The 144,179-nt window shown below is 42.5% G+C and overlaps 3 protein-coding genes across 4 annotated transcripts in view; 2 read left to right on the top strand and 1 right to left on the bottom strand.

The window, feature by feature from the left end:
* Positions 1 to 46,852: 46,852 nt before the first annotated feature.
* Positions 46,853 to 100,869, bottom strand: LOC147642009 (protein CHROMATIN REMODELING 35-like). Of its 2 annotated transcripts, none has more exons than XM_086802129.1 (5): positions 100,629 to 100,869; positions 66,794 to 66,852; positions 65,896 to 66,704; positions 59,563 to 59,709; positions 46,853 to 49,048 (listed from the first exon to the last, which is right to left on the bottom strand). In XM_086802129.1, exons 2-5 carry the CDS (start codon positions 66,837 to 66,839, stop codon positions 47,105 to 47,107), a joined length of 2,946 nt encoding a protein of 981 aa, XP_086658255.1. In that variant the 5' UTR covers positions 66,840 to 66,852; positions 100,629 to 100,869; the 3' UTR covers positions 46,853 to 47,104. The 2 variants fall into 2 exon arrangements, with proteins under 2 accessions (XP_086658255.1, XP_086658253.1); XM_086802127.1 differs by lacking the exon at positions 100,629 to 100,869 and adding an exon at positions 66,979 to 67,649.
* A 33,193-nt stretch (positions 100,870 to 134,062) lies between these two features.
* LOC147642008 (uncharacterized) lies at positions 134,063 to 134,636 on the top strand. The gene is made up of 2 exons (XM_086822859.1): positions 134,063 to 134,210; positions 134,310 to 134,636. Exons 1-2 carry the CDS (start codon positions 134,070 to 134,072, stop codon positions 134,538 to 134,540), a joined length of 372 nt encoding a protein of 123 aa, XP_086678985.1. The 5' UTR covers positions 134,063 to 134,069; the 3' UTR covers positions 134,541 to 134,636.
* A 6,611-nt stretch (positions 134,637 to 141,247) lies between these two features.
* Positions 141,248 to 144,179, top strand: part of LOC147642007 (uncharacterized) — a 3,315-nt gene continuing 383 nt past the window's right edge. The window contains exons 1-2 of the mRNA XM_086802123.1: positions 141,248 to 142,122; positions 142,234 to 144,179. The exon at positions 142,234 to 144,179 is cut by the window's right edge and continues 383 nt beyond it. Coding sequence (XP_086658249.1) covers positions 141,736 to 142,122; positions 142,234 to 144,179 — 2,333 coding nt within the window. The 5' untranslated portion in view covers positions 141,248 to 141,735. The remainder of the gene's footprint in view (positions 142,123 to 142,233) is intronic.

The raw sequence follows: 144,179 nt of genomic DNA, 5'->3' as shown, positions 1-144,179 counted from the left end.
ACCTCAAAGTGTTTGGTAGCATAGCTTATGTGCATGTGCTAGATGAGAGAAGGAAGAAGTTGCATTGAGTGGGCAGTTGATATGAAAGACTTGGGTGAATTGAGATATTTTCTTGGGATTGAAGTGATCAAAGATGCCAATATGCATTGGATATGTTGGTAAAATATGGGATGATAGGGTGTAAGCCAATGAGTACACCTTTGGAGTAGAATGTGAAGCTGCGGGCTGATTTTGGTAAAGAGTTGGATGATCCATCTATGTATAGAAAGATGGTTGGTAGTCTTATATTTACATGACTATCACACGATCGGATCTCAGTTATGTTGTGGGGCTAGTAATCCAATTTATGCAAAGCCCCAGAAAACCTCATTTAGATGCAGTGAGATGCATTATGCGCTATGTAAAGACCATTGCACATTATGGTCTTCTTTATGAGCATGGTAAAGGCTTGGATGTACATGGCTACATAGACGTAGATTGGGCAGGTAGTAGTAGCTCGTATGACATGAGGTCTACTAGTGGTTATGCCTTTACATTTAGAAGTGCAATGGTGAGTTGGAGCAGTAAGAAGCAACCTACTATTGCTTTATCTACTAGTACAGAGGCTGAATACAGGGGTGCAGCCATAGCTACATGTGCAAGAGTATGGTTAAAGAGTCTCTTGGCTGATTTGGGTGAGCCTATTGATGGCAAGGTTGTCATTCATTGTGACAACATGAGCAGCATACAGTTGGCCAAGAATCCAGTTTTTCATGTGTGGACCAAACATATAGAGGTCCACTATCATTTTGTCAGAGAGAAAGTGTTGGATGGTACAGTGGATTTGCAGTATGTGAAGACAGAAGAGCAGGTGGCCGACATCTTTACAAAGCCACTTAGTAGGGAGAAGTTTGAGTACTTCCGTACTATGTTGGGAGTACATGGGATGAGCTTGAGGGGGAGTATTGAGAGCTTTGATAGTCTAAGCTCATCTACATCTTCATTTATGGCAGTACATCATGAGCTTGAGAGGGGCTGTTGAGATTCAAGCTGGATGTCAGCTTGTTCCAGTTGCACTATGTGCTGGCATGTTAGGTAGTAACATGTGAGACATAAATGACCGCGTCCAGCTGGTCATAGTTATGCGGATAGTAGCTAGGGTTAGCTGTGTGTGGACACAACACAAGTAGTGTGTTGTAGCTTATGGATTATGGCGTTATGCATTGTGTGAGATGGGACATGGCTTCTCTCTATGGTTAGGGTTTGATTAACACATTAGGGTTTGCTCTTGTGTGTGTGACTTCTCTCCCTCTACCTGTTTTTCATCATGGGGACTGACCAAGACTGCAAAAATTGTAGGTTGTAGGTACTATGTTACATTAATTGATGACCACACTAGGAAAGTGTGGGTTTATTTCATGAAGAAGAAAAGTGAGGTGTTTGCTCACTTTCAGAGATTTAAAGCCTTGGTCGAGAAGAAAAAAGGCATGCAGATAAAATTCCTAAGATTAGATGGTGGGGGAGAATATTTCTCCAATGAGTTCAGCGAATTCCTGAGAAAGCAAGGAATCAAGAGGCAGTTTACGTGCAGGTACACTTCGTAAACAGAATGGTGTTGCACAGAAAGGAAAACATGTACATTACACAAGTGGCACACATGCCTTGATGGTTGAAAAGAATATGCCACATTACTTTTGGGCAGAAGCAGTAGCAACTGCTGTGTACATTATGAACATGATACCCACTGCAACTGTTCATAGTATGACTCTTGAACAGAAGTTTATAGACATAAGACCGGATGTGTCTCACTTGAAGGTGTTTGGGTGTATTGCATATGTACATGTTCCTAATGAAGTGAGAACAAAGTTGGATCCAAAGGTAGAGAAATACATCTTCATTAGTTATGCTATGGAGCAAAAAGGTTATAGATGCTATAACCCTACCACTCGTGAGATGGGAGTAAGTAGAGATGTCTTCAATGAGATGAGTAGCTGGTATAATGCACTAGTAGTGAGGGCAATATAAGATGTAGATGTAAGAAGTGTTGATGTTACACCACATGTAGAGTAGCAATCATTCATAGGTGCTGAGTGGACCTGGGGAGTCCTTGAGCAGTGGATCCAATGTTAGCCAATAGTCAGGTAGGTTGAGGAATGATGCACGTACACATGTATCACAGAAAGGGAAGGAAAATGTAGATCAACCTTTTGTGCCTGATCTGTCAGAGCAGGTCACTCATATGTGGATGGTGACTCTAGTGGCTCTGAGCAGAGCCTTGATGAGGAGCTTGGCATTCCATCTGTGGTTACTCTTCTTGGTGTAAGGAGAACCAGGGCTATTTTGAGGACACCTGGCATAGTGATACAGGTGTACGTAGGTCTACGAGGGTTAGATACCCTGTTGACAGGTTGAGATATGATGGATATACACCCCATCATTATGCTTACATGGTAAAAGCAATACAGGAGGTGGAGCCCACTTTCTTTGAGCAGGCAATTGGAAATAAGAAATGGGAAGATGCCATGGATGAGGAGATATGGCAGCATTGGATGCAAATGCACAGCATGGGAGTTAGTGCCTTTGCCTAAGGAAAAGAAGGCAATTGGATGTAAGGGGGTGTATAAAGTCAAGCACAATGCTGATGGTTCAGTGAGCAGGTACAAGGCAAGATTGGTTGCCAAAGGCTATACGCAGACTTATGGCATAGACTACGAGAAGACATTCAACCCAGTTGCAAAAGAATGGCAACCGTGAGAGCTATCATTGCTATGGCTGTAGTGAAGGGTTGGTCTTTACATCAAATGGATGTAAAGAATGCTTTCTTGCATGGTGAAGGGTTGGTCTTTACATCAAATGGATGTAAAGAATGCTTTTCTTGCATGGTGAAGGGTTGGTCTTTATCATTGCTATGGCTGCAGTGAAGGGTTGGTCTTTACATCAAAGGGATGTAAAGAATGCTTTCTTGCATGGTGATTTGCAAGAAGAAGTGTACATGATGTAGCTACCAGGTTATGAGAGTGATGCACATCCAGATTTTGTGTGCAAGTTACGCAAAGCCTTGTATGGCTTGAAGAAGGCACCCAGAGCATGTTCAAACAAGACCAGGGAGTATCTTGTTACCATTGGATTTCAGATATCCATTGCAGATTTTTCATTATATGTGAAAAAGACAGATAGAGGGATCATGCTATTAGTCATCTATGTGGATGACTTGATTATCACACTGGTGATAGTGATGCAGACATACTATTGAAATATACAAGTGAATGGGTGTGTGCGGGAACAAGCCCTTAGCAAGAGGCTGTAAAAGAGAATCTGTAAATGAGTGAGAAAAGCAATGAAAGGGTGAGAGGTATCTACTAGGAGAGAATAAAGGGTAGCATGAGAAGTTCTAGGATGTGTGGAGATATTCTGGGAAAAGTGAAGAGGTGGAGGGAATCAAGCAAAAGAGGTGGAGTGAATCAAGGAGAGATTAGTGGGATTAGATGCTTGGCATCATGTGGATGTAAACTCTATAAATTGAGGCATTGGCCGAATGAGAATTTGCTGGTTTTTGAGTATCCATGCCTACATTAAGCTATCAGTTAATTGCTCACTAATCTCATCTTAATCATCATCTAATCTCTTTGTTAATGATGTTGGTTCTTGTATTTGATCCACCATAGCTCATTACTTTGCTTGTATTTTAACACATACATGATGTCAAGATGCTTTTGAAGTAGAAGTTTGAGATGAAGGATTTGGGTGAGCTGCAGTATTTCTTGGGCATAGAGGTGGTGAGATCACCTCATGGCATTTTGCTATTGCAAAGGCAGTATGGCTTGGAAAGGCAGTATGGCTTGGCATTTTGCTATTGCAAAGGCAGTATGGCTTGGACATGTTGTCCAAGTATGGTATGATAGGTTGTAAGCCTATTTCAGTGCCATTGGAGCATAACACAAATCTTTTCGCAGATACACGTGAGCTTTTGGAGGACCCCACTACATACAAGCGCATAGTGGGTAGTTTGATCTACATGACCATTACAAGGCCAGACTTGAGCCATGTTGTTGGACTTGTGAGTCAGTTTATGCAGGCCCCTAGGAAGCCACACTTGGATGCGGCTAGATGGATCCTCATGTATATGCATAAAGTCCACAGTTGATTATGGACTTTTCTATGAGGCTGGTACAAAGATACATTTGCATAAATTCCACAGTTGATTATGGACTTTTCTATGAGGCTGGTACAAAGATACATTTGCATGGGTACACAGATGTTGATTAGGCTGGTAGTATTGCAGACAAGAGATCTACCAGTGGTTTTATGTTCTCATTTGGGAGTGTTACTATGAGTTGGAGCAATAAGAAGCAGCCAATAGTTTCCTTGTTGTATAGAGGCAGAGTACACGGGTGCTATTATGGTAGCTTGTGAGGTAGATTGGTTTCAAAAGCTACTTGGTGACATAGGAGAGCTCGTGGATAGGGCAGTTGTCATAAATTATGACAACATGAGCACCATACAGTTGGCCAGTAACCCAGTATATCATGCTAGAACGAAGCACATTGAGGTGCATTATCACTTTGTGAGGGAGAAGGTTCTAGCACGAGATGTAGATCTGGTATATGTCAGCACCACAGAGGATCAGGTGGCTGACATTTTCATGAAGGCATTGGGCATAGAGAAGCTTCACAGGTTTAGGGGCTTACTTGGAGTGTAGTGTGTGGAGTTGAGCTCGAGGGGGAGTGTTGAGATATCGAGCTCAAGTAGTGCTACACGAACATTGATGAGATTATGGGTGATAGCTTCTTCATCTACACCACTGGCATGGTTGGTGAGATTATGGGTGATATGCAGCCAGTATGGGATGACCCACTGTGTGACAGCCATTTTGGATTACTAGAGACTGGCATAGTTATAGTGCCAGCTCATTTAGTCAGGTTCACATTATGGATTGACCCTTGTATGTTGTAGTAGTTGAGTACTAACCCATATAGTGTGTACTCTTATCTTTATGTTATGTTGGTTGAGTAGAGAAGAAGAAGATAGAAGAAAATTCAGTTATCCATCTCTCTTGTGCCTTGCTCTCTCTTGTGTGTGTGTGCTTGCTTACTAGGGTTTGAAGCTCTCCCTCTCCCCCCCACATTCTCTTTATCCAGCAGCATCATGATAAACATGAAAGAAGCCTTCACCAAGCTCTTGTCTAAGTTGTCGATGCACTGTCGATCTCTATCCACACAGAAAGCCTATAATGCATCCAGGTGTCTTTGTAATCCCTTCGGAGAGTCTAAGATTAGAACAATATCATCAGCATATAACAAGATGGGTATCAACACCCCTGCCAGGCATGCCCCTGGGCCTCCCAATCTGTCTACATAATCAGAGAAGACCGCATCAATGTATAGTCCAAAGAGGGTGGGTGATAGTGGGCATCCCTGCTTCACCCCTATGGTGCTGGTCACCCTATCAGATAGTCCCGCCTGGAGCTCGGACTCTGCCTGTCATCACAGACTCATACAAAGCGTCTTGGTGCATCATACAGCTCTCGAGCAGCATAAGTATGCCATGCCTCAGGTGCAATAATCGGAGTACCAGGCTGTCTCTCTTGAAACATCTTCCATGCCCTCTTGTTGTCCTTCCCTAGGAAGAGTTGGTAGATCTCCTCCTCTAGCTTAGCCAGATAGGCTCATTTATTCCTCCGCACAAGGTGCTGAAAGATCATCCTGGCTTGTCTATGCGTGTGAGACCCGATGACAATCTCACGCTGTAGCTGTGCTCGTGTCTCATGACACTCATCATCATACCAACTGTTTTGTGGGGCAGTGTTGTGCTCATGTCTCACAACACTCATCATCATACCAACTATTTTGTGGGGCAGTGCTGCGGGGGTGGGTGTAAGGGATCATAGTGCAGGGAAATGCATATGAGGCGGATGCATGTAGTACACCTGCCAATCCTCTCATGATCTCGTCGTCCAGAGGGCTATGCGGGACTAAAGCGAACAAGCCATCAGATACTGCATGCGGAGAGAGCATGGGGTGCATGTTGAAGGAGGAGTACGACCAAAAAGAAGTTCCTTATCTTTAGGGAAATACAAGAAGCTCTCTCCCCCCAGATACTGTGGACCGTATGCTATTATAAAGAAAGTGGGCGATGTAGCTTATAAACTTCTTCTGCCTCCCCATCTCAAGGTACGTAATGTATTCCATGTCAATTTGCTTAAGAAATATATACCCAGCCCGAGTCACGTGCTTGATGATGAACAATTGATTTCTCCGACTCAAGGCCAGATGGTACTCCAACCTGAGGAGATCCTTGATGTTCGGGAGAAAGTTCTCAGGAGGAGCAGAGTCTTCAGAGAGTTTTTAGTCAAGTGGAAGTTCTTCCCTCTAGAAGACGCCACCTGGGAGAAAGAAGAAGAGCGGGCAAAAGATTACCCCCACTTTGCGAGATGAGGGCATCTCGCATTTTTCAAGGTGGAAGAGGATGTAAGATTCCTTCTCAACCTGAATAATGAATAAGCTTTTACCTCAATCCCCTGTAATCATTCCCTATTTTTGAATACAAGAAAATATTATTTTTTCTTATTTTTGTCTAGAGAGAAGAATAATTCTAAAGAGAGTAATTCAATATTGAGATATTTTTGGATATAAAAATTCTGATATCAAAAATATATTTCCATGAAACAGAAGTTCAAAATAAATTCTCCAAGGTGCATTAGGAATCAATTAAAAATGATTTAAAGGACCTTACCCTAAGGGTCAAGATTTTTAAAAATTTCTGGATTATGGTCTAATTAAGGTTCGAATGGGCCAATAGGATTAATCCAAGTGTTGGGATGAGATAAATCTAATGAATAAAATAAAATACCCAAAATGAGTAAATGCTCACATAAGATGAAGAGTTGACTGAGTACAAGGTTTATTAGTTAAAAATTAAGAGATATTACTAAAAAAATGAGATATTTTGGAGGAATGATGAATTTTTGACACCTTGGTAAGGAGAGGGGGACCTTTGAGGTAGGTGCCTCCTTCACATGTGTGAGAGGGTTTTAATTTAAAAATATTGAGATATTTTTATCTCTCCTGGATCAAACTGGGAGCTAAATTGGTCCAAATATTGAGATATTTTTATCTCTCCTCTCTCCTGGATCAAACTGGATCAAAATGGGAGCTAAATTGGTCCAAATCTTGTCCAAATTCAGCCAAACTGAAGCTGGAAAATTCTAGAATCTAGTTGGACTCAGTTAGTAGCCTCCCTCACCTATAAATAGACCCTCATTCTTTTGTATTCTCATCTGTGAACTATACCATGCCAATATTACATTAAAATAAGCATATTTTCTATTATCTCTTAAAAATCCTCTACTTTTGGAGAGATTGGAGCTTCTCTCTCTCTTCAACAATTCTTGGAGCTTTCCTCTCAACTCACTAAACCAATTGATTGGTTGGGGGCTTCCTTCTAAGATAAAGAAGCAAGCCAAACCTAAAGGTAAGAAGAATTTTATGGTTTTTGATTATATTCTCAAATGATTTCACTTCTCAACCCCTCTCAAGCTTGAGAAGTCTCTAATTAATTTTTTTAAATGCAAATCAAGCTTTCCCTAAGAATTATAATGAATAATTAAAAAAAAGTTAATCTTTATGCTTAATTAGAATGCTTTTTATGTATATCTCTCTCTCCCAAAAGAATAGTCATTCCTATGACTAATTCTTTAGCCAATGAATGCTTCTCATTGATAAATTTTTAATTCAAAACCTTACTCTAAGCTTGTTAAGCTAGAGGTTAAGAAAATGGATTTTTTATACTTTTATGATAATCAAATAATGGTAAATTCTTATAAAGTAGTTTAAAAAAAACTACTTTAAGTGATTATAAATGTAAAAGAGATAAATCCTATCATTTTGGGAAAAGAAGAATAGTAGAAATAGCCTAATCTGGTAGATTAATCATAATTAATATTATGATTATGACTAAATTTATGTTTTATAATGGAGATCCATATTATTAAATGGAAAAAGAGAAATTTTGGTATATTTAAATAATAGATATTTTTATTTAATTTTAAGAGGAATTTTAGATAAATTTATTTTAACCATGAGAAATTTTAAATGATAAAAGAGGAATTCCCATGACATTTGGGATTCAATCATTTAAATGGTAAAAGTGGAATTCTTGGCATAATTGAAATAATGGATATTTTTATTTTATTTTATTTAAAGAGAAATTATAGATAAATTTATTTTATGCATGAGAAATTTTTAAATGATAAAGAGGAATTCCCGTGACATTTGGAATTCAATCATTTAAATGCAAAAGGAGGAATTTTAAGCATATTCAAAAAAATGGATATTTGTATTTAATTAAAAGAAGAATTTTTGTGGTATTTAAGTAGAGAAAGGTTTAAATTAAATATTGGTGTGACAAAAGAGGGATTTTCACGATAATTTCACCTAGAGATTTAGGGTTGCTAAATTAAATTGGTAGAAAGAATATCCTCAGTTATTTTATGTGGATAAATCACCAACTTGATATTTACCCAAAATTAGATTAAATGGACGAAGAGTATTTTCATAAAAATCCAATATTCTTATATAAAACCATTTCTTAATCTATTATGGTTAAGAAGGAATGAAATTCATAAAGTTGGAATTTTCTTACGACGGTTAGAAGTTCAGTAGATATTTATATGAAGAAAATCCTTGGAATCAAAGTTAGAAATCGAATAATTTTGGTTAGACTAGGACTGTGAGAGGGACGGCCAGTACACTACTTGTCCATCTCTCGATCTGAATTAAGCAAAAACTTCGTGTCCAATTCCAGTTCTTAATACAAAGAATAGACTACCGTTGAATTAACGTAGTTTTCCCTTGACAGAAATCACCAAGAATCTAGTTGAACATCCAATCAAATGATGGGTAGATTACCCTAATGAGAGATCAATGATTCTCATTATGAAAATATGGATTAAGAAAAAAGGGTTTTGTGAAACCAATCTCAAACCAGGAATTTTACTTGCATAGAACCCCTGTTTTCTTTTAAAGGACTGTTTTACGCCAGAATGCTGGAGGAATCATTTGGTATGTGTTTAACTAAGAAAAGGCTTGTTGTTTGCAATAGCTGGTGGGGAGTCATCGAGGGATAGCGTCTCACGGCAAAGCGTGCCAGGGTCTTGACCAGCCTCGATATGGTTAAAATGGTGCACTTCCGGTACGATGGGCGAGGACCGATGAAGCGGCCCCTGGGTAAAGTGCTAGGACACCTAAGTAGGATCCTAGAGGGTTCTGACGAGGTGATGCACGGGCTCACGGTTGCTAAGACACCCATGTGTACGTCGAGGAAGATTCGGATGGACTGAAAAGAATGACTTTTGTAAATCAAATTTTGATATTGGATCTCGTTGGTTGACTAGCTGTAACGTCCCTCCCAAGCCACGTATATATGTGTCTCTTTTAATATAGATTTCAATAAGAAAAGAGAGTGTAATTAGAAAGAGTGAGACAATAAGGCTAAAAACATTAGAAAAGTGTTAGAATAAAAATATTAGCTTCAAAAATCCTAAAAGAAATAAGAACATAAGAATAGTTCTATTAAGAGATAAGTATCCCCAAAAATAGAATTTCGAGTTTAGGTGATAAGAGGTCATATTTAGAGTACTTTTACACCTTTAGAGTCCATGCATACTAAAAATGTGGAAAAACAACGCGTTTCTAAAGATGGTGCGTTTGCGGCTATATACAGACGTTTTTGCCTATTCTGCTCGCGTTAGCTTGTAGACCAGATGCCTTCCCGTTCTTTTGACTGGTTACATGACCATATTCTGAGTTTTTATCAGAGAGTTATGGCCGAAACAGTTTGCTGTTTCTGTCAGGGTCTCTACACAGAGAAAACTGTGAGAAGGCAGCAAGTAGTCTCAAGGTAATCCTAGAGTTTGAGATGCATATATCCCTTCATTCTTATCTAATATCTCAAAAAATAAGCTTAGATTGCTATGGTCTTTCGGAGGAAGAGACCTAAACTCCATAGCTTTTCTTTTAGAGAAAGAATACTATGCTGTAGACCTGTAGGAGAAGGCTATTTTGCCATAGATCTTAGAAAGAGAGGAGAATCACAGTATGAGTAAGAGAAGATAAAGCTTGGAGATTATTGGATGATTTCAATCAAAAGACAAGGTATTAGAAGACTCTATTCTCATATGTCAAGTTCTAAAGCTCTTGTTAATACGAGCAAAGACAACGATAAACGACAAATTTCTATAAGGTATATACATATTTTGTTTTTCAATTATATATCATTCTTAGGGGTTGAGGTATGGCCCCGGCTTCTCTATTGATTGTTACAGTGATCTATTTAATTGATTTACCATTTAAAGTTTGTATTCTTTTAAGCAATAGCATATGCTTTAATAAAGAATGTCTTATCGCAATCTCAAGTTGAAATGCTAAAATCTTTGTGAAAAAGATTGTTTTCTTAAAGAAGGTGACATGGATCCTAGTCATATGGTTTAGTGAGTAAATGGATTGTTATCTTGGTTAAATTAAGGTACAGGTATAACTTCTCCCTGCCTTGACGCTGCCCCGTTCTTGTGCTTGTATAGCCGGACGGTGGAGACGTTAGTAAGGCCCGGAGTTGGCCCATGGTATCCCTCATACCATTGGGAGAATGAGGTTTGCCGATTGAGGCAAGTGATTGTGATGATGCTGCCTAGTTCTGAGGGCCCAGGCTAGTGCGGTGAATTAGCCCACCCTAGTGCGCAGACATCCCTCTGAGGGGCGGGAGGATCGAGCGATGGAGCCTGAGAGGGCGACAGGCCGGCTTGAGTCCTCGCCAGCGGGGCCGACGATGAGGTGTATGGTCCCGTAGGGTTTTGCCCAGCATGTGGAGGCTGGAAGGCCGAATTCTAGATCATCGGCGGTATAAAGGAAAAGAATAAGAGAGCCAGTTTGGCTTGTATGAAATTGATTCATGTTTAAACTTTGTTTTTATAAATCTTATCTTTGGTATTATTGTATTGTGAAAAAAAAGGCAAAGGCTGTTTTAATAAACCTTGTGAAAGGGCCTTAATTAAGGAATATGTTTGTTTATGTCAAACAATGTGGTAGGATTAATTAGAAAACAAATTGACGCGTGAGTAGGGTGGAAAGTGGGAGGATGGAATGCCCCGACGGCACCATCCTACGGACGGGTGGACCCGATTAGTCGGGTAGCTTTCCAACATATTAAGTGAAAGCCCTACGTTAGATAAATAGGTTCTCGAGCAATTCTATTCTAGAAGACTAGGCCAACAGCTGTGCCTTGCATGGATGAGGAAAAAAGTGTTGTCTCTAGGAATCAAGACTAGTAGTTGCCCAAATTATGATCAATTACCCTATGGGTGATTTGATTTTTAGAAGACCACGCTCCCCCTGCGGGATAGAACTAGGTCTTACCTATGAATCGTATCCTTGAATCTCTGTATGGTCAAGGTGTCGATGAGTAGGAAGTTTTCTCTAAGATAAGACTTAGTGGACTATCTTAAGCGTTTCCCCCATTTGTGGAAGGGGGGAACCTTACAAGTGGTATCAGAGCCGATCTTAGTTCCTAGGATTTGTTTTTCAAAGGTTAACTGTCAAGGGATTAAAACAAGTGATTGTTTATCATATGAGGACGAATCAATCATCTCTACTGGCCATAGAAGTGATTTGAATATCCTCACATGTTGAGACAATCATCTTATGAAATTGTGCTTGTATCTTGGGAGTGCACACGCAAGATATTTGTACAATAAATTTAAAAAATGAGATTGGGGAGAAAACCTTTTGTGAGGAAAACATAGGGTGATCAAATTAAGAAACTAGTGAGAGACTGAATGACTAGAAGGATAGACCGAAACTTGTTTAGAGAAATTTTCAGGATATATCTCATCAACTTGCATATTATAAATTATTAAGATTATAACTCCATTAAGATTTGAATAGTTGACGTGTGAATGCCATCCATTGGATGCTTTACACTAGGACGATCATCCAAGATCTTGAACCCATCTCAGACAAACATGAGTCTAACTTCGGATGTGTAATTCCCAGAGGATGATGTGTCAATCCCAAGATACTAGATGTGTAATTTTCAGAAAACTAATCATCTCATACGTGTTAATCCTGATAATCTTTGGATGTGTCAATCCCAAGGCACCAGATGTGTAATTCTTAAAAAAATGATCTCAGATGTATTAATCTTGACTGCCTTCAAATGTGGTGCTATGATAAGTATTTGATAGTTTTGAACTTTTAATGGATACAATGAAAGAAGCAAGCTCACCCTTGCTCGTGTCTAAAAATCGTAAGAAATGCCAAATTAGTTGGAAGCATTGTTGTCAATCTAACCATTGGAGCTAAAAAGTTAGAAGCATTATTGTCAATCTAACCACTGGAGCTAGAATTAGTTATGAGATGCCATGAAAGTACACCTTCATGAAAGGTTTTGTTCTCCAGGATTTCGAGAGGATAAAATGAACGAATTTTTGGAGCTAACCCAAGAAAGAAAGACCCTAAAAGAATACCACAAAACTTTTGTTAGACTCCTCCAATTTGTTGTAGAGATAGATGAGGTAACTCTTCTCCATCGATTCATTTGGAAGCTTAATCTACCTTTGAATAACCTCATCAAGAATGTAAAACTATCATCTATTTCAGAAGCCATAATTATAGCCAGAGACTGTGATAAAGTTTTTTTATATATTTATAGAAAGTGTCGAGAAGAACATGAGTCCTTCCATGTTAATCAAGAAGAGGTCTCGTAATTCAAGAAGAACGTCTAGCCCACCCCTAGCTACAAGGAATCATGAGCTAGAGTAAAAATTAGGTCAAGAAAGAGAGATAGCAGGATTAAAGATAACCGAATTGAACAAGTATTTCTATGAGTAAATAGAAGAGGATTGGTGCAAGATTCATGTGAAGTAATGTGCATGATGAATAGAGGTATTCTACAAGACAGTACTAAGATTATGAAATTACTATCATGGGTTAGATTGCGTAAAGGATTGATTCCCTTACGTTTCTCCATGACAATTTGTTAAGTACCATATTACATGGGCGTATAGAATAAGGAATTCGAAGGTTCATATCATATGAGAGGTATATGGATGCATGAAATTAGGATAATAAGGCCAATTAACTTTAGAATAATAAAGACCTTTTGGAGGCACAACAAAACGAGCCAAGCACATGAAATAAAAGACTCTTTAAGAACAATGTTTAGATAAAAGAGGATTTTTACCTAGTGTGGGGACACCACTTTGAAAGAGACAGGAGGATTTACTTAGATACTACCCCAGCTCGCGAGATGAGGACATCTCGAATCTTTTAAGTGGGGGAGATTGTAACGTCCCTCCCAAGCCACGTATGTATGTGTCTCTTTTAATATAGATTTCAATAAGAAAAGAGAGTGTAATTAGAAAGAGTGAGACAATAAGGCTAAAAACATTAGAAAAGTGTTAGAATAAAAATATTAGCTTCAAAAATCCTAAAAGAAATAAGAACATAAGAATAGTTCTATTAAGAGATAAGTATCCCCAAAAATAGAATTTTGAGTTTAGATGATAAGAGGTCATATTTAGAGTACTTTTACACCTTTAGAGTCCATGCATACTAAAAATGTGGAAAAACAACGCGTTTCTAAATATGGTGCGTTTGCGGCTATATACAGACGTTTTTTCCTATTCTGCTCGCGTCAGCTTGTAGACCAGATGCCTTCCCGTTCTTTTGACTGGTTACATGACCATATTCTGAGTTTTTATCAGAGAGTTATGGCCGAAACAGTTTGCTGTTTCTGTCAGGGTCTCTACACAGAGAAAACTGTGAGAAGGCAGCAAGTAGTCTCAAGGTAATCCTAGAGTTTGAGATGCATATATCCCTTCATTCTTATCTAATATCTCAAAAAACAAGCTTAGATTGCTATGGTCTTTCGGAGGAAGAGACCTAAACTCCATAGCTTTTCTTTTAGAGAAAGAATACTATGCTGTAGACCTGTAGGAGAAGGCTATTTTGCCATAGATCTTAGAAAGAGAGGAGAATCACAGTATGAGTAAGAGAAGATAAAGCTTGGAGATTATTGGATGATTTCAATCAAAAGACAAGGTATTAGAAGACTCTATTCTCATATGTCAAGTTCTAAAGCTCTTGTTAATACGAGCAAAGACAACGATAAACGACAAATTTCTATAAGGTATATACATATTTTGTTTTTCAATTATATATCATTCTTAGGGGTTGAGGTATGGCCCCGGCTTCTCTATTGATTGTTACAGTGATCTATTTAATTGATTTACCATTTAAAGTTTGTATTCTTTTAAGCAATAGCATATGCTTTAATAAAGAATGTCTTATCGCAATCTCAAGTTGAAATGCTAAAATCTTTGTGAAAAAGATTGTTTTCTTAAAGAAGGTGACATGGATCCTAGTCATATGGTTTAGTGAGTAAATGGATTGTTATCTTGGTTAAATTAAGGTACAGGTACAACTTCTCCCTGCCTTGACGCTGCCCCGTTCTTGTGCTTGTATAGCCGGATGGTGGAGACGTTAGTAAGGCCCGGAGTTGGCCCATGGTATCCCTCATACCATTGGGAGAATGAGGTTTGCCGATTGAGGCAAGTGATTGTGATGATGCTGCCTAGTTCTGAGGGCCCAGGCTAGTGCGGTGAATTAGCCCACCCTAGTGCACAGACATCCCTCTGAGGGGCGGGAGGATCGAGCGATGGAGCCTGAGAGGGCGACAGGCCGGCTTGAGTCCTCGCCAGCGGCCGACGATGAGGTGTATGGTCCCGTAGGGTTTTGCCCAGCATGTGGAGGCTGGAAGGCCGAATTCTAGATCATCGGCGGTATAAAGGAAAAGAATAAGAGAGCCAGTTTGGCTTGTATGAAATTGATTCATGTTTAAACTTTGTTTTTATAAATCTTATCTTTGGTATTATTGTATTGTGAAAAAAAAGGCAAAGGCTGTTTTAATAAACCTTGTGAAAGGGCCTTAATTAAGGAATATGTTTGTTTATGTCAAACAATGTGGTAGGATTAATTAGAAAACAAATTGACGCGTGAGTAGGGTGGAAAGTGGGAGGATGGAATGCCCCGACGGCACCATCCTACGGACGGGTGGACCCGATTAGTCGGGTAGCTTTCCAACATATTAAGTGAAAGCCCTACGTTAGATAAATAGGTTCTCGAGCAATTCTATTCTAGAAGACTAGGCCAACGGCTGTGCCTTGCATGGATGAGGAAAAAAGCGTTGTCTCTAGGAATCAAGACTAGTAGTTGCCCAAATTATGATCAATTACCCTATGGGTGATTTGATTTTTAGAAGACCACGCTCCCCCTGCGGGATAGAACTAGGTCTTACCTATGAATCGTATCCTTGAATCTCTGTATGGTCAAGGTGTCGATGAGTAGGAAGTTTTCTCTAAGATAAGACTTAGTGGACTATCTTAAGCGTTTCCCCCATTTGTGGAAGGGGGGAACCTTACACTAGCTGTGGGGTCAACGGAGAGTCCAGATGATATATTTTGTAATACAATGGACTGAAAATTTTGGAGGATTATGATCAGTAATACTATGATTTTCATTGAAAGATTGTTTTAAAGACAGTCGAACCTGTTATAATGGCAATTTCATATTGGCTGTGTACGTGGTATGCCTACCTTAAATTTTACTTGAAACGCAGGCTAGGGAGTGTGGGAACTCTTTATAAAGGAATCCCACCAATACAGTGGGCGGTTGGCTAACCCATGGGCCAGTAGGCTGGATCGAGAGATTCATTAGGGGAAAAAGTGCACCCTTTGACCACTCTTACACCTCTCTTAATCACCAATGGTTTTTGCTTACATGGCGGGCTCCTATTTGTCAAAAAGTTAAACGTTTCCATAACCTCATGGCAAATTAAAGGGCCCAAAAAGACTCCATTGAGTTCTTAATGCCTGGGATACAAATAAGTTACGATTAGTTACGTTAGTTAGATTAAGTCTTAGGAAGACCCTTGTTATGTGGGAGGGAATCAGCGGGCTGTGCCTCGTTAAAGGAGGAAAAAAGCGGTGATTCTATGGACCAAGTGCAAGTCTCTTCTTTGATGACCATGTGACTTTCGAGTTCAGTCGGATCAGTTTGGATAGTTAAGATTTTGACTCGTTAGATCAATTCTCCCGTTAGAAGATTTTCCTGGTGGAATCGTCCGTGCCTTTGGGCGAGGGAAGTTTTTCCGGGCTCGGTTTCAGAGGAACCGCCAGGCTAGTCTCTTGTCCGGATATTCGTGGGTGAGGCCCTGAGTGTGGATCCCTGCCCCGTCTCGAGAGGCTGATGCTACTTCCGCCAGGCTAGTCTCTTGTCCGGATATTCGTGGGTGAGGCCCTGAGTGTGGATCCCGGCCCCGTCTCGAGAGGCTGATGCTACTTCCGCTGCTAGTGCCCTCGGAGCCGCAGAGGGGGCGGGGGTCTCACAATGCAACTGTCTGCACATGTGGCAGCTACTACTATGGCCATACAAGTAAAAAAGGAATGCTTGTATATTTCTAGAGAGCAATTTTAGAGCTTGGGCACATGACTGCAATTATAGAGCTTGTGCATGTGTGGATTTTTTTTTGCCAATCTTAAGAGCTTGTGAACCAAATTCATCTACTTATAGGTCCCACCATCCGGATGGAGCATGGCCAAATGGTTGAACGAGATGATTTTTTTCCTTTTTCAAGGTGAAAGAGACAAGTTACGCATGCTCAAGAAATACCCAAAAATGAGTAAATGCTCACATAAGATGAAGAGATGACTGAGTACAAGATTTATTAGTTAAAAAGTATAAAATATTAGTTAAAAAATGAGATATTTTGGAGTAATCATACCATTTTGACACCTTGGTAAGGAAAGGGGGAGCCTTCAAGGAGGAGCCTACTTCACACATGTGAAGGAGTTTTAAACTCAAAAATATTAAGATATTTTTATCTCTCCTAGATCAAACCAAATAAAAAAGGGAGCCAAACTGGTCCAAATCTTGTCCAAATTAAGCCAAACTGAAGCTGGAAAATTCTAGAACTTAGTTAGACTCAGTAAATTGCCTCCCTCACCTATAAATAGACCCTCATTCTTTTGTATTCTCATCTTGTGAACTAGACCATGCCAGTATTACTCTAAAATAAGCATATTTTCTATTATCCTCTAAAAATCCTCTACAATTTGGAGAGATTGGAGCTTCTCTCTCTCATCAACCTTCTTTGGAGCCTTCCTCAACATACTAACCAATTGATTGGTTGGGGGGCTCTCCTAAGACTAAAGAATCAAGAAAAACAAGAGGTAAGGTGGTGTGACTTTATGATTTTTCTTAATCTTCTAAATGTTTTTCACTTCTCAACCCCTCTCAAGCTTGAGAAGTATTCAATTGAATGGCTTTTCAATTCGAATGAAGTTCTCTGATGAATTCTAATGATTATTATTAACCATAAAAAGTTTACATTTATGCTTAATTAGAATATTTTTTAAGCATATCTCTCTCTCCCCCAAAGAATGGTCATTCCTATGACCAATTCTATATTCAAATGATGCTTCTCATGGAGCAATTCTTAATTCTAAAAGTAAACTCTATGCTAGTCAAATTAGAGGCCAAAGAAATGACTTTTTAATGCTTTTATGTTACTTAAATTATGATAAACTTAGAAATTAAGTCCATAAATTGGATATTAGTCCAAATGATAGTTATTCAATCATATTGTATTACTAAACCTTATGCTTTTCAAAATTATCAAAAATTATGAGTAATAGCAGTAGAGCTATAGCGAAATTTTTAAAAATTAACACATAAATTATTTTTATGCATAATGTGAAAAGAGGACCTTCTACCATATTCTAGGATTGGTCATCCTAGGTTAAATGAATAATTCTCATCATATTCATAAAAAATTAAATTTTAATATTTATGCATAAATAGTTAATTAGAGAAAAAGAGAAATTTCTAGTAATTTTATTTTTATGATAAAAGAGGAATTCCCATGATAATGGAGATCCATGTATTCCAATGGAGAAAGAGAAAAATTAGAATATCAAAATAATGGATATTTTATTTAAAATTAAAGAAGAATTTTAGTTAAATTTATTTTTATGCATAAATAAAATTTAAATGATGAAAGAAGAATTTCTGCCATATTTGGAATTCAATCATTTAAATGAGAAAAGTGGAATTTCTAGTATAATGGAATTAATGGATATTTTTATTTAATTTTTAAGAGAAAGTTTAGTTAAATTTAATTTTATGCATAAATAAAATTAAATGATGAAAGAGGAATTCCCACCATATTTTGAATTCAATCATTTAAATGGAAAAGGTGGAATTCTTGTCATATTAGGATTAATGGATATTTTTATGTAATTTTTAAGAGAAATTTTAATTAAAATTATTTTATGCATGAATAGATTTAAATGATGAAAGAGGAATTCCCATCATATTTGGAATTCAATCATTTAAATGGAAAAAGAAGAATTCTTGGTATATTTAAATGAAAAAAGAAGAATTCTTGGTATATTTGAAATATTGAATATTTTTATTTAATTTAAAGAGGAATTTTAGATAGATTTAATTTATGATAAAAGAGGAATTCCCATGACGTTTGGATTGCACTCATTAAATGGGAAAAGGAGGTATTTCAAGTTTATTCAAAAAAAATAGATATTGGTATTTAGTTAAAAGAAGAATCTTTATGATATTTAAGAAAAGAAGGATTTGAATTAATTTTTAGTGTCAAAAGAAGAATTTTCACCATAATTCTACCTATGGAATTAAGGTTGAGAAATTAAATGGTAGAAAGAATATCTTTAGATATTTTATGTGGTTAAATCACTAAATTGGTATTTACCCAAAACTAGATGTTTATATGAAGGAAATCCTTGTTAGAACTAAATTGAATGAATTTGGTTAGACTACTTGTCCATCTCTCGATCTGAATCAAGCAAAACTTCGAGACCAATTCCAGTTACCGTTGGATTAAACTAGTTTTCCTTTGACCGAAATCATCAAGAATCTAGTTGGACAATCTGTCAAATGATGGGTAGATTACCCTGATGAGAGATCAAGGATTCTCATTATGAAATTGTGAGATTAAGGAAAAAGGGGTTTTTGTGGAACCAATCTCAAACTGGGAATTTTACTTGCATAGAACCCCTGTTTTTAGTTAAAGGACTGTTTTACGCAAGAATGCTAGAGGAAGCATTTGGCATGTGTTTTCAGTCATCCAGGCTCCAGCAAAGTACCAGGGTAAGCAATTCAAGCTTTTGATTGATTCAGGCAGTACTCATTCTTTTATTTCCCCAGGATGTCTACGTAAATTAGTCCTAAATCAAAAATCAAGGAAACCTATTCAAGTGGAATTGGCCAGTGGAAAGATTCTTTTCACACACCTTGAGACAGACCTTATTCAGTTTAGCCTATATAGGAACGTAACAGAGTGCCAATTCAAAGTCCTACCCTTAGGAGTCTATGATGGAATCCTTGGAATAGCTTGGCTCCAAAAGAATCACGCTGACATTCATTGTCATCACACAAAGGAACCATCTCTTTCCTTGACCTTCACGGGAATAAAGTTCAAGGATCTGGAATTTCCAGATCCCCAGTGCTACAATTAGTCAAGGCTTCCAAATTATTAAAAGGGCTCAAAAAGAGGCAAGCTTTTTATGTCGTTAAGATGAATCCAGTAGACATAAAATGCAAGGCTAAAGAACCAGAGTGGTTAAGTGAGTATGCAGATGTGTTTCCTGAAGAGCTGACTGAGATGCCTCTGTCTCATGAAGTAGATCATGAGATCGAATTAACCCCCGGAGCTCAGCCCCCAGTGGCTCAGCGTGCATACAAATGCCAGTCCCTGAAGCCATAGAACTTAAGGAGCATTTAAGATAACTGTCAGAGCAAGGATTCGTCAGACCCAGTGTCTCACCTTGGGGTGCACCCGTTCTCTTTCAAAAGAAGAAAGCTAGAATGTTAAGACTGTGTATTGACTACAGAGAATTGAATCAATTAACAATTAAAAATAAGTATCCTATTCCTTGGATTGATGAACTTCTGGATCGGTTAAGTGGGACCCAAATGTTCAGAAAGATAGATCTCAAATCCCAGTACTACTAGATCAGAATCAAGGAGCAGGACATCCCAAAGATGGCATTCAATACTCGCTATGGGCATTATGAGTTCACAGTCATGCCGTTTGGATTGTCTAATGCCCCGACGACATTTAATCGTCTTATGTAGGATATTCACAGAGAATACTTGGATGATTTTGTTCTTGTCTTCTTTGATGATATCTTGGTATACTCAAAGAATGTTGCAGATCATGAAGATCATGTGCGCAAGGTCCTGAAAATCCTAGGGAAACACCAACTCTTTGCAACAAAAAAGAGCAAGTGTTCTTTATCTGTTGACCAGGTAGAATACTTGGGATTCATAGTATCAAAGGATGGGATTTCTCTTGACCCTACAAAGATCCAAACAGTCGTAGAATGGCCAGAACCCAAGACAGTAAAGGAAGTCAGAGGATTCCTAGGATTAACCGGATGGTATAGGATCTTTATACCTAGGTATGCTCAAATAGCATTCCCTTTAACTAACCTTCTCAAGAAGCGTACACTTTTTCAGTGGACTGTAATGTGTCAAAGTGCCTTTGATAAACTGAAGATAGCCTTAGTAACCAACCCTGTCCTTAAATTGCTAGATTTTACCAAACCCGTTGAGGTAGTTACTGATGCCAGTGGGTTTGCCTTAGGCGATGCTCTTATGCAGGAAGGTCATGCAGTGGCCTATGAATCTTGAAGAACACATGAGAGAAATTATGCCGTCCATGACTTGGAGTTACTCTCAGTAGTGTATGCTCTGAAGTTGTGAAGACATTATCTTTTGGGACAAAGGTTCACCTTGATGACAGATCATCAAAGTTTGAAGTGGATCTTCACCCAAAGGGATCTCAACATGCGTCAAAGGAGATGGATGCAAACCCTGCAGGAACTTGATTTTAAAATTAAGTATCGACCGAGGAAAGAAAATGTGGTTGCAAATGCGCTCACCAGAAAAGCCCCTTGCTTTCAATTACAGTGGTGTCAAATCCATTGATCATTGAAGCAAAGGAGAAAATCATGTAAGACAAATTCTTTGCCCCTATTGCTACCCTTCTGATGTAGGAAAGCAAGACTCAAGAAATGAGTCGAGTTCTTGGGTACAAATTGGATGAAGAATGCATGTATTATATTAATCAGCTATGTATCCCCAATGATGAGGGAATAAAGGGAAGAATTCTGAGAGAAGCCCATGATAGCCTGATAGCTGGACATCCAGGGTTTATAAAAACCTATATGTCTGTGAAGAAAAGCTTCTTTTGGCACCAGGACTCAAAAAGGATGTACTTGATCATGTGTGAAAATGCTTAATGTGTCAAAGAGTCAAGGCAGAGAGAGTCAAGATGCCAGGGAAACTGCAGCCTCCTCTAGACATTCCACAGATGAAGTGGGAATGTATCAGTATGGACTTTGTCACTAGATTACCTTCAGTTACAACTCCATTTTTGTGATAATTGACAAACTAACCAAAGTTGCCTATCTGATTCCAATGAAAGAAACAAACACTGCAGTGGATGTTGCTGAGTTTTCCTTAAAGAAATCTTTAGATTGCATGGCTTACCCAGGAGGATAGTAAGTGACAGAGATCCCAAATTCATATCAAAATTCTCGACTGCATTCCTTGAAGCATTAGGAACTTTCTTGGATCTCAGCACAGCATCACACCCCGAAACAGATGGCCAGACTGAAAGAGTAAATCAGGTAATAGAAGATATCCTTCGGTCATGCTGCAGCAGCAGCAGCACAGCAGGGAACCCAAAAAGTGGTTAAGCCATTTATATCTGGTCAAATTTGCTTACAACGCTTCTTATTATATGCTGTCATAAAGAAAGTGGGCGATCTATCCTACAAACTTCTTCTGCCTCCCCATCTCAAGGTACATGATGTATTCCATGTCAGTTTGCTTAAGAAATATGTACCCAGCCCGAGTCACGTGCTTGATGGATGAACAATTGATCTCTCCGACTCAAGGCTAGATGGTACTCCAACCCGAGGAAATCCTTGACGTTCAAGAGAAGATTCTCAGGAGAGCAGAGTCCTCAAAGAACTGTTAGTAAAGTGGAAGTTCTTCCCTTTAGAAGACGCCACCTGGGAGAAAGAAGAAGAGTTGGCGAAAGATTACCCCCACTTTGCGAGATGTGGACATCTCATGTTTTTCAAGTGGAAGAGGATATAGGATTCCTCCTCAGCTTGAATAATGAATAAGCCTTTACTTTAATCCCCTGTAATCATTCCCTATTTCTGAATACAAGAAAATATTATTTTTCCTTGTTTTTGCCTAGTGAGATGAAAAATTCTAGAGAGTGGTAATTCAATATTGAGATATTTTTAGATATATAAATTTTATAAATATCAAAAATATGTTTCCTTGAAATAGAAAATCAAAATAAATTTTCCAAGGTGCATTAAGAATCAATTAAAAATGATTTAAAAGAAGAGGGTCAAGATTTTTTAAAATTTTTGGATTATGGTCCAATTAAGGTTCCTATGGAGGACCAATAAGATTAATCTAAGTGTTGGGATGAGATAAATCCAATGAATAAAACAAAATACCCAAAAATGAGTAAATGCCCACATAAGATGAAGAGTTGACTGAGTATAAGATTTATTAGTTAAAAATTATGAAATATTACTAAAAAAAATGAGATATTTTGGAGTAATCATACCATTTTGACACCTTGGTAGGGAAAGGGGGAGCCTTCAAGGAGGCACCTATTTCACACATGTGAAGGAGTTTTAAACGCAAAAATATTAAGATATTCTATCATATTGTATTACTAAACCTTATGATTTTCAAAATTATTAAAAATTATCAGTAATAGCAGACAGCGGAGCTATAGCGAAATTTTTAAAAATTAACACATAAATCATTTTTATGCATAATGTGAAAAGAGGACTTCCTACCATATTCTAGAATTGGTCATCCTGGGTTATATGAATAATTCTCATCATATTCATGGAAAATTAAATTTTAATGTTTATGCATAAATAGTTAATTAAAAAAAAAGAGAAATTTCTAATAAATTCATTTTTATGATAAAAGAGGAATTCCCATGATAATGAAGATCCAGTATTCCAATGGAAAAAGAGAAAAATTAGAATATCAAAATAATAGATATTTTATTTAAAATTAAAGAAGAATTTTTGTTAAATTTATTTTTATACATAAATCAAATTTAAATGATGAAAGAGGAATTCTCACCATATTTGGAATTCAATCATTTAAATGAGAAAAGTAAAAATTTTAGTATAATAAAATTAATGGATATTTTTATTTAATTTTTAAGAGAAAGTTTAGTTAAATTTATTTTTATGCATAAATAAAATTTAAATGATGAAAGAAGAATTTCCACCATATTTTGAATTCAATCATTTAAATGGAAAAAGTTAAATTCTTGTCATATTAGGATTAATGGATATTTTTATATAATTTTTAAGAGAAATTTTAATTAAAATTATTTTATACATGAATAGATTTAAATGATGAAAGAGGAATTTCCATCATATTTGGAATTCAATCGTTTAAATGGAAAAATAAGAATTCTTGATATATTTAGAATATTAAATATTTTTATTTAATTTAAAGAGGAATTTTAGATAGATTTAATTTATGATAAAAGAGGAATTCCCATGACATTTGGATTGCACTCATTAAATGGGAAAAGGAGGTATTTCAAGTTTATTCAAAAAAATAGATATTGGTATTTAGTTAAAAGAAGAATCTTTATGATATTTAAGAAAAGAAGGATTTGAATTAATTTTTAGTGTCAAAAGAAGAATTTCCACCATAATTCTACCTATGGAATTAAGGTTGAGAAATTAAATGGTAGAAAGAATATCTTTAGATATTTTATGTGGTTAAATCACTAAATTGGTATTTACCCAAAACTAGATGTTTATATGAAGGAAATCCTTGTTAGAACTAAACTGAATGAATTTGGTTAGACTACGAGAGGGACGGACAATAACCTACTTGTCCATCTCTCGATCTGAATCAAGCAAAACTTCGTGACCAATTCCAGTTCCTAAATACAAAGAATAGACCACCGTTGAATTAAACTAGTTTTCCTTTGACCGAAATCATCAAGAATCTAGTTGGACAATCTATCAAATGATGGGTAGATTACCCTGATGAGAGATCAAGAATTCTCATTATGAAATTGGGAGATTAAGGAAAAAGGGATTTTTGTGGAACCAATCTCAAACTGGGAATTTTACTTGCATAGAACCTCTGTTTTTAGTTAAAGGACTGTTTTATGCCAGAATGCTGGAGGAAGCATTTGGCATGTGTTTTACTAATAGCGAGAGGAGGTTCGTTGTTGCAACAACTGGCGGGGAGTCATCGAGGGACGTCGCTCGCGGGGCAAAGCCTACCGAGGTCTTGACCAACCTCGGTATGGTTAAAATGGTGCGCTTCTAGTACGATGGGCGAGGACCGACAAGGCGGTCCCTGAGTGAAGTTCTAGGACACCTAAGGAGGATCCTAGAGGATTCTGACACCAGGCGATGCACGAGCTCGCGATTGCCTAGGACACCCATGTGTGCGTCGAGGAAGATTCGGATGGACTAAAAGGAAAGATTTTTGTGAATCAAATTTTGATACTGGATCTCGTTGGTTGGCCAGCTGGTCTTCAACGGAGAGTCTAGAGGACACATTTTGTAATACAATGGACTCAGAACTTTGGAGGATGATGATCAGTAATATTATGATTTCTATTGAAGGGCTGTTTTAAAGCCAGCCGAATTTGTTATAAATGGCAATTTCATATTAGGTGTGTACGTGGTATGCCTACTTTAAATTTTTCTTGAAAGCCGGGTAGGGGGCCTAGGAACCCTTTTCCTCGGTACTCGGCAAAACGTAACCAAATCTTTATAAAGGATTCCCACCAATACAATGGTCAGGTGGTTGGCTAACCCATGGGGCCGATTGGGGTTAGGCTGGATCGGAGGATTCCTGTGAAACAACTAAGATGCGATCAGTTACGTTAGTTAGATTAAGTCCCGCGAGAAGACCTTGTTCTGTGGAAGGGATCAGCAGCGGCGGCTGTGCCTCATTAAAGGAGGAAAAAACGATGATTCTATGGACCAAGTGCAAGTCTCTTCTTGATCTGACCATGTGACTTCAGGTTTGGTCAGATCAGTTTAAATAGTGATGACTTTGACTCGTTAGGATAATTCCCCCGTTAGAAGATTTTCCTATGGCGGAATCGCCTGTGCCTTTCGGGAGAGGGGAGTTTTTCTGGGCTCAGTTTCAGAGGAACCGCTGGGCTAGTCTCTACTGCTTCTGTCACCAGAACACCAGGAGGGGGGTCTCTCACATTGGGTGTGCATATTCCATCCTTGGAGCATCTTTGGAGCTACTTAACATATAAACCTTATATGGTTGTTGTGGATGCGAATGTGTATATGAAAGAATGGGTGTGGTTATGTATGTGAAGAATGGATATGGATGTATGTGAAAGAATGGATGTGGATGTATGTGAATGAATGGATCTGGATATGTATGTGAAAGAATGGATGTGGATGTATGTGAAAGAATGTGATGTGGATGTGTATGTGAAAGAATGTGATGTGATGTAAAGAGGTGATGTGACATGCATATATGTGGATGTGAAGTGAGAGATATGAATGTATGAATAAATGTGGGTAGTCGTACAAGTGAACGATTGGATGGATGTGGATGAATGAGATGAGATGTGTATGAATGAGATATGGTGTGGATAGATGTGATGTGAGGTTATGTATGTGAAGGGATGGTGATGAGAATGAATGTGATGGATATGAGTGAATGTGATGTGAATCGGGATGTGAATAAATGAGATGTGATGTCATGTGAATCGGGATAGGTGTGAATGAATGAGATGTGAGGTGAAATGGATGTGATGTGATGTGAATCGGGAAAGATGTGAATGAATGAGATGTGAGGTGAAATGGATGTGATGTGATGTGATGTGGATCGGGGTAGTTATGAATGGATGAGATGTGAATGAATGTGATGTAATGAGATGTGGAAATGGGTAGATGCGAGTGGATGAGATCTGATGAGGATAAATGAGGAAAGATGTGATGAGATGAAAATGATGAGATTGGATGGGAATGGGAATACATATGAAATGGATGTGATTTAAATAAGGTGGATCGATGTGGAACAATGTGGAAAGACTAGAGTTCGCTATAGAAACTGTATTTATGACCTTTTTTTAAATGACTGTTTTATGTCAAGAATGCTGGTGAAGCATTTTGATCGTCTTGTGAATGAGGTCGTGGAGACCTAATCTGATAAAGTTGCAACAGCTGACGGAGAGTCAATGGAGGAGGTCTCGCGTAGCAAGGTTGACCGAGGTCTTGACCAGCCTCGGTTCGATTTAAATGGTGAGCTTCCAGTATGATGGATGAGGGACTAAGGAAGCGGCCTATGAGTGAAGTGTTAGGTGACCTGCGAAGGATCCTAGAGGGTGCTGACCATCTCTGGGTCACCGAAGATACCCACACGTACGTCATGGAAGATATTGGAACAAGGAGTAAGAGTTGTTTTTTCAATTCGGGCATGGATCTGGTTGATTGAACTTGATGGTCCTCGAGACGGATAAGTCCATGGCTCTTTTATATGGATCTGTTGGTTGATATTGCTGATCTTCAACAGAGATTCCATTTTGATTTTTTATAAGTGAATCTATTGCCAGGTACTATGAGCTAGGAACTATCAAAAAGGCCCCTGAATGGACAGGTGGTGAGCGTTCTGGTTGTTGCCAATGATGCCATAGGTACACCGATGAAGGAAAAATTGAAAATTAGGATTCAACCGGATATTTTGGAAGATTATAATCAGTGATACTATTGTTTCATTAAATGATTGTTTTAAAGACAGGTGAATCTGTGAAAAAGGCAATTTCATATTGGGTGTGTAAGTGGTGTGACTAGTTTTAAGTTTGCATGAATATCTGGCTAGGGGACCTGGGAACTCTTTTCCCTAGTACCCGGGACAAAACCTAACCAAACTCTTAAATGGATCCCATCACTACAGTGGTTGGGCGGTTGGCTAGATAAAGTAAATCCCGTATAAAAATTGTTCTATGGAAAAGAATCAACGGTTGTGCCTCTCAATGAGGAAAAAAAGCGTTGGTCTCTATGATCCAAGTGCAATCTTTTCCTTGATCTGACTATGGGACTTACGGGTTCGCGGTCAGTTTAGTTAGTTAAGGCTTTTGACTACATTAGAGTAAAATTATCCTAGAGGAATCACCCGTGCTTTCGGAGCGAGGGAAGTTCTTTCCAGGTTCGGTTTTGGAAGAACCGATGGATTAGTCTCTTGTCCGGATATCCGTGGGCGATGCCCCGAGAGTGAGAGACCCTGCCCCGTGCAAGAAGTGCTACTTCCGTTGCTAGCATCCCTAAATTCATTGCGCAGTGGGGAGGAGGACATGGATCTTTCAGCTTTCTGCTGGTATTAGAGCAAATTGGCTAATGTGGATCAACCGAGAAGCCAAAAAAGTCAAAAATTTATGAAGTAGCAGTAAAAGGTTGTAATTGTGTGATGAAATTCATACAAATTGATATTCAGAGTGAAATTCATAAATTATTAATTGGGTCTTCAGATGGAAGTACCACAATTGCATGGAATCCCTGACTTGCTTGAGGCCTAGACATGATGATATTTACCTTAAAATTCTAAGGACCGTGACTACCCGTATATACCGAGGGTATAACTGTAGCTCTTTACTGGCATTATATACGAGTAAATCTAAGACCTTGAATTATAAGCATAAATGCTATCCAAATGATGAATTCAAATGTGGTTGATATGATTTTAAAATTTTGGTTGAGAACTGATGAGTTGATTTGAATTCTGATTGAAAAATGATGATACCTGAGTTTTGGTTGAAAAGCGATAAGCTGAGCAAAACCACAATGAGGATAAATGGAATGAGTTCCTGTGATGATCTTCATAACTTGAATGACGATAATGACTTCAACAAATCACTATGAGTTTAGTGGATTATGCTGACAGATTGCTACTGTTAACACTTGACCCAGTGGATCAAGTTAAGGGATGTATAATTGAAAATTCCCATGGCCACTCTTGCCTCAAACAAGAGTCGAACCCTCAATCCCTCAAGCCAAAGGAAAGCTTGTCATGTGAATCAGGATGTGAATGAATGAGATGCGATGTCATGTGAATCGGGATGTGAGTGAATGAGATGTGATGTAAATTGGAATGGATGTGATATGTGATGTGAATGAATAGATATGATGAGATGTGATGTGAATCAGATAAATGTGAATGAATGGATGGATGGATGTGATGTGAATAGAGGTGATGAGATGTGAGGTGAATAGATGTGATGAGATGTGATGTGAATCAGATAGATGTGAATGAATGGATGAGATGTGATGTCATGTGAATCAGGATGTAAATGAATGATATGGGATATGAGTGGATAATATGTGATGAAAATGGATGTGAATATATAAGTGAAGAATGGATGTGAATGTATATATGAAGAATGGATGCGAATATGTATATGAAAGAATGGATGTGGTTATGTATGTGAAGAATGGATGCGAATGTATATGTGAAGAATGGATGCGAATGTGTATATGAAAGAATGGATGTGGTTATGTATGTGAAGAATGGATGTGAATGTATATGTGAAGAATGGATGCAAATGTGTATATCAAAGAGTGGATGTGGTTATGTATGTGAAGAATGGATGTGAATGTATATGTGAAGAATGGATGCAAATGTGTATATGAAAGAGTGGATGTGGTTATGTATGTGAAGAATGGATGTGGATGTATGTGAAAGAATGGATGTGGATATGTATGTGAAAGAATGGATGTGGATATGTATGTGAAAGAATGTGATATGGATATATATGTGAAAGAATGTGATGTGATGTAAAGAGATGTGATGTGACATGAATATATGTGGATTTGAAGTGATAGATATGAATATATGAATAGATGTGGGTAGTCGTACAGGTGAACGATTGGATGGATGTGGATGAATGAGATGAGATGTGTATGAATGAGATATGATGTGGATAGATGTGATGTGAGGTTATGTATGTGAAGGGATGGTGATGAGAATGAATGTGATGGATATGAGTGAATGTGATGTGAATCGAGATGTGAATAAATGAGATGTGATGTCATGTGAATCGGGATAGATGTGAATGAATGAGATGTGAGGTGAAATGGATGTGATGTGGATCGGGGTAGTTATGAATGGATGAGATGTGAATGAATGTGATGTGATGAGATGTGGAGATGGGTAGATGCGAGTGGATGAGATCTGATGAGGATAAATGAGGAAAGATGTGATGAGATGAAAATGATGAGATTTGAGAGTTCACTATAGAAACTGTATTTTATGACTTGTTTTTAAATGACTGTTTTATGTCAAGAATGCTAGGGGAGCATTTTGACCGTCTTGTGAATGAGGTCGTGGAAACCTAATCTGATAAAGTTACAACAGCTGACGGAGAGTCAATGGAGGACGTCTCAGCAAGGTCGGTCGAGGTCTTGACCAGCCTCAGTTTGATTTAAATGGTAAGCTTCTGGTACGGTGGATAAGGGACTAAGGAAGCGGCCTATGAGTGAAGCGCTAGGTGACCTGCGAAGGATCCTAGAGGGTGCTAACCATATGGTGCTCGTGCTCTGAGTCACCGAAGATACCCGCAGGTACGTCGTGTAAGATATTAGAACAAGGAGTAAGAGTTGTTTTATGAATTCGAGCATGGATCTGGTTGATTGACCTTGCTGGTCCTCAAAACGGATGAGTCCATGGCTCTTTTATATGGATCTGTTAGTTGATCTTGCTGATCTTCAATGGAGATTCCATTTTGAGTTTTTATAAGTGAATCTATTGTCAGGTACTATGAACTAGGAACTATCAAAAAGGCCCCTCATTGGACAGGTGGTGAGCATTCTGGTTGCCAATGATGCCATAGGTACACCGATGAAGGAAAAATTAAAAATTAGGATTCAACCGGATATTTTGGAAGATGATAATCAGTGATACTATTGTTTCATTAAATGATTGTTTTAAAGACAGCTGATTCTGTGAAAAAGACAATTTCATATTGGGTGTGTAAGTGATGTGACTAGTTTTAAGTTTGCATGAATATCTGGCTAGGGGGCCTGGGAACTCTTTTCCCTGGTACCCGGGATAAAACCTATTTAATCTCTTAAATGGATCCCATCACTACAGTGGTTGGGCGGTTGGCTAACCCACGGGACTGGATGGGATTAGGCTGGACTGATGGATCCCTAAAATGAGACTCAATTCTGTTATGGTACGATAGATAAAGTAAATCCCGGATAAAAATTGTTCGATGGAAAAGAATCAACGGTTGTGCCTCTCAATGAGGAAAAAAAGCGTTGGTCTCTATGATCCAAGTGCAATCTTTTCCTTGATCTGACTATGGGACTTACGGGTTCACGGCGGTCAGATTAATTCAGTTAGTTAAGGCTTTTGACTACATTGGAGTAAAATTATTCTGGAGGAATCGCCTGTGCTTTTCGAGCGAGGGAAGTGTTTTCGGGTTCGGTTTTGGAAGAACCGATGGATTAGTCTCTTGTCTGGATATCCGTGGTGGTGGGGGGTGATACCCCAAGTGAGGGACCCTGCCCCACGCAACAAGTGCTACTTCCGTTGCTAGCACCCCTGAATTCGTTGCACTGTGGGGACAGGGATCTTTCATTCATTGAATTGTCTACTAGCATAACAAGAAAGTCTGTGTCTTTTCTCTTAGTTGAGTAGCTGAGGCATCCTGTTAGCTTGGAAGTCCTTGGTGTGAATAGCCCTACACACAAGAACTTTTTACCTTCTGTTTGGCAAGGTTTTTCTCCCCGTGTGAAGACACTCTTATGTGTTGCCACATCAGTCCTAGAGAAAGGGATTTATTACTCTTGTACTCATATCATTATCATCGAGTACTTTCCAGCATCGAGCTTTGTCTCTCTTACTCTTAGTGGGGGGACGGTTGAGGAGGTAACACTTGAGGTGGAATCTCCATGTCCCTATAAGGGTTTCCTAATTATAACGAGTTTTGTTTTGTTGAGTGGTGCTAGTTTTGCTAGTAAAGCTAATGCTTGATGAGGTGCTAGTGGAATTGGCACTTCCACCATTCTCATCATTATTTAGGCATGATAGCAGTTAGATGAGTCATGATTTCCATAACTTCTATAATATCCACACCATTGATTTGTTCCAACCCTTAGAATTGGACTTTGATGTGAGTGGTGTGGTTGCTTCTCTACAAACAGCACACCATGTCATTTCGTGTCTCAGAGCCAAATGAGGATGTCATGTTTTCCTTGGAGTGGTTTTTAATACTCCTTCATGGTAGCATTGTCTATGTCTTCAGTGCTTTTGGGCTCTTGCACCTTCTTTGAGTCATGGCTTTTAACATTATGCTCTGACTTAGACAATGGATCTAGCCTTAGGCCTTCCTTGGTAGGGATGCAAAAACAGTTCAGAGCAATAGGCCTTCTACACGATTTCAGGAAGAGGACGAGGTAGAGGAGGCCGTGGACGTGGTCAAAGAGGTGGCCGAACAAGTAATCAGAATTATGGCCAGTAGCAACAGCAACAATAACAGTCCCAGAATCAACAACAACAACAACAACACGCAGGTGGAAGAGGCAAATTCAGAGGCAGGGGGAGTCAAAGAGGCCGTGGAAATCAGCAAAGGCAATATAATGATGCACGTGAATGCTATTATTGTGGTAAGCCTGGACATGTGCAGACAGAATGCTATAAGAAGCAGGCTGACATGCAAAATGGGAAAGTGCAACAAAACAACTATGCATCCTCAAGCAGAAATAATGAGGATAATGAAAGGTTGTTTGTTATGCAGCATGTCGTGAATGCCATGTCTGAAAATGTTGACGCAGCACAAAAAGATGATGTATGGTATGTGGATTCAGGTGCTTCGAACCACATGACAAGTCATGGGGAGTGGTTCAAGGAGATGAAAAACCCGGAAAGACCAGGTTTTGTGGAAACAGGGGATGACACTGCTTATCCAATTGCCCATGTTGGAGATGTGCCATTGTCTATGCAGGATGACAAAGTGAAGTACCTTGCAGATGTACTTCACGTTCCGAACATAACAAAGAATCTGGTTTCAGTTGGCCAGATGATTGAGCAGGGTTTGCAGGTTCGGTTTAATCCTGATGGTTGTTATGTTGAAGATTTTAAAGACAAGTGCAGGTTGGTTGCAAAAGGCAACAGAGTGGGCAAAATGTTTACATTGAATGTAGACATGCCTGAAATGAGTGCTACGATGTTTGCAAACGGTTCAGGAATTGTTGCAGACACAGACATTTGGCATAAAAGAATTGGACATGTGAATGTGCAACGAATGAAGTCTATGCAGACAAAAGGAATTGTGACAGGGATGCCAAAGTTTAAAGTGGAAGGTATGCAGAGAATATGTGAAGCATGCCAATTTGGAAAACAAACAAAGCATGTATTTCCACGTAATAGATATTTGAGCAGAAATGCACTAGATGTTGTGCATTCAGATGTATGGGATCCTACGAAGACCATGTCTATGGGAGGCTGCAGATACTATGTGACATTCATCGATGACCATACAAGGAAAGTGTGGGTATATTTCATGAAGGAGAAGAGTGAGGTGTTCACTCACTTTCAGAATTTCAGAGTTTTGGTTGAAAAGCAAACAGGGAAATATGTAAAGTGCCTAAGTTCAGATGGAGGGGGAGAGTACTTCTCCAATGAGTTCTCTGAATTTTTGAAGCAGAATGGTATTCGGAGACAGTTTACATGCAGATACACTCCGCAGCAAAATGGAGTTGTTGAGCGAAAAAACAGGCACATTGCTGAGATTGCGCGAGCATTGATGAAAGAGAAGAATATGCCGCATAGCTATTGGGCTGAGGCTGTTTCTACAGCAGTATACATCATGAACAAGACTCCAACTGCAGCCATACATGATGTAACTCCAGAGGAGAGGTTTACTGGCAGAAAACCTTATTTGTCTCATCTGAAAGTCTTTGGATGCATTGCATATGTGCATGTGCCAGATGAGCTGAGAACCAAGCTGGATCCAAAAGCAAAAAAATGTGTGTTTATTGGATATTCCCTTGAGCAAAAGGGATACAGGTGTTATAACCCTGCTACACGTGAGTTGAGGGTAAGCAGGGATGTTGTCTTTGATGAGATGAGCAGCTGGTATGCTGCTGAAAAAGAAGCTGTTGGGGCTGATGTGAGTGGAAGTGTGGTTGCACAGAATGCAAGTCAGCAATCACAGTCTTTGAGTGGACCAGGAGAGTCCTCATCTAGTGGGTCTATTGATAGACCATGGAGTGGTAGGCTGCGTCATAATATCAGTCCTGCAAATGTGATTAGTACATCACGTAAAGGAAAAGAGAAAGTGGTTGAGCCCCTTGGTATGCCTGACATTTCTGCAGGGCATTCTCATGTTGATGGAGAGTCTAGTGGCTCAGATATGAGCCTTGATGAGGAGCTTGGGATCCCAGCTATGAGAACACCTGGTGTAAAGAAGGCTATGGAAGCCATGAATGCAAAGCTGCGAAGATCTGGGAGAGTGAAAAATCCTGTGCAGAGATTTACCTATGATGGTTATGTGGCACATCACTATGCATACATGGCAAAGGTTGTGCAGGTTGTAGAGCCCACATGCATTGATGAGGTTGTTGGAAATGTGTGTTGGGAGAAAGCTATGGATGAGGAGATGGATGCACTATATGGAAATGAAACTTGGGATTTAGTGCAATTGCCTGAAGGCAAGAAAGCCATTGGATGCAAGTGGGTATACAAAGTAAAACATAACAGTGATGGATGCATAAACAGGTACAAGGCTAGATTGGTAGCCAAAGGATATGCGCAGACATATGGCATTGATTATGAGAAAACTTTCAGCCCAGTTGCCAAGATGGCAACAGTGAGAGTTGTGATAGCAGTGGCTGCGTCAAAGCAATGGTCTTTACATCAGATGGATGTAAAGAATGCATTCTTGCATGGGGATTTGCAAGAAGAGGTGTATATGCTGCAGCCATCTGGTTATGAGGATGTGGGTCACCCCGAGCATGTTTGCAGGTTGAAGAAAGCCTTGTATGGCTTAAAACAAGCACCAAGAGCATAGTCTGACAAGATTTCTGAATATCTTGTCACTATTGGCTTTCATGTAGCCAATGCAGATTTCTCGCTGTATGTGAGACATGGTGATAGAGGGGTTGTGCTTGTTGTCATCTATGTAGATGACTTGATCATTACGGGGGACCATGATGCAGAGATCTTTGATGTAAAGATCTTGCTTAGACAGAAGTTCGAGATGAAGGATCTGGGGGAGCTCAGATATTTCTTGGGCATTGAGGTGATTAGGTCACCACATGGTATTGGATTACTGCAGAGACAGTATGGCTTGGACATGTTGTCCAAGTATGGTATGACAGGCTGTAAGCCTATTTCTGTGCCATTGGATCAGAATGGCAAGTTGAGTGCAGATTCAGGAGAGATCTTGGAGGATCCTACTATGTATAGGTGCATAGTAGGAAGCTTGATCTATATGACGATCACCAAACCAGATTTGAGCTATGCTGTTGGGTTGGTGAGTCAGTTTATGCAGGTTCCACGGAAACCGCATCTGGATGCAGTGAGACGCATACTGAGGTATGTGAGGTCTACTTTGCATTGTGGACTATTCTATGAGACTGGAACAGAGATATGTGTACATGGGTACACAGATGCTGATTGGACTGGTAGTATCTCAGATAGGAGATCTACTAGTGGATTCATGTTTTCTTTGGGGAGTGCTGCTGTGACTTGGAGCTACAAGAAGCAGCCTACGGTTGCCCTATCCAGTACAGAGGCCGAGTACAGAGGAGCTGCTATGGCAGCATGTGAGGTAGCTTGGTTGAGAAAGCTACTTGCAGATTTGGGTCTATCAGTGGATAGACAAGTTGTCATTTTCTGTGACAACATTAGCAGTATACAGTTGGCCAGGAACCCAATCTTTCATGCTCGTACGAAGCACATAGAGGTCCACTACCATTTCGTCAGAGAGAAGGTCTTGGCAGGAGACCTTGACCTTGTTTATGTCAGCATAGAGGATCAAGTAGCTGACATCTTCACCAAAGCATTGGGTACAGAGAAGCTCCGCAGATTCAGGGCTTCGCTTGGTGTACATGAGATGGAGTTGAGCTCGAGGGGGAGTGTTGAGATATCGAGCTCGTCTAGTGAGGCGGTGGACACTGATGACCCGCCTGGGGGATACGCCCCACACTTACACCACTGGCATGGTTGGTGAGATCATGGGTGATATGCGGCCAGTGGGATGACAGGCTGTGTGACAGCCATTCTAGAGACTGGCATAGTTATAGCGCCAGCTCATTTAGTTGGGTTCACACTATAGAGAACCCGTGTATGTATTTGGTTGAGTACCTTTCATATTGTGTGTACTCTTATCTTGTATATGGTGTGTTGAGTGTTGAGTGAAGAAGAAGAAGATTTTCAGCCTCTCACCTTGTGTGTTCTCTATTAGGGTTTTGTGAGTATGTGTGTGTGCTTGCAAGAGCTCAAGCTCTCTTCCCCCCTGCATCTTTTCAATCTCCTCATTGTTAGTGAGGCCATCGAGGACACCCTCACCCAACCAACATAGTCCATCCAAAGAATCTGGCCTCATATCATAGTCACAAGGAACGGGGGACGGTAACGGGGGACGGGGACGGGGACGGGACGGGGGACGGCCATAAGTAGGGAACGGGGACGGGAGAGGGAACGGCACTCAAAAAATTCTTTTTTTTTAGTTTTTCCACCCTCAGGTAACTACGCAAGCACCGGCTAACTCTACTTTGTGAGTCCCCCCTATATGAGGAGAAGGCATTTATGAGTAGCACGGGTCACCTGATAGGTCCCAGTTTAAACACCGGATGGTGGCCGATTGTGGCCAGATAGCATGAGACGATTCTGGAGAAGGTTGGCACACTGCCAACCAGGCTACATGCATATGCGGTGAGTTATTATACACCTACTGCATATGGGCTGTAAATTTTAAGTCCGTTGCAGCGCGCAGTTTCACACCAGCCTACTTGGGGGAAGGTGCGGAGGGGGGCGTGAGCCCCTCTCTGCAGGGGGTCCGGGAGGGAGATGACTCCCCCCCGGCCCGAAGGGCCGTTTACGCTAAACTCCATGTTTGTAGCCTTGTAGCCTTGTTCTATATATAGATATTAGATAGGCAAGAGAGAGGCAAGGGCAAGTGAGAGAGAGAGAGAGGCAAGGGCCAAGCCTCAAGGGCCAAGGCCCAAGGCCCAAGCCTCAAACTTAAGCCTCAAGGGCAAGAGAGAGAGGGAGGGCCAAACAAGCCTCAAAGAGCCAACAGCCATAAACGGCTAGAAATGGGAAGCGCAACGGCCAAAAACGGCAGGCGTCTCTCTGCCGTCCCCTCACAGGTCCGTCTCTCACCGGCGTCCCCGTCCCTGCGCCGTCCCCGTCGCCGTCCCCTGTGAGAAACGTGCCATGGGGGACGTCCGTCCGTCCCCGTCCGTCCCCGTGTTGCTGGTCCGTCCCGAATCGGCGTCCCAGCGTTCCAAGCTGCCGTCCCCTCCGTCCCCTGTGACTATGCCTCATATCATTCATACCCTTTATGGATAGTGGGGGAAGCTTCAGGGTCGCTCCAACCACATGCAAAAGCACCGCAAGGCCTTCTTGAAGGTTTGGCATCACATTCCTTTTCTCACTTACAGTGGTGGTGAGCCCACTTGATTGTCCTCCCCATTATTTGAGGTAGCATTCTCCACCCAGAGCAGCCAGCTATGGGAGAAGAACATACTTCCCCTTTTTAGTTTTCTTGATTCTCGCTCCCCTATATGGAGCTGAATTTGTACTAAGCCTATTCTGGCTAATTTTTTGGTAACTAATAGAAGGATCTCTTTATCAGAAAAAAAAAGATGTAGGCAAGCTGGAATTCACACTGCACAAATACGAGGTGAGAGACCTAAAAGGCTTGTCCCCCTCCCTCCTCCTCATATGACATGACAAGACCGTGGCCTCAATGGGGCAGCCCAAGCAATTGTGCCCCACATAACAATGTAGGAAGGGGCCTAGTCCATAGTGAAATTGCATAGGATCCGCTACCAAACCTGTTGAGCTTTCGGGCAATCCCAAAGCTAATGAAGTTGGGAACCCTGGGGATGGCCACACCTCAAACATAATGGGCCTACCCCCAATGGCGAACCAAGTGCCAACCGCCAAACTCCTATGTGCCAGCTCCCACATGAAGAGGGTGATTTTCCACGACCAAAAACTATTGCACAGCCTCTTCCAAAAATTTGATAGAAAGTGTGGCAAGAGGCCTTGGGACTACCAATGTCTTGTTATTGCTAGAGTGTCCTCAACTTGTGGCATCTAAATCCTACGACCCAGTCATGCATAGTGTATGCAAAAAAGGGGGTTCCAAGCATCTCCTCACTATTCTGTCAATCATGCCATGTCCACTCTCCCAAGTCCCACTAAAGCCACATGAGAAGCTGGCCCTCCCAAATCCACAAATGCCAAAGCCTCTCTCCAGCCACCTTGGCCAGTGGAGGGTTAATGTGCCACTCATGTGCATGGAAACCAATCACCCTCACCCTTTGCAAGAAGGCGCATCCCCTGAAATCCTGTAAGGGGGTCTTTGCTCTCTCTAGTTTGCCACCATGAGGTCTAGTAGATAAGGTGAGTAAAGTGGAGCTCTCATCCGTACCATGAACTTCCAGGAGTATATCATGCCTGGTTAACACTCCCAGCCACTGCGGGGGAGGAGGGTCTGCTATCGGGGCTAGCCACTCTAGAGGAATGGAGGAGTTGATGTCTAGGCTAAGTTTGTACATGTCTCCCCAAATCCCAATATCCGAATGTAAACCAATCTCCAAGCGACCTAGCAGGGCCCATGCTCAAAGTTCCCCATGATACATATGCGAGTGAGCCCCAAGCATGTGACCACTAGGCAAACAAACCATGGGGTTCCAGATCAAAGGTTGTTGGAGACGCTCCTCCCCAGAGGCTACTAGAGCTGATTGTTGAAGGGCCACCGGCTTGAGATGATTCCAAGCATGCAAGAGACTGGCTACAAATCTATCCTCAAATGTTGGGCTAAAACCACAATCCCACATCTCCATGAAAATCCATCTTGTGCTCTGAGGCCAAGGACCTCCCAAAATTGGTGTACAGGCGGTGATCCTAGCAAGGAGGAAGTTTTTCCAAGGCTCACCACCTAAAAGAAGGCCTCAAACAATCAACTTGACCAAAAAGGTACAGCTCTGAATGGAGGGATTGATGATGCCCAGTCCCCCTTCTACATCGCGGCCAAATAATCACTCTCTCCAGGTCACCTTGGCTTGGGCAGGCATCCCATCACGGCCAGCCCACAGAAAGTTATAGATCAAGTGTTGAACTTGACCAATACAAACCCAAGAGAAAGTCCAGTAGGAGGTGATGTACCAGATGGTGGCACAAGAAGAACCTAGTTTGATCACCATCACAACTTGGCCAACTAAAGAAAGCTTGGTGGGGTCTAAACTCTAGTATAGCAACTTCTTTTGAATGCTCAAAAGAAGAGGGGCTAGCTGCTACTCATGGGAGATATTAATGCCAACTTGGCATCTAAGATAACCTGTTAAAGTACCCCTCAAGATCATTGCTACTCAGGGGAGATATTAATGCCAACTTGGCGTCCAAGGTAACGTGGTGAAGTACCCCATTAGAACCCACTGAGAAGCCTCAACTTGTGCGAGTTGATATGCACTCCAGATGCATAACAAATCTTATCACCTTGGTGAATGTTTGGAGGTTCCCCTAGTCCTCCGACACGTATGTTGATGTGTCATCAACAAACTCAGAATCAAGCAGCTCCTCGTATGTGCATATGGGAAGATGCAGTCCCTCTTGGAGCATGGTCTCCTAGGCAAACATAAATATGTTTATGATCTCAGTGATAAACAAGAAGAGATGTGCTAGAGGGTAGCCCCGTCGGACCAAACGAGAAAGTGAAAATATGTCGCCTCTAGCTCCTTGACTAAGAACCTTGCTGTGTTAATACGAGTAGAGTCCTGAAACACCTCAGTCTCACTCCTCCACAATTTCCATCCTACACAACTCTCCCTCTAGAGATCCCCAATCCACTCTGTCATAGGCTTTCTCAAAATCAATAAAGAGAACAATAAGATCCTAATGACATATCTTGGTCAAAAGCGGTTGCCTCCCCATAAAGTGAAGATGATGTCCAAAATGCTCCGAATCCTAAATGAAACCCATCTGTGTACCATGTATCAAGTTCAAGAGGAAGGGGTACAGTTCACCTTGGCCAAAATTTTGTAGGCAATCGCCCCTAGGAGGGTGATGGGTCTCCACTGTTGAATCTCCAATCTGTCACCACCATCATCGGGAATCAAGTGGATCAATCCCTCTGACAACCTCTCCAGCATGGATCTCATATAACCATTATCACATTGAAGGCAACTCTGAGGCCACCTTCCATGAGATTCCAATGACAGATAAATAAGGAGACTGGAAGCCCGTGGTCCTGTCCCTTAATCATGCATAGACGAATGGGAGCCACCGTCTCTTTGAACATACTAGCTACTTCAATGGGAAGGCATCAGAAGAAGCTGTAGTCAACTTGCTCTGCTACCCCAACACTAGTTGACTACAGCTTCTTGAACATACCATCTTCTTCAAGGAAAGGCATCAGAACAAGCTGTAGTCAATTGGCTACTACCCCGAGCACCCTAGGGGGGTTACCTGGCGACTCTAGAGGGAGAGCCTGCACTAGAGAGGCAACGATGGTCATCTCTATCAACTCCATAAAAAACAATGGATCGAATAGCTAGCTGGTTGCCTCCACTCCAAGTCAACCACGATCGAAGGGTGCCGGGAATGCTCTGGAGAGGCGGAAGGAGGGGGTTCCAATACAACCGAAGTAGAGCTGCAGGGGGTAGAGTCAAAGTAGACGATGGGTGGCGGGGAGGACGGGGGGATGAGCAAGGGCTGAGAAGGGGAGATAGGGGGTAAGGGCTCACCTGCGGAGAGGGGAGGGGGGGAGTTGGGAGCTACAAGGTTGGGCGTGCCAAAGGCTCCAAAGGGTCAAAGAGCCTCTCGGGAGAAACTGAAATCGTAGAGAAGGATCTTGAACGAGGCAACGATCTCCAGATGGGGGGTCGGAGGTGGGTTCCTCGAGGGTACTGGGGGACCCATCACCATCATGGGGTGGGTGAGATAAATGCTCATAATGGTTCTATGACACAATCGTATCATCTATGTTTGGAAGTGAGCCGCCTACAAACGGTAGTGGTTTCACCTTGGGCCAGCGGTCTTCACTAGGTGTTTTGGTAACTGGTCGGGTCCTGGTGTTTTGGTAACTGGGGGCCTGTGTCCCTCCCACACCCTGAGGAGAATCTGAATTGGGGCCCGAGGGAGGGCAGGACCACTCGAGGTGTCCTCCTAGATTGCCGACAAGGATAACCTCTAGCAAGGTGTCCCATTTGTCGGTAGATGAAACCTAGGCATGAATACTTAACTCTCTGCAAAATAGGGTCCCCCCAAAGGCAAGGAAGGGATATGGCATGAGGCACTCACTCAAGAGAGGCTATGCAGATACAAAGGGATGGAATCCCAGTCGTCCAAGCAAGAACCTAAGCAACAGTTGGGGGGATTCCATCACTCCAACCTGAGAGCTGGGTCAAATGCCGAGTCGAAGCTATGCTGCCACCTCACAAAGAAGACTTGCAGTGCGTACGATAAGGCTCAGCTGCATGACTTCGTCCAAAGCTGTAGGTGAATCGAATTCAACTTGATAGTAGCAATACCCCAAGGATGAATATCAAGGATCGTTCTACACAAAATCGTGGGTCAGTTCAGGGATGGCGGGCCTGAGTCAAGGATGACAGAGTGTCTGCCATGGAGTCCTCCTAAGGGTTAAGACTAGAAGTTGCCAAGTCTTGCCACAAAGAAAATTGTGCGAAAGCTAAAAGCATCTGACAGGAAAGAGGGTAAGGAGGGAGAGAAGCGAACATAGCATGGCAAGCAGGGCAAGGCTAGGGAGGCAAAGGCAGGGACTGAGGCGGATAAAGAAGCAAAGACGAGGGCTGAAGCGGGGGTCTGGGGACATCAACGCGAAGGAGGGGGATAGCAGAAGAGAAGGCGATGAGGGAGGGGGGGTAAAGGCGAGGGGGGCACAAGGGGAGGTAGCGCGATGAGGGAGGGGGAGGCGAAGGCGAGGGAGGGGAAAAGGGGGGGCACAGGCGGGAGGAAGCAGGGCACAAGAGGGGAGGGCTGCGCATGGGTGGTTGGTAGATCAAGTAGGAGGGAGCTTGTATAATAGTCCTCCACATCTTGATTCCCACGGACCTCTCCACTACCAACCTTTCTTCTCTGGCCCTAGTGACTTCCTTTGCAACTTTACTTTTTTTTTTAAACCCAATCTCCGCTTCAGCCTCCGAGCTCTCCATCATCATCGGCCCAACACACCCATCCACCCTCCACATAGGAGTATCGCTTACCCAGTTGAGCAGTCTGCGGCGGATAAAGGCTTTCTCAAATTTCCAACCCAACTGCTTCTACATCTTTCAGTGTGAATTGAATACAGATGCGACGGTTCCTTCCAGGAAAGCCCAATCACATCACTAATCCCCTCACAGGTAGCCCTTCCTCACCCCAAACCTCTAACCTTCACCACCGTTATGTCCTCTTCCATCATTACTTCCTCTTTCGTCAACCGCCTCCTTAGCCATTGTGCCCTCTCCAATTTGCCCCGACCACCAAAGCTTTTTTCTGTGTCTACACCATCCGCCCATATCCCTTTGCACATCTTCTCCATGACACCATCCTCCCTAGTGTAGGCGCTTCACGACTCACTATCGGAATCTCAACAGTTCTCAGTTTTGTTTGCCTATAGAACCAACTTCTTGTCCTACCTTCAACAGCTCCTCAACACTTCCCATCACTGTTCACAAACCGAGGTTTAGTGTTAGGTGAATGACAAATTTTGAAAAATAACCTTCAAATTTTAAAATAACAATTCCTAAAAACCTACAAATTTCAAGGAATTTTAGTCATAATTTTACTAAAAACCTTTAAAATTTAGAAAAAAACCTACCAAAATTTGAGGTTTTGAGGTTGAAGGTTTTTTTTGAATTGTTGGGAAAAATGTTTTATGCACACATGCATCTAATGCCGATCCCTCCATGCGTTCGTAGGTACTCTGGCACCCCTTTCCTCGGTCCCGTCATCCTCCTCACCCTATCTTCCACCCCTACCCCACCCAACACCACTACCACATAACCTATCCCCACCTTGGAGCCTCAGTCATCTCTGCCCTCTCCTACCCCACTTACAACATTCAACTCATCCATAGCCTCTCTCAACTGTCTTCAAGCCCTCATCTTGTTCATAAGCCCATGATCAGGCCGTGTCCATCACCACTGTGGAGCAGCATCATGCCACCCCCCTCATGGCCCCTCCAAACGGAAATCACCTAGGCAAGATCTTCCAAGACTCACCTGCAACAATTGGTCACCACATTATAGGAACAACTCTCCCATGCGCAGACCATCGAGATCAACAGGTTATGGCATTGCAGAGTGTCACAGAACTGCCTTTCTTTCCTTGTCGCTGATCTTCCCACCCTCCACTACTAGGTGGCCCTATTCAATGCCATCCAACACACTCTTCAATATGCTCTTGGTGGCCTCTTCACCCTTCCATCCCCCTCGCCAGGGTGCCACTCCGAGTGGTAGTACCATCTCCCCTGGATTATCCTCTGCCGTGAGCACTCCGGTTCCGGTGCCCCCCACTCTAGTGCAGTCATCTCATTACTCCTGCACCGTCTAGTTTCATTTTTTGGGGACAATTTCATCATCATTGTACATGCCATTATTATATGCAGATTTCTTGTTGAATTTTTTAAAAAACATTATGTACCCCATGATCGCCCTCGGTGGTCTCTTTCAATCTCTTCCACAGCTTGGTCTGTGTTGCCTCCCCTCTCCTTAACAACCGCTTCTCGGTGCATTCAACTCGGATGTCTAAGAACCAACCGTCTAGCTGTTATAACGAGTGACAAGTGGCACTCCAAGCTGGTGATTCATTAATGGAAGTACCTACCTATGATCAACCTCTCCCTTAGCTACACGTGTCATGGCATTGGTCCATCTTTTACCTTGGAGGACCGCCACTTATACACCATTAGCCAAGCGGTGACATGTTTCTAATGTTGGCAATCAATGTTGCATTGCATGGATCTCTAATATTGGTAGGTTGCACAAGGAATTACGCTCCACGTTCAGTGGTTGCGGGAGCACTTCATGGCTTAAACGATGTACCTACTTAAACGGTGGTTGTGGACCACTTGTATAAATGAGCAAACTTGGGACTACCTAGGGGATCAATCAATTTAGTGAATGAATGCAGTTGTTCTTTTTCTTCTTTGTCTCTATAGCTTTGTGTGTCTCTTTCCTTCAAGTGTGTTTTACGGAAGTGTCGTCTTGCCAATTGTCCGTTGGTCACTCTCTTCGTTGCACATCAAGCAGAGTGTCTTGCTAGAGTGTGTGAGTGCGTAGTGGAGCGGGGCAGTGTAGCTTCATGTCTCCCTAACCAAGTAGTAGCTCCTCCTAGAGGCATACTTCCACAGAGTGAATCTGTGACACAATCAGTGTCACAAACCCTAGTGTGACAAGCGCTATATGAACACAGCTAAGCGCTTCTCTTTATCACTTCTTCATCATTATAGGATGTCCCCTATTGTAAGTAGCCACACATGTCACCTCTTCATCATGGGTTGTCCCCACTATCTCCGACATGTATTTTTTTAGCGTATAAACACCACCCTAACTAGGTCATCTCTTCGTCACGCTTATAGCTATAACAAGCCCGTCTTCATCATTCTCATAAATCAACTTGCATATTCACATCTACTTTAGAAGATTTGGAGATCAATAGAAACATCACACACTTATACCTATAGCAAGCCCGTCTTCATCATTCTCATAAATCAACTTGCATATTCACATCTGCTTCAGAAGATTTAGAGATCACCACACATATGAGGCATTACCTCAGCAAAAATTTGGGGCTTTCCCCAAAATTTATGAAAAAAATTAACAAATTGAAGCTCCTAGAGCCACAAGAAATTGGGGCTTTTCAAAAATTAGGGCAAAGTTAGCCTATTGCAGCTTTCACCCCATTAAGAATTTGAAGCTTCTCTCAAATGTTAAGAAAATCATCAAATTGAAGACCTTGCACCGACAATTTTTTGGGGGGTTTTTCACAAGAAAGCCATCTGCATCAAATGGACCATGCAACACCAATAAAAATTTAGGGACGAGCAATTAACAGGTACTCTGCCTTGGCTCCCCCTAGCCTACAACGATGGCTCAAGTGTCAACTTGGCAAAGGCATCATTTCAAACTTACAAAATCATCTTCCAGTTATGTATGAGTCATGGGTCCTTTGCCTGAGATGTCTCCCAAAATCTGATTTTTTGTAGTCATGGGTTATCTGCTTGAAAAGTCCCCCAAATTTTGGATGTATTTTTTGTAAGCCTTGTTTCTATAAAAGGCTTAGTTAGAGCCAGGAAGAATTATCTATGGATAGACTCATGTAGGCATTATGTATGATCAAGCTCTTGTATCTAGCCTAACATGAGAGTTTTAGGTGTTGGCATCATCGTGTTCTTTTGTATCACCACATGATTACAATATGAAGAGCCCAAATCATCATATTGAAGATGTCTCTCTTAGATGGCACTTCTTCACTCTGAAGGAGGATTTGTTAGTGTCCAGTGGTCTTGGGGTTTATATAAAGCATTGTGCATGGTGAAAGTCTCATCATAATACAATCATTGTTGTAATGTGCAACAACTCTCTCTCTAAATCTTCCACCTGTACATGTCTATGCACCAAGTCACCATGTCTTAATCTTTCCATCTCTCTCTCTCTCTCTCTCTCTCTCTCTCTCTCTCTCTCTCTCTCTCTCTCTCTCTCTTTGCTCAAATCATCTTCATCTACACTCTCATCTCATCAGTGGGTTAAATGATAGTCAATTTCCTCAAGCGAGCTCTTCAAAAAGCTCAATTGAAGTATGGACAAGGCTCAAAGCAATCTTTGCAAATGCTAATACAAGGCTTTTTCTTAGAAAAAAGCTTTATAGGTGGAGAAAGAAGAAAAAATCCTAATATTCCTACTCATACTAGCAACATTAGGAGCCTTATTGACCAACTTACTAGAGCTAGGGTCAATATTGATGAGGAAGAGCAGTTTTTTTACTACTGTCTAGTAGGCACCTTCCTATGAGCAGCGTGTGTCAACCATTGCAAATCAACCCAACTTAACCCTTATCTCAGTGGCCTTCTTGATCTTGGAAGAAGAAAGGATAGACACCAACAACTTTTCATCAACAATAACTCTATTGGGTGGGTGCAGGGGAGCATGCTGTCATAATGGAGAAAAAGAAGCCAAAATCTCATAGATCTTGCTATTACTGGACATGTAATTAAAGATTATTTCAAAAAGAAGATCTTGCTATGAATATGCAAGAAGGACCATGCAATTGAAGATTGTTTCAAAAAGAAGAAAGACGAAGAGAAGAAAAATAAGGAGAAAGGCAAGGAAAAAGAGGAGTCATCTTTACAAGCAAACTACTCCGAGGACAATTCTTTTCAAAACATTTCTTGTATCTTTGTCATTTAAAGCCAGTAGGCATTTTTTTAAAATGTAACTCATAGTAGAAGTCCTTAGTGGATTGTTCTCTCTTATTACACAGCCTCAAAATCAAGGAACGGTGTTGAGAATATTGTTGATCTCCATCATGTATTGTATGGAGAACCTTAGTGAACATGGTTTTAATCTTTGGAAGGTATAGAGCTAACCATGTTCTATGAAGATAACCCATGGTTACTTTGTATGGATGAGGTGATAGGGGAGCATGTAGTGGAGCTTGTGGAGGTCTTATCTAGGTGGCATCTTATCTTCTCACTATATACAAACCATCAAGCTCTTTGTGAGCTTTACATAGTAATACAAAGCTATTGGGCTTGTTGCACCTTTTGTGGTAAAACATTCTTAGTGATCCGTTGTGGAAGATTTGACTCTTGCAATGCTCATTGAGTGTTGTTCAAGATTCTCAGTCTTGTGTTAATGTTGGTGATTAAGTAGCTCATTAAGTCTAGCTAACTATGCTCATTGAGTGTTGTTCAAGATTCTCAGTCTTGTGTTAATGTTGGTGATTAAGTAGCTCATTAAGTCTACCTAACTATGCTTGAGGCGAGCCTCCATTATGCTTGGTCTCATTAGCATGGCTAATCAAGTTTAGTACTTTGTTTTAGTAAGAACATTTGTTCTATTACATCTTCAGCTTAGTGCTTTACTTTGTGGTTAAGTTTGAATTAGCTTAAGCTTTCTGCAAAGCTCACAAAATTTAAACCCCTTTTGGGTCTCCTCTCTCTCTCTCTCTCTCTCTCTCTCTCTCTCTCTCTCGGGAGGAGGGTCTAGTCTTTTACTTACACTTCTTGTTTTGGGAAAAGAAACGGTTATTATAAAATAATTACCAGGAGAGTCTTAAGCTTTGAAGAAATATGATGCGTGCATTCTCAATAGCCAATCAAAATGTCAAACTAAAAATATGTTAACTTCTGTTCAAAGAAGAGCACAAGCATTCTAGTTCATATCTTTTATAGTTTTTGCTCAACATCATATGAGCTGTAGAATTTGGAAAAGCAATTGGAGAGTATTTAAGCAGTTGTAATGGATGCAGATTGTGGTTGATGCCATGAATGCATAGAATAAGCTATTAGCTCCTCATATTCATTTAACTTGCTTGTGAAGATGGAATGCATCTTGCAATGCCATCTATTGGTTCAAAAAACAAATCTGGCATAGGACATGATACTTATGATCAGGACACAAACGCTGCATATCCTTGTATATAGGTACATACAAGCCATCAAAGGTTTAGCCACATTGTGGCATCCTGCACTACATGTTGTAAGAGTCACACTATCTACATCTGCATGTAGAACGTATCAGTCAAAAAGCTTTGCGGAAGCATTTTTTCACCAGCTTATTCAAATCTGCGCTTTCAAACAGCTGATCTTCTAGCTGAGGATCCACTTCATAAGAGCTCGAATCAAAATGTGTACCTAAGCTAGCCTGCGAGATCACCTTTGCAAGCCATTCTTTTTTAGACGCAACCCGCTGGATCTCCTCATCCAAGGTTCCTGCTCCTACCAAGTGGTAAGCAAAGACTCTTTTGCACTGCCCAATCCGAAACGCACGACTGATTGCTTGCTGGGTGACTGCAGGATTCCAATTTATGTCCAGAAAGATAACTCTTGAAGCACCCACAAGAGACACACCTTCACCACAAGCTCTGATAGATGCTAACAAAACCCGAGACTCCGTGCCATTATTGAACTTCTCGATGATGCGTTCCCTACTCTCAGGGGAAATGTTACCATCAAGCCTCAACATTTGCTGATTCTCAAACCATCCCCAAAGCCTATTGAAGAGCTTCTGAAGAAGAGAGAGTGGTGATAGGTATTGGCTGAAGACCAGCACCTTCTCATTCAAGTGATTGCACAGAGCTATCATGTCTAAGACAAATCTTGTTTTGGCGCCATGGCTCGGATCCTCACTAGTTGTTATGCTTGGATTGCTGCCATCTACAACAGATGCACATGGATCCATGCCCACGGCAACACAAGCAGGATCTTCATTGAGCTGAGAAGCTTGTGTTGAATCCATTTTTATCTTCAGCAATGATGGATGAACATTAGCAAGTGCAGACCGCTTTTCTTTGTCCATGTTCTTTAAACCCTGGCTCTCCAGTGAAGCAAAGGCCACTTCCTGTGCTGGGGTCAGACTTAGAAAGATGGTGAAATCAACCAAGCCTGGTAACTCCTCTAGAACCTGCCCTTTGTGCCAGTGTATGAATGGCTCTGTAAGCTCATGGAGCAATCCAAGTGTGTCATTCTGTTCCTCAGCACTCCCAAACTGGATTTTCTCCCCCAAGAAGTCCACGAAAATCTTCTGCTCTAATATCTCTGCAGGCTGCCTCTCGCCATGTGACTTGGCATCAAAAAGCTTCGTGTACATGCGGAAATCCTTTGAACCCTGATTATTGACTAGAGGTTCCAGCAAGCTTTTCACACACTCCGGTTTCATGCTCATGAAATCTGGCCGGACGAGTTTGAAAAGGTTGAACAGCTCCTCAAAGTTGTTTTGGAATAATGTTCCTGACAGCAGTATACGCCTCTTGGTGCGGACATGCATGAGACTTTTGAGGATAATGGTGTCACTGGTTCGGCTAGTATGGCCTTCATCCAAAATAAGAAGCCCAGGAACTTCCAATAGAAGTCTTTTGGTTTCCATAATGAGAGCAGTCCCAGTGTCATGCTTAACCAAGTGAGAGAAGTGAGGGTAGCTTACAAACAGAATGCTCTTCTTCATCTGCCATTCTTTAATTCTTTGTAGCTGATATAGCTTGAGTTGGTTCCCTGAATTGGTATCTTGAGTAGCATTACCATGCTCATTCAGGTCCATGACAGATTGCCATGAGCTACTGTTCTCATAAAGATTCACCAATGGGATGTCTTCAACCTTCCACTTTTTGAATTCCCTGACCCAAGGGAGAAGCATCCCCTTAGGAGCCATTATCATAGCCCTCTCTTCAGGATATGCTTGCAAAAAGCTGTGCAAAAAAGCTATTATGAGAAATGACTTCCCCGTTCCGGGCGCATGTGCCAAGATACAGCCGCCAAGCTCCTCGCTGACTATGTTTTTCTCTAAGAAGTTGAACCCATCAATCTGATGCTCATGCATTTTAGCTCTGAAATGTGGATGCAGGATAAGGCTTTGAAGGTCTCGTTTTCTGACTTGTTGATCTTCCACACCAATCGGTTTTTCCTCTGAAGCTGCATATAGTTGGATTTTGAGAAGTTCCCGTTTAATGCTTTGCTTCCTTTTTTGTACCTGTCTCATAAAAAACCAACATTCTAGGAAAAATGACATTGTTTCCACAACATGGCACAATCCAACCTATAATATAGGAACACTGTAAATAAAAATGATCACAAGACAAAAGGGAGAATAATATAACACTTGAAAATGAAGGAGGGATTCAATTTCTTGGTCTTATCTAAAGAAAGAACTCATGCTAGGATTAACTGGAACTATGCAGATTTGAGGGCTATGGATAGAGGATGCATATATTTCATTGCGGGAACTCTCTGCTGGGTGTGTCCAAGCATGAGCAACCTGGCATTACGCACCATGAGGCATGAATAACCATCAATAGGGAAGAGTCAATATACGATTTTATTTTATTTTTATTTTTGTTTGTAATACGTTATATTACTAGTGGGAAACTTCCAAGTAGAGGAGAAAACCCACAATCAAAATACAGAAAACATGAGGTAAGTTACATGCCCAACTATCTAACTTTGAGATAGCTGAAATTCAAAAGCAATCAAAGAACACTTGTAGCTGGTTCAAGGGAAGATCTCCAAGGTCAAAAGAATCCCGAAGAGATAAAAGAAGGGATCTTCTAAAGAAAGCAAAACAGGGAATATCTTGTGTGGCAAAGATCAACTGATTTCTTGCATGATAAATGGACCATAGGGACCAAAATCTAGTCCACCGAAAATCTCGCACAAAGGTGTCCTGTCTAGAAGAGCACGAGAACAAGCACAACACCATAGAAGATGACAGACTCTCTCACATGGATGTGAACATCTTCTACAAGATGTAGGAGCAATAAGTCTTTCGGCCAAAAAACCAACCGGTAAAGCACCAATGAGGCATCTCCAAAAGAAGACTTTCTGTTTGAGGGGGAATTTACTCTTCCACATCTTCGAGAGAGAGACCCTACACCAGCCAAAAGGCTTGTTAATGTGCCATAGTGAGTTTCCATGAGCCTCTATCCAAGGTGGAGGAAGAAGCAATTTGTATGCACTGGCTGTAGTCAGATTGTGAAAGGGCACTGCATGGCAGCCTGCATTTTGACCCACCAATATCCAATCTTTTAGGCTATGACTCAATTCTAGAGGAGGTACAGGCTGAAAATCATGTAATAAAGAAGCTATGGTTCGCCATATTGGTCTGTGATGTAGACCTAGATTGTAAAGTGTCATAGAAAAGAAAGTACATAGCCCTTGTCATTCATCACATCCTATACATATCTGACTGCTTTGGTAGAAAGAAAATAAACTTTTCTCGGCTGTAAAAGAGCAAGAGGTTGCTGACATGCACAAATCCAATGAATGCTCTCTGTGTGAAGGGAGTTTCCATGATCAGGAGGTCTACCAGACCATTTCATTTGAGCCATCACAGTCTGCCAATCTTGAATCAATTTCATGGAAAATGGGCATCTAGGAATGCGCCTCTCTAAGCATCCAAATATAACCTTAGCCTGAGTAATCATCCAATGCCCAAAGGTTGGAGTTTCCATTGCTGCCAAGACTTGATAACATTAAAGTCACAAAGAGTGTTAGCCTTTGGTTGTATGGTGGCTGCCCTATCAGACATTTGCATTGGGACCCCGGTGAGTGGGAGTGGAAGGATGCTTGTAACCCTTTGAAAAGCATGGCTTTTTTCAATTATACGGTGCGGAATGCCAGACATCTTATCTTGGGACACATTCAGAGTGTCCCTACTCTTAGACCCCATTGGGAATCTTACAGCATTTCAAGTGACATTCAGAGGGTATTTTGGCGGAGTTTGTGGCATTCTTATAGGAAACCACAGATTTCCTCCTTTATCTGGGTTTCTCTTCATGGTGGTCTAGCCACCAATCAGTGGAGGTCTGTTACTGGTGCTTGCCTAGCATGCCCTAGATGTGAAGGAGTTTCGGAGTCAGTTTACCATTGTTTATGGGAATGCAGGGAAGCACAGAGGGTTTGGTCTCTGCGATTGCACACCTCTTTGGTCTTCACCCTCAGGAGGACTCCATGGCAACCGCTCCATCACCCCCGACCGAAGCTGCCATTGCTTGCATTTCCTTCTCCAAAGCGGATCTCCAGGTTCTTGCCACGATTGTTGCCTCACATGAGGCTTCCACCCTGGTCTGCAAAATTATTGGTAGCCACCCTACGCAGACAACTCAGGGATCTTTTTCAAGCCAACCTCATTGGCGAACTTGCAAAGATCATCGATATTCACCCGCCGCTGGGGCGCAGGTGGAGTTCGACTCGCCATCGGCGTCAGACCGAGTCATGCAACTAAGTCCCCTTGCATGGCGTATGGCACAGACCGCCTTTGCTCGGTGGCAGCATGGCTTCAATCTTGCGTCTGATCCATTGACTGGCGTTTCGGGCTTCCCAATGACAGTTTGCTTCCCAGGCCTTAGGAAGGAGTACCTTCCTCTTCTCCCAATGATTTGTGGTGCCATTAGGAGAGTGATGGACCCCCCCCCCCCCCCCCCCAACCGCTACCTCGGCCCTCACAAGGGCAGCTGGGATTCCATCCCTCCGCATATGTGTGGCCTCGCCGGAGTCAATACCGCATTGTATTTCTATTCCTAACCTCCGAGGGGACTCCATACAGCAACGCGTGGAGTATTCTAGCCTCCCAAGCCAATGCTTCATTTGCGGACAGATGGGTGACTTAGCTAGAGCTTGCCCTCGGCAGCAGTCCACGAGACCGCCTCCGGTGGTTCCTCCCCTCCGACCTCTCGCGCCTCCGCCTCCCCCACCTCCCACCTCTCCTCCGACCTCTCACGCCTCCGCCTCCCCCACCTCCTCCCTCTCCTCCCCTCCTTAATCATCCAAGCACCCCCCCCCCCCCCCCAAACCATCTGCCTCTCCAGAACACTCTCGTCGCCCCCCAGTAGCCCTTGACCCGGTGCGGAGGCAACCAACGAGATCAGTCCGTCGCTTGATTCACCGATTCTCTGATCCGGTAGAGATGACCATCGCTGCCTCCCGAGTGAGAGCTCTCCCGCCAGAGTCCCCATGTGGGGCCCCCAAGATCCTGTGACAATTTGTGGACTACAGTTTCTTCCGGTGTCTGTCGACGGAAGGGACTGACATGTTTGAGGAGACAATAGCACCTGTTCAGGTATGTGTGGTTTTTCACCACTCCAAGCCCTCTACGCCAGATAATGGCGCAATGATCTTTTCTTTCCCCTTCAGTGCAGCCCCACGGACAGAGTGGGATCCTCAGTTAGTGGCAACTGCCATTCAGGGTCAGGCAGTTGAGCTCTCCCACCCTCTCCACGATCTCCGCATCACTGACATTCTCACCCATTTTTGGCCTCTCGCTAGGATGGAGCTAGGAGGTTCAGCCCATTGAGGCCAGGACAGAGAGATGGTAGTCTCCAGCCTAGAGGTGATGCTCTTTGTGTTCATGCATACCTCTACTGCAGTACCTCTTCCCCCCTCTTACAAATACCTTTACTAAGATTGATGGAGTCTGGAGCATGCATATGCACGTGCTCATACAGAGTGACATCACATGGAGGACAGGATTAATGCCCACCTGCCACGCCTTTGCCCCCGCACGGATTGTGATTATTCCCCATCTAAACCCTCGCCCAAGACTCTTGGAGTGGAGGGCAGTTCCGCTAGTGCCGCATCACACCAAGATTGATATGCGGATTGTTTCATGGAACATTCAAGGTTTAGGGAGGCCTAAGTGCTTTCAGAGACGAGATATCCTACGAGGTGAGCTTCAAAAGGCCATAGTGGGGGGACCCATAGACATTCTTTTCCTCCAAGAGCATCATCCCTCAGAGGGGCGCACCCGCAGATGCAGGAAGATTCTTCCAGGCAGGAGTCATACTTTGTGGTCCCCATCCTTCAGCCCCTCAGGGACGCAAGGAGGGGTGTGTATTTCTATCAATGAGCAACTGTTGCCGGCAGTGACGGGCTCAAAAGTCATTGTCCTAGTGTCGGGCATAGTGGATTACCATTACTATTGGAGAGGATAGCGTTGGCTTCCTCAACATCTATGCTCCAAACGCTACTGTAGGTAGAACCCTCTTCTGGAGCTCAATACGGCAAGCCCTCCCTCAGGCTAACTTTTGGTGCTTGGGCAGTGACTTTAACATGATTGAGGCAGCAAAGGACAAGCTTGGAGGTGGCAGGGCCACAGTTTCAGGAGCAAAGTACTCAGCCTGGGAGGAGATGATTCTTGCAGTCAGGGGACAGGACCCTTGGCATCTTCCAGAGTTTGGGCATAGCCCTGAGAGCCTTTGCTTCTCGAGATCGGATAGGAGCAGCACCGGCCCCAGCCTCTCTAGACTTGAAAGGTTTAATGTTGATGAGTGGGCTTGCAGCCGAGGGGGTATGATTGGTATTTTGGCAGGTACTTCCTTTTTTATCACACCCAGGTTATTTTGTCCTTAGAAGGCCCCTAGAGCCATGATAGGCATGTGAGCTCGAGGATTCTGGACAGCCTCATTCAGGACCCCGATATATGCAGCAGGATAGAGCAGATATGGGCAAGATTAGATTTTTTTTCAGGCTCGGCTACGTGCACATTGGATGAGGGTTTAGGGGAGATCAGCAGTTTCTTGCAAGAGGCAGCCCAGAGCAGATTAGAGGGTTTCTGGGAGCAGGAGAGGAGTTTGAGGAGTCTTGCCTCTTTACAGCGGCTTCAAGAGAGGTCCCCGGATAGCCAGTGGATCGAGAGTTAGCTCGCCACCGCTCGCACAGAGATTAGATCCATAGAGGAGAGGAGGGTGGAGTACAGGTATCATGCTAGGGGGCTGGAGAGTCACCAGATAGTGCCGATTCCCAAGTTGGTTGTGGAGGAGCAGAGAAGGGGAAGTTTATGTCTCCATCTCTTAAATCTCTTGTTAAGTATGTTATTAATGAAGCAATTAGGTGGCTTGTTGTGAACCATGTACATGGGTGATTGGATTCAAAGCTTGGTGGTTAACATATTCATGAACTTTGATGCCATAGAAGTGATCAATGGAGATAGCCAATACTTCTTGGGCTTGCCACATGTGAAAATCTTAGCAAATGTAGTGAGTACGAGACTTCAGCCTGTTCTTCAGAGGGTTATTCATGATACACAGAATGGTTTCCTCCAAGGAAGGAGTATTTTTGGTAATATCTTTTCATACTGGGAAGCTATGGAGTGGGCTAAATCCAGCCAACAACCCGTCATCGTTCTCTTGCGAGACTTTCAAAAAGCTTATGACAAAGTGGATTGGGACTTCCTGGAAGGCATTATAGCACCGATGGGTTTCTCCGAGGAGTGGATCAGAGGGGTCTCTTGCATGTAAAGGGAGGCCCATAGCACAGTTTTGGCATGCGGTGGGCATGGAGAGCGCTTTCAAATCTCCCGTTCCATGAGGTAGGGATGCCCCTTAGCTCCACTACTTTACCTTATAGTAGCAGAGGCTATGAGAAGGTTTCTTAGGGTTAGACTAGGGGTTTCGGGCCTTAGGCTGCCTCTGCGCACAGAGGAAGAGTTACTGGACTCAGAGTTAGCACATGATATTGCTATGTTTTTGGAGGCCTCACAGGCATGCCTCTGTGCTTTTCGCACTGCCTTGGAAATGTTTTGTTTGGCAGCAGGCACCACCATCAATTGGCACAAATCACCAAGATTTTTGGACTAGTGACTCTCCGCAGGCATATTGGGGTTTGGATGTGGGGTTTACTTGGATTGAGAGAGGATGCACTGCCAAATAGCTTGGCTATCAGGTTGCCATTGGCATCTCACCTACACAACAATTCGCTCATGTGCTCATGAGCATTAAAAGCAAACTTCAGTATTGGAGTCACAGAAAGCTTGATTTGGCCTCTAGAGCCTTGGTAGCTAACGAAGTGCTGACTCCATGAAAAGCATGCCTTCTTTAGCTACATTGTGTGGAACGCTAGACACCTAGTTCTAGGACAAATCTAGAGAGTCCCTACTTTTAGACCTCATGGGAAGCTTACGGGTCACCCTTGACGTTCAAAGAGCTTTTTGGCAAAGTTTGTGGCACTCTTACAGGGAAACAATGATTTCCTCCTTTATTTGGCTTCCTCTACATGGTGGTCTTGCCACCAACCAGTGGAGATTGGTTGTTAGTGCTAGCTCAGCTTGTCCAAGATGTGCAAGAGCTTCAGAGACAGTCTACCATTGCTTATGGGAGTACAAGGAGGCACACAAGATTTGGATTGCAATAGCACACCTTTTTGGAATGATGAGGAGGGATGCCTACATTTGTTTTGGTGCTATTGCTTGGTTGACACAGTCGAGCCTACAACTCAGGTTTGAAGGGAATGACAAAGATATGGTCATGAGGATTACCCAGGGAGTGGGTTGACGGTGCCGCATGGGAGATTATTGCTAGCATCACAATCTGGCACATTTGGAAGGCTAGATGCACTGAGGGCATGGTTGCAGGGGTCTTGCTTCTCTGCAACGGCTTCAAAAGAGTGCACCACATAGCCTATGGATTAAGAGCCAACTAGTGGCCATCCGTACACAGCTCAGATCCATCGAGGAGTGGCGGGTGAAGTACATATCATCCCAAAGCCTCTTTTTGGACACACGGTCACTGGAGAGTTCTTCGAGATTGTAGGCCCACAGGCGAAGAGACGGTATCCACAGATTACGAGACCAGGATGGATCCATTGTTATGGACTCCCCTTAATGTGAGAGCCATCACCACAGATTTCTTCAACACCCTTCTTACGGGTGCCTCCATTTCCTCACAGGTGCTGCATGGGCGTGGGCATGGGCGTGGGCGTGGGCATGGGCGGGTTTGGCGGCATACGAGAGAGGTGGTCCCGCACGCTCTCTGGACTTTCCTCCTGACCCCCTTCACTTCTAAGGAGCTGTAAAAGGCGATGATGGCATAACCGAGGGGAAAATGCTCAAGAGAGGACGGGCTTCCAATCTCCTTATTTCTTCGTCATTGGGATCTCATGGAAGGCGGCCTCAAAGCTGCCTTCAACGAGATGATGGTCACGGGAGCCATGCCGAAGAGGTTGTCTTTGGGTTTGATACACTTGATTCCCAAGGAGGGTGGTGACAGACTGGAACTGGAGACCCATCCTCCTCCTAAGGAACACTACAAAATCCTCGCCAAGGCCATCAGCCGGAGACTGCAGCCCTTTCTTCCCGGCTTCATTCATGGTACACAGACTGGCTTCGTTCAAAATCGGAGTATTCTAGACATCCTTCACCTTCTGGGAGGAGAGAGGCCTTAGTGGGACCTAGGCCAAAGACCGACTTAGCCTCGACATCGACTCCACTATCCCTCCATAGTGGCTGGCCCCGATACCAGAACCCTCCCCCCCACCCCCCCCCCCCTATGGCTGGGAGTGTTCACCAAGCACGATATACCCCTAGCAATTCATTGAGCAAACGAGAGCTCCACTTTACTCACCTTCTCTATTGGGCTTCATGGCAGACTGGAGAGAGCAGACACCTCTTAAGAGAACCTTAGGGGATGCACCTTATAGAGGGTGAGGGTGAGGGTGATTGTTTTTCATGCACATCAACCCTCCACAAGACAAGGCGGCTAGAAAAAGACTCTGGCGGTTATGGATGTGGGAGGGCCGGCCTCTCACGAGTTTCCAATGGAACCCAAGAGAGCGGCCATGGCAAGATGTAGAGAACAGTGAGGAGACGCAAAGCACCCCCTTTTTTGCTTACACTGCACAGCTAGGCTGTAGGACTCAGATGTCAGGGGTAGGGCGCATTCTAGCAGCAGAGCAACAAGACATCGGTGGTCCTAGGGGCTCCCGCCGCGCACTCATATTTTTGGAAGCGATTGTGGGATAGTTTTCAGCTGCACAAGATCACCCTTTTCATGTGGCTATACTGGCACATAGGAGCTTGGCAGTTGGCACGTGGTTGGCCATTGGGGGTAGACCAGCATTATGTCTGAGATGCGGCCATCCCCAGGAGTCTCAGCGTCATTGTCTTTGGGATTGCCCGAAGGCTCAGCAAGTTTGGCGGAGGGTCTCCCCACCCGTATTGTTACCTAGGGGACAGTTGCTTGGGCCACTGGGGCCGGCTTGTCACATCATATGAGGAGGAAGGTGGGGGACTGCCCTTCAGGTCTCTCACCTTCACATTTTTGCATGCCAATCCCAGATTTGCTAGTCACCAAGTTATTGGCAGAGATGGGAGATTCGCAGTAGTATAGCTGTGTGGCACATATGGAGAGCTCGATGCAGCAAAGCCATCGAAGGCACCCTAACCCCGCCAACAAAGTCCATCTGGAGCATCTAACTTGATATCATTCATACCCTTTATGGTCAATGGTGGGGGCAGTCACTCAGACCGCATGCGGGAAGCACCAAGAGGCCTTTCTGAGGATCTGGCGTCATGGTCCCTTTCTTATGGACAGCGGTGACGAGCCCACTTGGCACTATAGACCACCTTTGTGGTTGTTTCCCCCTCCCCCCATTGTATGAGATAGCCTTCTCCTCCTAGAGTGGCCAGTGCCATAGGAGAAGAGCATCCTCCCCCCTTTTTATGCATCTTGACTCTCGTTTCCCATTTGAGGACGAGTTTGTATGTAGCCATTTCTGGCTGTTTTCTTGGTAACTAATAGAAGGATCTTTCTCCCGGAAAAACAAAACTCATATATATGATGTTCAGCGCATAAACATCATCTGGAGTGATATCCTTCACAAACTTGGCCATATGCGCCCGCACACAAGGTCCATCTGCGTGCAGGTGAATCACAACCTATTTATGAGAGTGGGATCATGGTGTTTTCTTCTCTTCCATCCCAAGGGGACTCTCTTGGCAGCATAATGCCCCAGATTGGTTGAGATCTCCCTATACTGTGGGATGAGGATTTGTTTCACTCATGCTTAATAGAAGTCTCTTTCTTGCAAAAAAACAAGATAAGTTTATTCCAAACACTGTCATCCATCCTGTGAGAGTAGTGGGTCGCTTAGGGAAGCATTGGTCCATTGACCCCCTCTTTGCGTCTGTGACTCAAGGATCTCGGTGCCTTATGTTGTATGGTGGATGCCCCATCAAATTTCTTCCAGGTGAGTAGGAGTGGATTGATGCAGCCAACCCTTCAAAGAGTTTGCCTTTCTTCAATTGCACTGTATGGAATGCCAGACTGTTGCTTCTTGGGCAGATTCAGAGGATTCTTACCTTCAGGCCACACTGGAAAAGATTTGGGATTACTCCATTGATTCGAAAGAGATTTATGGCACCGACTCTGGCACTCTTATAAGAGGAATCAGATATCCCATTTTTTCTGGCTGTTTGTACATGGCAGACTTGCTGTTAATCAGTGGAGAGCTATCTTTGGTGTGAACCCATCTTCCCATAGATGTTCGATAGCCTCTGAGACTGTACGGCGTTGTATTTGGGGCTGCAAAGCTGCTCAGAGGATCTGGAGCTCTATAGCTCAGCTTAGAGGCAGATTGAGGAGACACTATCATTACTTGGGGCTCTTGCCAATCTGAACCATATATTTTCTTTGAGGGAAGGGACCATGACACTGCCATTACAATTGACAGAGGACTCGCCAGAAGTGCACACTACAGGATATTCCTTTCTCTCACCACACCACCCTTGGGGAGGCTTGACACTGCTTGGGAGATTATCGTCGGCATCACAACCTGGCAGATCTGGAAAGCCAGATGCACAGGGCATTTGGATTTATGACACCCAGTGCATCTGTACTATTTGGGGAAATATCACTTGGGCTCGTATTTATTCAGGGACCATCCATATCACCGCACAAGCAAAGTGCAGTATCTTCATGAGAATGGGATCACTGGATCTTCTTCTCATACTCACTACTGCTGCTCACTAAATACATGCATGCTTTCTTATCAACAAGAATATGGACTTTTGGAAGAAGACGGCAAATTACACTCTTATTTTGTTGATTGTCCATAATCGCCTGCTTGCCAACTACACCCCAAATAGTCCTAGATGCACTACATTGTTAGAGACCCTCAGCATTGTGTTTGGAGATGCATAGAGGCTGAGAGAGTGGCCTGCTTGCCAACCACACCCCAAATAGAACTAGATGCACTACATTGTTAGAGACCTTCAGCATTGTGTTTGGAGATGCATAAAGGCTGAGAGAGTACTGCAGAGCATTTGTACTCGTGAAACCATTCATATGATGAATTTCAAAGAGGTTTCTGGCTCTCCCTTCAGACAATCACACTGAGCAGTAGGCTTGGTCTAGGAGATTATTGGAATTTGGGAGTTTGACAGCTTGGCAGGCTTTAAATCCAGAGGCTATTGAAATTTGAGCACATTGAAACATTCCATGTGATTCTCTGTCTACTGTCTGGTCTCACACAACGCACTCTTTGGACTGAGATCCAAGATGGGTCTTATCCAGAAAAGCTAGACGAACAGCTTTTATGAGTACCTGGAGTAACATCCTTTCCTGTTACTTTCTACAATAGGGATTATCTTGCATAATTATACCCTTGACTTACTTTCTACCTTTTTTCATGACAACCTTGAAACATCTTAATGATTGGAACAAGACAACATTTTATCTAATATTAATCAACATTATCAGACAAAGAATGAAGACTTACATTTCCCCAAGTAAAATCAAAAATTGTCTCTATATCCTTTCCGACAAGGCCACATGCATCACAAACCAGGCCCATGTCATCTTTCAAAAAGAAGATGTGGTTGCATCCTTCCTCATTTGTATCAGGCTCTTCTTTCACTCCTTGTCCCTGTTACACAGAAGACATGATTCGATTCTTTATCTTGCCTATGGCAATAGGTCCTGCCACTATATACAAATAATTTGTTTTTTCATAATATCCATAAGACCTCAAAACTTTTTTACCATAATATGTTATTCTAGGGCCAAATCTGTGGGGTTCAGCTTTTGGAATTCAAAAAAAAAACTCACTTCACATTTGCAGCTTGTTTATAATTATCTTAAGATATTAAACACACATGTCTTCTGATAACAAACACAATCTTTATGTGATGCATATGAAATATAGGAAATATTTTCCGGTATGAGTTAGCGTATACGAATGAAGGAATAGTATGTCATTAAAAGGTTCTTTTCTTCCTCCTACTAGTCAAGGAAATCACAGTTTTAAATAAATCCCCTCCGAGGTTGCGTGCTCCTTTCAATGAGGCGGCATGAAATGTGTGAGCATTGCCAAGGCCAAAGTGATGGGAATGAAAAACCAGGCTCTGGTCTAAAATCTATGTCGTCTAATCTGACCTCATAGAACATCTAAAATTTTGAGCAAGGCTTTCATGCACCTACTTTAAGTGATGTTGGATGTAGCTCTATCTACCCTCACCATAAGAGAACATTTTCTCTTCCATACATGAATGCTCTCCAAGCAACTTGCTGTATTACAAAAAGAAAAAATAGGTGAAACAGTTTACTCATCTCCAATTATTGTCTAAATCCTTATCAAAATCTAGCAGTAGAATGCAATATGACAGACTTGACTCTTAGATTCATATTTTAAGACCTGTGTTAGAGCTTGGCACAGACTAAGGTATGAGCTGAGATAAGCCCTTCTTGCATGGCCCAGCTGTGTGGGTTTAGAACTCGGACAGGGGAGGTCCTAAGTTCAATCCCCGTTGGCCATTTGTTGGTATTGAGGCCACAGCCACAAGTTCTAACCACCTACGGGTGGGCATGTAAAAACCGCTTCTCTCCCGTAGGTGGGCATGCCCACCTATGGATGGGCATGTAAAAACCGCTTCTCTCCTGGCAAGCAAGCATCCAATATCACGAATCACCCTGTATTGTATAATGGGGCCTGAATAAACCATCCAGGGCATCCACCAAGTGGATGAACAGCCCACCCATCCCCACCAGATTGTTTCCAACCTTCGCATAGTTGGGAAGGTGTGTCCAACTTTAGGCCTACCTATTGCTGCTCAAAGTCCATGTGCTACTTTTCAGCTGTTTGGAGGTTGCTAGAGAACTGTATGATCAGTTTGGGACTGCCCACACATGTAAAGCTGTAAGTTCGGATTTGGGGCTGCCCATACTTGTGTGATAGCTGTAAATTCAGAATTGGCGCTGCCCATATCAGTGTACGAACTTCAATCTCTGATTTGGGGCTACCCACACAACTTTGAAGGTATTCTGCTCACCCAAGGAAGCAAGAAAGACTGCAAGTAATCTCTTGAGGTGAGATTGGAAAGATTCTACATCGGCAACCATTTATGGGTTTGGATAATTGCCTCCAATTGTATTCATTCTCGGTCCATCATGTTTGGCCACTTGACTCTGGATCACCCACAAGATTGTACTACAAATACTCCTTATGGTAATAAAATACATTAAAGGGCAAGGTCATCCCATCTTCGGCCCCGAGTGTGATGTTGATGGTCTTGGATTGTTAGTGTGGGTAGATTTTGTGGTCATTTAAAATTATTATATGAAGTAATGGTTTAAGGGCTTTGAGATCCGTGCTCCTGGTTACAATGGTATGAGAACCTAGAATGCTTCCTTGATGCTGGAAGACGGTCCTATCTTGTGAGGATTACATATTAGTTTTTTCAGATTCTTCTGGAAAACAAAAGGGCCAACCACACACATCAAGCCATGTCGATGTTTCACTAACTCGTAAAGAAACTCATGAAGCTGCCCTTGATCATTGGCTTTTGGAATTGAAGATAGAGGCCAAAACGCATGAAGAAAACTTGCTATAAGAGGAGGCTTAAGGAGTCCAAACCTCACAGTAAAGGTATCAACTCTGGCAAGTTTCTGGTAAGCTTGATCTTGTCAAACCTTCTTTCTTATAAGACCATTTGAAGTTGTATCTCGTGATGTACGCTAGTACAGGTTGTCAAAGTCAATAATGTAAAAAACGGATGAACAGTGCTAGAAATCCAAGCAGCACAAAATGTAAAGGTGATCCAAAGGGGGAAACAAAGCCCTCCACAATGGCCAGGAATTGAAGCTAGGGGGACAAGCTACCCGATGTAAGTTTATGCAAAGGCACAGGGCAATAGATACATATGCATGCAATGTTTTGCAAATTTCTAGGGCATGTGACTTCAAAACATTTGTGGATGGCACAATTAGAAATTACAACTTGTGCGTTAACACATACAGCAAGTTCTTCATAGAGAACAACCTCTCGCCATCGCCCTCCTGTTCGAACCCCCCCCCCCCCCCCCCCCCCCCCCCCCCCCGGCGGCCGGGCGCATTCTCTCACTTGTGCTGCTGCCTCCCGCCGGCAGCCCACGGCCCCATCCTGCCTCCCCCTCTTCTGTCTGCAGCCCTTGCCCTCATCCCCCCTTCCATCTGCAGCCCACGCCCCTGTCCTCCCTTCTGCCTCCCCCTCTTCCGTCTAAAGCCCTCGCCCCATCCCCCCCTTCCGCCTGTAGCCCTCACCTCCATCCTCCCCCCACCCTAGCCTCTCCAGCGCCCCTTCCCCATTCGCCTCTCCCTTCCTGGCAGGGATGTCATCTCCCGCCCAGCCTTTTCCACCTCAGCCCCCTTACCTCCCTCGCCTCAACTGCCCTCGCCTTAAGCCCTGCTGCTTCCCTGCCTTACCCTCTTCCCCCCCACCCCTCCATGCTTCCGCCTGCTCCCCCCTCCTTACCCTCTCGCTTGTTTTCCCATCCAAGTGTTTATCGCTCTCGGGGCTTTTTTTAATCGATGGCAAGTTTCAGCATCTTTTGGTCTCAAACCCCCAAGACTCCTCCATGGCAGCCGCTCCGTCACCCACGACCGAGGCCGCCATCCCTTGCCTCTCTTTTTCCGAAGAGGATCTCCAGCTCCTCGCTTCAATAGTTGCCTCTTTGGAGGCCTCCACCTTGGTATTATGCAAGGTTGTTGGTAGCCACCCGCGGCACACGGACAGCTCAGGGATTTGTTACAAACAAGCGTTCTCGACATGCCTGGAAAGATCACTCTGACATTCATCCTCTGGGGCGTGGCTACTACTAGGTTGAGTTCGATTCGCCTCCTGCAGCTTCAAACAGAGTCATGCAGCTGAGCCCCATCGCACTACATACAGCCCAGGCCTTCTTTGCGAGGTGGGAACACGGCCTCAACCCAGCATCCGACCCTCTAGCTGGCATCTCACGCTTTCCTGTGACAATCTGCTTTCCAGCTTAGGAAGGAATACCTTCCTCTTCTCCCTGAGAAAGGTGGTGCTATCGGGAGGGTGATGGAATCCCCCCAACGGCCGCTTCGGTTCTTGCACGGACGGTTGGGATTCCATCCCTTGGTATCTGCATCGCCTCCCCAAACTCAGAGCCTCAAACCATTTTGCTCCCTAGTCTGCGGGGAGACCCAATTTTGCAGAGAGTTCAATACTCTGGCCTCCGAGGCCAATGTTTCATCTGTCGCCAGATGGGACACCTCACTAGAGTCTGCCCCGCGTGGCCCCAATTCAAACCCTACCTAAGGGGTGGGCGAGACACATGCCCCCATGCACCAGAGCACCACGCCCTGACTAAGGCTGGCACAGGAGAGTGGCAGACTGCTAGTCCGGCCGAGGCAGGACCGCCGATCGATGTCAAGAGCCGAGCCGTGTCGGCAAGCATGTTAAGCTGGCAGGATCCCAAGAGGATACGGTTGTGTTAGAGAACCGTTTTGAGCATTTATCTCAAGAGCTCCCCAATGGTGATAGGCCCCCCTCTATTCCTTCGAGGAACCCACCCCCAGCCCCCCCTTCTAGAGACCGTTACCTCGCCGGGACCCCCCTCCAGGTTTTCGGCCTCTCGTGGGGATCACTAACCTGTCAAAGCATGCACCAGGTCTGCCCTCGCAGCCATCCCCCCCTTTTTCCCACGAAAAAACCTTTCTCCTGCCATCCCTCCCCCACCCCCCTCCCTGCCACCTCCCCCTCCCCCGTCGTCTGTTTTGACTCTCCCCCCTCTAGCTCCCACTGCTCCGAACCATCTCCCTCCCCCCCCTCAAGCCTCTCCGGAGCACTCCTACCACCCTCCTACAATGCTTGATCCAGAGCAACAACAGCCGGCCAGCTCTGTCCACCCGTTGATTCATCATTCTTTGGAGCCGGTAGAGACGACCACATCACTGCCTCTTTAGTCCCCCCCCCCCGGTGTTGGGACAGCCAGTCGATTACAATTTTTTCCGATGCCTCTCCGTTGATGGAGCTGGCATGTTCGAGGAGACGGTGGCCCCTATCCGCATTTGTGTCGTGTTATACCACTCCGGGCCATCCACCCCAAAGAGTGGGGCAATAGTCTTCTCCTTCCCCCTCAATGCAACACAGGGGACTAGAGCACAGCGTCAATTTCCAACGCCATGCAGCGCCAGGCCATTGAGTTTTCGTATCATTTGCATGACCTATGTATCACTGATGTACTTACTCACCTCTAGCCTTTAGCTAGGATGGAGTTGGGGGGCTCCAGCACAAGGATCTAGCAAGGGAGATGGTGTCCTCCAGCCTGGAGGTGCTGCTTTTTGTGTTTCTTCATGTTTTAGTGGCAGTAACACTTCCCCCCTCCTACCAATACTGGTACAGTGACAGATGGAGTCCAAAGTATGCATACTCTAGGGCTTGAAAAGAGTGGGTCCACGTGGAGGCCACGATACATGCCCATCTGGCGTGGCTTCGCCCAGGACCGACAGTGACTACTCTCCATCGAAACCACGCCCATGACTCGTCGAGTAGAGGGCGATTCCGACAGTTCCGCTTCCCAGTGCCACCACTCTTAGCTATGCAGCTTGTCTCATGGAACACCCAAGGATTGGGAGGTCCACAGTGCTTCTAGAGACGTGGTGGCCTTAGAGAGGAGCTCCACAGAGCAGCAGTTGGTGGACCCATTCCACCCTCTGTACCTATCAGTATGTGTAACCATCTATATGTGTTTGTATAGGTGTGAACACCTCATATATGTGTAAGTGTGCCTACATGTGTGTGAGCACCCTCTTATCTGGATAAGAGAAGTGTGTGCCATGTGACATGTCCCCATATGTGAGGAGTGTGACTTGTGTACAGCTCAGCTTATGAGAAGATTGAGGAAAGATACCATTTATGTTACTTGGGGTGCTATCGCTTGGCTCACTCAGTTTGGTCCACATATGTGGAGGTGTGGCCCAACGTTGCATGGTACTAGATATTCCTCATTCATACACAGATAGACCACCTCTGCAGAGGATTGATACTACTTGGGAGATCATTGCCAGTATCATAGCTTGGCGGTTTTGGAGGGCCCTATCGAGGGCATTCACATATACAACACTCAGTGCATTTGTACTATATGGGGAGATATTATTCACTCTTATGGCCACATGGGCTCGTATATAGGGATCATCCATATATGTGCAAGAAAAGTGCACTGTTTTCATGAGGGAGTGGGATCAAGGGATCTTTTTCTCATCAACCCCCACATGACTCTCTTGGCACCTTTGTGCCCAAGATTTGTTGAGATCACCCCACATTCTGGGATGATGATTTTTTGGTTTGACTTCTAGCTGTGATTTTGTATGGTCTATTCATACTTAATAGTCTCTCCTTTCTGAAAAAAAAAATACAAAAAGCCATATTCATGAGGAGATCGATGTTGTGAACCCCCTGTACTAACCAGCTCATAAAGCTTATCTACTATGCATTGGGCCATCACCGAGACAGGGAGGCTGGAAAAGACACTCTGGGAGGGCAGCTTGGGAAAGGAGAACATAAGGAAGGGAACAATCAAGAATAGAATACTCATCTCCACACTTTTTGGAGCAGAAATCTTGTCTCTAAAGAGGGCACTTCCACTTCAGTTTCAACCATGTGCTTCCTGCTATTCTGGGCAAAGCATGAGGGTACTCCACAGATCATGGATATACATAATGAGTCTTGTTGAGTACGCTAGTTGCACAATATTTTTTGTCTTCATCATGTTTAAGTCAACACAAAGGAATCAGCAAGCAAGCATGCACATATGGACTTCTTACAGCTTACCGCTATACATCTACGAGAAAAAGCCATGTCTTGCCAGAACCTGTTTAGACCATCATCATCAGTTTCTGATCCTGCTTCATCACTATTCTCATCCATTGCAAGGTCTTCCACGGCCTCATCAAGTTCTACATCTTTCGGGCCCTGAGTAGAAATCTCTTGATTTTGAGGTAAGTCAAACACAAAGTTTATCCCATCACCAGTGCAAGGATTTTGAAGTCCTGAACCACTTGTCTTTGATTCTCCATCATGTATTTCTACACAAGGCATGCCTTGGAAGCCAACTTGGTCATTTTGATGAGATTTTTGTGAGATCACCCCAACTTCGCTATGCTGCTGCACATTGTTGGTTGACTCCATCAAGTTGGAAGAAGCTGGTTTAGTGCTACCTTTAAGGCTTAACGATTTCAAAGTCAGAACACCGAAGCCTTCTGATGCTCGTAAAAACTCATCAACCTCTTCTCCGATGCGGGACAATCTTTCCAACACACAGTTTCGCTCCGCAGCCTCTACCCTTATGTGTGGCTGTTGAAAGCCCCCATTTTGTATTCCGAAGCTCTGCCCCTTGCAATTTTCTTGGTAGTTTCCCTCGTGATTGTTTAAGGGCACAAGCGTTTTTTCAACACATGAAAATGAGGAGGGATCCTTCCTTGAACCTTTTGAGGATGGAGTCTCCTTTTTTATTCCTGACCTCTTCATTAGGTCCTTCAAGTCACTGATGGCACTTCGACACATATGAGTATGAACTAAAAGCTCATGTGCCAATTTATCATCGTTGATTCCAGTTTTCATTTTCTTCCTATGCTTCATATCTGTCAAAAAAATTCAATCTACCATTTACTTCTTTGAATTTTTGGTGGCTGCCAAAAAAATAAAGAAGATTTTCCTGCTTTTTGAATACCTATAGATGACAAAGCCATAGTCGACTCGGACTTTCTTCTCCCCATATATCAGAGCTTCCTGAAAACCAATATAAAAAAATTTCCCATAAATCTTTTCTTTTCCAGAGGAGAGACTCTATTAAGTAAAATAAAATCATGCAAAGAAAGATCTCAAACCAAAAGGGCAATAAGCATTGCAAGATACCATTTGGTATAACAGACGTGTTGTGCTATGGGTATGTGCTAGGATTGTTATGGTCGAGCTTGTCGCACTTTGTGGTTGGTATGACCTCAAGCTCGGGGTGTTCATGTCACAAATAGCGGAGACCCAGAACAAAAGACAGAACTCCTCTAGCCTTCAAACGGAGCACACACATCAAGAAAACCACAAGAACTATGAATAAACACCACACTGAGCCAGAACGGTGGGCCCCCTGTAGGTACTTCTTTTATTGAGATAGAAGCTTTTTACAAAGGTAACCAAGGTGCAGGTGAAAAACACCAAATTTTTCCACAATAATACTTCAGCAAAATAACTCAGCTCCAAGGCCGACGAAGAGTCCCCAAAAACAGTCCAAAAACCAGCCCTGGGATTTTCACACGTGTGAACTGGTACAACCTATGTACGGCTGTACAGATAATCTTCTGACAGCAGCTGCAGTACGACAGCTGTAGCCCTGTGCGGAAAGCGGAGAGAGAGTGTTGCACGGCCTGCAGCACCACTGTACAGCCTGCGCAAAGAGGGAGGCGAGTGGTATGGTTGCCATACCCTGTACAGCCAGTGCAAGAGAGTGAAGGGAGGGCTGTACTACTGTACAGCCAGCTTCCTGTACGGTGGCTGCAGTACGGACAAAATGGCGCGCGAGAGAGAGAGAGAGAGAGAGAGAGAGTTTTTTTCCCTGGCTGAGTATAGAGGCGCATGCCCAAAAGAGAGAGCCAACTCCCTTTTTAATGAACTCGCCCAGCTATATTTGCAGTGCTTTTTTTCCCTTTTTACCAGAATAGCTGAACATTGCCCAAAAATATCAACTTGTGATTTTCGAAGCCCAAGTTTTTCCCTAGGTGCCTCCCTCTATCCACCTATACATGTCCAATAATAATAATATGTCCAGCCCTTCATTAATGATGTGTGAAATCATTGACTTATAAAATAAACATTGTAAGTCACTTTAATGATGAAAATCCCATGCAACTTTTGCTCAGATGCCATCTTTCAGGCCAAACTTTGCCGGTTAATGCTCCCACTTTCTTATGTGGAAAAATCCCCATTCACACCTTGGTTCCACCCAGTGTGCAAAACACTGGTCAAGATGGGTGAAGGGACCAAATGGTGACAATTCGAGGTACTGAACCTATGGTTAGGTGGTGAGTTGCTAGCCACAATCTATTTCGGTCATGCGACAACCCAGCATCTGGCAAAGCATAATCGCTTTACCCCATAGACCCAATCATAGTTGCAAATGCAAAGCAACTACATAACACTCTCTCCGATCATCTCCAATCCATAGTTTCATTCTTCCTTCCTTCTTGTAATTGATTTCTCAAATCAACTGCCACTTCCCGTCAGTCCAAGAATCTCCCAAATAAAAAATATAGATGTATCTAGAAACCCTACATGTAGCAGATCCTAGCGTCCCATACCACTAGGAGACACTCCATACAAGATCCCTTTGGACATAAGGTTAAGTCGGAGTGATCAATTCCTTCCCTATCCCGTCTCAACACAACCAGACTCCCACCTGTAGGGCGCTGACTTTCAAGTTAGCCCACCACATCAATCTGCCCTATATGATATTCCCTCTTACTTCGTCCCATAATCGTGGGCCTACCATAGGTGTGGAACATAAGTCTATGGCAATCCTGCCCCAAATAAGATCGTGAGGCTATCATAAGTGTAGAATACTCATCGACAAAGTTCCTACAGCAACTCACTGGCACGCATAAGGCAATCACACCTACATAAGGCTGGCCAAATCCTGAATATGGCTACCACATGTAAACCCTATGAACCTAAGTTTAAAACCGGGAGGATAATCTCACGAAATGCTACCTTTACCAGAATAGCACCGTTTCTCGAAAGAAACCATAAATCCCAAAACAAAGTTGCTAAACTCAAGTAATACTGTGTCTACAGCAACTCACTGGCACGCATAAGGCAATCACACCTACATAAGGGTGGCCAAATCCTGAATATGGCTACCACATGTAAACCCTATGAACTCAAGTTTAAAACCGGGAGGATAATCTCACGAAATGCTACCTTTACCAGAATAGCACCGTTTCTCGAAAGAAACCATAAATCCCAAAACGAAGTTGCTAAACTCTCAAAAGAAGCTAACCATAATATCCACCTCCACCTTTGTATCTACACACTAAAAAGAAACTCAAGCCCCATCCAGAAGATAAAATCCTCCGAAAATCAGGTTCTATTCAAGAACTCCATATTGCATGCAATAAGTGATAGCCTCCCATCTCGAAATCTAGCATGACACAAAGGTGCATCAAAAATGTGCCTTGAGGAAACTTGCTACCATTATAGCATGCAAGACCAAATGCCATCCAACATTTGCTATGATCCTGGGCTAGAGTACAAACGTGAGTCAAACGCATCTAGAGAATCAAGTATAAGTCATACCATCAATGTTGTGTATATCAAACATATGCATATCATGTCTCCCTCGGGTAACATCTCTGATACTAAACCCTAATACCTATCCAACTCCCTAAGATAAATCTGAATCTAGGTCTATAAAGGGATCCCTACTCTACAAAACCCAAATATGCACATTGTAAGTACCAGTATAATCATCAATAAACCTAGTGCACCTCAAGGAAAATGTGGCACAAATGGCCCATCCTCACCATGCTGACAACAATAAGTTATCCATGGTCACAGAGAAACCTCATCAATCTAATCTTCTCGAAAAAATTCAAGACATACTTCCGTCGTGAATCAAACTATCAAAAAAATAACTCACATGAAGCTACACTAAATCCCTAGCTTAAACCGAAAACTCTCTATGAAAAGATAACCGAATAAACCATCCCTGAGATCTTGTGCACTACATCCAAAAAATGTGCTCGATCAAATACATGATCTAAGGTTACTATTGGTAACTCAAAATAGGCAAGATCAATGATTATACAGGAAAGTAATAAGTAAGTACAAGTAGTCACAAATCTATTCACTGAAGCAAATGCCTGACGAAATTCCATCATCAAGGCTTCCCGATTGGTGTCTACCTATCCAAGACTAACCAATGTTATTCCTAGATGGACGATGGAACTATCGATCGTGACAACTCTGTCGGCAAAATAAAATTAGGTAAGTGCATAGTATACATAACACTATCGAAGTCATGCTATCGATCCTCCCATTCTCTCCTGGTTCACACTAGGTATCCTACAATCACTTTGCGACACACGGGTCACGGAATAAACACCAAAGTACATCCGCATCCAAGAGTTCATCTAAACAAACTCAAGGTTACCTTGGCAAGACCAATCCAAGAAGGCTCTCTGGTCTCCCAAGTGAATGGTCTCTACAATAACTTCTTCTCTACAGGTCCAGGATTTTACCTGGAAGGAAATCACCCATACCATGAGGCTAGATAATCAAGGAGAATTCTAGTCCAAGTTGTTCATCTAAGGCATTACAAGCACATACAAATCAAGAAGCTATCAAGAAATCTGGTTCTTGTTACATAAACAACTCTCCTTCCACCTATGGCTGTCTATCATGGTTCTATACAACCCACAGAACCCCCTGACGAGGGAAAACAGCCCGGAGGTATCTGAAAGGAATGATGAAGGAAAATTCAAACTGTTCCACTCCAAAAATGAAAATCTACTATAAACTGTCCGAAGTGAATGAGCTTGCGCTGCTGCTGCTAACCCCCACCTTAACTTGCTGCCCCCCGCCTCTGCCCTGCTATGCCTCCTGCTGCCCCCCGCCTCAGCCCTGTTGCCCCTCTGCCCCCGCCTTGCTGCCCCCACCTTCCTACCCCTCTGCCCCCCACTTTGCTGCCTCCTGCTGCCCCCGTCTCAACCCTGCTACCCCTCTGCCCTGCTACTACCGCCCATTGCCCCCCACCTCTGCTTCTCCTACCCTTCGCCTCTGCCTCCTGCTGCCCTCGCCTCAGCCCTGCTGCCCCCCGCCTCCCTCTCTACCCTTTGCTATTCCTTCAACATCTCTTTTTGATCGGATTCACCATTGATTGGCCTTATGGCTTCCGCTACAGCCAATCCATCTTCACCCCCACAAGCCGGGAGAATCATCAATTTTTCGCAAGACGATCTCACCTCCCTCCAACATGACATTGGCATTGAGGTCCAGACCACCCTTATTGCGAGGGTTTAGGGCTCCCACCCCTCTCGCTCCTCGTAGGCCCGTGAATGGCTTCTAGCAGCTCTCCCTTCGGAGCTCATTGTGCACTTCCAAGACACACGTCTGCTTGGTCGAGGCTTCTTCCAGGTGGACTTTCTTTCTCCGGAAGCTACTTCTCAAGTGTTGGCTAGTAGCCCCTTTCCTCTTGGTCCTAGGAAGATCTTCTTCTTTCAGTACCAAGGGTACTTTGATCCAGTGGTGGAGGATCAGCTCCTTGCCCCGGTCTCATTGCAGTTCCCTGCTCTTCCTCGGTCTTACTGGAAGCTCTTGGCTTCAATAGGGGCATCCTTTGGCCAAGTTTTAGAGGTACCGGCCCTTCCGACTCCCTTGTCTGAGCTTCCGCGACTGTTACCACCACTTCTGATGGAGTACCCCGGGTTTTTGCGTTGGTTCCAAATGCAACGATTACTAACAATCATATCATGCGTTAGAGACCTGACCCATCTCATTTCCAACAGATGAAACCCGCCTTCAGAAATTTGACGGGCGGTGAAATAAACACTCGCACACAAAACACTTCATCACCCATGGGGACCTGGAAAAGGAAAATAAAAAGGGGGAGCTAGAGTGCTCCTGCAAACAATACACGGACACCGATTGGCCCCAAAACGCAGTGGCACCCCTTGCGGTATTTCTTTACTTCATCAAATTTGAGTACAAAGTACAACTTGTAGAATCCTCCACCAATAGGATCCCTTAGTAGTTTCACCCAGGACTTCCACATAAGTGCTTAGCAAGCCTTACCCCATGTCTTCTGCGTCAAGAGCCATTCGCAAAATCTTAGCCCTTGATCTTTGTCTTCAAAAAGCCCTCAAGCTAAGTGTTCGAGGACCTCGTACACACTCAAGGCTCAAGACTCGCTAACCGGCACCTCTCATGGCGCCCTTGCTCTCTTGCAAGTCTATCTTAGATGTGTCCCATGATCCAAGTCCTTCCAGTTACTAGCCAAGGCACTTTTCAGAGCATTACTTGCTCTCTTCGTAAGGAGATGAAACCAGCTTTCAAAACAGCTTCCATCATGGCCTTCCCATGGAGTGTTTTCTGAACCAAACCCTGTAGCCATCCAGATGAACAGATTTTTGTCTCCATAAAGGCTCACGTTGTAGCCCTCTGTGCGTCTGACCATGAAAGGACCCTATAATCTGCCTCTTAGCCACATATCGCCTTCTCAGTCACAATCCCAAGAGCATAGATCCAGAGATCGCCGAGCAGCCTCTCAAGCTCACAAGGCCCAGTGCAACTCTAGCACAAAGAAGATGAAAGCGCAAGCGAAAGGGGGGAGCGAAAGTGATGATGACAATGCCAGCCTGTTCCGTGCTGTAGAAAACTGCCCGCCTGGCTGCTTCCACACGTGCAGCCGCCACCAGCACATGGCCTTAGCCTGACTGCTTCCGCACGTACTTCCACGTCCGCTAGCACCTGGCTGTTACGCTGTTGTGTGCCCAGCCCCTGCATCGCCTTCCCAAACATGTGGTACACTTTCTTGGACTTGCTTTTTGGCAACTGGCTGCTGCCGTGCATCCCTGCCCAACGCCTTCTCTTAGCCTTTGTGACTGGCTGCTGTACAGTCGCCTCTGTTGGCTGCTCCAAGACAAGAGGGAATACCCAAATCGCCACCAAGGCCACGACCAAAACCCAAGAGTTTGCCACACACCACACTTGCAGATCTACAATCCCAAGATGATGCGCCACACGCCATGCACCATACGACGATGACCCACACCACCCTTCACCTTTTTTATAAACATGCGATTCAAATCGCTTTTCTCCAGAAAGCCAAAAGAAAATATCAAAAATGTATGCCTCCACTCTTTTGTCCCTTTCACACTTGGGCTGGCCACACACATGGGTTTCTTTCTTGATTCCAAGCTGATGCCTTTCACACTGTCCATCCCGTGTCCGTGCCCGTGCCCACCTGCTTACTATCCAGAGGAAAAACACAGGGTCGTAACATACCCCCCTCTTGAAAAATAGCAAGCGTCCTCGATTGCACTCAATAACACAGTAAGGCATCGTATGAGCAAAGATTTCCCATATGACAAAAGCAATGCCCCTCCAGTGCATCTGGGTGATGAAACAATCATCCTGGACAATAAGGCCACACTGTCACGTCAAAGTGACAAACAACTCTTGCTTGTTCCTTCAGAACCTGCAGCAAAGGTCTAAAATCAAGTGGAAACACGTAACCTGTGTTAGCCAAAAACAAAACCATGCATCATTCTACATATGAAAAACATGTGCATGACACGTATATGCATTCACAAACAATATGCTCCTAAAGATGCTCTACCCACTCCAAAATAACACTCTCAAGGCCGCTCGCAAGCCTTACACCCATGGGTACCCTGCAGGACCCACGACTGAAGGTACAACATGAGCATATGAAAGCACTCAATGCATCTAAGCTATACATCCACTAAGTACTTCCCACATATGTCTCATGGCCATCCCGTAGGAGCCACACCCAGTGATGCATCAATGAACATAATAAAGTACTTGATGTATCATACCAACATACATGCATCTCATCTTGACACATCTCCAAAGTATTACCCATGTATTCCTAAGGGTAGCAGGATCCAATGGCACCAGAATACCATAATACCTCGGAAAGTGTATCAATACATGCACAAATAGAGTTCAATCCATATATGAACCAAACCAACTCTAGGACTGCTCGCAAGACTTATGCCCTCCATAGAGTCTCGAAGTGTTAGCTCAAGTTGCCGCAGACTTTGAGCTCAACCAAACCATGCCATTCCAAAGGCAAAAACCATCTCTGTTACCCATAAATGTAGACAGAGATATCCATAGTTACAGTTATAGTTCATGGTGCGGCTAACTGTGAACCATACCCAACTTTATCCAGAACCTCATCAAGTTCCTCCGCTTCCGGTTGAGCTTCATCTGATACATCCTCAGGCACCCAAAACCTGCTTGCACACCCAAGCGGTAAGCACAAGTCCCTAATGAAGCATAGTAGATCACCACTGCTAAACATAGAAAGAAGCTGCCTTCCGAACCCATGAAGCCTCCGTGAAGATACCACTGGTGACAAAGTGTCAAAAGCCATAGCCTTCAACCCATGATTTGCACCATAACACTTCAACTGCTTCTTGTTCTTGGCTGACTACTTCCTGTCCTTGGTGTCTTTTCTCCTAAGCTTCATCTTTAGCTTTTCCTCTTCACCTCATATGGGCAAAGATACACAATCCTGCACTGTCTCCTGCACTTCCTTTTCACTTTCCACATGTTGAAGCTTTTGATGTGACAACCCCACGGGCTCGCCTCCATGAGAAAGTCGACGATATCCCGGCAATGGAACCATGAAACCAGCCTTCAGAAATTTGACGAGAGGTGAAATAAACACTCGCACACAAAACACTTCATCACCCATGGGGACCTGGAAAAGGAAAATAAACAAGGGGAGCTAGAGTGCTCCTGCAAACAATACACGGACACCGATTGGCCCCAGAACGCAGTGGCGCCCCTTCCGGTATTTCTTTACTTGATCAAATTTGAGTACAAAGTACAACTTGTAGAATCCTCCACCAATAGGATCCCTTAGTAGTTTCACCCAAGACTTCCACATAAGTGCTTAGCAAGCCTTACCCCATGTCTTCTGCATCAAGAGCCATTCGCAAAATCTTAGCCCTTGATCTTTGTCTTCAAAAAGCCCTCAAGCTAAGTGTTTGAGGACCTCGTACACACTCAAGGCTCAAGACTCGCCAGCCGGCACCTCTCATGGCACCCTTGCTCTCTTGCAAGTCTACCTTAGATGTGTCCCATGATCCAAGTCCTTCCACTTACTAGCCAAGGCACTTTTCAGAGCATTCCTTGCTCTCTTCATAAGGAGATGAAACTGGCTTTCAAAACAGCTTCCATCGTGGCCTTACGTGCACCTGCTTTACGCAGCCGAGGCCGGCAGCAGTCTCGAGGCGTGCGAGGGCAGCTTCGTGGCGGTATGGGACGTCGCGAGGAGGAGATTGGTCGGTACGTCATCCTAATTAGCTCAGCTCGTGGCTCGGTGGGGACAGCCTAGACTGTGGGCTCGCCCACGGCTGTCATGGTTGGGAGGTGAGTCAGGCCTCCACCCCCTTGTTGTTTGTTTGTTCGTTTGTTTGCAGGTTTCGAGTCTCGAACCAAGGTCGATCACGAGGAGATCCGTGAGGATTCGACATTGATGCTAAGCAGGAGAGTGAGGCAACAACCACACAGAAAAGCCTAATCCGAGGTTATGGCTCTGCCAAGGGCCGACAGTTCATAATCCTTTTTGACATGGGCAGTTCTGCGGACACCATCCTTCCCCAATTGGCTACCAACATGAGCAATACCTTAGTGCCCTATCATTTGGAGGTAGACGGGTTTACACCTGGTCTCCACACCCACATATCTGAACGGGCACAATAGTTTTCTTTTCAGGTTCAAAAGGCCTCATTCCAGCAAGATTTCATTCTCTCCTCTTTTGGTATGTGACATGATCTTAGAAATCCAGTGGTTTCGTCAGTATGAACCTATTCCCAATTGGGGGCAGGATACCTTTATTATCTCTAAAGGTTTGCCTGAGCCTGTCATGATTCGGGGGGATAGGAGCATTCTTGGCATTCCTGTGATTTCTCATCTCCAAGCCCGACGAGCTATCCACAAGGGAGCAGCAGGAGCATTGCTTTATGCTCAGACAGCTTCTATCTCATCAATAACCACTGTTTCATCTTCTTCAGTCCCTCAGTTGGCAAATCTCCTTTCTCATTCAGACATTTTTAAGGATGATCTCCCACCCAGTATCCCACAGTTAGCAGAACCTCCTAGCAAGTTTCCCTCTTGTCTTTCCAAGACTTTCAAGAGCAAGCTAGAACAACAGTCAGTTCTCAAACATCGATGCCAAGTGCCCAGTGGAGTGATCAGCACACTAGACAGGGTAAGCTCTTCCACCAGGTTGGAGGAATGATCAAGTACAGCAGACCAGCATCCAGACCAGTCATGAGTACCATTCTCAACATTTCTAGAAAAGACTTAAAAAGCATAGAAGATCAATATGTCGATTTCGCAGAGTTTGGTACTCAACCCAATTTGGCCCTCAGTTTTGAGCCTGGCCATTATTTAGTCATTAGGAATTTTTTGAGGTCATTTTTGGGCCTTGTAAGGAAGTTTGACCGGAATATTCCCTCCAAAAAGGAGCACCGGATAAAATTTTTGCAAACGAACTCCAAATTTGTCGGACCTCACATATTTAGATTCTACTCTTCAAAAGCTATCCATTGATATATAACACGATAGGGTTCGGAGAAGGGACAAGATAGATACCTAGAAGATTCTTTTTTGCCTGGGAAAGATTCACGTTACGTTACGTGAATCTTCCCCAGGCAAAAAAGAATCTTCTAGGTATCTATCTACGTGAATCTTCCCCAGGCAAAAAAGAATCTTCTAGGTATCTATCTTGTCCCTTCTCCAAACCCTATCGTGTTATATATCAATGGATAGCTTTTGAAGAGTAGAATTTTTATGTGAGGTCAAATTTGGAGTTCGTTTGCAAAAATTTTATCCGGTGCCCCTTTTTGGAGGGAATATTCTGGTCAAATTTCCTTACAAGGCCCAAAAATGACCTCAAAAAATTCCTAATGTCATAGATAGGCAAGTAAGTTTAGACGAGATATCAACTTCAAGAAAGGGGATAGGGTCTACCTGCGCATCATGAAACAAAGATTGAAACAAGTAGGCAAACGTTGTCCCAAGCTTTCATTCTGTAGTTTTGGACCTTTTCCAAGAGTTAAGAAGTTAAGTGATGTCTCCATGAAGTTAAAGTTGCCCTCCTACTTGGAAGCGCCAAGCTACGCAGGAGGGAATGTCACATGCACTCTGCACTGTAATGCATGGTGACAAGCTGGCTCATCATAATCAGTGCATTATTGTACGGTATTAGTTCCATTTAGGATGATATTTGTCATACGCCGTGACCCCATTGTATATCCTCAATCCAGGATAAGTCGGGCACAAGCTACATAGGTCATTCTCAGCCATAGTCAGTCAGTCAGTCAGTCAGTCAATCTAAGTCCCTTAACGCATATGTTGTTTCTTGGCTAAAACCATATGTTGGACCAACAGCAGCCAGACGTGGTAGACGAAGCAGAAGTCATCAAGCCTGAGCAGATCCTTCTTCATCATTGGAAGCATGGTTCCGGTCGTCGATACGTGAATTCTATACAAAATTCCGAGATCGAGGTACCCACGAAGCCGTATGGCTAGATGAGGAGTTCTTTCAAGAGTACCCCTAGTTGTTGGCGGACTACTTGGAAGCGCCAAGCTAAGCAGGAGGGAATGTCACATGCACTCTGCACTGTAATGCATGGTGACAAGCTGGCTCATCATCATCAGTGCATTATTGTACGGTATTAGTTCCATTTAGAATGATATTTGTCGTACACCGTGACCCCATTGTATATCCTCAGTCCAGGATAAGTCAGGCACAAGCTACATAGGTCATTCTCAGCCATAGTCAGTCAGTCAGTCAGTCAGTCTAAGTCCCTTAACACACTTAAAGAGACGCGTTCATGCATATACAGTCAATAGAAACCTTAGGGTTTGCATCAGAAAGCATCCTGCACATTGCACATCATTCATACATAGCATCTAGACCATTGCAGGAACCCCAGATAGCATCTAGTATTTATCTAGAATTTTTTGGGTATTTTTTCCATTATTTTCAGCATTTTTCACAACATTTATACATTATTTATGGACATGAGCAGTCGGCCAGCTCTGTAGCCAGCCGACTGGCTCATTCAGCCCATATAAATACAGCCCTTGCATAATCATTCCATCATTCATCATATTCAGCAACAAGAAAGCAATCAAGCGCTTGTCATCCTCAGCCTCAGGAGCATAAGCGATTGCAGTTTCAGCCACCTCTCTTGTCATGTGCAGCAAGACTAGTTTCGAGGCTTGGGGAAGCTTGGAACTAGGCAGGCTGATTGACGAGCTGAGTTAGGGAAATACTAATGGGCACCGGGCGGGCGGCCAAGTGTGGACGCCCGATGACCGGCCAAGAGCCTATAAAAGGGTGGCCAAGGTTAGTTATTGTATGATATAGAGTCTCGTGAGTTTGTGAGAGCTCTATGGTCTTGGAGCCTGGATCTAGTGCAGACGTGCACCTGCTTTGTGCAGCCGAGGCCGACAGCAATCTCGACCGCGAGGGCAGCTTCGAGGCGGTATGGGACGTCGCGAGGAGGAGATTGGTCGGTACGTCATCCTAGTTAGCTCAGCTCGTGGCTCGGTGAGGACAACCAAGACTGTGGGCTCGCCCACGGCTGTCATGGTTGGGAGGTGAGTCGGGCCTGCACCCCCTTGCTTGTTTGTTTGTTCGTTTGTTTGCAGGATTCGAGTTTCGAACCAAGATCGATCACGAGGGGATCCGTGGGGATTTGACAGTGGTATCAGAGCATACCTCGTGAACGAGCAAGTCGGTAGGTAGAGAAGAAGAGGTCGAAGAATGGTATGTGTTAAAAAGCTTGCTAGTTTTTCTGTGCATACTGCAGATTTCAAAATAGTATGTGTTTTTTCTTCACCAAAGACACCCATGTTGATGGGAGGTGGTAGTCTAAGTAGGGTTGATTGCTTTGCAAAGAAGAGGTCTGAATCGTTGTGCAGTCGCATGTATAGAGAGAGAAAAAAGGAAAAAAGCACGTAGCTTTTCGTTGAATGAAAGAGAGAGTGTTTGTGCGCTGGCAGGTGCTGACGTTGTCTATCGAAGGCTGGCGGTCTCTGTTGGCGGTCCTGCAGGCGGGCGCATGGGCCTACGTGGCCAAGCAGCCAAGCCCATGTAGGCGCCTAGGCCAGGTGGGCAGGCGCCCAGGCCAGCCCAGGCCTACGCAGGCGCTCCAGCCAGGCAGGCGGCCGGCTCTATGTTGGCAGGCGGCCCAGCGCAAGTAACGTAACGGCTGGCATAGGCGCATCCTGCCGTGAAGGCGCCGGCAGCCCATCATCTGACGACAGCATCCGCCCGGCGACAAGCATGCGCCGGCAGCTTCAATCGACGGCAGCCAGCACATCGACGGGTTATTCCAGGAGGAGGAAAAAAAAAACAAGGAAAGCACGTTTTTTTTTTTGCTTTCGTTTTTTTTCGAGTTTAAAATTTTTTTTCAAAGTTTTAAAAGAACCCTCCTCCAAGGTTTCCAAGGTGTTTTATTTTTTTTTAAGACAATAGAATATATATATCCATATATATATATATATATATATATATATATATATTTATTCAAGAAAAAAAAAACACAAAAGCAAAGCAAAAGCTAAGCCTAGCTTTTGGAGATTTTTTGGCTTTTCGGAAACCTTTATAAACCCCCTCAAGTGGGCTTCTTGCCACACATCTCTCAAGTTCTCAAGTTTTCAAGCTCTCAAGCTCTCAAGTTCGCTCGCGCTTTCATTGTGCAAAGATCGAATTTTCTCTCCACGTACCCTCTTCACGATGTCGACCCAAGAATCCGAGTTGGAGCCCCTCGTGGAACGCGAAGGCTTGCCGGCTACGGAAGGTACCGATGCCAATCTTTTTGACAATTTTGTGTCAAAATCAGATTTCCAAGAGTTCAAAGTAGCTCTCAAAGCTTCTTCGACGGAAAGTCAGGCACAAATCGCAGCCCAGATGCAGGCTTTGCAGAACTCCATCGCTCTATTGACCACTACCCTCTCTACTTTCTCGGGTATGGATACCTTGGCTTCAGCTTTAGGCCCCAATATTACTCCGGAACCATTCGGGGGCGAGCAAAAGCAGCGAACCAAGGAGATCGTGGACACGTGGCTACATAAGTGGCAAGTTCACTTTCAGTTTCATCCATATGATGATGGAAAGAAGATCCAATTAGTAGCAGGTTTCCTGTCCGGCAAAGCTTTGCTTTGGTGGAAGGAACTCAACCCTAAGCCAAGGACTTGGGCACAATTTGAAGACGTTTTCAAGAAAGAATTCCTCAAGAAAGAGGATGACTATGATGTTGTTGCCCGGTTTTCAGCTTTGAACACGACCTCGCAGCACCTCACTTATGAGGTCTACCTCCAGAAGTTTAGTGACTTGCAGATGAAAGCTACAAAGATGGATCCCACTACTCTTTTGGGGTTTTTCGTAGCTGGTTTACCAGACTCGTACCGATTACAGGTTAAAAATAACAAATGTAAAACATTGGACGAGGCCATTCATTCAACTCGTATCTATGATGATACGATGGTCTCTTCCAAGTCAAAACCCGTTACCGAGCAAGGGAACAAGCATAAAAGAAAGTTCTCCGCACCTATGGCTAACACGACTGAAGGCAAGTCTTCGAACCAACCTTCGAAGAAATCAAGTTCGACACCAGCGAAGAAGAAACAACTCCTTAGGGCTTTAAAGCTCAAGAAGGAAGGACGTTGTTTTATCTGCGAAGAAAAAGGACACATGCGTAATGAGTGTCCGAAGCAAAAGGGTACCAAGTCAAACGCCAGACCCAAGCCAAAGGCAGCTAACCAGTTGTCTTTGACAGGTAAGTCAATTACTGTACTTTCTCGCCCTAGTACTTGTTCTGATTGTCTGTTCAATTCTAAGGTATTTGGCTTACATGATCTTCTCCGAGTTTATGGAGAAGTGAATGGCCATAAGATTCACATTCTTTTAGACCCTGGCAGTTCGCATAACTTTGTTAACTACAAACTTGTGCAGAAATTGAGTCTTGATACGACATTGAGCGACCATACCTATGAGGTACGTCTACCTGCGGGAAGACAAGTTTGCGATCGCAAGGTGGAGATGCTTCCAATCCAGATTCAGGACTACAAAGACACTCTGGAATGCTATGTTATGCATTTGGAAAATGTAGACTTGTTATTAGGGATTGAGTGGTTTAAGACTCTTGACGTCCAAATACATTGGTCTAGTCATATTTTTTCTTTTCAGCAAAGGGACACCAAGTATAGTATTTTAGGTGATTGTATTCATCCCTCTCAGGGACCTCTAATACACTTGATTTTGGAAATATAATGAATTCTTCTTTGTATACCGCTTTCCATTGTGTATTGATTCCACTTTCTTCTTTTCTCATCCCTTCCATGGATGTGAATGAATTAAGTGTGTTTGAAAGCAAAGAATTACAGAAGATACTTGATTCGTTTCAAGATGTATTTCCTAAGGAACCGCCATCGAGTTTACCACCTGAACGGGCAGTAGATCATCGTATTGACTTGATCCTTGATGCTCATCCTGTCAGTATTCCACCGTATAGGATGAGCCAAGCCGAGGAAGATGAGTTGGCTAAACAACTCGAAGATTATTTGAGGATGGGCCAGATCCGTCCAAGTAAATCACCTTGGGGTGCACCTGTGTTGCTTAGGAGAAAGAAGGACAATACCTGGAGAATGTGTATAGATTACAAGAGATTGAACAAGCTCACAATTAAGAACCGTTATTCTCTCCCTAGATCAGATGACCTGATTGACCGGTTAGCAGGAGCGAAATATTTCACGACGATAGATTTATGTACTGGCTATCACCAGATACATATTCATGAAAGGCATGTCGAAAGAACCGCCTTTCGGACTAGGTATGGCCATTACGAGTTTCTCGTATTACCTTTTGGGTTACCCAATGCTCCAGCCACTTTCCAGCAAATGATGAACGATCTTTTTCGTGAACATTTGGGAAAATTTGTGATGGTGTTCCTGGATGATATTTTGATTTTACAGTCGTACTCTTGAGGATCATGTCAGACACTTCACGATTGTCTTATCTATTTTAAGACAGAATCGACTATATGCTAAGTTAAGTAAATGTGAGTTCTTTATGACCGACATCATTTACTTGGGACACAAGATCACTAGAGATGGATTGAGCATTGACTATGACCGAGTTCACAAGGTTTTGGACTGGCCTATACCACGAACAGTGAAACAACTTCGTTCTTTTCTCGGTTTTGTTGTTTTTCTTTGAAAATCTGTACGGGAGCACTCTCAGCTTACACTACCGATGACCGACTTATTGAAAGGTCATGGACGTAAGTCCAATCAGCCTATCACTTGGAATAACGATTTGGATATGGCCTTCAGACTTTTGAAAGATAAAGTCAAGGAAGCTCCTATCTTAGCATTGCCTGATCCTAGTCGGCCTTATGTTCTTGAAACTGATGCCAGTGACTATGCTATCGGGGTTGCTTTATTTCAAGATGGTAGACCGGTTGCTTTTGAAAGTAAAAAGCTAGACGACACTCAATCTCGTTGGCCAACCCTTGAGAAGGAGCTTTATGCTGTGATTCATGCTCTCAAGGTTTGGAGACATTATTTATATGGCTCCAAGTTTGTGGTATTGACTGATCATCAACCAATCAAGTATGTGTGTGATGCGGATGATTTGAGAGGCAGGAAAGCTCGTTGGGCATAGTTAATGCAAGATTTTGATTTTGAGATCCGTTATCGGAAAGGGTCCATGAATAGTATTGCAGATGCGCTTAGTCGGATTAGAGAGGTGAATACTTTGTCGTTCACCGAGATTTCTACTGACTTATTTCAGTCATTGAGAGGGCTTTGCAGGACTGATAGTTATTTTGGTCCATTTTGGCAGAAGATCCAGGACGGGAGCTCATTGATTGACCAAGACTCGGTGACGGAGCAGTCTACTATTCAGGCTGCAGGAGGTCAGTGCATGATTCGGAATGGTTTGCTATTCTGTAATAACAAAATTTGTGTACCACAGATCCCGGACATTAGGTCCAAGATTCTTAAGGAGTGTCACGACGCCCCTTCTGCTGGACACCCTGGGGTACACAGGACACTATCGTTAGTGAAACACACTTTTTATTGGCCGAAGATGAAAGGATATGTAGAAGATTATGTTCTCAAGTGTCAAATTTGTCAGGCAAATAAAGCTGAACGCTTTAGACAGGCTGGGTTGTTGCATCCTTTGCAAATCCCAACTAATAAATGGGAAAGTATTTCCATGGATTTTATTACCGGATTGCCAAGAACACATCAAGGCCACGATTCTATTTGGGTTGTGGTAGATCGCTTGACAAAAATGGCTAGATTTTTACCAACCCGGAAGACTATTACAGCTACGCAATTAGCTCGGCAGTTTATCGAGCAATTGTTTAGACTGTACGGGTTACCGCAGGACACAGTCAGTGATAGGGACTCTAAGTTTACGAGTGATTTTTGGAAACTTGTTTTTAAGAAGTTGGAAACAACTTTGAATTTGAGTTCCTCATATCATCCTCAATCTGATGGCCAGACTGAGAGTGAATCAGATTTTGGAGGATATGCTTCGAGCATATGTATCCAAAAGACAGAGTTCATGGGAGGATTATCTTCCTATGTTAGAATTTGCATATAACAGTACTAAGCATACGAGTACAGGGTTTAGTCCTTTCATGCTTATGTATGGTTTTCAACCTAGATCACCTATTACAATAGGATTCTCAAGACTTCAGCATGATGCAGCACGTAATTTTTTGCAAGATATGCAGGAAATGTTACAAGTTGCGAAGGAATCTATTAGAAGTGCTCAAGACCGAGACAGGTTTTATTCTAATAGACATCGTTCACCGAGAGAGTTCTCTGAAGGAACGATGGTGTATTTGCGAGTTTCGAAAGGTTCCGAGACTTTACGGACAGGTAGATCTCCGAAATTATCCCCTAGATACTATGGACCATTTCGTGTTACACGACGGATTGGTTCAGTTGCATATGAATTGGATTTGCCTTCTCATGTGAAAGTTCATCCTGTATTTCATGTCAGTAGACTTGAGGAAGTACTGGGTGGAGCAGATCAGTTAGTTACTCCTCAAGAAATTATAGATGTCGAGGACATGACATTTGTTCCGCACGAACCTGAAAAGATTCTTGGATTTCGTGAACGAAGATTGCGTAATACGCTTATCACGGAATACAAGATCAAGTGAAAGGATCGTGTTGAGGACGCTACATGGGAGACATTGACTACTCTCCAGAGAGATTACCCTCGCTTTTTAGTGAGCTCAGGAGTGAGCTCTTAGAGGAAGGGGAGTATGTCATGTGCACAGTGTGTATCTACCGTGCGCTACACGCATGCAAGACTAGTTGCGAGACTTGGGGAAGCTTGGAACTAGGCAGGCTGATTGACGAGCTGAGTTAGGGAAATACTAACGGGCGGGCACCCAAGTATGGACGGTGACCGGCCAAGAGCCTATAAAAGGGTGGCCAAGGTTAGTTATTGTATGATATAGAGTCTCGCGAGTTTGTGAGAGCTCTATGGTCTTGGAGCCTGGATCTAGTGCAGACGTGCACCTGCTTTGTGCAGCCGAGGCCGACAGCAATCTCGAGGCCCGCGAGGGCAGCTTCGAGGCGGTATGGGACGTCGCGAGGAGGAGATTGGTCGGTACGTCATCCTAGTTAGCTCAGCTCGTGGCTTGGTGGGGGCAGCCAAGACTGTGGGCTCGCCCACGGCTGTCATGGTTGGGAGGTGAGTCAGGCCTGCACCCCCTTGCTTGTTTGTTTGTTCGTTTGTTTGCAGGATTCGAGTTTCGAACCAAGATCAATCACGAGGGGATCCGTGGGGATTTGACATCTCTTCAGTGTTTGTCTCCTACAGTCCTAGGCACCTCAAACGCATGAGCATTCAGCCATCTACATCAATAAAACACATCAGTTCAGCATTCAGCCTTGCGTCTTCTGAATGCATACAGTTCTCAGCATTCATCCATTCATCGTTTTGCTCCAGCCACTTGGTGAAGGTAAAACGCAGCATTCATATACAGTCTAGAACAGTCCCAAACAGCCCCCCTCTCAGCTCTAGCTTTGCATCCCTCCCTCATACCATTGGGAAGAGTGCATAGGCTCAAGATTGGACATCTTTGGTGTTTCTAGAGCAGTGTACAGTTCAGCCCAACACTTGGTCTTCAGAGGTCTTGCATTTGGCTTATCGTCAGTCACACCGTCAGTCTCTTTAAAGATAATAAAGCAAATACTATCTTGATAGGATAGGGGGCCCTTCAGTGGGTAATTCGGGACCCCATACGGTGTACAGTTCTCATCTCTCTCTCATATCTCTCTAAAGTTTGAAGTATTAAAGTGGATTGCTAAACTCAGGATACAGAAGATAGTGTGAGCATTTGTGTGACAGGATCCTCCAATACGAAGACTTCCGCTGCATGTTACATCCTTGAGGGTACTCTTAGCCATATGGGTTTCTCTCAGAGATGGATCAGGGGAGTTTCATGCATGCCCACAGTAGTGTGCTCGCTTGCAGTGATAGAGGAGAGCGGTTTCAAATCTCTCACTCGGTACGGCAGGGATGCAATTTAGCCCCATTATTATATATCATAGTCACAGAGGCCATGAGCATCTTCCTCCGCTCCACTGCTAGTATTTCTGGATTGAGGTTGCCTCTTCGTAGTCAGTTTTGATGACACCGCCATGTTCTTGGAGGCCTCACACATATATTTATGTTCCTTCCAGGTGGCACTGGAAGAGTTTTGTTTGGCAGCAAGGGCCCTCACTAATTGGAACAAATCTATTGGTTTTTGGATTAGCAAGTCGCTGAGAGTTGCTTGGGGTGCAGAGCTTGGTTTTACTTGAATCACTAGAGGATGCACTGCTAGATATTTGGGATGCTAGGTTGGGGTTGATATTTCTCCTGCAGAGCAATTTGCTCCGGTACTTATGAGTATTCGAAAGAAGCTTCTTCATTGGAGCTCCAGGAGATTGGATTAGCCTCCAAAGCATTGGTGGCTAATCAAGTATTGCTTGCCCCAGCTTGGTTTATTGCCTCTTGTTGGTGCTACTCTCATGCGTGCATTGGTCAATTACACAGGTTGATCCGCAATTTTCTTTGGTTGGGTTTGGACGGCACCACAGACACATGTGCCAAGGTAGCTTGGCTCACAGTTATTCAGCTCAGACAAGAGGGGGGGGCTGAATATTATTGATCCGGATGTTCAGTGCACGGCGTTGCTTTGCAAACTTGTGGTTAGAGGTTCCTCCCAGGCACTGAGCATTGGAAGGATTTTTTCTTCTCTCAGATTTCTAGATGTACACCCCGTGTTGGGAGAGATTGGCTTCCCAGCACACGGTTTTTGTTCACAGAGGCAAATATCAGGGCACCATCTTCCCCTCTTATTGTAGCTATTGTCAGAGCATGGAGAAGCATGAGACCATTCTTGCAACAGAGGCTTCCTAGGTCTTTGGATGAGGCTTACCGACAACCTATTATGTGGAATGAGTTCATTAGGGATGATGGTGGTCGGCCACTTGGTGCATCTCGTTACATGTAGTGGTCAGGATGGGAGAGATGTGCATATACAGTTCCTACTTAGAAGACCTTTAAGAGTCTTCCGTTGGATCAGAGAGCGGCATCCATTCAGCATCTTAGGGGCTCTCGCATACGTATTGATCAAATTGATGCAACTATACCGCATGAGTGGCTCTCTGGGACCTTTGATGGAGATTATCATCCGAGATGGCTTGGAGTTTTTTCTAGGCGTACCTCTGCAGGTCATTGCTCTCCTGGGCGAGGAGGCTACAGATTACATCACTATTCTATCATGCCTAGATGGAAATTGAGGAGATGTGGCATGGAGGGGATCATCCCAAATACCAGGCTTAGTCCAGTGACTCATGGTTCTTGGTGTTTGTGGCTATATGGTGGCAGTCCTATCAGATATCTTCTCAGTGGGATCCGGGTGAGTGGGAGTGGATTGATGCCTTTGATCCATTGAAAAGCCTTCCTTTTTTCAATTTCACGGTCCGGATTGCTAGGCTTCTTATCACTCAACAGATGCATAGGATCCCTACTCTCAGGCCTCATTGGGAGAGTTATGACATCTCTCCAGTGATACGACACAGATATTGGCATAGGCTTTGGCATTCATATACAGAAAGAGCCAGATCTCTCATTTCTTTTGGTTATTTTTACATGGTGGTCTCCCCACCAATCAGTGGAGATCGGTTTTCGGTGTAGCACCTACCTGCCCAAGATGTGTGGTAAATTCTGAGATTGTACAACATTGTTTATGGGGATGCAACACTGCACAGCGTATTTGGGGTTCTATAGCCACACTTATGGACAAATTGAGTGGCCGCGCCATGTATGTTATTTGGGGGTTGCTTGGCTTTCCCAACCTGGTCCACAGCTTTTCTACGAGGGCAGTGATACAGACATTGCTATTTTCATTCATAGAGGTATTGCCCAGCATGGTTTGTTGCAGGATGTCCCTTACTCACATTATACACCACCCAGGCAGAGGATTGACACCCGTTGGGAGATTGTTGCCAGTATTACAACATGGCAGATCTGGAGAGCTAGATGCACGGAGGCTATTGAGGGTGTCCAAATTTTTGAATCACAGTGCATTAGCACTAAATGGGGTGATATCAGCCATACTCTCATGGCTACTTGGGCTTGTATTCAGGGGTCCTCTCGTTCCGCGCAGGCAAAGCGCGTTGTGTTTCTGCAGGAGTGGGGCTATGGCATTTTCTTTTCCCTAGTCCCACAAGTCTTTCATGGCACCATGATGCTTGTCAGTGGTTGAGATCACCTTACATATTGGGGTGATTCTATTCTATTTCGGCTTATAGCTGTGATTATTGTATGCGTTTTCATACTTAATAGACGTCTCTTTCTTGGGGGAAAAAAAAAAAACAGAAATCTACTCACAATCACCCCATAAAGTATGACGGTGAAGGATCAATGCCTTGCGCGATGAGGTAAGGGTTTGGCTGGGCCAAGAAAGCACATGCTGATTCTGGAAATCACAATAAAGCAGGAGGAACGTACACTTCACCTGTGAGAATCTGAAAATAGTGGCAAGGAAAAACTTACCCCTATCCGTGTACAAGAGGAGGGTTGCAAAATCTGCCTCCCAGAACTTTGGTCCCACACTTGAACAAAAGAGTCAACCTCTAGTTTTTTTTTTCCCCAAAAAATGCTCATATTGCTCTTTTCTTTAAAAAAAACAAGGGCCCCCTTCTAGAATCCCCAAAAAACGGCAAACGTTGACTTATTTAGAAGGTTTCTAAATAAGACAAAACACATGCTTTTGGTTTTAGTTCTTTTTAGGAAAAAACTTCAAAAATAGCGACTTCCGCTTTCTATCCTCTTGGCAGCTTGGGCAGACAGCACACAGCAACCTGCCATCTGTACCCGTATGCATCTGTGTGGATACTGGATGTTGCCTTGACCACTTCTCTGCTGGCCGCACTCTGCTTGCTTTTCTGCTGTCCGCCCTGGTCTCTCTTCCCCTTGTGCATGCCTGCCCTACTGTTGGTCTGTAAGAAGCCATGCTTTTATTCGCATGATAACCAGTCTGCTGCCCACATGAACCTTCTGCGCACAGGCTGCAACCAGCCTTTTGCCATATGCAAGATGGCTAAAGGCCCAGTCACCTCACTCCATCCTCCCCCCCTCCCCCCTCCCCCCTCCCCCGCCCCCCCTAATTTCCCACCAAGGCAAAACGGGGGCACACATCCAGGTACTTGCAATGAAACCTACCACCCTCTCATAGTTATTCCTCATCTGTTTGTGACAGCTTTCCAAACTTCATTAACATGAGATATGAAGATGAAAGCCAGAGGAGACCTCTACTTTTCTACAGGAAGATGTTCTGTAGGCTTTGATACCACGCCAAGGGGTCTACACTCCATAGTCACCAGAAAGGAGAAACTGGAACGGAAACATTCGAGGAATGGAAATGGGGAAACGAGTTTTTAGGGGTGGAAACAGCCATTTCCTATGACAATATCACTTGGGAAACGAGAAACGGCCATGGAAACGGATGGGGCTTTGAAATGGAGAAACATGTTTCTAGGGACTGAAACGACCGTTTCCTATGACTGTGCTACACTCATCTCCTCAAGATTCACGGGTGGACCACAAGACTTACAGTAAAATCTTATGTTGCGGTCCACTCTCCCACAACGTGGCTTCCACCCTGCTAGACGCAACTAGGGAGTGAAGCGCCCCTTGCTAGAGTCCTTGTTTCAGAATTTTATTTCCCAACAGGCTTCTGGTCTTGAGAAGAGAACCTGCCGTGACTTTGCTTTGATGTTTTCAAGGAGTTTGCCGTCTTAGAAAGAAAGTGGTCGCATGCTGTAGCCATGGGCATCAAAGATCCCATGTTTTCAAGGAGTTTGCCACATTAGAAAGAAAGAGGCCATCAAAGCTCCCATGTTTTCAAGGAGTTCGCCGTCTTAGAAAGAAAGAGGTCCCATGCTGTAGCCGTAGGGCATCAAAGCTCCCACGGCCATGCCCATGCTACCTTTGAGGCTCTCTCTGTCATGTGCACCCACTACACAAGGGCGCCATGTGGAAATACTCGTACAAAAATGCATTGTTACCTGTTGGGATTATAGACAAGCATTGAGCTTGTTGTTGTGAGCCCTTGTCTAGGGACACCAATCACATCATTAGCACTAGGTCTAGGGCCAGTTAGTCTGTACACGTTTCTTTTTCAATGGTAGATCCTTCAGAAGTTATATGATTGCCCGCCTGGGGGTGATATAAGTAGCCCGCCCGAAGGCGCTGAGAAGAACCCAACCTAAGGCTGTGGGTGCCTTTGGGGAGCCCAGTTAGTCTGTACGTTGTCCCCCATAGTTTTGCAACCCACTTGGAGATTTCGTGCCGAGTGCTACACTTGTCTCTAGACTAGTTTGCAGGCCATGCAGGGTGCTAGACAGCATAGTATCAGTTGCCAGGCAGCATGGGCATTGTTCTGGGAAGTTTGGGCCCCATTTTAGCAGGCCAGACAATATTGGAGAGCACGGACAGCAGTTTGGGCTGGTCGGGCACCATTATAGGCGGTCAAGTTACATTTATTGTGGTCATGAGCTGGTCACGGAGGGATCGATCAGGCCGACCCAGTAAAGGGGGCACAATTTGCCCTATTAAAAGACCCTTGCCCTCATATATACAATTGAGTCATCAAGGAGCTGCATCCAACATTAAGAACTCAATGCAGGAGGACACGACCGGCCAAGGAATCAACAATTGGATATCCAGACAAACCAGCAGAGGCGGCCAGCTGCTTCAAAGACACCGCCCGGTGAGTGATTCCACCTCCTATTCAGCTCGAAATCAGCCGATTTGCCATTCAGCCCAAGGTCAATCCACAATTTAAAAAATCTTCCGATCCAAATCTTTGTATTTACTTTTTATTTTTTATTTTTTTCAGGAAAGAGACTTCTATTAAGTATGAAAAAAAGTATACAACAATCATGGCTATAAGCTCTGGAACAGAATAGAATCACCCCAATATGTAAGGTGATTTTAACCACTGAGGAGCATCATGATGCCATGAGAGACCTATGGGACTAGAGGAAAAGAAAATGCCACAATCCCACTCCCACATAAATACAACACGCTTTGCCTGTGCGGAACGAGAGGACCCCTGAATACGAGCCCAAGCCCCAAGTAGCCATGAGAGTGGATGATATCACCCCATATAGCACTAATGCACTGAGATCCAAAAATCTAGACAGCCTCAATAGCCTCCGTGCATCTAGCTCTCCAAATCTGCCATGCTGTAATACTAGCAACAACAACTGGTGTCAATCCTCTGTCTGGGGGGTGTATAATCAGAGTGAGGGACATTCTGCAATAAACCATGCTAAGCAATACCTCTACGAATGAAAATAGCAGAGTTTGTACCACTGCCCTCGTAGAAAAGCTACGGACCAGACTGGGAAAGCCAAGCAACTGCCCCCTAAGTCACATGCATGACGCGGCCACTCAATTTGCCCATAAGTTGGGCTATAGAACCCCAAATATGTTGTGCAGTGCTCCATCCCCATATACAATGTTGTAGTCTCAGAATCTGCCCCACATCTGGAGCAAGTAGGTGCTACACCGAAAACCGATCTCCACTGATTGGTGGGGAGACCACCATGTAAAAATAACCAAAAGAAATGAGAGATCCGGCTATGCCAAAGCCTATGTCAATATCTGCGCTGTATCACTGGAGAGATATCATAACTCTCCCAATGAGGCCTGAGAGTAGGGATTCTATGCATCTGTCGAGTGAGGAGAAGCCTCGCATTCCAGACCGTAAAACTAAAAAGGGGAAGGCTTTTCAATGGATCGAAGGCATCAATCCACTCCCACTCTCCTGGATCCCACTGAAGATATCTAATAGGACTGCCACCATATACCCACAAACACCAAGAGCCATGAGTCACTATCTGAGGAGAAGGATCAACGAAACAATGCTTCCAACAATCCTCACTAGACTAAGCCTAGTATCTAGGATGATGCCCTCCATGCTACATCTCGTCAATATCCCTCTAGGCATGATAGAATTGATGATGCAATCTGTAGCCTCCTGGCCTGGGAGAGCAATGACCTCTAGAGGTGTGCCTATCCTCAAAAACTCTCCCAACCAACTCGGATGATAGTCTCCATCAAAGGTCGCAAAGAGCCACTCATGTGGAATAGCTGCGTCAATCTGATCAATACATATGCAAGAGCCCCTAAGATGCTGAATATATGCAACTCTCCGATCCACCAGAAGACTCTTAAAGGTCTTCCAAGCAAGAACTGTGTATGCACATCTCTCCCATCTTGACCACTACATGTAACGAGATGCACCAAGTGGCCGCCTGATGAACGCGTTCCACATAATAGATTGTTGGTCAGCCTCATCCAAAGACCTCGGAAGCCTTTGTCGCAAAAATGGACTCATGCTTCTCCATGCTCTGGCAATGGCTACGATAAGAGGGGAAGACGGTGCCCTGATATCAGCCTCTATGAACAAAAACCATGTGGGGGGGTGGCAACCAATCTCTCCCAACACGAGATGTACATCCGGAAATCTGAGACAAGAAAAAACCCTTCCAAGGCTTAGTGCCTAGTCGGAAACCTCTGACTACAAGTTTCCAAAACAACGCTCTGCATTGGACATCCGGATCAATAATATTCAGCCTCCCCCTCTTGTCTCGGCGGAATAACCGTGAGCCAAGCTACCCTGGCACAAGTGTCTGTGGTGCCATCCAAACCCGACCAAAGAAAATTGCAAATCAATCTCCGCAATTGACCAATGCACGCACGAGAGAAGCACCAACAAGAGGCAATAAACCAAGCCGAGGCAAGCAATACGTGATTAGCCACCAAAGCTTTGGAGACTAAATCTAATCTCCTAGAGCTCCAATGAAGAAGCTTCTTCCGAATACTCATAAGTACTACAGCAAACTGTTGTGCAGGAGAAATATCAACCCCAACCTGGCATCCCAAATATCTAGCAATGCATCCTCTAGTGATCCAAGTCCCTGTTGCCAAACAAAACTCTTCCAATGCTACCCGGAAGGAACATAAGCATGTGTGCGAGGCCTCCAAGAACATGGCTATGTTATCAGCTAACTCAGAGTCAACCAACTCCTCTTGACTACAAAGAGACAACCTCAATCTAGAAATACCAGCAGTGGAGCGGAGGAAGACGCCAATGGCCTGTGCAACTACGATATATAATAATAGGGCTAAAGGACAACCCTGCCGTACTAAGCGAGAGATTTGAAATTGCTCTCCTATCACTGCAATCAAGCACACTACTATGGGCATCACGATACATGCATGAAACTCCCTTGATCCATCTCTGAGCCCATATGGCTAAAAGTACCCTCAAGGAAGTCCCAATCCACTCTATCATAGGCCTTCTCAAAATCCAAGAGCAGAATGGCTGAGGGTTGATTACTCGCTTTAATCAAGGAAATACACTACAAGGTGGCCGCCCTTCAGTGGATTTTGGGGTCCGATCAGGTGTCAAATGTGTTCCTCTCTCTAGTTCTCTTCAGTAACAAGTTTTTTTCCACCCTAAAAAATTCTTCTATTAGTCCAAAAAAAAAATCTGCATAAATTCAGCCCTCAAAGAGGTAAGAAGATAACCCTTGTCAAATCCCCACGGATCCCCTCATGATCGATCTTGGTTCGAACTCGAAACCTGCAAACAAACGAACAAACAAACAAGCAAGGGGGTGCCCAACCATGACAGCCGTGGGCAAGCCCACAGTCTTGGCTGTCCCCACCGAGCCACGAGCTGAGCTAACTAGGTTGACGTACCGACCAATCTCCTCCTCGCGACGTCCCATACCGCCACGAAGCTGCCCTCACGGGCCTCGAGATTGCTGCCGGCCTCGGCTGCACAAAGCAGGCACGTCTGCACTAGATCCAGGCTCCAAGACCATAGAGCTCTCACAAACTCGCGAGACTCTCTATCCAATAACTAACCTTGGCCACCCTTTTATAGGCTCTTGGCCGGTCATCGGGCGTCCACACTTGGCCGCCCGCCCGTCCATACTTGGGTGCCCGCCCGTTAGTATTTCCCTAACTCAGCTCGTCAATCAGCCTGCCTAGTTCCAAGCTTCCCCAAGCCTCGAAACTAATCGTGCATGCGTATAGCACACGGTAGATACGCACTGTGCACATGACACTCCCCTTCCTCTAAGAGCTCACTCTTGAGCTCACTAAAAAGCCAGGGTAATCTCTCTGAAGAGAAGTCAATGTCTCCCATGTAGCGTCCTCCTCAACACGATCCTTCCACTTGATCTTGTATTCCGTGATAAGCGTATGACGCAATCTTCGTTCACGAAAGCCAAGAATCTTTTTAGGTTCGTGCGGAACAAATGTCATGTCCTGGACATCTATAATTTCTTGAGGAGTAACTAACTGATCTGCTCCACCCAGTACTTCCTTAAGTCTACTGACATGAAATACAGGATGAACTTTCACATGAGAAGGCAAATCCAATTCATATGCAACTGAACCAATCCGTCGAGTAACACGAAATGGTCCACAGTATCTAGGGGATAATTTCGGAGATCTACCTGTCCGTAAAGTCTCGGAACCTTTCGGAATTCACAAATACACTATCGTTCCTTCAGAGAACTCTCTAGGTGAACGATGTCTATTAGAATAAAACCTGTCTCGGTCTTGAGCACTTCTAATAGATTCCTTTGCAACTTGTAACATTTCCTGCATATCTTGTAAAAAATTGCGTGCTGCATCATGCTGAAGTCCTGAGAATCCTACTGTAACAGGTGATCTAGGTTGAAAACCATACATAAGCATGAAAGGACTAAACCCTGTACTCGTATGCTTAGTACTGTTATATGCAAATTCTAACATAGGAAGATAATCCTCCCATGAACTCTGTCTTTTGGATACATATGCTCGAAGCATATCCTCCAAAATCTGATTCACTCTTTCAGTCTGGCCATCAGATTGAGGATGGTCTGAGGAACTCAAATTCAAAGTTGTTTCCAACTTCTCAAAAACAAGTTTCCAAAGGTCACTCGTAAACTTATAGAGTCCCTATCACTGACTATGTCCTGCAGTAACCCGTACAGTCTAAACAATTGCTCGATAAACTGCCGAGCTAATTGCGTAGCTGTAATAGTCTTCTGGGTGAGTAAAAATCTAGCCATTTTTGTCAAGCGATCTACCACAACCCAAATAGAATCATGGCCTTGATGTGTTCTTGGCAATCCGGTAATAAAATCCATGGAAATACTTTCCCATTTATTACCTGGGATTTGCAAAGGATGCAACAACCCAGCCTGTCTAAAGCGTTCAGCTTTATTTGCCTGACAAATCTGACACTTGAGAACATAATCTTCTATATACCCTTTCATCTTCGGCCAATAAAAAGTGTGTTTTACTAATGATAGCGTCCTGTGTACCCCAGGGTGTCTAGCAGAAGGGGCGTCGTGACACTCCCTCAGAATCTTGGACCTAATGTCCGGGATCTGTGGTACACAAATTTTGTCATTTCGGAATAGTAAACCATTCCAAATCATCCACTGACCTCCTGCAGCCTGAATAGTAGACTGCTCAGTCACCGAGTCTTGGTCAATCAATGAGCTCCCGTCCTGGATCTTCTGCCAAAATGGACCAAAATAACTATCAGTCCTGCAAAGCCCTCTCAATGACTGAAATAAGTCAGTAGAAATCTCGGTGAACGACAAAGTATTCACCTCTCTAATCCGACTAAGCGCATCTGCAATACTATTCATGGACCCTTTCCGATAACGGCGATAACGGATCTCAAAATCCAAATCTTGCATTAACTCTGTCCAACGAGCTTTCCTTCCTCTCAAATCATCTGCATCACACACATACTTAATTGACTGATGATCAGTCAATACCACAAACTTGGAGCCATATAAATAATGTCTCCAAACCTTGAGAGCATGAATCACAGCATAAAGCTCCTTCTCAAGGGTTGGCCAACGAGATTGAGTGTCGTCTAGCTTTTTACTTTCAAAAGCAACCGGTCTACCATCTTGAAATAAAGCAGCCCCGATAGCAGTCACTGGCATCAGTTTCAAGAACATAAGGCCGACTAGGATCAGGCAATGCTAAGATAGGAGCTTCCTTGACTTTATCTTTCAAAAGTCTGAAGGCCATATCCAAATCGTTATTCCAAGTGATAGGCTGATTTGACTTACGTCCACGACCTTTCAATAAGTCGGTCATCGGTAGTGTGAGCTGAGAGTACTCCCGTACAGATTTCCGAAGAAAAACAACAAAACCGAGAAAAGAATGAAGTTGTTTCACTGTTCGCGGTATAGGCCAGTCCAAAATCTTCTGAACTCGGTCATAGTCAATGCTCAATCCATCTCTAGTGATCTTGTGTCCCAAGTAAATGATGTCGGTCATAAAGAACTCACATTTACTCAACTTAGCATATAATCGATTCTGTCTTAAAATAGCTAAGACAATCGTGAGGTGTCTGACATGATTCTCAAGAGTACGACTATATATCAAAATATCATCCAGAAACACCACCATGAATTTTTCCAAATGTTCACGAAAAAGATCGTTCATCATTTGCTGGAAAGTGGCTGGAGCATTAGTTAACCCAAAAGGTAATACGAGAAACTCGTAATGGCCATACCTAGTCCGAAAGGCGGTTCTTTCGGCGGTGATAGCCAGTACGTAAATCTATCTTCGTGAAATATTTCGCTCCTGCTAACCGGTCAATCAGGTCATCGGATCTAGGGAGAGGATAACGGTTCTTAATGGTCAGCTTGTTCAATCTCTTGTAATCTATATACATTCTCCAAGAATTGTACTTCTTTCTCCTAAGCAACACAAGTGCACCCCAAGGTGATTTACTTGGACGGATCTGGCCCATCCTCAAATAATCTTCGAGTTGTTTAGCCAACTCATCTTCCTCAGCTTGGCTCATCCTATAAGGTGGAATACTTACAGGATGAGCACCAGGGATCAAGTCAATACGATGATCTACTGGCCGTTCAGGTGGTAAACCCGATGGCAGTTCCTTCGGAAATACATCTTGAAACGAAGATACGAGCTGAATGAATGGCCTCGTCCAATGTTTTACATTTGTTATTTTTTACCTGTAATCGGTACGAGTCTGGTAAACCAGCTACGAAAAACCCCAACAGAGTAGTGGGATCCATCTTTGTAGCTTTCATCTGCAAGTCACGAAACTTCTGGAGGTAGACCTCATAAGTGAGGTGCTGCGAGGTCATGGTCAAAGCTGAAAACCGGGCAACAACATCGTAATCATCCTCTTTCTTGAGGAATTCTTTCTTGAAAATGTCTTCAAATTGTGCCCAAGTCGTTGGCTTAGGGTTGAGTTCCTTCCACCAAAGCAAAGCTTTGCCGGACAGGAAACCTAATGCTAACTGTATCTTCTTTCCATCATCGTATGGATGAAACTGAAAGTGAACTTGCCACTTGTGTAGCCAGGTGTCCACGATCTCCTTGGTTCGCTGCTTTTGCTCGCCCCTGAACGGTTCCGGAGTAATATTGGGCCTAAAGCTGAAGCCAAGGTATCCATACCCGAGAAAGTAGAGAGGGTAGTGGTCAAGAGAGCGACGGAGTTCTGCAAAGCTTGCATTTGAGCGTCGATTTGTGCTTGACGTTCCGACGAAGAAGCTTCGAGAGCTACTTTGAACTCTTGGAAATCTGATTTTGACACAAAATCGTCCAAAAGATCGGCATCGGTACCTTCCGTAGCCGGCAAGCCTTCCCGTTCCACAAGGGGCTCCAACTCCGATTCTTGGGTCGACATCGTAAAGAGGGTACGCAGAGAGAAATTTCAATCTTTGCACAATAAAAGTGCACGGGAACTTGAGAGCTTGAGAGCTTGAAAACTTGAGAACTCAAGAGATGTGTGGCAAGAAGCCCACGTGAGGGGTTTATAAAGGTTTCCCAAAAGCCAAAAATCTCGAAAAGCTAGGCTTAGCTTTTGTGTTTTTTTTTTTGAATATATATATATATATATATATATATATATATATATTCTATTGTCTTAAAAAATAAAAACCTTGGAAACCTTAGAGAGGAGAGGACTTTTAAACCTTTAAAAAAAATTAAACTCCCCTTAAAAAAAACAAAAAACGAAAGCACTAAAAACGAATGCTTTCCTTACGTGTTTTTTTTTTCCGCTTCCCTCGTGGATTAGTGCCGTCGGCAAGCTGCTGATGTCATCCGTCGCCGTCCCCAACTGCTGCCGGCGCCTGTGCGACCTGCACCAGCCTCGCGTAGGCCTTGCCATGAGGCCACGTGGGCCTGGGCTGGCTGCTACGCAGCCTGTGGCCTAGCGGGCTACGCTACCTGGCCTGACGCTGCCTAGCCGGCCTGGGGTGGCTGCGCAAGCCGCCTGGCTTGGCAGGCTTGGCCGCCTGGCTGCCTACAGGCCTAGCCCGCCTACACCGTAGCTGCTCAACTGGCACGTCAACACAACTCGGCCAGCAACCCACTCGCCAGCACTTCTTTCGCTCTCTCTCTCATGGGTTCAACGAAAGCAACGAAAGCAACGTGCTTTTTCTCTCTTTTTTTTCAGTTTTCTCTCCCTGCAAGTTATGCGACTGCACAACAAAACTTCTCTTCTTTGCAAAAGCAATCAACCTTCTAAACCTACCATCTCCCATCAACATGGGTGTCTTAGATGAAGAAAAAACACATACCAATCTAAAAACTGCAGTATGCACAGAAAAAACAGCAAGCTTTTTAACACATACCGTTCTTCGACCTCTTCTTCTCTACCTACCGACTTGCTCGTTCACGAGGTATGCTCTGATACCACTGTCAAATCCCCACGGATCCCCTCGTGATCGATCTTGGTTCGAACTCGAAACCTGCAAACAAACGAACAAACAAACAAGCAAGGGGGTGCAGGCCTGACTCACCTCCCAACCATGACAGCCGTGGGCAAGCCCACAGTCTTGGCTGTCCCCACCGAGCCACGAGCTGAGCTAACTAGGTTGACGTACCGACCAATCTCCTCCTCGCGACGTCCCATACCGCCACGAAGCTGCCCTCGCGGGCCTCGAGATTGCTGCCGGCCTCGGCTGCACAAAGCAGGTGCACGTCTGCACTAGATCCAGGCTCCAAGACCATAGAGCTCTCACAAACTCGCGAGGCTCTCTATCCAACAACTAACCTTGGTCACCCTTTTATAGGCTCTTGGCCGGTCATCGGGCGTCCACACTTGGCCGCCCGCCCGTCCATACTTGGGTGCCCGCCCGTTAGTATTTCCCTAACTCAGCTCGTCAATCAGCCTGCCTAGTTCCAAGCTTCCCCAAGCCTCGAAACTAGTCGTGCATGCGTATAGCACACGGTAGATACGCACTGTGCACATGACAACCCTCCAAGGAGGTCACGCAACAATGAAAATGGTCGTAAGATGTAAAAACAGGAGAGGATGCTTCGGCCGCTCTGAGATGGAGGCTACAGACAGTTGCCTCCTGATGGGGTTTCATGTGTGAAAATACTAGTCCGAGACACCTTGAAGATGGTTGATCATATCAAGCTTGAGGAGCCAGATGGTATCTCTCACTGTTACCAGATTATGAAGGTGTAGGGTCTTTGTAGGCAGTGTTGAGCTTGCTATTAGCGAGGACATCTTGTGAGAAATTGGCCGAGGTGGACTATTGTTCCCCTTGGAAACCAAAGGCGCAACCAAGGCCCCCTATAGCTCATCAAGGAGGCCGCACATACCAGTCCCTTACGTGGAGCTCCCACTGAGCCACATCCCTTCACCCAACACCCCACCAAACAAACCCCCCGCCAAAGGCCGCACAAACAGCCTCCTCACGCCGGCCCAAATTGTATAGGGTATTCTCCACATCCATCCAACAGATAGCAAGCCAATGAAACAGTGTGCTCCAATGAAACAGTGTGCTGTGTCAAAAGCAATGATAGGCTACATCTACAAGAGCACTTCATCTATGAAATGGATAGTTCTCCTAATACGTGACGGTGGCGGAGGTTCATCTGAAGTGGAAGTCATTGCACTGAAAGAAGAACAAATGGTTTTGTGCAATCGGCACCATGAGGGACAATTAACCCACACTGTCTGCCCTACCCTGAGGCATGAAAGAAAGACTCAAGCTGGAATGAGATTTTTAACAAAAGTCACTCCATAGTGCTCCCCAATTGGTTGAGATCTCCTTACCTTTTGGTTTGAGATCTCCCTTCGTATGATTTTATTTCACTTGATAGAAGTCTCCTCTCCTTTCTTTTTCTCTTCTTTTTTTTTTTTGGCGGGGGGGGGGGCGGGGGGGGGGGGGGGGGGGGGGGGGGGCACGGGGGCCGCGGGGGGGGGGGGGGGGGGTGGGTTTGATCTTCTAAAACTTCCTATAAAACATAAATGCTAAATGGTTTTTCCTGAGGAGTCCTCTTCCTTAGTTTTCAGAATGATTCCAAGTGGATGGCTTTATGATTGAATATAGAAGCCTCTTCTTACACAAAATACATTACCATTGTCAAACACCTTCATTCAAGGTACATGAAAAGTTTGTTTACGCAAAAACTATGTGCTTTTACTACCTAATCATTGAGCAGCCATACAGTAGGGATAGGCAGACACTTGCACATGATTTTGAGAAGGTTTTTGTGTTGTGTATCAAATTGATTTGCATCAAGCCACTACCCAACTGTGCATCCTACTCAACTGTGCATCAAACACAGGACCTTGATCAAGATCACACACCCATTGTTCAATGTTCAAAACTACTTTCTAGCACACCTTACGTATCTCTCTTATCAGAGATACCTTCCTTTTGGCAAAATTCAGGTCTCTCTTCTATCAAGGTTTATGGGCCTTTATATCATGCAACAGACAGAGATTTGGGTAATTGTTGGATGCCTAAGCTTTGCAAGGACAAAAAATGACAAAGTACATTCTAGAAAAAAATTATAGTGTAATCAAATCAAACAATACCATGTACTTGAGAAAACTAAGCTCGTGAATCAAATAAGTAAAAAGTGAGCACAAGCTTATCCATTTGATTACCTTACCAACGTACATTGACATGTAAACAAATACTATTCTATTTTAAGAGGAGGATTCAAGAACATCATGAAACTTTTCTTCTTGGACAAAACTAGTGCAGGAGAGTAGCTATAGAAGCCACAAAATGTGCATGCATGTGAGGCTTTTTGCTTTTTGCCAGTAGCTAGCTGAGATTAATGTAAAGCTATCATTAATGTTATGAGCATAAAGAGATTAAGTTGATCAAAGACTTACGAGGATGGGCTTTGTCGTCTAAACAAACAGGCGAGCTATGGCAGCCGGATGTTGAGAGTAGCTTTCACATTTCATGATGGGTATTACTTTAATGGTTTGGTTGTGTTGCTTTGATTGATGGGTAGAGTAGAGACCCTTGGTTGTGTTGCTTTGATTGATGGGTAGAGTAGAGACCCTTGGTTGGTTGCATGTCGGGTCCTTTTTGCCCTCTCTTCAAGTGAGTTGCATGCCCAACGCCAACGTCACGTGTGATAGGACGCTCTCCTTTTTTTAACATAGGGAAAAAATTTTGCAACTCTTTTAAAAGACTTTTGTGATCCATTTTTTTATACATTGAAATTTCAAACTACTAAAGACAGGGTTTTTGACCCTACCTTGGTCCTGGATCCATCCTTGGTGTCCTTGGGGCTCCCTTAGCCTTGTATTGTTTCGGAAGTTGGCCAAAAGCTCCTCGAGGTAAAGCTAGAGTGTTATGAAGGCTCCCTAGTATCCTCGATACTACAACTCACCGAAAACGCACAAGGGCACCAATCCTTGATGTTCTATTAGTGCTAATTCTTTGTGCCATGCTCATGATAACTCACTCATACTAGCAAGAGACATGCAATAAGCCAATGATCTTTAAAAAGGGTTTCCTTGGAGGGCTTATTGAGGTTTTTTAAGAATTTTTAAGGATTATATATATAGTGTACTGAGGGCTACCAGCATAGCTATTACACATGTTCCATAATGTTAGACAAAGGAATAGAAAATACTATTGTTATAATGTAAATGTAATGTTGTGTGGCAGGCAAATGGTGCATGGTTTGAAGGGTTTCATAAAGAGCATAGCATCTCCATAATGATACAAGGGAATTATTTGTCAATATGGACAAACCACAATCATGAATATAAGAGGTGTTGAAAAAGTAAGCTAATTTACTTGCACATTTTGATGTGCCCTAATGACCAAGCACATTAATTGATGACATGTCTAGATAGCTATTTAATCTCAGCAAGAGGGCCATTCTACATAACTACATGCTGTATGGACATATGTTACATAATTATAATTCTAGACATAAGACGCATCCTTTGATATGTGTGGAGATGTTGGGCATGCTACAACTGACAAGAAGTTAGTCACTATATTTGGACATGCATTGACTATATTTAGTCTACCTAGTTTTAGATGAGCATACGAATATGTGTATGCATAGTGCGATGGGTGATCTAGACATACATGATAGTAGCCTTACTCTTATAGATATGGGTACAACATGTATGGATAATAGTTGTGCAGTGGATATGTTCCATCTAGTGACATATGTTTTTCACACTAGGACTCCATACATTAGTGAGTATATAGGACAATGATAACAATGAAGTTTGTGGAGTGAAAAAGAACAAGAAGAAGAATGATACTTGTTTGTCAAGTATATTTCTTTCTCTTCTTTTATCCTTGGTTTATATGTCTAGTATATTTTAGCTAGGATGAGCTATTTTATCCCTAGTTTATATGTCTAGGATATTTTAGCCTAGGATGAGCTATTTTGCACTTAATAAGGTGTTCAACTTTGTTTTGAGCTAAGATTCATCTTCATTTTTTTCTAAAAGAAAAAACGTTATATTTTAAACAAGATTACATAATTATTAGATTTGGAGCTAGAAGGTTTAAAATATTTTCAAGTAGAATATAGCAAGTTGCCAAGAGCCTTGTCAAAAAAAAACCACACCATAAGAGTTAATTAGCTTAGTTCTTAGCCTTGAAACTAATGGGCATGTGTTACATAGTCTTCTCTCTAGAGTGGAGGTTAAAATTATTGACATTGAAGTTTATACAACTACTCTATTGGCAACTTGCAGAGGTTTCTTAAAGTTGCTAGCTAACAACCATGAAAGATGTACTGAGGCAATTTAGTTCCTCTAAGCTTGCTTCTAAAGGGACTTCAATTACTTATGGTTTAATTCACCAGCTTGACTTTGTGGCTTAGTAATCTATAAAAAAACTTTCAAAAGCAAAGGCAACTACTAGATTACTATGAACATCCTAGAAAACCAACTTATTTCTTTAAATTTATAGAGCCAATAAAGCTTCCTCTCTAATAATAGTCAAAGTGGTAGAGATGATCATTCCATTAATGTCACCCACTAAAAGCTCCTTCTATATCTGATGTAATGGTTGTTTAAGCTTTAAGACTAACTTGCAAATGTCTAGTTAGCTTTAAATGAATAAAAGAGAAGATGAATGGTTTCAACCTCTTTATTACATCTTTTGTATATCTTATCATTGATGCCCATGTTTGGTTGCCCTTTGATTAGTCCATATGCATGGTGAATGATTTGTTAGAGTAAACAACTTTCCTTCCTAGGTACAATCGTAATCCATATATGCTGAAACTAGAGTTTCATTGTAAAGGGTCAAGCAAGACTCCCATCTTTCATTTATTTTAATGTGTAGGCTGAGGTTTTGTGGAGGAGGGGGTGACTGCACCCTTTTCTATGACTCATCTATTGTAAATCAGTGACCCACAGCCCATATGAAAGAGCTTCGAAGGGTGGAACTTATTTATTGTTATAATGCCTGAACCATCCGTTGAAAAGCTTTTTGGCACTGAGTTTCCAACTTAGCAAACCAAGGACCAAGGTGTGGTACAACTTCTCCTCATGTGGTAAGTAATATGGGATATCGTCTCTGGTGATGATACAAATCTAGGATCCATAGATCTAAATCAATCAAAGCTCTTTTGCATATCTTATCATTGATGCCCATGTTTGGTTGCCCTTTGATTAATCCATATGCATGGTGAATGATTTGTCAGAGTAAACAACTTTCCTTCCTAGGTACAATCCTAATCCATATATGTTAAAACTAGAGTTTCATTGTAAAGGGTCAAGCAAGACTCCCATCTTTCATTTATTTTAATGTGTAGGCTGAGGTTTTGAGGAGGAGGGGGTGCCTGCACCCTTTTCGATGACTCATCTATTGCAAATCAGTGACCCATAGCCCATATGAAAGAACTTCAAAGGGTGGAACTTATTTATTGTTATAATGCCTGAACCATCCGTTGAAAAGCTTTTTGGCACCGAGTTTCCAACTTAGCAATCCGAGGACCAAGGTACAACTTCTCCTCATGTGGTAAGTAATATGGGGAATCGTCTCTGGTGATGATACAAATCTAGGATCCATAGATCTAAATCAATCAAAGCTCTTTTGCATATCTTATCATTGATGCCCATGTTTGGTTGCCCTTTGATTAGTCCATATGCATGGTGAATGATTTGTCAGAGTAAACAACTTTCCTTCCTAGGTACAATCCTAATCCATATATGTTGAAACTAGAGTTTCATTGTAAAGGGTCAAGCAAGACTCCCATCTTTCATTTATTTTAATGCGTAAGCTGAGGTTTTGAGGAGGAGGGGGTCGCTGCACCCTATTCGATGACTCATCTATTGCAAATCAGTGACCCACAGCCCATATGAAAGAACTTCAAGGGGTGGAACTTATTTATTGTTATAGTGTCTAAACCATCCATTGAAAAGTTTTTTGGCACCGAGTTTCCAACTTAGCGAACCAAGGACCAAGGTACAACTTCTCCTCATGTGGTAAGTAATATGGGGTATCATCTCTAGTGATGATACAAATCTAGGATCCATAGATCTAAATCAATCAAAGCTATGAGCTTAATGATGTAAATAAAATGGCTATGCTCATCAACAGCATGCACGAAGTCACTCAATTAAAAAAAAACTTGAGGTTTTTGTCTTGCTGCTCCTACTTTTGATGATGTGGTATCACTTTTAATTGAAGAACAAAGATGAGCAAACTAGCATCAGTGTTGATCAAGCCTTTATTTGCACAAATAAGAATTCAAAGTCCAATAAGAAGATTTAATGTAGATTCTGGCTTGGACACAAAGAATCATACTTTTTTAAGAAGAAATAGCAGAAACAAGAAAACATCATGACAATCTTCTTGAAGAAGATGCTTCATACTCTTTTGAAGAATATGGTGTTGATAATGAAGAAATTCATGCTACAAATGATCCAGGTCAAAGGCAAAGTCGAGGATGATTGGGCTTTCTAAGCCCCCTTTTTCCCTTTTTTTTAAGTTAAAGGTTCTCTGGAGTGATGACGGACTTGGAGGTTAGTTTCTTCATTTGCGTTCGGGTCTCACCACCTTCAATCTGAGGGGAGGCAAGAATTATCAGAGTCTTAGTGGTGTAAAAGGTCTATTTAGGTCTTGTTTGGTGTGAACAACCTCTAGGTGTGAATGCCCCTTATTAATGGTTAGGTCAGAAGATAAAGGCCTTAATGTCTATAAATACATTATACATGGTGTGACTATTATCATCAAGTACAAACATTGTGCTCATGTGCAATCTATCTTTCAATTGAGCTCTTTTATATCTCTCTCTTACTCTCATCTCTCTCCTGTGCACCGTGATTTCTTTTAGCTATGCCATATTTTGAATTTTTGAAAAGCCACAGTCTTATTCCAAAGAAAATAAACCCACATCTTCCTACTAAAGTCATCCATCAATAACAGTAGGAAGAACCACCCAATAGAGTGGTTGGCATTTTACCACAAAGATCTGCATGTACAAGCTCTAGAACAGCCTTTGTACATGATTCTTGCTTTCTTATGCAAATGCATGCCAATGCTATTTTTTACCCATCATACAAGCTTCACATGCATTCTGACATCTTTGAAAATGCTGGTAGATGTACCACAAAGATCTACATGTACAAGCTCTAAAGTAGCCTTTGTGTAATTCTTGCTTTCTTATGCATGTCGATGGCTACTTTTCCATCATGCAAGCATATCACACACATTTGACATCTCCAAAAATGCTAGTAGAAGTGCCACAATCCCACACCTTTGCATCTCTTTTAAGACTACAAATCTCACAGGCCCAAATCTTTTATGCCATAGCTTGCTTGTCCCGACATCAGCTCAGGCTTTAATGGCACCTCATATAAATTGTTGCACCGGATGCCTCTCCAAATGACATTTTGCTAGCATCTGTGATGTTTGCACTAGCCTTATTGAAGAGAACGTTCAAGTCACGGTCAACTATGGCCACAAATCGACATTGTATTCCTCTTGATGTCTAGTATATAAAGGACATCAAAAAACTTCTTAATATCACCATTTCTAGAAACAAAAGAAATGTTACTAAACACATGATTGGGCATTTGGCATCATTCCTAATCACTACTAGGATGGACTACCCCACGTGAGGGCTTGAGGGAGATACATTAGCCCTTATGTCGGGATGCTCCATTATCTATGATCCATGAACCATCAGATGCTAAGGAATGTTCTTTCTTTGCACAAATTTCTTTTAGTGCCACAAATAGCTCTAGTTTTATTTCACCAATGTTTATAGACTTCTTCTTCAAAGGCTTCAAAGTGTCATTCTTCTCATTTTCTTCCCTTAGTCTACATGATTTGACCATACGACTACACTTGTAGAAATGATATCGAAAGTGGAAAGTTGTAGCAAGGTAACTATGCATCATCAAGTAAAAAGGGTGGTATTGATAGAAGTGAGTAGTTGTTTGTGATGCATCATATACTCACTTTCACAAATAAGAGATGTATCAAGATCTAAAGATGTTTGTATGTGGATTATGTTGCCTCTAATCACATGACCAGTCATGGTGGTGAGTTTAGAGATGTGAAAAAAGTAAACAAACCATTTATGTAGAAACAAGTGATGACATTGGGAATCCCATTTAAACACTTGTTGTTGGTAAAGTGTCATTGTCTTTGTAGGATGGCAAAATGAGGTACTTGGTAAATATACTTCATGTTTCAAATATTACAAATTTATATTGAACAGATGGTTAAACAAGGTTTGCAAGTGAGGTTCAATTCTCAAGGGTGTTTTATGGAAGACTCAAAAATTGGTGCCGCTTGGGTTGCAAAGGGCAATAGAAATGACATGATATGTTTACTTTGGATGTTAACATGCCTAAGGTGAAAGAAACCATGTTTGTGCATGGGCCATGTGTCATTGTAAATATTGGCTTATAGCACAAGCACAAGCACATTAGTCATGTGAATATACGTCGACAGAAGTCTATGCAGGTCTGCCGAAGTTTAAGATTGATAGGATGTATAAATTATGTGAAGCATATTAGCTTGGTAAAGCAGGCTAAACATGCTTTCTCACATGAAAATCATATTAGTGTAAGGCCATTAGATGTTATACATTTGGATACATGGGGACCGACCAAGACTGCAACAATTGTAGGTTTGCAGCTATTATGTTACATTCATTAACGATCAAACTAGGAAAGTGGGGGTTTATTTCATGAAGAAGAAAAGTGAGGTGTTTGATCACTTTAAAAAAATTTAAATCCTTGGTCGAGAAGGAAAAAGGCATGTAAATAAAATGCCTGAGAATATCTTGATCTACATGACCATAGTGGTGCAGAAAGGAATAGCCAATAGTTGTGTTGTCAAGTATAGAGACAGAGTACAGGGCTACTACTCTATGGAAGCTTTTGTGAGGTAGATTAGTTTTAGAAGCTACTTAGTGATATGGGTGAGCCCGTAGATAGGGCCATTGTCATTTATTGCGATAATATGAATAGCATACAATTAGCCAATAACCTAGTATATCATGTTAAGATAAAGCATATTGAGATGCATTATCACTGAGAGAAGGTTCTAGCATGTGATGTAGATCTAGTATATGTCAACACAGAGGACCAGGTGGTTGTTGACATCTTCATAAAGGCACTTGGTATAAAGAAGCTCCATAGGTTTAGGAGCTTACTTGGAATGTAGCGTGTGGAGTTGAACTTGACGGGGAGTGTTTACATATCGAGCTTAACTAGTGGTGTGGACATTGATGGGTGATAGCATCTGCACTTATGTCACTAGCATGGTTGTGAGATTATGGTCAATACCGCGAGTGCTACGAGTAGATGGCAGGCTATGTGACAACCATATTTGGATTACTAGAGTATGGCATAGTTATAGCACTAACTCATATACTATGGACCGACCACTATGTTATAGTAGGAGAGTACTTTCCCTTATAGTATGTACTTTTATCTCTTTAGTTAATGTTTGTAGAGAAGAGAAGAAGAAAAATTTAGCCATCCATGGATGTCTCTCTTGTGTCTTGCTCTCTCGTGTGTGTGTGTGTGTGTGTGTATGTGCTTGTAAGGAACTCAAACTCTCCCTCTCCCTTGCACCCTCTTTATGGACACCAAAAGATATTTTTGTCTCACCTTTTAAATTGTAAAATTCCTCTTCTAGGCTCTTTACTAGATCTTGTCACTGCTTTGACGTTTCCTCTTTAAGCTCTTATATCTTTGGAGCTCATCTTGGACTTTTATATATTGCTCCTAAGCATCATGATTTCTATTTTGATCTTTTTTTATTTTAGCATCCTTTTCAAACAAGGCTACATATTTTTCTTTCGTTATTTTGTAAAGAGGGAAGTATACATGGCTATTGGCACCTACCAAATATCTTTGGTGATATGTTACCACTTGTTGGGCCACATAGAGCTACTTGATTTTCTTTTCCAATACAATGAGCATTTTACCATATTGTCTAGGAGGCCCAACATACCTCTCACAAGATTGGGTGTTTTGCCTTTTTATTCCTAAACTTAATTGTTAGGTTCTTATCTCAAGCGGTATCTAAATTTCATAGTATCAAACATATTGCTTACCCAAAAAAAAATGAATTTCTTTTACATCTTTTATGTGTGGCATAAACTTTCCTTTTGAAAATAGATTGCATGCTGATCTGTGGCATTTCTATTGTTGGTGTTGGTGTATGGGGTGAAATCTAACCTAGAATGCTCTTCAAAGACTTCATTGAAGTTAAAGTCATCATTTCCCTAGTCTTGTCCTCCTTCTTATCATGATTCACCATCAATTTTCTTCTTTAACTCAACCTCCATGGAAAACTGGTAGGTAGGGATGCCATCCACAATGTCTTGATTTTTGGTGGTATAGGCGTGAGGTGTGAGTAATAGAGCTATGGTAGTTTCTTTCATCATGTCCTCCTCCCCATCATGATTTACTATTAAGATTCTTGATGACTACATTTTTCTTATTTGCCTCAACCTTCATGGAAAACTAGTTGTTGAAGATGTCACCCAATGTCTTGATTTTGGTGGTACAGGGGTGAGGTGTGAGTACTATCTTTATAAATTCCTTTTATCATGTTCCATGATAAATACCTATTACAAGACCATGGCACATGGAGATTAGAATATTTCACAAATTGAATAATAGAAGAAATAAAACATCATCACCATAGCATAAAACAAAAACCTAAAAATCAAAAACCATAAAATTGGGTGCAATCTCCCTCCCAATGTGTGTGGTTCCACTCCCACACGCGGTGTTTAAATCATGTTCATAAATTTAGCCCTTGGATCCATGAATAGCATAGCTTTTCCAAAATTAGGCTTTTACAAAATTGAACCTTAGTCCAATGCTTTTAAAGTATCTCATAAAAAATAAACCTTGCCCAACATATGTACATTGGGCCAAACCATACAAAATCAAATATTTAGCACATTATATGCTCGGCTAGATAATCTCGTCCAATGTCCACCTTGGTCATTCCAAACTCATGATCTATACTCAACATAGTTCATAATGTTAGATCATAATTACTTTGGAATCACTCTCACAGAAATAATTTTAACAAATGGAAATCATTTAATACCATGCTTTACACATACACCATGCATCACACATAATTAATTGGATTCATTCCCATGATAAAATATTCTGAAAAATCTTACTCCTGTGATAGTCCTCCCATTCGAGAAGACAATCGTTCCTCGGTGGTAACTATCGAGAAGACAATCTTACTCCTGTGATAGTCCTCCCATTCGAGAAGACAATCGTTCCTCGGTGGTAACTATCAGTACCACACAGGAGTGATCAAACACATTAATTGTTCCCACATTGGATTCACTCACAATGTCATTATGTAATTAAGTGGATTCACTCCCACATGTCCTCACATACATTGCACATGTCTTAAAGTTGATCAGATTCACTCATAATCAAAATCCCATAATCTTTGCACGCATCACATGTGTCTTAGAGTTGATCGGATTCACTCACAATGAAACTCCTACATTGGATTCAGTCACAATGTTTTCATACGCGTCACATGTATTCATAGAGTACACCACACATTTCACACATGTAACAGATGGTTGGATTCACTCACAACCAACTAGGGTCACCCTCATCAAGAATTAATTCAAAAGAGTTGATTGGCCTCACTCACAATCAAACTCACACATTTCTTACATGCATCACACATGTCACAGTTGGTTGGATTCACTCACAACCCAATAATTCTTTGATCACACTTGGGTCACCCAAGATATTCTTTTCACTTATTGGGCCACCCAATAATAAATTAATTACCGTAACATTCCCTCTTGTTTGGGTTGCAACAACTGACCTCACAGATAGAATACCTCTCAACACTAGATTGTGATAAGTTATCCGCAGATAAATATCACTTAGATTATCCGTCAAAAGACACTAACATGAGTATCTTTCATAGGCACCAACACAAGTATCTCTCAAAGACACCGACACAAGTATCTCTCGTAGACACCGACACAAGTATATTTCATAGACACTTGGTTAACCTTATTTGAAATAGAAAAGAGAATATCTCTCAAAGACACCGACACAAGTATCTCTCGTAGACACCGACACAAGTATCTCTCGTAGACACCGACACAAGTATATTTCATAGACACTGGATTAACCTTATTTGAAATAGAAAAGAGAATAACTTGAAGAAAGTATTTTAATTAAGGTGTTAAAGTTTAGAGATTGAATGTAAAATAACAATAAGTTACATATATTCTTCGGTGATCAGTCGAAAAACATATGTGCATCATTGTTAGTTCACTCAGGTCCTGATAGTGAATGGTCTAATATGTATTTTCTTCCGCGTATAGAAAGTACATATCAATCATTGAACTATCTTGACCAATATATTTGAATTTTAACTATAGTTTTTTTTTAATTTTTATATTGAACAAGGCATAAGTATGAGTTTTAGGCTTACCTCTGTAGTGGTAGAAATCATGATTGGGAGTACCCTCTTGCTTAGGTCGGTTGCCTTTGTCTTCATCTTCAATCACGTTCATGACCGCAACTTGATTCTTTTTCTTTTCTGGACACTCATATGCATAATGCCCTTCTTTGTCGCACACCTGTAGCATGTAATCACACAAGGTTTTTGATCCCCATTGTTGACTTTTTTGCCACTTCAGTTTTCTTTCCATTCACTTGTGGACCATTGTGCTTCTTTGCTTTATCTTTGTGCTGAAACTTCTCAAAATGTATAGATCGAGAAAACTGAGGAATATGAGAATTTATCACTGTAGTGTCTCTTAGAAATCCATTTTCTTCTTGCAATTCATTGCTAAAGAGATGGCATTGCTAAGAGAACAAGGATAAAACATGTTCACTTCTGCTCTAATAACTGGCTTCAAACCTACTATGAACTTTCTCTTTTTCTCTTTTTCATGAACTTTCTCTATAGCTTGAAGTTGCAATAAGGTTTTCCAAAATCAAATTTGTCAACATAAGCTGATATGTTCTCCTTTTCGAGTTGTCTAAAAATATCCCATTGTTACTGTCTGGCTTTAGTCTTATATGATGGAGGTGAGAAATCCTTCTTGATCAGCTTTTCTGAAATTCTTTCCATGACTTTGGTTTGCGTTTGCCCTGTCTAATAACACTCCACCAAAGAGTTGCATTGCCTACCAAATGATTAGTAGCACATTTAACCTTATCCTTCTCAGAAAATTTCTCTCCATAAAAATAATCATCAAGATGGCTCAACCATGAGAGTATAACATGTCCATTCTTTTTGTCATCATAATCCTGAAAAATTAAAGCCTTTCTGTTGATTTTGTGTCCCTTTCAAGACTCTTGAGCATTGAGAGGAGCTCGCACAATCCTTGAAAAGACGCAGGGGAGAAGAGAGCTTGAGCTCTTACAAGTGCACTCACACACTCACAAACCCTAAAAGAGCACACACAAGGTGAGAGGCTGAAAATCTTCCTTCTTCTTCACACAACACTCAACTCACCATATACAAAGATAAGAGTACACACAATATGAAAGGTACTCAACCAAATACATACTAGGGTTCTCTATAGTGTGAACCCGACTAAATGAGCTGGCGCTATAACTATGCCAGTCTCTAGAATGGCTATCACATAGCCTATCATCCCACTGGCCGTGTATCACCCATGATCTCACCAACCATGCCAGTGGTGTAAGTGGGGCCTATCCCCCAGGAGGGTCATTAGTGTCCACTGCCTCATCACTATCGATATCTTAACACTCCCCCTCGAGCTCAACTCCATCTCATGTACACCAAGCGAAGCCCTGAATTTGCGAAGCTTCTCTATACCCAATGCTTTGGTGAACATGTCAGCGACCTGATCTTATGTGCTACATAAACAAGGTTAATGTCTCCTGCCAAAACCTTCTCTCTCACAAAATGATTAGTGGACCTCTATATGCTTCATGCGAGCATGAAAAACAGGGTTCCTGGCCAACTGTATACTGCTAATGTTGTCACAAAAAATGACAACTTGTCTATCCACTGATACACCCAAATCTCCAAGTAGCTTTCTCAACCAAGCTACCTCACATGCTAAAATAGCAGCATCTCTGTACTCGGCCTCTATACTCTAGGCTGCTTCTTGTTGCTCCAAGTCACAGCAGCACTCCCCAAAGAAAACATGAAGCCACTAGTAGATCTTCTATCTGAGATACTACCAGCCCAATCAGCATCTGTGTACCCATGTACACATATCTCTGTCGTCTCAGTTTCATAAAATAGTCCACAATGCAAAGTAGACCTTACATACCTCAGTATGCGTCTTAATGCATCTAGATGTAGCTTCCGAGGAACCTACATAAACTGACTCACCAACCCAACACCATAGCTCAAATCTGGCCTGGTGATCATATGTAGATCAAGCTTCTTACTATCCTCAAGTTGAGGCAAGTTGAGTGCCATATGTCTGCGCATATCCTTTGGCTACCAATCTAGCCTTGTACCTGCTTATACTTCCATCACTGCTATGTTTTACTTTGTACACCCACTTGCATCCAATGGCTTTCTTGCCTTCAGGCAATTGCACTAAATCCCAAGTCTCATTTCCATATAGTGCATCCATCTCCTCATCCATAGCTTTCTCCCAACACACATTTCCAACAGCCTGATCAATGCATGTGGGCTCTATAACCTACACAACTTTTGCCATGTATGCATAGTGATGTGCCACATAACCATCATAGGTAAACCTCTGCATAGGATTCTTCACTCTTCCAGATCTTTGCAGCTTTGCATTCATGGCTTCCATAGCCTTCTTTACACCAGGTGTTCTCATAGCTGATATCCCAAGATCTTCATCAAGGCTCATCTCAGAGCCACTAGACTCTCCATCAACATGAGACTGCCCTGCAGAAATGTCAGGCATACTAAGGGGCTCAACCACTTTCTCTTTGCCTTTATGTGATGTACTAATCACATTTGCAGGACTGGTATTATGACGCAGCCTGCCACTCCATGATCTATCAACTGAACCACTAGATGAGCATTCTCCTGGTCCACTCAAAGACTGTGATTGCTGACTTGCATTCTGTGCAACCATATTTCCACTCACATTAGTCCCAACAGCTTCTTTTTCAGAAGCATACCAGCTGCTCATCTCATCAAAAACAACATCCCTGCTTACTCTCAACTCACGTGTAGCATGGTTATAACACCTGTATCTCTTTTGCTCAAGGGAATACCCAATAAACACACATTTTTCAGCTTTTGGATCCAGCTTAGTTCTTAGCTCAACTGGCACATGCACATATGCAATGCATCCAAAGACTGTCAGATGAGACAAATCAGGTTTTCTTCTAGTAAACCTCTCCTTTGGAGTTACATCATGTATGGTTGTAGTTGGAGTCCTGTTCATGATGTAAACTGCTGTAGAAACAGCAGTTTACATCATGAAACAGCCTCAGCCCAATAGCTATGCGGCATATTCTTCTCTCCCATCAATGCTTGCACAATCTTAGCAATGTGCCTGTTTTTTCGCTCAGCAACTCCATTTTGCTATGGAGTGTATCTGCATGTAAACTGTCTTCGAATACCATTCTTCTTCAAAAATTCAGAGAGCTCATTAGAGAAGTACTCCCCCCCTCCATCTGACCTTAGGCACTTTACATGTTTCCCTGTTTGCTTTTCAACCATAACTCTGAAATTTTGAAAATGAATGAACACCTCACCCTTCTCCATGAAGTATACCCACACTTTCCATGTGTGGTCATCATCAATAAATGTCATATAATACCTACAGCCTCCCATCATAGACATGGTCTTCGTAGAACCCCATACATTTGAATGCACAACATCTAGTGCATTTCTGCTCACATTTCTGTCACATGGAAATACATGCTTTGTTTGCTTTCCAAATTGGCATGCTTCACATATTTTCTATATACCTTCAACTTTAAACTTTGGCAGCCCTGTCACAATTCTTTTAGTCTGCATAGACTTCATTCTCTGTACATTCACACGTCCAATTCTTTTATGCCAAATGTCTGTGTCTGCAACAATTCCTAAACCATTTGCAAACATCGTAGCACTCACTTCAGGCATGTTTATATTCAATGTAAACATTATGCCCACTCTATTGCCTTTTGCAACCAACCTGCACTTGTCTTTAAAGTCTTCAACATAGCAATCATCAGGGTTAAACCGAACCTGCAAACCCTGCTCAATCATCTGGCCAACTAAAACCAGATTCTTTGTTATGTTTGGAACATGAAGTACATCTACAAGGTACTTCACTTTGCCATCTTGCATAAACAATGGCACATCTCCAACATGGGCAATTGGATGAGCAGTGTCATCCCCTGTTTCCACAAAACCTGGTCTTTCAAGGTTTTTCATCTCCTTGAACCACTCCCCATGATTTGTCATGTGGTTCGAAGCACCTGAATCAACGTACCATACATCATCTTTATGTGCTGCCTCAACATTTTTAGACATGGCATTAACGACATGCTGCATAACAAACAACCTTTCACTATCCTTATTGTTTTTGCTCGAGGATGCATAGTTGTTTTGCTGCAATTTTCCATTTTGCATGTCAGCCTGCTTCTTATAACAATCTGCGTGCACATGTCTAGGCTTACCACAATAAAAGCATCCACGTGTATCATTATACTGCCTTTGCCAAATTTCCACGATCTCTGCCTCTGAATTGGCCTCTTCCACCTGCGTGTTGTTGTTGTGAATTCTGGGACTGTTGTTGCTGCTGCCGGCCATAATTCTGATTACCTGTTCGGCCACCTCCTTGGTCGTGTCCATGGCCTCCTCTACCTCGCCCTCTTCCTGAACTTGTGTAGAAGGCCTGTTGCTCTGAACTGTTTTTGTTTTGTGGACTGTTGGTCTTCAACCAAGCTCTTCTCTTTTATAATCAACATAGACACCAAATCTGTGAAATTGGGAACGTTTTCCCGAGTCTGAATAGATGTCTTGAACGCCTTGTATTGTGGCCCAAGACCACGTAGACAGACTTCCACCTTATCATCATCATCTACTGAAATGCCAATAGATGCAAGGGATTCCACAATACCCTTGATCTTCAATGCATAGTCATTCACAGACATACTCTTTTTTTCCATAGTATGAAGTTCATTCTTCAACTGTATCTTTTGTGCCTTGGTATTCGTTTCATAGGGTTTTACCAAGGCGTCCTGTATGTACCCAATCATGGTGTCCTGTATACTGATAGAGAGCCAATATATAACTTTTTTGGCTCCTTAGTTCTAATCCTTGAACTCTTTCAAATCTACAGCAGTCGGATTGATCTCCGATATCTCCGGTGCCTCTTCGTGCTCACCTTTTATGTAGTCCCAGTAACCCTTTCCATCAGGAAATTTGTTAACCTAAACCTCCAAGCATGGAAGTTGTTCTTATCAAGATTCTCAGCAACAATCTTGTTTATGCCATCATTTGACATCTTGCCAGACACACAAATTTACCAGAAACAGCACTCTGGTTTGTTCTATACAAATTGCTGTATTTTCTGGAGCGGTACTGTACTACACTCAAATGTCACAACCAGTGACCTCAATGTGCATACATACACCCAATGGCAACTGTTGACCTCCTTGCAGCACACACAATGTCTGCATAACCAATCTATCTTCCTGCAGTTCTTAAAACAGAGTTCTGCATAGAATCGATGACTTACTCGCAATGCTCGACGAAATCGCCTGTTTTTTGAAAAACGGAGGTCCTAACGCGCCCGAAACACGTTTTTAGTCTGAAAAATTAGGTCCTATAGGACAATACAATTGCCCTATAGCTTTACTCCCGCGAAGAAAGCTTCTCAATCAGAGATCATTTGCTGGTGCCTCATGTAGAGCTCTTGACAAGTGTGTAGTCACCAACACAAATAGGGAAGAGTAGATGAAGCTCTTACCCTCGTACCGCTTCCTGTGCTTCTCTTGCTTGCAGCTCAGCCCTTAGCATGAACTAGGCTCTGATACCATGAAAAGACGTAGGGGAGAAGAGAGCTTGATCTCTTGCCAGCACACACACACTCACACACCCTAAAAGAGAACACACAAGGTGAGAGGTTGAAAATCTTCTTCTTCTTCACACAACACTCAACTCACCATATACAAAGATAAGAGTACACACAATATGAAAGGTACTCAACTAAATACATACTAGGATTCTCTATAGTGTGAACCCAACTAAATGAGTTAGCGCTATAACTATGCAAGTCTCTAGAATGGCTGTCACACAGCATGTCATCCCATTGGCCGCATATCACCCATGATCTCACCAACCATGCCAGTGGTGTAAGTGTGGGGCCTATCCCCCAGGCAGGTCATCAGTGTGAAGATGAGCTCGATATCTCAACAATCCTTTGGATAGGTCCTCGTTAGAATCCAAAGAATCAGATTCGAAATATGCACATCTTCTCTTCTTGCGAGTAAATTTCCTCTCAAAATCTTCTCTTTGTCTCTTCTCACTCAACAACTGAACTTGAAGTGCGTTTACTTGATCTTGGATAGTAGGTGGTTGTGGATAGATTTCCATTGTAGAAAAAAAAGCAAGTAAAATAATATGGAAATGCAAAAATAAAATAGAAAAAGTAGTAAGATTATATAAGTCCCGTGAATTTCGAAAGAAGGCTTGTTAAAGCGCTCGAAGTCAATGGCGTTGAATCGAACAATAAGAATAATAATACAATAATTCTTTGATGTTGACAATTCAGAAAGAAGTTCCGGAACACTTACTAGGTTTCCACTTCGAACAATTTGCAAAAATTCTATTATGAGTTTCAAAATTTGAAATTTTTGTTGCTAAAATTTGGGGCCCATAAATTGAGATTTCTTTTTGATGCCTACCATGTGAGATCTTGGATGATATGTAAAAGCTTTATTTTAAGCTTTTGTGTTAAGATTTTATAATGGCAAAAGCTTTAAGTTTTAAAACTAAGCTTTACTCGAAGCTTAATAAAACTTGAATTAAAGGTTATGAAAGCTTGGTTTTAAAAACAAAGCTTAATAAAGCTTGAATTAAAGGTTATGAAAGCTCTGTTTTAAAAACAAAGCTTTAACTTAAATGAAACAACCCGGCTTAGCTACGCATAGAAAACCCACATAGCCCGCGCGTGTAGTGCGAATGGAGAAGGAGGGATAGAAGAGCTTCAACGCCATCACCCAAGGGAAGTGAGAGAGAAATGGAAATTAGTAAGGGTGTAATAAAATTTAAAAATAGTTGGGTTATCTTCCAAAAATAAAATTCCCCTCTTGAAATCGATGCATCCAGCTTTATTCCCATGAGGATAATTGGAATATATTTGATTTGTAGCCATTATAGAAATTCTTTGTGAGATGAGCTTAGCAATTCTGAGAATAGGCCCTTGATCTCATCAATGTGCTGATTCCATCCATATGGTTGGATTAAGGAGAGGTTGAGAATCCATGAAAACCACTTTTTGATGAAGAGGGTAGTTTTTGCAAATCCATTGTGGTTTTCCACCTTCTTTCCTTGCCCTTGATCTTTAATCACATCCAAGGGTACACAAAAATTCACATAAACATGCCCAAGGGTCTTCCACAGCTTCTCTTCTTTATCTCATGGATTTTTGAATGAATATTATCTTTGTCCAAAGCCTTTGTACGCTTGCTGTAGATTTTGCTCTTCCTGTGCAAGTATTTTGAATTTGTTGAAAAGCCTTCAAATTTTCTCCAAGCCAATAATCTTTGAGTAAAAATCAATTTCTTGATTTTTCTTCAACTCTTCATGACCCAAATTCAATACTTTAATTTGGCGTACTTTGATACTACTGTTAACAGGACCATGGTACATGGAGATTAGAATATTTCACAAATTAAATAATAGAAGAAATAAACCATACCATAGCAAAAAAAAACATAAAAATCAAAGAACACAAGATTGGGTGTAATCCCCCCCCCTCTCTCTCTCTCTCTCTCTCTCTCCCCCCCCCCCCCCCCCGCGCGTGCGCGACATGTATGGCTCCACTCCCACATGTGATATTTAAATCATATTCATAAATTTAGCCCTAGTAAAGCATACAAAGCTCACTCTTTGAAGGAAAAAATATGCTAGAGTGCTTGCCCCCCACCCCCCCCCCCCCGAGTGGATTGGGCACAGCAGCACTGATGGGAACAACACACTGAGAAGAAGAAGGCCGCTACCATCTCAAGAAATGCATGCTTGCGGGCGAGGAGGGTGTTGAAATGTGCAATGTAAAATAAATAGGTTATTTGGTTGAGTGTGTGAATGCAGCCTAGAGGTGCAAGATATTGTGGAAGATAAGAATGCCACATAAGATATTGTGTGAATGGTGAGAGCCACATAAAAGAATTTGGAAAAGGAGTTGCCACATGGCATGATGATGTGTAAAGGAGATTGGGTCAATGGCTATCTATATTAGAAGCCTTTCATTGTATGGTTCATAACATATACAATAGAGTATTATTGATTGTGCTACTCTCTCTCTCTCTCTCTCTCTCTCTCTCTCTCTCTCTCTCTCTCTCTCTCTCTCTCTCGCTTGTAATGGCTTTCTTGGTGTGGTTCAATGCACCATAGTTTAAGCTTAATCTATGTTGCACAACACCATGATTAATCCCATATATCAAATTTTTAACATGGTGTCAAAGTTAGGATGGGCTCTTGATCATGGTTTGGTAATATGTACATTAGATTGTGGTTTGTTGATGTTATGACCCATGTTATTTGAATAATAATCATGGTCATTTAAATTTATATATTTTTTATGATGCCTATTTCTCATCATGAACACGTTAGGATTGATGTGATGTGATGTCAATTGATTGTTACTACTGGCATGGTTTATGTTTATGAGTTTAGGTGATGAGGTGTGCAAGGGTACCGATTTAGGTGTTGCACAGTGCGAGGGTACCGATTTAGGTGTCGCATGGATGGTGGATTGAGTCATGGCGTGTGGACCGATCTCACAATATTTTGTGGCTGTACTATGGCATTTGATATTATTTTAACATCAGTGTGATGTGATGTGTGTGTGTGTGTGCATGCATCAATTTATTGTACAGTGTGCGTACGAGCATTAGTTGATTTATTTTGTAATGTGCATATGTGCACAAGTTAGATTATTGTATTAGAAAAATAGTGCAAACCTTAGAAGGTTTGAGGATAAAGATTAATTGAGGACAAAGGCTAAAATTGAGGACAAAGGCTAATTAAATGGCAAAGTCCAAATATGGATGTACACTTTATTTTTGGCTTAAAGCCTGCTTTTTGGAATATGTAAAAATACCCACGCGAGAAGAAGCCACTCACGTTGGGGGGGGAAGATTGCACCCAGTCTTGTGTTGCCTTGTGTTGATGGTGATGTATTTCTTTCTCTTATCTTATGTTTTGTTTTGTGCTTTAATTTTTAATTTAATTCAAGTAGTTGTTTGATATTTGATTTAATTTATGAGTCTTTTGATTATTTTCTTCAAGAAAATTAAAGGTCCGGTTGCAGTGGTATCAGAGCTTTGGTGAAATTTAATTTTCTTGAAGGCGGTCAAAAGAGGTGAAAGAGACAAAAACAGAGGTGAATTTTGGTAGATTTTGGTAAATTTTCTTGAATTTTAATTGAAGAAGAATACGTTTAGGGATTTTTCTTTATGGATGAAATAAAGGTTGTTTTTAACCATTGGCTAATAAATATCCATCAAGCTATTGCCCAAAGGATAAAATAAAGGTGGTAAACCATTCTCAGAAACCATGAAACCTCTCTCAAAATTGAAAAGCGGTTTTGCTAAATTCTTGACCTCGTTGTGATCTGTCTGTATGGATGGGTTTCAAAATCGATAGTCAATCCAGCTTAGCTTTCCAATTGCTAAACCATTGAGGGAGGAATCAATCTATAATAGAGGGCTGAGAATTATTCATGAGTCTCTTCAAAAATTAATTTGGTTTTATTTTCTTTTTCCTCCTCCTCTGTGCTGCGCTGGGCGTAAGCTTAGAGAATATATATATATATATATATATATATATATATATATATATATATATAATTCCCTATCTCTCTCTCCCTTCTTCGTATCCGACAGCAGCGGCAGCGGCAGCGGCCAGCGCTGGGAAATTCAGGGAGGCACTGATTTTTCTTTTTCTTTCTCCATTCGCCCGGCGGCGCCCACGGCTGCGAGCTGCGAATTCAGGAATTTTCAGATTAGCCCAAAATCCCAAGAAGCGCAGAATTTGCCTCTTGCGCTGAATTTTGTTTTATTTATTTTTTATTTTTTCCTCTTCGTGGGTAGTGCCAAGAGGAGAGGTTTGATAGCTTAAATTTATAAAGCATAATATATATATTTGTTACTGTAATTTTTTTCTCTCCCTCCATAACCGGGCGGCCAGTGCTGAGAATTGAGGAATTTTCAGATAATTGATGCTTAAAGCTTATATTAGCAATTTTCAGAATTTACCCTTAATAATGCTTAAAAGCTTTGAATTACAAAGCTTAAATTAGCTAAAAGCTTCATGATGCTTAAAATGCTTATTTTTATTTTTATATTTTGATGCTGTTGTGGGCGACTTTTTTCTCCTTGGGCATCGTCCAGATTACAAGTTTTAGTAAAGCTTTCATAAGCTTTTTACTAAGTTTAATAAGTTTAATTAAAAGTTTATTAATCAGTATAAAAGCTATATATATATATATATATATATATATATATATATATATATAAGTTGTAAATATTGAAATCATTGTGCACTAATTATAATATTCTACAAAGCTTTTTTTTTTAAATTTATGCTAAACTTCATGAATTCCAAGATGATTGAATTCACCTAATCATTTCGTTTAAGCTTTTATTAAGTTTGGGTTTAATTATGCGTTAGATTTAAATTAGTAGAAAATCATGTTAAGAAAAGCTTTTTTTTAGTAAGCTTAATTAAGAAATTCTTTGAGCTTTAATTAATAAAGCTTTAATTTTAAAAGTACATGGATTATTTCTTTTAAAAAAAAATTATGCATATTGTGTATTGAGCTAACTTGGCAGGATTCACATCTAGCTCGACATTCCATATGAGATAAGAAACTCTACCTTTTCTCTTGTTTTAAATTTTTTCCTATTCTTTTAATTGTCATGAAATGGGTGAATAATCGCACCATCGTACTATTCAGGAGCAGCTTGACACCGAAGAGGTTAACGCACTCGACACACTAACCAAATGTGGAGGTATGTGTTAAAAATTATTTATTGTACACAATTTCTTGTTTGCTTTTGTATCTGTTTTCAGAATATTCTTTTCTTCTAGACCTAGTTAGAAAACTTTAGCTCCTGAAAAGAATTTTAGATACAGTAAAGATCAAGAGAAGATTAGTTAAAGTTATCTTCAAGATCTAGTTGCCCAAATTCAAGTAAAAGTGATTGCTAGACATTTCATAGAAGATTAAGACCAATTTGAAGATTCAAGAACCAATCAAGTTTCTCCAGTCTTTGATTCAAGTTATCAATTGCTTCACCATTGAATTTAGTGATGATGAGAAAAGTAAAGAAATAGTTCTCAAGTGACTAGAAACCAAGCTTAAGTTGTATTCCAATCACAATTACGAAGTTTATACCAATTCAAGTAAAGTTTTATCTAAATTTTCAAGTGTTCTAGTTTAAGATCTATCTGAGTACAAGATTCTTTCAAGTAAAGTTTTGTCTAAATTTTCAAGTATTCTAGTTTAAGATCTATCCGAGTACAAGATTCTTTCAAGTAAAGATTTGTCTAAATTTTCAAGTGTTCCAGTTTAAAGATCTATCCAAGTATAAGATTCTTTTTAGACCAAGAATTGCTCTAAGTCAAAGATGTATTCAACCACAAGATTTAAACCCCTTAAGAACAAGATTTATTCAAGAATTACAATTATGATCTCTCAATTTTTGTGCATTCAAGTATTTTTAATCTAAGCCAAGATTCATTACTAGTATATCAAGTTCTTGCTATCAACTAGGGTGGAAGATGGCTAATCTTTATTCAAGTTCTGATTTCAAGTTTAAGATTAAGCTTAAGATCAAGATCCTCTTTAGATTTCATTATTTACAAAAGTAAGATTCACAAATTCAAGAATTATAGACCTATTCAAAGATTATAATTTTTAAAATTTAGTCAGACAATTACAAGATTAAGATTAAGACCAAAAAATAACTCTCGAGACTTCATCAAGATTAAGATCAAAAACAAATCCCGAGAATTTAGTAAGACAATTACAAGATGAAGATCAAGAACAAATCCCCAGAATTCATCAAGTTATTGACAGTAATGTAAGTGATTATTTTTTTAATCTTAAGTTGATAAGAATTTCCATTTCGACCTAATTCATTTTTGGAATAAGACTTGTAGTTTAATTTTGAGGATAGAGAAAAGTTATGTTGGAATGAAAGTTTCAGAGGGAATTAGCTACTCCGTCTCAAACTTCTATTCTTAAGGTAGTGTCGTGTGGAATTAATCTATGGTATGGGACATTAGATTGGTTTTACATACCTACCCTAAACGTATCTATGTCTCCTATCTTTTACCAGCGAGTGTTTGTATGTGGAAGGTACCTATGTGGTATGGGACACTTAGATCCCTTTTACATGCGTTCATTTGTTTGGTTTTATTTTTTGATGTGATGATCTTGTCCTCCACTTGTGCCATGAAGCCATCCACTCATTGATTACCCAACTGAGGACAGTTGATTCCCAACAGGGAGGACTGTTATGACCCATGTTATTTGATTCCCAACAGGGAGGACTGTTATGACCCATGTTATTTGAATAATAATCATGGTCATTTAAATTTATATATTTTTATGATGCCTATTTCTCATCATGAACACGTTAGGATTGATTAATGTGATGTCAATTGATTGTTACTACTGGCGTGGTTTATGTTTATGAGTTTAGGTGATGAGGTGTGCAAGGGTACCGATTTAGGTGTTGCACAGTGCGAGGGTACCGATTTAGGTGTCGCACGGATGGTGAATTGAGTCATGGCGTGTGGACCGATCTCACAATATTTTGTGGCTGTACTATGGAATTTGATATTATTTTAACATCAGTGTGATGTGATGTGTGTGTGTGTGTGTGTGCATGCGTCAATTTATTATACAGTGTGCATACGAGCATTAGTTGATTTATTTTGTAATGTGCATATGTGCACAAGTTAGATTATTGTATTAGAAAAATAGTGCAAACCTTAGAAGGTTTGAGGATAAAGGTTAATTGAGGACAAAGGCTAATTAAATGGCAAAGTCCAAATATGGATGTATACTTTATTTTTGGCTTAAAGCCTACTTTTTGGAATATATAAAAATACCCACGCGAGAAGAAGCCACTCACGTTGGGGGGGGAAGATTGCACCCAGTCTTGTGTTGCCTTGTGTTGATGGTGATGTATTTCTTTCTCTTATCTTATGTTTTGTTTTGTGCTTTAATTTTTAATTTGATTTAATTTATGAGTCTTTTGATTATTTTCTTCAAGAAAATTAAAGGTCCGGTTGCAGTTGATTAAGCAGATGTCATATTTTCAACATTTTCTTATGAGAATTTAAGCACACTTTATTATCATTAAGGTTGCATTAGAGAGAGTTCATGAAGTTGCTCATAGAGATTGGAGTTGAATATTTTTAACCATTTGAATATTTTGAAGTTCCCATTGAAGTTCAAGTGGAGGTTTTTGCATCAAGGAGGGTACAAATGGAGTCATCTCATCACCAAAGAAATTGCCAAAGAGAAGATTAAGCAATGAAGGTTGGTTTTGTGAGTTTTGCCTCATGAAATTTTGGAAAAGGGTTTCTATTTTGGGATGCTTGAATCCCTTAGTACCTTGCAATTTGGTAAGGATGTGAGGTGCATGCTTGTTTGTGTGAAGATAAGCAATTATGGGCTGGTTGGAGCCCAAGTGGAGCATGATGGAATAATTGTGCTCATTGATTTGCTCATGAAAGATGAGCTGGTTGTGGATGCTACTGGAGCATTCATTTTTCTGGTTTATGCACATGTGGTTTTGTTTAAGAGACCATGTGTGAAGCACCCTTGAAGGTTCAGCATGCAAAGAGAGAGAGAGCCTGCAAGGTTATGAGGTTCAGTTATAGGAGCTCATGATGGTCATGATGAAGAACAACTGAAAGAACCCTGAGGAGATGCCAGTTGGTGTGAAGAGCAGCAACTAGTAGAATCATTAGGGAAAATTTGGACTCAAAAAGGGGCCTTGTAAGAGATCCCTTGGGATGGTGATGTGGACAAAGCAAGCCAATAAATCCACATATAATATTGGAGGGCACGTGCGTCGTTTTTGAGTTCTTTATTCCATTAACTGACATGTAGGGTGTTTTTTAATTCAAAACAATGCATCTTGAGTATAGTTTTTTATTCCCACTATGGTGCCTTATTTTATTGAAAAAAGACACCACTCTCTTTCTTCATTACACTTTTGAATGTAACGAAGCCAACTCTGCTAACCGAACTTAGTCCCTGCAACCCATCATCTTGCATTGTCTCCCTCATTGTCTTCCCGATTGCACAACCACTACCACTCCAAATCCGAGTTTTTTTGAGCGGGAGGTTTTTGATTTTCTCTTCTTCTCAAGGCGGCAAGTTTTGAAAAAGGATGGAAAAGTATTTGTTCTTCATGCGCCATACCTGCTTGTGCATGAATAACAATCCCATTTCTTACCTTTTTCAAGTGAGGGTTGTGCTTACAAGTACTCTGTACATTTGGGTTCATCCAGGATACCAACAAGTTTGTTTGATGGACAAGGAGGTATTATTTAGTGATGTTGTCTTTTGGTTTTAATGAAGCAATCTTCTTCACGGGAGATAAGTGTAATATCTAAGGTTTTTTTTGGTTAAAGTGTGAGTTCATTATGCTTTTTGGTGTTGTTAAAGCACAGAACAATGCAATGGAACCTGTGCAGCAAAAGAGGAAAAAGGTGGACATCCACTTCCAAGTAGAACCCGATTATGCTCCCTGCTGTAAGAGAAATTGGTCTAGGCCAGCATGCGAAGCCCGCATTACTGAGCTTCGAAATGAAGGAAAGAAAAACATGGACCTTTGGTTGGATGGTAGTATTTACCCACCAGATCCAACCTCCTCTCAATCTCCATCATTCTTTGGGTTGACAAGTTTCTTCAAGTTTGTGTGTGAGGGTGAAAATGGATTGCTTGGGTATTGCAAAAGACTGTTTGGCCAATGTCAAAGTATCTTTGAAAGACATTTGAGTGATAGAGATGCCAGGATAAAAATGCTTGAAGGTGCGAATTTTTACTTGGCATCGATCACAACAGCTTTGCAAGCTTCAAACGAGGACAAGGCAAAAGTTTGTGCTGGGTTACAAAAAGAGTTTGATCATTTGCAGTAGACTATTTGTAAGATGCAGGACACTATAAAGGAGAAGAATGAAATTTTGGCAGTTCGAGAAATCAACAATTTCACATTGGAGAGTGAGAATGCACACCTTCGAAAACAACTTGAAAAGTTCAACAGAAAATTGCAATATTTGAAAGACACGCCATTAGGTGCTCGATTACGCAAGAGAAAGATCAAACCATTGGAAGAACTCAATGTTGGAGGTGGCCAATGGAAGCGTCGTGTAAAAGCTTGCAGGTATTGGGATCTATAATTTCTTTGAGCTTAAATTTCTTTGAGCACTCACTTTCATTTTCATCTTTAGTTCCTTTCTTGGAGATGGGGGATTGGGTGTGGGGGTGGTATAGTTAGATGAATGGTGGACTGAAATAGCTATCGTTGTTGCTTCAGGATGGTAACAGATGTTGTGGGTCCAAAAGAGCAAGGTTCTGATATATTTGGCAAAGTTCTGACAAGAGACATCATGGAGTCAGCAATACAGCATCCTAAGTTTGCAAGACTTCGATCAGACATAGCAAAGCAATCCTTGCAAGAGGTGAGTGAAGCATTCACGCCTGCAGATGCACAAGGTATATGTGACATGGCTGGTATAAGCACAAAGTCTTACAGGATGTTGTTTAATAAAGTAAAAGAGGGTTTCAATTGCAAGCTTGGAAAAAAGACAGTAATTCCCATTCCAAAACCATTTCACGTAAACAAAGCTCGAAATATTCTCAACTTGGGAATGGTCGAACTTGTTGGAGAGCCTTGTCACGTGTCTAGCACATTGACAGTGACTAAAAAGAGCGGGGAACAGAAAATTATAGAGCTTACAGAGTTCAACAATTTCATCATGGATGTTCGTAAATTACAAATGGCTATGGTGAAATTTTATGACATCAGTGTACATGAGTGCAATGGAAGGCTGAAATTTGTTTTGAAACTTGATGAGAGTGAGGTGATCAAAGGACAGAAGCTGGAAAGGGTTAGCATTACTTTAATGAATAGAGCTCTGGATGCAAGTATCAGTAATGCTGATGAGAAGCACTTTAGTGTACAATCCGAAAATGAGATTTGGTGGCTGGCTGCATTTGAGGTGACGTGCTATCCATTTTTAAATAAAGAATATTATGTTGCTATCCTCTTGTTATGATGTTGTAGACAATCTAATAGTTGTTGTTAACAGGTTCCAACAGAGACCCATGAAATTCTGAAGTGGTACTTCAACCAGACTGAGCTTCCTTCCACTATCCAGCAGCAGTCGAATGGCGAAAAGCTTTATGTAGAAGGATATGGTGAATATGAGGTTGAATGGCACCTGGCTGCAGATCTTAAAACCTTGAAATGCATGTTTGGTATTTCCCAAGGAGCAATGGCCAAGTATCCTTGCCTGTATTGTATGACCGAACGAGGTGTCTCCAAAGGAGGAAAAGAGAGAGAATGGAAATGCCCAAATGCAATCAGTAATAGGCGTGAACCCCCAAATCGTGATGCTCCAGGAGTGGATCCTACTTGGGATCCAATTCTTCCTATCCCTTTGATCAGAGTTCATATTTGTGTTTTGCATGCGCTGGTTAGAATAATTGAGAAACTAGTCTACATGTACATCGAATTTTCATGGAATATGAAACCAGCAGTAGAGAGTGAAAGAACTATTAAAAAAATAGAGCAAGTGCTTTCAGATGCAGGTTTACATTGTGGTCAAGTGAAGATTGAGAAGGACTTGAGAAGATCAGGGAAGACCGGAAATGTTCCTAGCAAACCATGTTTTGGAGGTGCAAAAGCCAGAAAGTTCTTATCTAATCATACCCAGAGAGGTCATCTGGGTACAGATTTTGAGGTGTGGAGGAAGCTTCATGCAGCTGTACCTGACCGAGGCTCTTCAGGACAAGCAAGGGTGGCAAAGGCCAAAGCGTGGTTGGCGCTTGATCGCCTAGCACCTTTGTTGCAAAAAGCAAGGTTTGAAGATGGGGATGTTGAGAAATTTGAGGCAGTTGTGACAGAGTTCTACACTAGCTATGAAAAGGCATGGGGTGCGACAAACTTGACACAATACATGGTTATTACTTGAAAACCTACAGCTTTGAGTATTTTTTGTTGTTCAAAAAATATTGTACGATACTAAATGTCTTGTTGTTGTTGAGCATTTGTAGCACATTTTGCATGCACATGGAACCTTCTTTGCGGAAGAGTTTGGAAGCCTTGGGATTTGGTCTACCCAAGGCATGGAAAGATCTCATTGGCAAGCACGTTGTGCCTATCAAAGGGCCACTCAACATGGAGGAGGAATAAAGAAAAGTAATCCCATGAAGCAACTATGTCAGTGGTGGTATAGGCGGATTCAAGTGAGGGCTCGTGTGAAGATCAAACATGCTGAATCAGCTGTGTCATGTGCAATAAGAAAGGTTCAGGCTGAACGGAGACGTTCAATATATGTCTCCTCACAGGGAAAGCAGAATCATGCTGAATGGCTAAGACAACGACAAAGACAGGGCAGAGTGTGGAAGAAAATTGATCATTGAAATATATATTGTAAATCAATGATGTAACTGAGAAAGATTTTAAAAGAACAAGAGCTTTCATCTATGTCCCATATAAATGTTTCCAATATATATACATTTCATAGTTTGCAATGGTAAACAAGAAGAGTATTGAGAAATATGACGAAACTTCTGAGAAACTGGAACAATCTAAATTTGTTAATCTTGAACAGAGACTTCCCCCAGCCGAGCCTTTTTTGTTGACGTTTCTGCATCATCTTCTTCATCCTCTATTAATGGCACAAGAGGGACCATTGGTCTTGCTGTTCTAAGAAGATGCTTCTTCCCGCAATCACTCAACAGATTGGGATCTGTGATTCCACATGCCAACCCGTAAGCAGCATATGTTAAATAATATTTACATCTTAACGAATATACTCCAGGTCCCTCTCCAAAAATTCGAACAGCTGCTTGCCGCTCCAGAAGTATTGCCTTGTTTGCATTCAGCCTTACGTGGTAGCCACCTAAATACCTGGATAAAGTCTTTATCGCCATCAGAGGAAAACTGGCGTTGTCCTTCGAGTAGCTAGCGTGGAATATCACAATTTGAGGGAATTTTAGGCGGTGTATATATGTTCCTAGTGTCGAATCGTGGCCCAATCCCGCCATACGCTTGCCTGAAGCACGTTTGAGGAATGTGTCTTCATATATTTCCAACTGAAAAAATAAAGGAGCATTAGCCAGAAACAACATCACCAAACATTTCAGGACAAAGTTGATAAAGCCAAATCCAGAACAAAAAAAAACTAACCTCTTGGTTCTCATCTGCTTCAAGCAAGGCGTCTTGCCATAAATTAGTGCTCGAACTAGGAACGTTTTCCGCTGACTTGTTTGGCACATCCCTACACCCTCCCATGTTGGTGATATTCAATCTGTCCCTTGCTTCTTGTAGCTCTTCCTCTGTGGCATCTTTTCCTTCATATCTAAGGGCATCAGCATAGATCATATTTAGTGTTGCTGCAGCAGAAAGGAACTCAGTGTCTTTTACATGGCTATCCACTAGTAGGTACTTGTCTATCCCATCATCATCTACAAAATTGTCATCGACCTCCAGATTCTGGGCTATGAAAGCTATGCAATGATCTTCCCTTAAGTTAAATACACGTTGTATGTCTGTCAGCAATATATACTCTGAATCTCCTACTTGGTAGGAGGGGAGAAATGGCGTTGGAATGGGGGAGGAGTCATCTGATTCAATCACAAGCTGACCTACATCACTGTTTTGTTCTCTAACTGCCTCAATATCAACCACCGAACTAAGCTTCCTCTCTTCTTCAACATTGAACTCCTCAATGACATGAGGAGTGTCCTCCTCTTCAGCAGCATCCTCAGCGGTGGGACTTGCCTGACGAGAAATCGTGTCTTCACTTTCAATTTTTGCAAGCGGCTCTGTACCTTCTTCATCTGTTAATTGCACGTTCATGTGCAAGAAGCATAAGAAGGCGTAGGAGTATTCCATCAAGCGGCACTTTCTTTTGTGAAAAGGGCAAAGCAAGGCCCTCTTCTTGTCACATGGCACCTTGTGCCAATCCCTGTTTAACCTCTGCTTCTTATCCGGCGAAACCTTGAGATTAAAATGAATGTGACTTTTCCCATCAATCATCATTGGTTCTTCATTTGTGAGCTCGTCAAACTCTTGCTTTGCCTCTTCGAAGTATCCATGATGGCTAGACAATGTTTCCTCCAGAGAAAAATCGCTATTGAACATCAACGAAATTGCAGGGTGCAAATCATGATGTCGACATTTGTACAGGAAGTCATATAATAGAGTTGCAGGAGTTTCTTTGATCTCTTCGTCCACATCAAATTCGACTTGAACTTGCGACATGGCTGAATTCAAGTCTGTAGAAAAGACATGGAAAATATTAGTGCAGGCAATGAATCAAGAGACAGTCGATCTTAAACAACAAATCTCTGTGGTGTAAATGGATTCAACATAACGCGAGAGGAGATGCCAGAGGAATCCAGGTATTCCTCCTCGCATTGTAGTGAATCTATTTTCCCTAACGCAAATAAAATTACAGCTAAGTCAAGGACCTCTTCTCGCATTATGGTGAATCGATTCACCATAATGCGAGGAGGAGTATTGTGCTTCCTATGGGACCTTCGCTCGCGTTGTGGTGAATTGATTCACCGCAATATGACGACTTTATCATCCTTTGGCAACGCCGCTAACGTTATGGTGAATTAAAAATAAAGATAGTTCTCCAGTACCCATACTGAGAGAGGAGGTGTCAAACGAATTAAAATACTCTTCTTCGCAGTCAATTCACCATAAGGCGAGGAGTCATAGGTTTTCAATTCACCTTAACGCGATGAAAAGACAAAGCAAGTAGTTCTCCTCGACTGAAACCAAAACAACGAAATAACAAAAGAAGAAAATGTAAATGGATTCAACATAACGCGAGAGGAGATGCCAGAGGAATCCAGGTATTCCTCCTCGCGTTGTAGTGAATCTATTTTCCCTAACGCAAATAAAATTGCAGCTAAGTCAAGGACCTCTTCTCGCGTTATGGTGAATCGATTCACCATAATGCGAGGAGGAGTATTGTGCTTCCTATGGGACCTTCGCTCGCTTTGTGGTGAATTGATTCACCGCAATATGACGACTTTATCATCCTTTGGCAACGCCTCTAACGTTATGTTGAATTAAAAATAAAGATAGTTCTCCAGTACCCATACTGAGAGAGGAGGTGTCGAACGAATTAAAATACTCTACTTCGCAGTCAATTCACCATAACGCGAGGAGTCATAGGTTTTCAATTCACCTTAACGCGATGAAAAGACAAAGCAAGAAGTTCTCCACGACTGAAACCAAAACAACGAAATAACAAAAGAAGAAAAAAGCACAAAGGAGATAAAAATACCAGGAAAACGAATTGTATACAATCGTCGCAGGAGATGGAGATGAAGGAGGTTGGAGGTTTGTCTTTGACGTTGGATACAGGAGGATGATTGATGAAGGAGGGTTGGAGGAGATAGTCAGTCGTTGATGGAGATAAAGGCCGTTGGTGGGGAGATAAATGAGAATACAAACTCCAAAAGAGGCAATAAATGAGATGAGTATCCTAGAAAATCCGTCTTTAATGCTACGCAACACGTCAGCGCCGCGTTTTCACCCGCCATTCCATGACTGCCACGTGGCATCCCGCCGTGTACCTAGCAAAAGAGGCAATAAATGAGATGAGTATCCTACAAAATCCGCTTTTAATGCTACGCGACACGTCAGCGCCGCGTTTTCACCCGCCATTCCATGAATGCCACGTGGCATCCCGCCGTGTACCTAGCACGTGTACAAGCTATAAAGTTTAATCAAAGCCCTTTTTAATGCTATACGACACGTTAGCGCCGCCTAGTCGCCCTGGCAGCCCGCCAGCACGTGTGTTCGCTCTAAAGACTAATCAAAGCCGTTAATCACGCCACCTTTTCGTCCTCTTATCGATTTTGCCTTGTCCGTCCTCCTGCTTGCCTCCAGCTGACTTCCGACTACCGCCACAGTACTGAACCGACTTTCCAACACCTGCACGACAGTCTCCATCCATTCACACGCAAGAAATGTAAGTTTTTGTATAATACTTGATTGTTTTGTAAGTTTCTTGTATATTGCTTGTTTGTTTTGTTTTTTCTTCGACTGTTTGCCCTGTGCCATTGTTTATTCTTCGACTGTTTGCCTTCTGCCGTGGTGACTCGATTCACCTTAAAGCACACGACGGGCCATTAGAATCTCAATAAGCTCCATGTCTTATGGTGGATCGAATCACCAAGGGAGAAGGCAAACGTAAGAGATTCGCGAAAATCGATTCACTATAACGCGAGGAGGATTGTTTTGCTTTGACTGGCCCTTAGACTCGCGTTATGGTGAATTCACCATAACGCATGACCAAAGGGCAAAGGATTCACGATAATCCACCTCTTATTGGTGTCAATTAAATCACCTCCTACACGACAGTCTCCATCCATTCCCACTCATAGAATGTGATGAAAGTGTATTACTTGATTGTTTTGTGTTTCTTGTATAATACTTGATTGTTTCGTTTTTCCTTCGACTGTTTGCCCCTGCCGTTGTTTTCTCTTCGACTGTTTGCCCTCCGTCATGGTGATTCGATTCAGCGTAAAGCAGACGACGAGTCATTAGAATCTCAATACTGCTCTATGTGTTATGGTGAATCGACTCACCAAACTGCTAGACGGAAAGGTAAGAAATTCGAGAGAACCCTCCTCCCGTTGTAGTAGATCGATTCACTATAACGCGAGGAGGATTGTTTTGATTTGACTGGCTCTTAGTCTCGCGTTATAGTGAATCAAATCACTTTAACGCAAGATCGAAGCTCAAAGAATGCACGATAATCCGCCTCTTATTGTTGTCAATGAATTCACCATAATGCGAGAAAAATTATTGTGTTTCTGTGGACCTTCATCTCTCGTTATGGTGAATGGATTCACCATAACGCGAGGAAGTGCATATTGCTTTCTTGGCCCCCCTCTCTCGCTTTATGGTGAATTGTTAATCGTGTACTACTGAATAGCAAAGTTTTCTGCTTTTTCTTGCGTTTTCAGATGGCTCGTGTAAGGCATACAGCTAGACCCATTGATAATGCAGCTCCCTCATCTACTGGGAAGAAGATGGGCGTTCTGAAAGCCTCAAGATCAAGAAAATCAAGCAGTCCTTCCCGATTGTCCAAAACGCAGCCTAGACTCAGGCGTTTCGCAGAGCATTCGGCAGCCCTGCGAGAAATCAAAAAGTTTATGAAGCACCCGACAGCTGCTATTCCCAGATTGCCTTTCCAGAGGCTTGCCAGGAGAATTTGTGAGCAGAATGGAATTTTGTTTAGGTGGAAGGCATCGGCCTTGTTTTGCTTGCAAGAGGCCACAGAAGATTGGATGATCGAATTTTTTTTGGATAGTTACGTTCTTGCTGCCCACGCACACAGGGTGACAGTAATGGACAAAGATTTTTTCAGCCTAATAGCCCTTCGTTTCAGATACGATAAGTCACTTAGACCAGTTACGTTTACTGATGAACGAATGTTACAAATTTTGGATGTCCGGCCTGTACAAAAAGTGAGAATTGAAGAGGTGACCGAGGGAGGTCCAGATCATGAGCATCAGACTCGGGCAAATTTAATGACAAGCGCTCAAAGGGAACATCAAGCTGCAATGCTTGCATTGCAAACAAAAAGGGAAAATGTTCGAGCACTCCACGCCATGAATCGGGAGGCGCTGCAATTTTTGTTGCCGGAGTTCTATGTACCCTTTAATATTAGAGGGCATAGATGTTATTTCCCGATTCATGCTGAAGAAATCAACATTTTGTTTGATCCCAAAACTGAAGTCAACGACAAAGTGCTCAGATGTGTTTTAAGGTATACGCTTTTCTCTGTCCTCCCACAATTTTTCATTCTTGGCTCTTAAAGTTGATGCCTCACTCTTGATATGTTTCCTTGTGAAGTTTTGTTATTTCGCTATTGCCCGAGGATGTACAGCAACGTGTGTTCCAGATTGATTCACTGGTCTCAACACTGTTGGTAGTAGAGGCAGTTCCGTACCTCGATGTGCTGAACTGGTTTCGGGAGGTCCAGCTGGACGATGCCCGAGTATTTTTTTTGGCATATCATGAAAAGTGAGTTTGTCTCTCTCTCTCTCTCTCTCTCTCTCTCTCTCTCTCTCTCTCTCTCTCTCTCTCTCGCATGATGTTTATAGGAATCACCGTACACGAGTTATGTAGTGCTTCCTTTGGATTGAAACTAATAGAATTCTATTGTGCAGTTCCCATTGGAGTCTTCTACTAGTTGACGTGCAAGAAAATGTCATTTACCTTGCAAATTCGACATCTGGTGTCCATGGAAATGTTTTGCTGTAAGTAAAAATCATTAAGATACATATTATTGTTTGAGTTAGAAGTCCGGATTGATCAGGATAATGATTGGTCTCTGTTTACAGTGGAGTCAGGAAACTAATGGCAGCTTACGAGAGCCTCAGCATGGACATCGACACCCTGGATCGATCGACCATCCGTAGGGTTAGTGTCCCCAAACAAGAAGATGGCTACAGCTGTGGGTGGAGGGTTGCACTTAATGCAATGTTGCTGCTACGAAGCATTTTTCAGCTCCCTTCAGAGGATGTAAGCATTTTCAGCTCCCATACGCATTTGTGCGCTTGTTTATCTTCTTATATATTGTCATGTTGATCTTATTTATGCCTTGATGAATTGTGATGGCAGTTTCCATCAATGTCTCGCTACGTGGACCTAGACGTCCAAACGTTTAGGGAGGAAACGATTGCGAAATTGATCGAGGTCGCTGAAGTTATGCCTCCAGACGGGCCAGTGGACTTCATCCCGCCCAATCCACGAGGGGGGATAGGCCCGTCTGAGCCTCTTTCATGGGCTCCATACTTAGGAGAAGAGCCCTGGCTCCATCCTGAAGCCGATACCTATGGGTTCCAGCCATAAATAGTTTTTTCCTTCTTCCAACAAATGTACGTTCGTAAATATGCAGCTATACATGTATTGGAGGGAGAACATCAAATGTAAATACACTTATCATTTGAAAATCAGAGGATCAAATTTGCTACTGTGTTCCTTCACTGCTTGCTTTCTTACTTTAAGCCTTTTTTTGTGTACATAAAAATTCAATTGGGGAATTCTTGCCTTCATTACATTGTTTTAAACAATAAAGCATTACAAAAGCAATGTTCTGAATAGATAAGTTTATTGCATATGGAAAATACATTGTCACCGTATACATGGTCACATCATATATCTTCTAGTGCCTCCAATTCATGTGGGGCTGCAACATCTTTACAAATGATCTGATGCTCTCTTCTTTTACTTAGCTTCCGACCATCGAGCTTGAAGCAAAATTGATCTGGAGGATTCTGAATAGCTACTTCTAATTCCTTCCTAACATATTCGAGAGTCCAATTCTCTTCCACTTCCAATGTCAAAGATGGGTGACCCTGTCGAATCATAACTATATCTATCAAGCAAGAGTGGCTGCCATCTCTTGTATCTTGGTCCATGCTTTCCCAGTTGTTGTTGATCCATCGCCACCTTCTATAAGTAAATGACATGCACAGATGTTGCCTGGCAATATAGTATCTGATTCCAAAATATCATTAGGATAATTTTTCGAGAATAATCAAATAAGCGTTGTAACTGTTTCACGAAAATACATTTTAATGTTTTAACACTCACCGAAATGCAATGTCGGAGGTGTTCAATCGACATTCGATCAAATCATCTCCCTTTGATGATTTCACTCTCCAACCTTTGTCAAACAAATGATCAAGCCAGACTTCATCTACATCTTTGCACACAAAAGTTGTTCTAGTTTTTCTCAATTGTTTACAATCAGAAAATAAATGAACAAAGCATGCAATTGGAACAAACAAACTTAAGTGCACATTTCTTGCACCAATGCTAGGCTTCATAGCACATTTAATATCATTAAACATTTTGGTCCTGTATGACTCTATCACTTCTGTGTCAAGCAATGGCCACTCCGGACTATCAAGTGCGGGCAACGGAATACGTTCCAACTTTCCATGTCGACTCGGTTGAGTGGGCAAGGTATAAAATGAGTCATAGAAATATGTTCTACTTCTTGCGAGATCACTTGGTGCACGACCTTCATATTGAAGTTCCCCCACCTCACCATGTACGACATTCAAGAACCCCGTCAAGCATTGTGCAGGCTCCCACTCCTGAAGGTTGGATGGGTACAAATCTGTGCAAGGCAGAAAAATGTATATCAATCACCTTATTTGCAACGTTGAAATACAAAACACAAGCACTTACAATGTGGTCTGTGTCTTGGAAGTCCTTCCAATGGTCCCACGTTAATCTCTTTTTGCATGAATACATGCTGGATCAACACTTCTTTGACAGTTTTCCCTCCTGGTGCCATCTTAAAGTCAAGGATCCTTCCTTTCCAATGTTTGGCCAAGTCTTCAGATGCCTTTCCCTTCACTCGGTAGTGGCCTTGTTTTCCTGGCTGCATAGTGACCCAAGAGTACTTCCTGTATACTTGGGGAATCCATTCTTCGTTCTCGTCTTTTATGTTATACAACACAACAGATGAGATACTGCTCCTTGCTCGTTTCAGTCCACTTTCGGGTGCCATGATAGAATAACAGACGTATGAGAAAGAAGAAGTAGCAGAAAGTGGATGACTGGGCTAACCGCTTTTGTGGATCAAGGAGGGAGGATGAAATGAGGGACGGTGTGTTCTTTTTGGGCGCCAAAGATGTTTCAAGATTCAAAAGTGGAACCAAGTTGAGGGAATAACCGGGAGAATGTGTATCTATCTATTCCAAGCATTCAAGCTTCATTAGTTCTAGGGGTGGTGGAAAGAATTTTTTAGTGCTCCACGTCTAACACAGGAATGTGGAAAACATTCTTTTATTGTGTTAGTTTCTGACAAAAAAACGGTTTTAAATATTTTAAGACAAGGTGATGGTTTTTTTTAATATTTCATGAAGATAAGAGTTTCTCCACGTTTTGGGTGGGTTTGTACAGAGGTCCCACCACCGGTGAATCTCGTTTGTAGATTACATGTCACTCAATCTATGTGTCTATTATTATATTATTGTTGAAACAGCCCTCTTTTGAGTCCAGAATTTTCCTAATGCTATGAGCTCAAAGCCATGACAAGCTCAAGTAGAAGGACATAAGGTATAAAGACAGTTTATGAGAGAGAATCGCAACAACCAATGCAAGCACTAGTCGAGGTAGAAGAGATCAGTTTTACCAAAAGAGAGAGGCTCGACATCACAGGGAGATTGAATAGGAGAAGGAAAGTAAAGCTCTCATGGAAGTGTAGAGGAGACTCCACGAAGAGAAGACTTAATGATCCAAAAGAAACGCTAGATGTGAGAAATTTATGGCCAAAGCAGGTCGTAAACATAGAAGGGTGCGTCTAGCGCACATTTACTAGATGGAGAGAAGAAGACTTTAAGATCTCAAAGCATGCATAGACCCAATGTGAGACTCTAGATGTCCCCATCATTTCCTGCTGTGCTACAAAGACCTAGGCTATTAGGGCCATTACAAGAGTAGGCCACAATTGAATGCAAAGAGGCAATAGTAGCCATGTCACTATAGAGAAAGAGTGGGTGTGGGCAGCCACTTTCTCTATGTCTTTGCTAGTAGTAACATGTTTCAGAGATTCATAAGGCATCGCTACTATTGGTGCAGTACAATGTGAGAGAGTTCTCATAGAGAAGGAAACAGAGGAAGAAGAAGAGGATAAGCTATCACCACCTCCAGTATCGATGATGTTGAAAACATAAAAAAGAAAGCGGTGCAGGTGGCAGTCGTGGTTTTCTATGTTGTCTGACTTGAAGGTACGGGGGAAGATAGAGGCTGCAAACATAGAAAGTCTTTGGTGATCCTTAGGACTAAGTGCCACGGGGTCTTAAAGACCCTTGTGAGATGCCATCAATGGATGGCATTGATCAAAAAGCGCGACGTCTTTTTTGGGCCATTGGATAAAGTAAACTAGGTCGAGTAAACTAAGCCAAGTAAACTAGGTTACTAAGCGATCATAGTTTACTTCCTAGTTTACTTAACGGGCATAGTTTACTTCCTAGTTTACTCAGTAAATCATAGTTTACTTCGTAGTTTACATCATGGGATGAGGGTGAATTTGTGTTTGGGACTTAGAAATTTCTGGAGCAAGATGTTATGTGCAAAAGAGGAGTTGAACTCGAGACCTTAGATCACCATTGGAAACATCTTACCACTACACTATACCTTCAAGCAATGAAACCATGTGGTTTCAAGCCATTATATTCTATGTTTTTCACCCCTAGTTTACTCGGCCTAGTTTACTTCATCTGATGGTCCAAAAAAGGCGTCGCAATTTTGATCAATGCCATCCATTGATGTCACCTGACAAGGGTCTTTAAGACCCCGTGGCACTTAGTCCTGAGGCTTGGTGATGGCTACAAACCATCACGACGAAGAAGACAACCAATAAATGGCCCCCTAGAAGAACGCATTCAACTTAGTTGCAACCATGTGCAATGAATGGTGGTTGGGTAGTAGTGTAGGAATGAATGGTGGGTACTACCCACCATTCATTCCTACACTACTACCCACCATTCATTGTGCAACCATGTGCAATGAATAGTAGTGTAGGAATGAATGGTGGGTAGTAGTGTAGGAGCTCGCGCCTAGGGAAACTTAATTGTTTAAAAAAAGCTTTTTAATTAAGGTTTAAGGGAAGATTCACACACCCTTTTCATTGTAAGCCCTTATTCACATGTTTTTTTGGGAGGTAATATCCTATCCCTAAAGGAGAATCCCACACTATCAAGGTTGTTCACACTTGTGTAATGTTCAAGAAGCGAGCTTGTGGATGGTGTTTTAAAAACTTTCTCCATGTCCCTGAAAAATTGAGAAAGTATCAGCTTGATGATTATAAGCTGTGGATTTTATTCTTATGACCACTTGGATTTGACGGGTGCTCTACCCTTGCCTTGATGCATAAAAAGAATTGTACAAAATGGTGCTCAAAATGGACTTGAGGTGTCTAGGTTGGCTAGACACATGCACACACACTTGTTGAGCACTCCAATTTGCATTGAGGGGGGAGTGTTGAGATTGGCAATGCCAAATTGTTGGGGGTGAGAGGTGAGGTGGTCAAATTGGATGGAGAGATTGTTAGTTCACACATCTAATTTTACATTGAGAAGGGGTGTTGAAATGTGCAATATAAAATAAACAGGTTATTTGGCTGAGTGTGTGAACACACCCTAGAGGTGCAAGATATATTATGGAAAGATAAGAATGCCACATAAGATATTGTGTGAATGGTGAGAGCCACATAAAAGAATGTGGAAAAGAAGTTGCCACATGGCATGATGATGTGTAAAGGAGATCGGGTCAATGGCTATCTATATTAGAAGCCTTTAATTGTATGGTTCATAACTATACAATAGAGTATTATTGAGTTTGCTACTCTCTCTCTCTCTCTTTAGTGATGGCTTTCTTGGTGTGGTTCAACCCACCATAGTTTAAGCTTAATCTATGTTGCACAACACCATGATTAATCCCATATTAGGATTTTTAACAGAGGGTGGCACATGGGCGAGGAGGTGGTAGGAGAAGTGTAGTTAGCAAGAATCGGCCATGATGAGAAGGCGATGCAAGCTCCTGCCCTAGACTGTGCCACCACCCATGGCATGAAAAAAGAAATACTGAGAATCACTTAGTTGAGCATGGGAAGATTAACGCAACATAAATCTAGTGGTGCATAGTGGTGCTGTCTCGAGGCTATAAAATAGGTGGAGGGCATGAATACCACAATAAGAGGCGTGTAGATGATGTATCTCTACTGATATGTAGTCCATCTCATTCACTTTGATCAGCACCTAGTGCTTCATGTATGGGTTGTAGGTGGGTGTGTGGTGCTAGCAAAGCCAAAATGCCAACACCATGTTGTTGGTGGTAGCATCAAATATGCAAGTAGTATGTTGATGGGTCATAAAGTGCAAGTGGTGTTCAGCCTAGCTGAAGATGGAGATGGTAACCTTCACATGCAGAAGATGCAGAATGGCTATGGCAATTACGATTGAAGCTCTAATACCATGAAAGAAATCATGGTGCCCAAAGAGATGAGAGTAAGAGAGAGATACAAAAGAGCACAATGATTGTATTACATGATAATATTCATGCCATGTATAATCTATTTATAGGCACTATGACCTATATCTCCTAACCTAACCCTTAATAAGGGGCATTAACACCTAGAAGGTGTTCAAACCAAACAAGACGTAAATAGACCTTTTGCATCACTGATGAGACTCTCATAATTCTAACAATAGCTTGGTGGATAATCAGACAAGAAAGAGTCTGAAGATGTTTAATAGATTGAGGAGGAAATTTGACATCAAGTAAATTCAATGCCTACTTCAAGGAGCACAAGATTAAGAGAGATTTGACAATTGCTCATACTCCACAACAAAATGGTGCTGGGGGACTACAAGAATCACATTTGTGGAGATAGCATAGAAGGAATACAAAGTTATTCTTTTTGGGCCGAGGGCAGTTAACACTATAATGTATATTTTTAACAAGAGTTATAAAAAGAAAGTGAAGGGCATAACACCTCAAGAGGCTTACTATGGTAAGAAAGTGAAGGGCATAACACCTCAAGAGGCTTATTATAGTAAGAAACCTTCAGATGCATATTTTAAGCCATTTGGTTATGACTATTTTGTACATGTTCGAGACTCATCTAGAGTGGGATTCCAAGAGCACAAAGTGTATCTTCTTAAGGTACAATATGGAGTCAAAGGGTTACTGATTATATGACCCGAAGGCAAAGAAGATAATTATCAGTCATGATGCGGTGTTTGAGGAGGAATAGTCTCATTAGGTGGAGGGGAAGGCTCCATCCACACTATACTTCAAAGAAGATAATTATCAGTCTCATGATGTGGTGTTTGAGGAGGAACAGTCTCATTAGGTGGAGGGGAAGGCTCCATCCACACTATAGTTCAAAGAAGGGGAAGGCTCCATCCACACTATAGTTCAAAGAAGAAGAAGCCCATCAGCAACAACAGACACAACCACCAATGATAGCACCAACTCCATAAGAGGCGGATTCATCATATGATGAAGTCGCCTTAAGAATAGAAGCTTGAAGCACCACATAAGGGACCATATCCTAAATGGGTGAAGCAACTCATCTTGCAAGATTGAAGGTTATTGGCACCAAGTGGGTTTGGAATGCCAATTACAAGTCTGATGATACATTTGATAAGTATAAGGCAAGGTTCGTACATGTGATATAATTATCATGAACTTGGTATACATCCAAACATCAAGATTATGAATCATCCATCTGATAAGGATGCTATGTGATGGGGGTTGGCACTTGCATCCTCAAGAGTTTGGATATTTCCTGTGGAATGAGAGGTTACATCCCGAAGTGTCGACCATCGCATTCAAGAGGTTACATCCCGAAGTGTCGACCATCGCATTCAACTTATTAGTTTAGCAATTTGGATTGCCTGATAGAGTGTTCATTGGGCATGGTTATACTTTGGTTATTGTTAATTTTATCTATTTATGGAATGAAGTGTAGCAAGATAATACATCCTTACACTAAGCATTTGGCATAGTAGGCCTAGCTGTTAGGACATATAGTAATCAAATTCTCTCAAATTACAAGTTTGTCATTTCAATCTGGCTATGGCGCTAAAGTTCCTTCAGCGAAATCAAGACGCTTTGCAGACCGTTAAGAAGGTGATTTCTGTGCATTTTGAACCGTGATGGCGGGGAGGTGAAACTGTGCTCTCTTTCGAAACCCTGTTTTCCCCCTCGACCTCTGTACAAGCACGATTTGGAGTTCGACAGGAAACATGGAAGGGATAACGAGATCTCGTGCAAACGTGACCTAGCTTGCATATTGCCTTTCCTGTATTATATAAGAAGATGAATAAGTCTCTGCGCTCAATGCAAATCAAAGGGATAATATGTCTTCTTGTCTAGTGGTGGATGCAACTTGTTCTCTATATTCGCTTGAAAGAAACTCGCGGTGTTTTGGAGATGGTCTCTTCTATCGGCTCGGCTTTCCGCTTTCGTTAAGAGTTTCTGCTATCGTCTAGGGTTTCTTCCATCGGTGAGTATTCTTGCCATGGCCAGAGGACTTTCTGGTGATCTTCATCGCAATCCCAGAAGATTTTCGTACGAAACCCCCCTTCCGGCCCGCAGTTATGAAGATTCTCCATTGCCAAACGGCAATTCGTTGCATCTTACATCAGAAGATCGTGACCAGCTGGGGTGTCGGGAACCGATCTCCGGCAAGGCTGCTGCACACGGCCGAAGGCGCAAAAGCTTTCATGGAACCGAGCTGAGAACGATAAAGAGGGACTCTCACGCTTCGAAGACGTCGGCACCTGTGAGCATAGTCGGTTTAGGCTGCTGGGCACCTTCGCAGTCCAAAGAGTCCATCAAGGTAGTAGGGCATCCTGCACATCGACAGACCTCTTGCCCTTTCGCTCAGGACCCCTTGTTTAACAAGGTAAGCCAGAATTTACGTTGCTCCACGCATTCTACTCATGTTGTTTCAGGCCTTTCACTCATGCGCCTAGTTTGTTCAAGAAAATGAGGCACCCTGCGGTTATGTTTGCAGGTAATAGAGAGGGAATGTCCTTCAGCCACACATTGTTCGGAAAGTACAGCCGTCAAGAAGGTGCATATGGGGCTGCATCCTCATGGGTCCTCATCAGAGGTTGTAGACAAGTCAGGTTTCTTGAAATCATCAGTACCAAATAGTCCAACAGTGTTTCTCTGCAGTTTACCGAGGGACGTTAAGCTCGACACCATCCCGAAGAGCATTGCAAATGATTTGTCACCTGTCAATGCACATGGGAAGGCAGTTCAACACAGCAAGAAGGTCCAAGATAATACAAATGATAAATCGAGGCGTCTGCGGCAGCAGGGTGTGAAAGATGTGCAGATTGCAATTCACCGCTTGTCCTCAAAATTGAAGCGCATGGATCTGGAAGAGGTGCTTGTCTCTGGAGCCTCACCAGAGCTTGCAGCAGATGAGCTCAGTAAAGACATTGTTGGAGCTACAGCTTGTGAGGATGAGCAGGAGGAAAAAAGTGAGGCATACTTGGAGCGAAGATGCCCCAGTCAGCAGGAAGAAAAGCCTTTACTGGACTCTGGTACTGTTCCTGGGAGCCATCGAGTTCGTCAGAGAATACGGCATCATGTTTCATCTAAACAAAAGCGAGGTCACACTTTGTGTCGCCCTTGTTTGGAGGGTACCATTGAACATGCAGAATGGGACAGACATGGTGATGGAGCAATTCACATCTACCCTACAGAAGAACATAAACAAGCTTCTCAAGATTGGAAGGTGACAGGCATATGTACAGATGCTGAGGAAAAGCCAAATAACTGTGCAGATGAGGGCTCAATTGAATTGGATATCCTTTCATACCCCAGCAAAGAAGTCAGTATGAAGGATAGTACAGCAACAGTGCAGCTGCTCAACCTTGCCGAATGTGTTCACATTTCTGGAGCTTCACAGTCCAAGTCTCATCTTGATGTGGAGGGAGGCTCATTTCGTGGTTATCACAATTTGGTTGATACAGGATCCAACGCTGCAAGGACTCCATGCTTTTCAGAGCTTCTCCTCAATTCCTCTGATGTGGGTTCACCTAGCAGTGAGAACTCGTCCCAGTTAAGTGAGGTTCTGCGAAATTATTCTGGTAATCAGACTCACAGAGAAGCCAAATCTGAAGAGTCCTCATTGAAGGTCTTAGGAGGGCAGCAGGCTGGGCAGGGCAGAAATCAGCCATCTCAAACTTTGTATTCACACAAGCAGAAAGCTGGTTGCAATGAGGACGTGCAAATTTTTTGTTCTGTAAGTGGTTCATTTACTGACAGCAGTGGTGGTTTTTCTTCTTCAAATGAGTGTAATACAGCTTTGTTGTTGACAGACCAGCAAGACAAGGCATCTCAGAAAAGGGCTGTTGATATTGATTCTACTCTTGTTCTTACAAGACTTGGAAAACTGCTGTTAAGTTCAATACCCTGTGATGGAATGCAGTTGGTGGCTTCAGAGCCCTTGTTCCATGAAACAATGAAAATTGCAAGAGCTTTTCTTAGATTGCTTTCTTTTTCTGTGATTGAATCAGGCGAGGCCTTCATTTTTCAAGAGTATTCTGATCATCAAAGTGATGGTGAGGCTAGCCCAATTTGCATTGCAGCACTGCCAAATGTTCGCTTTGCACATCAACACCACATCAAATATGGAGTACAGGCCTTTATCAAGGAGCTGATATTTGATCAGTTTGATAAACCTTCATACGGTGGTGATAACCGGAATGCTGATTGGTGTGTTCTTCTGTTTGAGTTCCAACGTTTGGCCATGGTTGCCCCTGTTGATGCCATCAACTGCATGAGTGAATATTACGACAAATGGTTCCACAGCTTCTGTTCTCAGAAACTTCAGCTCATGGAGGAGAAGATGCCCTGGCTGATCAGGTGGCCAGACCACCTCCTGCAAGCGTTCTTGGATGCCATGAAGTATGTATGGCAGGCCCACCTCCTTGCTCAGGCTTCACA

This window comes from Cibotium barometz, chromosome 1, assembly GCF_041138505.1.
Source record: "Cibotium barometz isolate CiBa-2024 chromosome 1, ASM4113850v1, whole genome shotgun sequence".
Lineage (NCBI taxonomy): Eukaryota > Viridiplantae > Streptophyta > Polypodiopsida > Cyatheales > Cibotiaceae > Cibotium > Cibotium barometz.
The sequence above is the reverse complement of the archived record's forward strand: the minus strand, read 5'-3'. Positions and strand labels throughout refer to the sequence as shown.

What these genes read in the sequence shown, in the direction of transcription:
- LOC147642008 (XM_086822859.1), top strand. Translation starts at nt 134,070, where the DNA reads ATGGACATCGACACCCTGGATCGATCGACCATCCGTAGGGTTAGTGTC. An exon ending in TTCAGCTCCCTTCAGAGGAT is followed by an intron (nt 134,211 to 134,309) that starts GTAAGCATTTTC and finishes TTGTGATGGCAG; the next exon opens with TTTCCATCAATGTCTCGCTA.
- LOC147642009 (XM_086802129.1), bottom strand. Translation starts at nt 66,839, where the DNA reads ATGGGGAGAAGAAAGTCCGAGTCGACTATGGCTTTGTCATCTATAG. An exon ending in TATGGCTTTGTCATCTATAG is followed by an intron (nt 66,705 to 66,793) that starts GTATTCAAAAAG and finishes TTTTTTTGACAG; the next exon opens with ATATGAAGCATAGGAAGAAA. An exon ending in TTGATTTTACTTGGGGAAAT is followed by an intron (nt 49,049 to 59,562) that starts GTAAGTCTTCAT and finishes TTTATGAGACAG; the next exon opens with GTACAAAAAAGGAAGCAAAG.